The 121,896-nt window shown below is 55.5% G+C and overlaps 2 protein-coding genes across 11 annotated transcripts; one reads left to right on the top strand and one right to left on the bottom strand.

Annotated features, from left to right (window-relative positions):
- The first annotated feature begins 475 nt into the window (after positions 1 to 475).
- Positions 476 to 26,957, top strand: SLC29A4 (solute carrier family 29 member 4). 5 transcript variants are annotated; one of them, XM_072753222.1, is made up of 11 exons: positions 476 to 702; positions 14,389 to 14,574; positions 17,486 to 17,617; positions 17,885 to 17,998; positions 18,477 to 18,605; positions 20,513 to 20,587; positions 22,051 to 22,298; positions 22,934 to 23,075; positions 23,160 to 23,347; positions 24,391 to 24,631; positions 25,818 to 26,957. In XM_072753222.1, exons 2-11 carry the CDS (start codon positions 14,400 to 14,402, stop codon positions 25,952 to 25,954), a joined length of 1,581 nt encoding a protein of 526 aa, XP_072609323.1. In that variant the 5' UTR covers positions 476 to 702; positions 14,389 to 14,399; the 3' UTR covers positions 25,955 to 26,957. The 5 variants fall into 5 exon arrangements, with proteins under 5 accessions (XP_072609323.1, XP_072609326.1, XP_072609325.1 ...); XM_072753225.1 differs by having other exon boundaries at positions 588 to 702; positions 25,771 to 26,957; XM_072753224.1 differs by lacking the exon at positions 476 to 702 and adding an exon at positions 10,347 to 10,614.
- Positions 26,958 to 28,184: 1,227 nt separating this feature from the next.
- TNRC18 (trinucleotide repeat containing 18) lies at positions 28,185 to 116,651 on the bottom strand. 6 transcript variants are annotated; one of them, XM_072753215.1, is made up of 30 exons: positions 116,274 to 116,651; positions 113,818 to 114,250; positions 93,953 to 94,108; positions 91,696 to 91,821; positions 89,351 to 91,105; positions 82,469 to 82,571; positions 81,991 to 82,196; positions 81,410 to 81,556; positions 80,754 to 80,944; positions 79,076 to 79,505; positions 76,728 to 77,726; positions 71,906 to 72,081; positions 71,205 to 71,341; positions 70,850 to 70,978; positions 69,005 to 69,176; positions 67,287 to 67,647; positions 63,077 to 63,352; positions 57,893 to 58,138; positions 46,448 to 46,878; positions 42,249 to 42,401; positions 41,768 to 41,909; positions 39,645 to 39,762; positions 39,126 to 39,201; positions 38,928 to 39,036; positions 36,402 to 36,518; positions 35,572 to 35,736; positions 33,855 to 35,185; positions 30,342 to 30,578; positions 30,160 to 30,234; positions 28,185 to 29,850 (listed from the first exon to the last, which is right to left on the bottom strand). In XM_072753215.1, exons 2-30 carry the CDS (start codon positions 114,002 to 114,004, stop codon positions 29,644 to 29,646), a joined length of 8,958 nt encoding a protein of 2,985 aa, XP_072609316.1. In that variant the 5' UTR covers positions 114,005 to 114,250; positions 116,274 to 116,651; the 3' UTR covers positions 28,185 to 29,643. The 6 variants fall into 6 exon arrangements, with proteins under 6 accessions (XP_072609316.1, XP_072609317.1, XP_072609318.1 ...); XM_072753216.1 differs by having other exon boundaries at positions 79,076 to 79,502; XM_072753217.1 differs by lacking the exon at positions 70,850 to 70,978.
- Between the last annotated feature and the right edge of the window lie 5,245 nt (positions 116,652 to 121,896).

Genomic DNA, 121,896 nt, shown 5'->3' with positions numbered 1-121,896 from the left:
ATCTCACCGCACATGTGGACCCCAGATGTGACAAGTGGCTGGACAGATATTCCCCTCCACCGATGTTCTCCATCCAAGGAATGGTGCATCGCGCTTGGTTCACCTTTCCGTGTCACGCGTTTCTGGATTTGGTGGATTATCATCTTTACATTCAGAGGAAACAATAAAGCTATTTTCAGCTTGGGAACAAACGAATCCAGTGGTAAATAAAACCCCAAAGCCTGGTGCTGGGAAGGCCCACACTGTCCTCCCAGTTGGCAGGCTTCCTCTGCCTGGGGGGGCTCCGTCCACACCCCAGGGGGGTGGGAGTGTGCAGGCCCAGAAGGGAAGCAGGCAGGGAGCGTTCTGGAATCATAGCAGCTGTATGATCCCCATGTCGGCTTTACGGATGCAGGCACTGAGGTCCAGAGAGGGTGAGCTGCCCGCCGGGGACACAGAGCCCTGGGCGCCAGGGAGCGCTGTCCCCGGCTCCGCTGGTGCTCCGGCTCCCGCGCGGCTGCTCCAGTGTTTTCTCAGCACTTGAGAACAGATGGCTCCAACTCCCACCCACGGAAGCCAAACATTTTCCCTGGTTACCCTGCTAATTTGCTCACAAGCCTCCTCTTGTAAATAGAGAGTACAAAGGCTCCTGTGAACAGCGTGCCTGACGAGCAAATTCTGACTTCACTGGAAAGGCTTCAGACGGAGCACAGCAAGCCCCAGGTAAGGCCCAGGTGTGGCTCAGGTGTGGCTCAGGTGTGGCCAGCAGCCTCGGTGGCCAGCCCGTCATAAGCAGGTACCAGCTCGGGCTCCAGCCCCGGTTCTGCCCCTCCCACCAAGGCTGGCTGGGAAAGCTTGGGCCGGCCCCTGGGTCTCCCTGGCATCCTTCTCTCACCTGTGAAATGGGTGTGCTGATTCCAGAGCCGTAGGACGTGAGATATCATGCATGTGCTCTGGGAACAGAGAAGAGGTGTCTGTGAGAATCCAGTCACTTTCATCTGGTGACAGTGGGCTGGCGTCACTCTGCACCCCACCCCTCACCCGACAATAGCCCACTTGCTCAGCCCCTTTCACTTCTGGAGCCCTCCTCCCGAGACCCAGAGAGGAGCTAACGCCTCAAGATTCTCAGCTGTGTGATGCTGCACGAGCACCTTCACCTCTCTGGGCCTCATCCCCACCTGTGAGGATCCAGTGATCCCTGATACCCAGTGAGTGCTAAGGGTCATCCCTACCTCACCAAAGCCAGGGGAGGCTCCTTGGAGGATGGGGCGGTGGCCTGGAGCCCTTGCAGAAGAGTAGATGTTGGTGGGGTAGAGGGGAGTGTGTGTCAACGGGCAGGTCCTCCAGGTAGAGGGAACTCCGTGGGTAAAGCTCAGGAAGGAGTCACCTCCCTGTGGGGGAGCGGAAGCCACAGGAGCCTGGGTGTGGCTGGTGCTGGGCGGGGAGGGGGCACAGCGGCTAGCCAGGTGGGCAGGGGATCCAGAGGTTTGGAACTGGCAGGGAGAGAGGAGTCAAGGCTCCCAGCAGGTCCCCAGGGTCCCCCAACCTCACCCACAGCAGCCATAATGAAGAGCTCTTCCTGCTAAAAGCTCCTGGAGCCGGGCCAGGCAGCGTCTGCCGTCCTGGCCACCCTCCAGCGGCAGCCCTGGGAGCTGCTGTCCCATCCTGCTGGCGGCCTGTGGTGTCCTGGGGGGTGCAGACCCAGGAGGCCACTTATGGCTTGGGGGCCCAGTACGGGAAGCTTGGCCAGGGTGCCACCCCTTTGATCTGTAGGCCTGGGGTGTGGGGGTCCAGGGGGTGGCATAACCTGCAGGATCGACAACAGTGGCTGAAGAGGGAAGAGCGCCATCCTGGCCCTGCTGTGGGACTGGAGCAAGCCCTCCCACCTCTCTGAGCCTCCTGCCTCTGTCAGCCTCCCCTGGCAGAGTCGAGGTGAGGATTAGAGCAGAGCCTGGCTCCTAGCCGCTGCCCGTAGCGTCCACCCCCGCCCCCCATCACGCACAGCACCACGCAGGGGGGTCTTCACCCTCTTAGGACAGAATTACTGGCTTTGCTTGTTTATTGGATTTAAACAAAGCCCAGATGGCTGACTCTCCTCTTCTCCCGAGGTTGACAGCACAGGTGCTTGCACGGAGGCAGGGGCACTGCGCTGGGCAGCGATGGGGTGGACGGTGCGTCCTGGAGGGTGACGCCCGGCAAAGGCTTCTCCTCTCTGGACCCGGGTCCTGGGCAGTTCCAGGGGCCTTTCCGTCCATGGCCAGAAATAGGCTTTGACACCGTGGTGGTCCCCGGGCCCACCCTAAGGTGCCTCAATAATCCTGTGTCCTGGGGTCACTGTGAGCACAAAATGCGGTGCATATATGGCTGTGACCCACCATCCCAGGTGGGAGTCCCACCTCACCACTCACCGGCTGGCTTCTTCATCTCTAAGAGGGGGCTCAGGGCACACCCATCTGTGCAAGAATTAGAGAAGGTGACGTCAATGAAGGCCACTCCCTGCTCAGGGGGACACGGGAGGGGAGACCCCCGTCCCTCCGAGATCCGCTGAGCCTCGCCCTGCCGGGCGCATCCAGCAGCAGCCCACGCAGCATCCCTCCCTCTGCCCTGGGGAGGCTCCCGCTCCCTCTCCCTCCCCGGCCGTGTCCTGGGCAGGCCCCACACTTCGTTCTCTGTCTGGCTCTTGGCTGCAAGTACCGGTTTGACGGGAAGATTCTAATGGGCTTTAAGTTAATAAGTTGGGAATAAATTAGGTTTGAGCTCCATAGGAAGCAGATGGCGCAGCCGCCGTGGCCTGGAACAGCCCCACTGGAGCAGCGACGGGCAGGCAGGGGCACGGCTGGGCTCTCTTTATTCTTCTTTCTCCTCCAACATCTTATTATGAAAATTTAACATAAAGAAGATCCAAAAGAATCGTGCAGTGAACACCCATATGCTCACTGTCTGCATTTGCTCTGTGAGCTCGCTGGGACAGCTGCCCGTCCCCCGTCCCCCTTGCCAGCCACCAGCCCAACTCGCTGTTTTTAATGCATTTCTAAGTCCGTGGCAGACATCAGTCACTTCACCCCTAAACATGCATATCATTAGCTAGAGATCAATATTTGTTTTGGGTTTGGGTTGTTTGTTTTTAAGTAAAATTTACCAACAGTGAAATGCACAAATCTAGAGTGGACACTTGCTGAGTTTTGACAGATGCACACATTGCAGAAGCCAGAGCTCCACCGAGACACAGCATCGCCGTCACCCCAGATAGCTCCCCATGCCCCGCACGCTTCCCGAGGGTGATCACCCTCTTAATCACCTCAGAACCATGTTGTCTGGTCTAGAACTTCATATGAATGGATATGTGTCCTTCTGTGTCCTTTTTCACTCGGCACAATGCTCTTGAGATTCCTTCCGGTTGTTGGGGTATCAGTGCTGTGTTCCCTTTTATTGCTGAGTACCGCGCTGTGGTCTGGAAGGACCACAGTCTGTGTACTCATCTCCTGCTGATGGACGCCTGGGCTGTTGCCAGGTTTTTACTATTGTGAATAAAATCCTTATGGGTCTTTTTGTGGACATTAAGTTTATTTTAGTTTAGTTTTTTAAAGATTTATTTATGTATTTATTTGGGGGGGAGAGAGAGGGAGAGCAAGTGGGGGAGGGGCAGAGGGAGAGAATCTCAAGCAGACTCCTCACTGAGCGTGGAGTCCGATGGGGGACTCCACTTCATGACCCGTGAGATCACGACCTGAGCTGAAACCAAGAGCCAGATGTTCAATCCATCGAACCCAGGTGCCCTGACATGAAGTCTATTTTTAAGCTAATCTTGAGTCCCTCTTTCCCCTAAAACAAGACCAGCTCACTCCATAGCTGCAGGGGTTAGGATAATGCTTCAACTACCCCCCTGGTTTTTGACTGGCCACATCTCCCCAGACTGAGTCCCTGTGGTGGGCGGTGGTGGGCCTTGGTGGTCTACAGTGGCTCGTGCTCCTTCATGGGTGGCCAGGCTGGCGGCTGTTGTCTGCAGTGGTGAGAGCTACTCTGGAAAGTCTAGCTTGGGCCCAAAGTGTCTCCTTCAAGGTTTGTGTACAAGTACACGCACCTGGGAGGCTTGGTTGGATTGACCACCAGAAATAACAGACCCGAGGGCCCCAGGGAGGGGATTCACCCCAAAGCAGAGATCAACTGTAGAGTACCACTGACGAAACACAGCAAAATCTCAAAGTTGCCACAGAGAGTGGCCACGGAGTAACAGACACGGCTAAGAAACACTCTAGGCCGTACTCAAAACTCTCAGCCAGGTGGAAAGGGCTTCTAAGAATCTTAAAACTTAGACTTTCTCTGCTCGACTAGGGGGCTCCTAAAACTCCCATGGCCCCAAACAGAGAGACAATGTCTCAAACAGATGTGCATGTGTGGCTCTTACCCAATAGAGGGTGTTGTAATCTCATACACAGGAAGCCCACAAGGTTTTCAAAGGAATCATATCGGCCTGGCCTGAGCAGAGCTGATGGGGCTTCAAGGCTGGCGAGCTGGCCTATAGCCCTCTCACCCTTATCAGCCATTCCTCGAGGGTGAGTGTGTGCAAGGTGGGTGAGATCAGCTGGCTCAGAACCCCTTGGGCTTTGGGTTCTACCCTAGTGCCCACTGAGGAATTATGGGAGAGAGTTAGCAATAGAAGGACACCTTTTAGAAAGCTCACTCTGCCCAAGAAGAGGGGTTGGGGGGCAGAGTGGCAAAAGCCAGGAGACCAAGGAGGAGGCCCTGATAGCCATCCTACTGAAAAATTATTTTTTTTTGGTGGGGGAAGCATCTGAGGCCATTTAGAACAGCACCTGGAGCTTGCCAAGTGAGGACAAAGCAGGTCCCCTGACCCCTGGCAGTGGCAGTTCCCTGCTCCCTCTGTCCACAAGGCAGACCGTGGCACAGCATCTCCATGCACCGATCTGGCTGTGCCACCGGGGCCCAGATGACACAACAGTCATGCTGCAGGTCCCTCCCACAGTTGCTGCTGCAGCCTGTCACCTGCTCCTCTGATGGGCCCTTAATTGTCTGCATTTTTCATCCTGGCAGATGGCTTTCCTCTAAGGGAGGGTTGCTAACAGGGTCGGGAGGACAGGCATCGATTAGCAGAGTCCTCGCTGCTGTTAGTGAGGCCCGGGTGTCATTGGCACTGACAGCAGGCCTGGCCCCGAGCCTCACCCACCCTGGCACCCCCACAGGGAACCGTTTCCCAGCACTGCAGTCACCCCTAACAGAGGCACCCATGCTTAGCAGCCAGCACACAGGCTGAAGAGCACAAGACTCTGCTTCCACCTACCAGCTAGGGGCCTTCTTGGGCCTCAGTCTGCTCACACAGAAACTCGGCAGGGATGCTAACAGTCCCAGGTCACAGGGAACTGGGAGATTAATTTTTTTTTTAAGATTTATGTATTTATTTGAGAGGGAGAGAGAAAGAGAGCAGTGGGGAGGGGCAGAGGAAGGGAGAGAGAGAGAGAGAGAGAGAGAGAGAATCTTGAACAAGCTCCATGATTGTAGTGGAGCCCATCACCAGGGCTAGATCTCACAACCCTGAGATCAGGACTGGAGTCGAAATTAAGAATCAGATGCTTAACCCACTGAACCCCAAAGGCACGCTGGCCCCACTTCCTCCTTGACACCAAGGGCTCCTCCCCACTCTGCAGAGCCCCAAGGAAAACTCCTGACTCGGCCAGCTGTGGGGATGGCCCACCCCTCTCAGCTCGGGACCTCCTCAGACACACCCACCCCTCATGCCATTGCCGCCAGCCCCTTTTGCACCCACAACACAGCCCTGAAACCCCCCCCCAACACACACACACACACACACACACACACACACACACAGACAACCACAAGCCACTGCTCAGATGCTCTGGACATTGGGCAACATCAATCCTATGCCCAGACCTTGGCCCTAATCTAAACCCCAAAGTTTCTCCTGTTATTCCAGACTAGGAGTCTTTCACCCCCCAAGTCCTCCCATCACTTGCTGCCATCAGGAGCCAGGGTGCAGAGAGCACGGGAACCAGGCAGGTGAGGAAGATAAAATGTCTATCTCTGCACATAAACACGTTTCGTTTTTCATAAGAAACACGTACTTGGAAAAAAACATTACAACTTGACCTGGGCTTATAGAAACAGTGGAGAAACAGACAGGAACATTCAGGAACACAGTTCAGTATTTTGCTGCATTTCCTTCTAGTCACTTCTCTATGTGGAGTGAATATTCTGTATTGTGTAACCTGTGTGTCCCACTTTAAAAAAATGCAGGGGCGCCTGGCTGGCTCAGTCAGTTAAGTGTCCAACTCTCGATCTCAGCTCAGGTCGTGATCTCAGGGTTGTGAGTTCGAGTCTCACGTTGGGCTCCACACTGGGCATAAAGCCTACTTAAAAAAAAAAAAATCCAGGGGATCACTGGGTGGCTCAGTGCTTTAGCGCCTCTCTGGAGATTCTGGTTAATATAGTGCCTCTCTCTCTCTCTCTCTCTCTCTCTCTCTCTCGAATAAATAAATAAATAATCTTTTTTAAAAATCCAAAGTGTATACAAGTCTACAGTAAATTCAGTTTATTTTTTAAAAGATTTTATTTATTTATCCATAGAGACACAGAGAAAGAGAGAGAGGGGCAGAGGCACAGGCAGAAGGAGAAGCAGGCCCCATGCAGGGAGCCCAACGTGGGATTCGATCCTGGGTCTTCAGGATCACACCCTGAGCTGAAGGCAGGCACTAAACCACTGAGCCACCCGGGCTGCCCTAAGTTCAGTTTAAATTTGAAAAAAGGCTACAATAAAATTAATTATCCCTTCTCTGACCCCAGCCCCACCATCTCCTTTCTCCAAAGCAATCACCGTTACCTACCCATGTACACCTTCCAGAACAATCTGTGTTCAGGCAAGCACACCCGTGGATGCTCCCCCTTTGTAACACAATGATTTCATACTCTACACACTGTATTAACCAGAATCTCCAGAGAAACAAAATCAATAGGATGTGTGTGTAATGTAAATTTAGCATGAGGAATTGGCTCACATAATTATGGAGGCTGGCAAGTCCAAAATCTGCAGGGCGGGTCAGCAGGCTGGAGACCCAGGAAGAGCTGATGCTGCGGCTGAAGTCCAGGGGCAGAATTCCCCTCTTGCTCAGGGCTGACTGATCAACTTTCTGTTCTTTGCCGGCCTTCAACTGATTAGGTGAGGCCCACCCACATGGTGGTGGGCGCTCTTTCACTCAAAGTCCTTGGATATGCTTTTTCTTAAGATTTTATTTATTTATTTGAGAGAGAGTGAGAGAGAACACAAGCAGGGGGAGGGGCAAAGGGAGAGGGAGAGGCAGGCTCCCCACTGAGCAGGGAGCCTAATGTGTCACTCAATCCCAGCACCCTGGGATCATGACCTGAGCTGAAGGCAGATACGTAACTGATTAAGCCACCCAGACACTTCAGTATTTTGCCCACTTTAGTGTCTGTATCAATTACCATGTTTTTTTTCTTTGACCTGTTCCTGTGACGCATCACGTCAATGGCGTTCTTTACGAGACCCTGCGTGTCCCATGTTATAGAGCATGCTAATTGCAATGTGCTCCTGGATTTTGTTGGCTACTATTTCAGTGAGGATTTTATACTGCCATTCATAGGTGAGATTGGTCTGTTGATTTCTTAGAGAAATCTGTCAAGTTTAGGAAGCTCTTCCTTCTTTTTTAACCCGTGCTCTGGAAGGGTAAGATTGCACTGTGGTTCCTTCTTTAAAAGTTTGGTAAAATTCTGCAATTCTGTGAACCTGCCCAACCAAGCCTGGGGTTTCAACGGAGGGGTAATAGATCTTCAACAGAATCCTCTAGTTCCTGCTTAGTAATTGTTTTATTTAGATTCCTTTCTCTTCTGATAGCAGGTTGTCTGTTTATATTTTCCTAGAATATCATCTTACCCATTTTAAAAAATATTTTATTTATTTGTTTGTTTGTTGAGAGAGAGAGAGAGAGAGAGAGAGGCAGGGACACAGGCAGAGGGAGAAGCAGGCTCCATGCATGGACTCAATCCCAGGACTCTGGGATCATGCCCTGGCCTGAAGGCGGTGCTAAACCACTGAGCCACCCGGGCTGCCCCATCTTACCCATTTTTTAAAAATTTTGTGGCCCAGGGGCACCTGGATGGCTCAGTTGGTTAAGTGTCTGCCTCTAGCTCAGGTCATGATCTCAGGGTCCTGAGATCGAGCCCCGCATTGGGCTCCCTGCTCAGTGGGGAGCCTGCTTCTCTCTCCCTCTCTGCCTCTCCACCCGCTTGTGTTCTCTTTCTCACTCTCTCTCTGTCAAATAAATAAAATCTTAAAAAAAACTTCTGTGGTCTAGATGCAACGTGTCTTTCGCAGTGCTTCCCATTTCCTGTTTGTGTGTCACCACTTTCACCCTACCAGTTCCACCTGAGTAGGTAGGTACCTGGTGGTACCTCAGAGCTGTACATCCTAGTGGTGACTTCAGATTTCTCAGTGTGGTTACAGTCTTCCACTGGCTTTCTTGGGTTTCTCATATATTTTTTTTAAGATTCTATTTATTTGCGGGAGAGAGAGCACATGGCTGGGGGAGGGGAAAAGGGGGGACGGGGAGAGGGAGATGGAGGGGCAGAGGGAGAAGCAGGATCTCCACTGAGCAGGGAGCGCCACGTGGGGCTCGATCCCAGGACCCTGAGATCATGACCTGAGCGGAAGGCAGATGCTTCACCGACTGAGCCACCCAGGCGCCCCCTGAATTTTTCAGATAGAACAATCATAGTCTGTCTCCCACCATGATGAATATTCCTTACCCACTCTCCCGGAGTAATTGGGCTATTTTTGCAATGTCTGGCTGTTACAATGCACATCTTCATATACAAAGCCTTTTCTGTATTTAGAATTATTTCCTTCGGCTAGATACTCTGGATCAAAGGGTAAGCATGTTTTTTTAGGCCAATTTACTTTCCAGAAGGGTTGTTCCAATTTGCACTCCCACCAGCAACCAAGGATTAAAAACCTGGGTCAGGTCATGCTTCTTCCTCCAACAGAAACACTCCAGGGGCTCCCACCCATTCCCACTGCCAACAAGACCCCCCTCAGGCTGCTTTATGCCCCCAACCTTACCTCCCATCTCCCACTGGAAAGTTCTTCCTCCTCTGACCTTCTTTTTGTTCTTGAATATGAGCTTTTCCTGGCTCCAGGACTTTGCACTGGCGGTTCCCTGTGCCCCAAACATGCCTACCACAAACCACCCCACAATGGGCTCCTCTCCATCACACAGTTCTGGCGTCACCTCCCCAGAATAGCCCTCCCTGACCACTAGACAATGATGCCCACCCTATCCCCATGGTCACACACAACCCCACCATTCTGTCCTATTGTCTTGCAGGCATCTGATGCTTCCTAAAGTGGCTGCTTGTTTGTCGCCAGCTTCCCCCATTAGACTGAAATTCCACGGGAGCAGGGACCCCCATTGTCCCCTGTATGTAGAGCAATGTCTCACACACACCAAATAATTTTTATTTACACCCAGGAGAGCTCGGCATGGCTTCCTGCATAGACCCTTTCAAAACTCCAGACCTGTGGAAACCACAAGGCTCATTACTTTAAGATCAGTTACTTTGATCACCTGGCTGTCCCCCCCACCCGTCCAGACAGCACCAGAAGATGGGCAGAGGGGTGCTTCCAGCCCTGAGTGCACGACAGCACCCTCCCCAGCACCTTTCACTTATCTTCACTCAATGCAGCCTAATTCAGCACCCAGTTAAGTCCACTCTTCAAACAAATATTTGGCTCTTTCTGTATGCCAGGCACTCCACTGAGCACTGAGGACCTAGTGGCTTTACTCCCAGGGGGCTTCCAGTCTTTCCGAAGGGATGGGGCAAGGCCTTGAGTAAAGGTGCCAACTCCGGCTATGGGCTGACCAGCACCTCTGGGGCTTCCTGTTTGATGGCAGAGGTGGGTCTCAGGACAACAGGAGGAGCTAGTCTGGTGGGAAGTGAGAGGAGGCATCCAGGCAGGGGCCCTGCGGGTGCTTTGGTAGTTCCGTTCTGATCCCATCCTGGTGGCTCGGTCCTGGGTGGGGAGGGGGTTCGTCTGATTCCCATGGACACAGCTCCCAGCCCTGGAGGGACCCAGCACATGTCTACCTTCTCACCTTGTTACAGGACCCTCTCCCCAGCATGGACACCCACCCTCCATCCCTAGCTCATTTCCTGTGCCAGGGCGGGGGCTCCCCTCTGCAATGTTCTCCAGGCTTCCAGACAGTCTCTCTTAAAATCACATTACAGAAGAGTAAACAGAGGCTCAGACAAAAGTGGGCGAGCGAGCTCGGGCCCTCAGCCCCGAGAGAGACTCCTCTTTACCGGAGAGAAAACCGAGGCTCAGTGATAGGAAGCCAGCGGCCAGGGTCTCATCCCAAGCTGCGGGGAGGAGAGACTGGGGAGGGGGCTGGCGTCAACCCCCAGGCCCGGCTGGGACGCGCCCCTCACGGCCTCCAGCCCACGGACTCCTACTCATCCTTCAAACCTTGGGGTCTGGCCGCTCGGGGACCTGCCCCAGCCACTGAGCTGGGCGCTGCAGGCCTGCCCCCACCGCGGACCCGAGGCGGGAGGAGGGAGTGCGGGGTAGTGGGCCTGGGCGTCCGCGGGGAGGTGCGCATGGGGGTGGCGGGCTGGGGCAGGCGAGGTCACCCCGCGGGGTGTCCGGGCGGGTGAGGACCCCAGCCGCGCCCCGCCCCCGCCTCTGCGGGCTCGGCTGGGGGGGAGGGGGAGGGGGAGGGGGAGGGGGAGGGGGAGGGCGGGGGAGGGGAGGGGGAGGGGGAGGGCGGGGCGGGGCTCCGCGGGGGGCGGGCCGGGGCGGAGCGTGGTGGCCCCCGCCGCTCGCCGCCGCCGCCGCCGCTGCGCCCCCCGGACACGCTCGCGGATCGGGGCCCGGCCGACCGCGGACCCGCGGAGGACGGCGGGGGCGCCGGGCCCGAAGCGCGGGGCGCGGGGCGCGGGGCGCGGGCGCCCAGGGGTCCCGGCGCGGGGCCGGCGGGGGCGGCGGGGGCGGCGGGGCCGGGCGCGCCGAGGACCCCCGGGCCGGGCCGGGCGAGGTAAGCGGTCGCCGCGGGGCGGGGGCGGGCGCGGGCGCGGGCGCGGGGACCCGGCTGGGCTGGGGCGCGGGGACCTGTCGGAGCCTTTGTCTGCGGCGCGCGGCCCCACTCCGCGCCCCTCCCCCTCCGTGGCGGTCGGGCCGCGGAGTCCGCGGCGAGGGCACGTGCTTGGGGACCCCGAATCTCCCCCCCCCCCCCCCCGCGTCCCAGGTACTCCCAGCCTGTACCTCACCCGCCATCTGGACCGGGCCAGCCCCCACCCCCGTCGGCCCACCTCGGAGCGGCCAGTGGCCCCAGCCATGCCCGGCGCTGGGAGCCACCGCCCGCCCGGGCGTGCCCAGAGGGTCCTTCCACCTGAAGTTCCTCCCTGGACCCCCTCTGCCCGGTCTCATGTCATCCCCCAGCCAGCTCCCTCCTGGCTCTTGGAAAAGCCACTGTAAGAGGCAGGGCCTGTGCCCAGGGGTCACCTCCCGTGGCCTGGGGAGTCTGTCTTTTGCCCAGGGGCACAGGCTGGGAACCAACTTTGTTGCTGATAGGACCCTGCAGGCAGAAGGAGCCTGGGGATGCAGGGTGCTGCTGGCCTGGGACCCGCAGAAACCAAGGCCAGGGAGGAGGGGGTGCGACTGGGCTGGGAGCTGCCAGCCAGCGCCTGTGGCCAGTGCCTTTGCCTCTCCAGCAGCAACTGCAGGAAGGAAGCAGCCCAGGGCCTTGAAACCCACTTTTCTGTGGGCAGAACCAGCAGGGACGAGTTGGGGCAATCTGTGAGCTGGAAGGGCGGGGGGGTGCCAAAGGTGCTCAACCCTGCCAGGGCTTCAGTGCGAGCTGCATGACCTCTGACCTTGGCTCTCCGGGCAAAGTGGGGGCCCGTGAGCCAGGCTTTCAGGACTGCTGGAATCCAGAGCCCTCTGAGGCCCACAGCAGTGCCCCAAAGCAGGGGCTGGTGTGACTTCTGAGCGCCTCCTGTGTGTAGCCTAGCTTTGACCATCTAGCCACCTGCTCCCATTTATGAAGTACGTGACAGCCTCACCTTTCTCATCCACAACAGGGAGATGGGGAAACTGAGGCCTGGAGTGGCCCATTGAGGCATTAAGTGGTGACCTGTTGACCAAAGAAATGAACTTTGTTCTCTCAACTACTGCCCAGGGGTGGACATTGAGGGGTTCTGGCAGGGTGGGGGGATCAGAGAAGAACCTGTGCTCTCTTGCATTTTTAAGCCTATGTGCATATCCTTAAATCTTAACTGAAGAGGGACATGAGAAGAGGAAGAATGGGTTGGGGGACGATCTGAGGCTCCAGGCTGTTGGTGTGGAATGTGAGGGGTCCAGGGAGGGGCGAGTTGGCCAGGAGAGGTATAGATGAGCCACCTCAGCGCCCCCCCACCACTCTGCCACCCTGCGAGGCCTGGCCTCTGCCCAGGCCAGTGACGTCGTGCCTAGGGGCCTGGGGCTGCCACAGGGGAAGCCAGAGCCCCCCGCCCACAGGAGGGACCAGGAGAAGCACATGGGGACAGTGGCTGAGGCAGGCATTGTGGGTGGAAGCTGCCTGCCTCACTGATGAGCCAGAGGGAGCCAGGGGACGCCTCCTGGCTCAATGCTGAGCATGTCCGCCTTCCCAGGTGGTGTGGCCAGGCGTGTCCAGGGCGCTGCATCTTGGGAAGCTTTGCAGAACACAGGTCAGGGGTTCGGGGTTCGGGCGTCCTCTGGGGCTGGGCTCAGGTCCTGAGCGGATGGCAGGGGGGAGTGTGCCATTGTTGTAAACCACTGCTCTGCTGCTGGCTCCTTCCTTGGCCTTCCTATCGGCTCAGGGAGGCTGGGAGGGCGGGGCCCAGGATCTTGGAGCCTCCTGTGCGGGATCCTGACCAAGGCCACAGAGCAAGGCCACGGTCATTCAAACCAGGCGCAGCTCTGTCCTGAGTCCACTTGGTATCCCCAGCTCCAGATGTGGCAGGAGGCCCAGGGCTGGGGGACACTTGGGAGATGCACTGAGCCTGCAGTGGGGTTACGCCTGCCTCTCAGCCCCCAGACGGAGAATCCTCAACCCTCTTGCCCATGCTTGTGGGTGCCCATCAGCTGGGGCAGCCCCCAATTGGCAGGGGCAGTTTCCCCAGGCCCTGTACCTTGCCCCAGGAAGCAGGATGGCTCTGAGCTCCAAGATCCCTGTTAAAACTCTGTAGAGCGCAGGAAGGGTGGAAACACAGGGCCAGCAGGAGGCACTCAGTAACTAGTCAGGGCAGGATCTGCACATCAGATCCGGAGGCTGGGAGTGGGTAAACTGAGGCAGGAGGGCAAGAAGAAATGAGACAAAAGAAGTGCAGGTGGAGGTTGGAGGGGTGGTGGCGGGCCGACTGCAGAGATGATTGGAGCAGTCTCGGACACCCAGGATCCTTCGGGAAGTGGGCCTTCTCCTGGCTTCTTCTGTGGGCTTTCACACACACTCTTGGGTGGGTCGAGGTGCCACACTCAGTGCCCGATGCTCAGGTGTCCCACCTCTGTCTCAGATTCTCTGCCATGAGTGTGTAAGGAGATAAATGAATAAAAGTCATTAGAAAAACAACTGGCTCAGTCGCCAGAGCGTGCCATCTTGCAGTTGTGAGCTCAAGCCCCACGCTGGGTTTGCTGATTACTTTAAAAAAATAGAATCTTAAAAAAAGAAAAAACAGAAAAGAAAAACTGGTTACTCTTTTAGGGATAAAAACAAGACTCCCTCCAGCCCCACCTGCCCCCCACAGGGTTACCTCTACAATGGAGGTGTCTCTCGATCAGGGATAAATTAGCTTCTTCCTTTCTTTTAAACGTAAGGGTAGTAGACTTGAATTGAAGCAAGAGAAACGGGGGTGAGACCAAAGGAAGGACTTCCCACCACGGAAAGTGGTTGGCCCCAGAATGGAGGGCTGCGGTGCTTCTGAGTGTCCCCGGGCTGCTCCCCTTTCGGTCTGTGAGACTGGGGTGGGGGTGGCGGGGGCGGCTGCCTCTAGGCTCCCGTTCCCTTCCCGGCTGTAAAATGAGTGAGTATGGGCACGTCTTCCCAGAGGGAGATGGTGCGGGGGACACTGAGCACGTCGCTGGCACACGTAGCACTCAGTGATGTCGGCTGTCACTCTGACTGCTCACCGAGTCCTGGCACTCCAGCTCCAGATTCTCCCTCCACCTACCCCATGTCTCTCCCTCCGTGCCACCATGCCACTGTCACCGGGGTCCCCATCATGGGGCCACTGCGACCAAGCCTGGAGTGGCATGGCACCGCTCAGCTACAGGCTCGTGTGCCCCGGGGGCGCAGCGGGGTGCGGGGTTCCCCTGGCTCGCTTAGCCCGCCTCCTCTCCCCTCTCCGCAGCACGGGCTGCCATGGGCTCCGTGGGCAGCCAGCGCCTCAAGGAGCCCAGCGTGGCGGGCACGCCAGACAGGAGCGTGGTGATGAGCTTCAGCTTCGACAGCTGCCAGCTGGAGGAGGAGGTGGCGGCGGGGACGGCTCAGGGCCAGGGCGGTGTGGCTGGGGGTGTCCCAGCTCTCGCGGACTCTGGTGAGTGACAGGGCCGGCGGGGGCAGGGGCAGGTGTGTGTCCGGCTCAGGGCCAGGATGGGCTGCAGGAGCCCCCGGGAGTCACCGAGTGCAGGACGCAGCATCTGCCAGGAGGGATCTGTCTCGAGGACTTCGCCCTGATGTCACGTGTCCCACGTGGGTCACGGAGCCAGGCGAAGAGCTTTCATCTGGCCAGGGGCTCCTGTGACCTCTGGGCAGGTGGAAGGGTGCACGATGAATCATGCACTGCCCTGTAGAGCTTCCGTCTGGAAGTGACACATGTCGCTTGGGTCACCTTCACTGGCCTCCCTTCAGTGGAGATGGGCAAGTGAGTGCCAGATGGGAGGACCAATGTGAGGTGCAAAGACTTGATTTTCATCCTGACCATGTGACCTTGACACGGGCCTAAACCTCTCTGAGCCTTGGTTCCCCCACATCAAGGAAATGGGCCAGTTGCCTATGCGATTGGACTTGCTCGGTAGAGGGCTGCATGCGGGGCTGACACTGGACAGGTTTGGGTTCAGCCACGTCCTTCCACCGACTTGGGGGCCTTGGGCGAGTGACCATTCTCTGTGCTTTGGTTCTGTCATCTAGAAAGGGGAGAAGTCCAGGTGCCACCCTCACTGTGGCTGCACAGAAGCCCCAAAACATTGCTTAGGGCTGTCCCTGCCCTCGGGAGGCCCCCAGTGACAGCTCATTTTGGGGTGCCTGCAGTTGTTTTTTTAAGATTTTATTTATTTATTCATGAGAGACAGAAAGGAGAGAGAGAGAGAGAGGCAGAGACACGGGCAGAGGGAGAAGCAGGCTCCATGCCGGGGCCCCAATGTGGGACTTGATCCGGGGACTCCAGGATCACATCCTGGGCCAAAGGCAGGCGCTAAACCGCTGAGCCACCTGGGCTGCCCATGCCTGCAGTTTTTGCTAGCACCCCTCCAGGCTCAGAAATAGGGGCTGATTTTCTGGTTCCATCCCCTGTCTTTGTACATGGGAAGCAGAGGTCGTGCTGGCCAAGCCCTGTTCCCCTGTACTTAGGCAGAGCCAGCTCTAGGCCCATCCCCAGGGTGCCAGACTTCCCCTGGCCAGGCGTGGCACTAGATAACATGTGACTGTGGCCATAGAAGCAGATGGTGGTCATGGCAATGGTGATTTTAACTATAGTGGCCTTGGTGATGGTGGCTGGGTCACTCAGCCAAGAAACAGAGCCAGTGGGAGATACATACACAGATAGTAGAGAGTTGTAGATAGGATACAGGTGTGGTTTACTGCAGAACATAAGCAACTACAATGGAGCCTGGCTAAGGTGGTCTGAAGTCCATAAGGCTGGTGCTCAGGAAACCCCAGGGCCCTGACCTGTTTAGGGTCTTGGCTCTGGGAAGACCTAAATGTCTTGCCTGATTAGGTCTGGCCCACCCAGGGTAATTTCCTTTTGATTAACTTAGAGTCCGCTAAGGAGAGACTTTTATCCACAAAATCCCTCCATGACAGCACCTCAACCAGTGTCCGATTGAATGAGGGACTAAGCCAGCCAAGTTGACCCATAAAACGGACCCATCACAGCCCACCCCTTGCCCCCATGGCTCTCAAACACAGCTCCGTAACCATACTTAATCTCCAAATAAAGACACTAAGTCATACTGCCACCTGGTGCGACTCAGCTAACCCCTCTGCAACCGAAAACACACTGACCCTTTCCCCAGAAGATGCAAAGTCTGACACAGCACGTTCCCACCTCTCCTTTGACAGCCCACGACTTAAATACTGAGATTTGGCACAAACGTGTCCTCTGTTAGACGGTAAGGTGATAAGGTGGGCAAACGCAAGCTTTGGGTTCATAGACACATACAGACATACTCGCGTCAAGGTGAGGGACAAATACGTGTAACAGCGGCATTCCTGGGGTCTGGGGGGTCCCGTGGTCATGGCTGGTATTTATAACTAGCTTTCTCTGCTGCCCATCCCGCGCCTGTTCCCTCCACAACCGAGCTGGTCATGGTTCTTTGCCCAGTGGGGGGACCCAGACCTTCATTTCTAAAGGCACAAATCAGATTGTTTTCCGTTGACTTCAGCCCCCGGGAGTGGAAATCCTAAGAAACGCCGTGACATACTTGTTCCGGACGTACTCATATTCTGTTCTATTCTCTTTTTTATGATTTATTTATTTATTAGAGAGAGAGAGCGTGTGTGCATGCATGGCGCACACCGAGGCAGAGGGAGAAGCAGACCCCCTGCTGATCAGGGAGCCCAACGGGGACTCCATCCCAGGACCCCGAGATCATGACCTTAGCTGAAGGCAGACACATACCTGACTGAGCCCCCCAGGCACCCCTCTGCTCTATTCTGTTCCATCCCTGATGTGCCCTTGGTAGTCAGGATGAGCCACCCCAGCCCCCTGGCAACCCTCTTCTCTGCCTGCTGATTTGGGGCCAGGAGGAGCCCAGCGTGGCTAGGGGCTGTCTTGCTTCCCAGTCAATGGGACTGTTGTGTCTCCGGGTAGAAGTGTTTCTGCCTTTGGACCCTGGACCGTCCCTTTGGGCCTGCAGCCTGGAGTCATAGGAGCGGGAGGCAGCCGCATTGCTAGTGGGTCCCTGAAGGTCAGAGTGGACCCACGTCCACCTGCGTGCTCCCTGGACACACGAGTGCTGGTGTGGGGAGCTCAGCCCGGGTACTGGACCCCCAGTTAGAGCCTAGGCAGCCTCCTGGGGAGTTTCGCCTCAGCTGAGTCTTCCGGGGGCCGTTCTACGGTCTGTCAAGCCAGCTGCTTTATGGCCACGACGGTGGTGGCCATGGGTGGTTGCCATGACAGCTCTGGCCACGAAGGGGGATGGTGACCGTGATGCTGGTGGACACGGTGGCAGTGACCGTGGTGTGGAGGGGCTCGTCCCCCTCTTACCTGCTGCTGCCCTTGGGTTTAGCGGTAGAGGAGCCGGTGCCCGACGACCGCTACCACGCCATCTACTTTGCGATGCTGCTGGCCGGCGTGGGCTTCCTGCTCCCGTACAACAGCTTCATCACCGACGTGGACTACCTACACCACAAGTACCCAGGTGGGCCCCCGCCGTCGCGCCCTGCCTCCCCAGGCCGGCGGCACACCCGGCTCTGGCTCGCCACCCTCCCGAAACCCTACTGGGGAGCCCGTTCATTCAAATCCTCGCTCAGCTGCAAATTGCTAAGTGACTCAGGGCAGCCGCTCACCCTCCCTGGGCTGCCAGCCACTTTTCAGGCAGAGCGGGGAAGCAGTACCTGCTGAGGGTGGGTGCAGAGAGAGGGGCTCCCCTGAGCACCTACTGCCGGCGAACCCTCCCCCCTCGCAGGGACCTCAATTGTGTTCGACATGAGCCTCACGTACATCTTGGTGGCACTGGTGGCCGTGCTCCTGAATAACGCGCTGGTGGAGAGACTGAACCTGCACACCCGGATCACCGCGGGTACACTGCCCACTGGGGCTCCCAGCTCTCGAACATCTGGCCTGTCACTGCCATTCACCTCCTCAGTTACCCTGCGACCCATCTGTCCAATGGGCACACCTCCTCAGAACGTTAACAGGGTTCAACGTATGAAAATAGGGTCCAGCTTGTGGTGGGTGCACCATATGCTAGCACGATACCTGCCCCTGGGGAGGCTTCTGTGCACCCTACATCGCATCCCGGGACCAGTCAGCTCTTCCTGTCCCTTTCCTCTTCATGGCAACATCCAGTTTCAAGGCCCAGCTCAAGTGGTACCTCCTCCAGGAAGCCTTACAGGCATCCTCCTCTAAAACCTCTAAAGTGTCCCCAGCCATACAAGCGTTAAGGGGAAAGGCAGACAGAGAGGGAGGGCACCTCTGACCCTGCTCCACAGGAAGGGTGGCACGAGGGGAGCCCCCCGCCTGCTGCTCCCTGCCCACCACTCTGGCCTCTCCCACAGGCTACCTCTTGGCCTTGGGCCCCCTCCTCTTCATCAGCATCTGTGACGTATGGCTACAGCTCTTCTCTCGTGACCAGGCTTATGCCATCAACCTGGCCGCTGTGGGCACCGTGGCCTTGGGCTGCACAGGTAGGAACGGGGGCTGGCACCGACCTCTGAGTACCCGCCACGGGCCGTCACACCCCGGTCCCCCACCTGCTGGGGACGTACCGCATGGGCTGGTGGGCTCAGCGCCAGGACATATCCACGTGCGCGCCCCACATGTGTGCTCACACACGGAGTGCACACCCGCGGTGCCTACTGCATCCACCTGCACATCCTACACACACGCATCCTACACACCTGTGTACTGCATCCACGTGTACACTCCACACAAACCCACACACACACACTGCACATCTACACCTACGTGCCACATCCTTGTGGCACTCCACACACACACACACATACACACGCTGTATGTGTATACCTACGTGCTGCATCCATGTATACGCTACACATACACACACATGCCGCATCCACGTGTACACTCCACACACGTGCACACACTTGCATGCTGCATCCATGTGTAAACTCCACACATGCGCACACGCTGCACATCCACAGTGCCCATGTGTCCCGAGCACATACAGCATTAGAGTGCATACACTGTGCACACGTCCACACACCCACTGCATGCCACGTGGACGTGGAGGCAATCCCCTGGCTTCCTCAGGTATGAATTGTGCTTCAAAAACTATCCTGCCCACGTCACCATGTCACCTTGTTGCTCTTGGGGGGTGTCTCTCAAACTTATTTTTTTAACTTTATTTTGAAACTATTTCATACCTCTGGAAAGGTTGCAAGAACACACACCCTTCACATTCATTAGGCTCGCCAGTTACTGATGTTTTGTCACATAGACGCTCTCTGTCCCCATTATACACATAGATATGAATAAATTTTGCCTCTGAAAACATATAAATATAAAATAATCTGTGTTTTCATCTTAAACCGTTTGGGAGTCATCTTGCCTAAATCCTGAGGCCCCCCCCCCCTTTTTTTAAATCCTGAGTCTTGAGAGTGTATTTTCTAGAAGTCAAGATGTTTCTTCTATCCCTGTGTTACAGTTACCTGAGTCAGGAAGCATAACCCACATGGTGCGCTCTCAGGATCCGTGTCACATGTCACCCATCACCTGGATAGCATCCTTTATAGCAGTCTGTTTTCCTGACCCAGGATGCAGTCCAGGATCACACCCGGCACTCACTGTCATGTCTTTAATCCCCTTTAGTCCTGTGTGGTCCTCCGCTTCCCTCTTTCACGGCAGCAATGTCTGGAAAGGTCCAGGTGGTGGCTTTGTACTCTTTCAAACTCTTTTTGTGTGGCAAGAAATACGTTTCACACTATGAGCCAGTGAACATGTTTGCATGCGTGTGTGTGCTTATTAGTGAGATTGAAGCTCTGGGAAACCGTGTCCTCACTCCAGGCTGTGTCCTCAGGTCTGTTTTGTTCTGTTCTATTTCTTTAAAAAAGCAAATGCCGGGAAGGACCAGGAGATCCTAGTTTTCATGGTTTGTCTGCTCTGGGGTGGGTGTCCGTGTAGGGCAGGGATTTGCTAAGCTGTAGGCTCTGAGCCTGTGCATCTCTGTGTTGGTTAGGATGAGAGCAGGGAGGCTGTAGGAACCAGCTGGCCCAGAAATCTCAGTGGCTTCACAAAATAAGACTTCCTTCTGGCTCTCGCTGCATGTCCAACACGTGGACAGAGGCGATGCTTCACACAGTCCCTGGGAGCTGGGCCTCAGTGGTCCCCATCTGTAACACAAGGCCCTTTTAGTCACTGCCACTGGGGGAGAGAAACATCAGAAGTCCACTTGGCTTTTTTCGCCTCGGCCTGAAGGGGTGCATGTTTTCTGCTCGTGTTTCATTGGCCAGGACCTGGCTGGCCCGTGGTCCCCAGCACACACTATTTGCTGGGCAGGGTGGGTGGGCCAGATGCCTCTGCCACCAGGTGAGGGGTGGCATCTCACAATCACTCCTCTGTCTCTCCCCCCAAGTGCAGCAATCCAGCTTCTATGGGTACACGGGGATGCTGCCCAAGAGGTACACCCAGGGCGTGATGACTGGGGAGAGTGAGTATCTGCAGACCCCCAGGAGGAGCCCTTGGCTATGTGCCATGCACCTGGTTGGGGACGGTGACCACCATCAACCCCTGCCTGGCTGGTGGGGGGCAGGGACTCCCGATGGGAAGGGAACGGCTATGATGTGTGCACATCTCTATGAGGGTGCAGACCTTTGTGATGTGAGAGCACGTATGCGTCTGAGCGGGGCTCTAGAGTGACTTGGGGTGCTCGTGTGTTCTGTGTGTCTGCATGTGCATGTGTGTGCAAGGTATGCCTGTCCAAACCACGATGTCTGGCACCACACCTCAGCGTCCCGCTGTCCTCAGATCCCTGGACCCACGAGCTAACCCCTGCCTGGCACCCCCACATGGCTTCTCAGACTCACTTTTCCAAGCCCACCAGTCCTGTCCATCTGCCCCTGCTCAGTGAATGGCACCCCCAAACCTGAACCTTACCCAGCACTCTGATCCCTGCCCTCCAGCCCTGGTCTGGGTGGCCAGCTCCCCACTGGCCCTGCTGCCCCCTCCTGCATATCAGGGCCCTCTTTTGAAGCCCCTTCCTCCAGATGTTCTTAGCCTTCCTTGATGCCTGGATAGGCCAGGGTCAGCAGTGTAGTCCAGGCAGGAAGTTGGCCCACTTCTTTGGGGTACTCTGCATCCCCTACCACGTGGGGAGATTGCCCAGACACCCTCAGGGCTCTAACCCTTTGGTGTGTGGGGTTCGGCTGCAGGAAAGCACGGGGCAAGCAGATCACTTCGGTATGTTTTGTCACAGAGGTGAGCGAGGCAGCTGCAGACTGTTGCTGATTTGGGGTGGCTTGTGCAGCCAGGAGCCCCACACTCTGAGATCAGCCAACAGTGGCCATGGCCTGCCTCTGCCAGACACTACCCAGTGGCTCATGGTCACACCCCACACCCACATCCTGCCTGAGGTCTCCCACCTGCCATAACCCCACTGCCCTCCCTTGTGATCTTGTGACCACACCCACACTTCCTGTCAGCTCCTTGAACATGGACAAGCATAGCTCAGGCCAGCCCCTGCCAGGGATGCTCCTCCCCAGCCTTTGCCTGCCCCCACTGTCATGCACAGATGTTGACATTCTTCTGCAAATTGTTTGCAGCATCCCCCACCAGGTCCCCCCTGTCCCCACTGTGTCCTCCTCAGGGCAGGGTGGTGCCAGGCACACAACAAGTGCTGTATAAATGCTCCTGGGGTGTGTGTATGAGAAGACAGCAGGGCCAGGCAGGGGTGGTCTGAGTGGGCACATGCTGGGAACAGCTCCCTCCTGTCTGGGGCCTGGGCCAGGGCCGGAGGGAGCTTGAGCAGGGCAGGGCCGGGCAGGTGCAGGGCTGGAGGCAGACCGGTGCAGAGTTGGGCAGGGCCTGGGACAGATCCAGGCAGGGGTAGGGCAGGGCTGGGGATGCTGAGTGGGGGCCGAGGCCCAGGCCGAGCATGGCTCCTTCCCGCTCCAGGCACGGCGGGCGTGATGGTGTCCCTGAGCCGTATCCTCACCAAGCTGCTGCTGCCGGACGAGCGGGCCAGTACGCTCATCTTCTTCCTGGTGTCCGCGGGCCTGGAGCTGCTCTGCTTCCTGCTGCACCTGCTGGTGCGACGCAGCCGCTTCGTGCTCTACTACACCACGAGACCCCGCGACAGCCGTGGGGGCTGCAGGGCCGGCTACCGCGTGCACCACGACGTTGCTGCGGGGGACATCCAGTTTGTGAGTCTGTCAGGCGCTGCCACCGCCAGGTCCCAGCCGACCTCCTGGCCTTCCCTCAGGCCCTCCTTCTATCTGCAGAATCAGGTTTCGAGCACCCGTGTATGTGGCCTGAGGCCCGGCTGGTGGGCCGGCCAGAGCTGTCCTGGGGGGCAGGGCGCCCTCTGGTGGCAGCAGGGCCTCACGGCCCCAGAGGGAGCAGGGTGGCAGGTAGGGCGCCTGTGGGATGACATGGGAGGGCAGGGTGGGAGGAGTCAGCATCCCTGCTCCTGGGGGACCCCATGCCCCTCACCGTCCTCCAAAGCGAAGTCCTCGCAGACGGGGTCCAGAGGGTCACCCAGGCTCTGTGTGACACAGAGAGGGGCCACCGGGCAACACACTGTCACAGTGCTGGGACCAAGCCCACGGTGGTCAGGGAGGTTCCCTGAGAAGTGTCCTCTGGGCTGACCTTGACCCCCGAGGAGGGGAGATGTGGAGATCCACAGGAAGGGCATCGGGAGCAGAGGGAAGAGCAAGTGCGAAGGGCTCAGGGGCTGGATGGAGCTCTATGTGTTTGAGGGTCCGTGGGGTGCAGGGTGGGCGACCTGGAGGACCCCTCCCCACCCATACCCGACCGGCTCCGTGCGTCCTCCCTCCAGGAGCACCATTGCCCAGGCCTAGCCAACAGTGGGTCCCCGAAGGACAGCCCAGCCCACGAGGTGACCAGCGGCAGTGGGGGCACCTACACGCGCTTCGACATGCCACAGCCGAGAGTCACGCGGAGCTGGCCCTCCTTCAGAGGTCGGGGGGCAAGGCAGGCGGGGCGGTCCTCTGGGCATTGCTGGCAGCGCCCCCACCGCCTGACCCCTAGCCTGCCGCCCACAGCCCTGCTGCTGCACCGCTACGCCGTGGCCCGCGCCATCTGGGCTGACATGCTCTCCATCGCCGTCACCTACTTCATCACGCTGTGCCTCTTCCCGGGTCTTGAGTCCGAGGTCCGCCACTGCGTCCTGGGCGAGTGGCTGCCCATCCTCATCATGGCTGTGTTCAACCTCTCCGACTTCGTGGGCAAGGCAAGCCTGCAGCCCCTCCAGGGTCCCTGCAGGTTGGGGGCAGCCCCTGAGCTGAGGACACCGGAGCTCCCAAGTTGGGAGGGGGCAGCCAAGCCACAGCGCCATCCCAGGCCACGTCCCACAGCGGGCGGCCCTAGCAGTCATCCTTGTGTCTGCGCCCCGCAGCTACTGGGTCTGTGGGACAGGCCTCCCAAGACAGCGCAGGACGTACTCCCAGGGAGCAGGCACCTCGAAGGGGCCACAAGAATCTGGGCAGAGTGCCCTCCCCGTGCTACAAGCACAGGGCAGGCAGGGGTCAGGGTTGGAGTAGGATCAAGGCTGCCATTTCTGGGGCAGGCCTGATGTGGGCCTTCTTCAGACGAATGAATGAAGAACGTGAAGCTCAGAGAAGGAAAGCCCTTTGCCCAAGGTCACACAGCAGAGCCATCTGAGAAATGAGTCTGTCTGCGAGGGAGCAAGGCTTAGTGAGCTCAACTCTGAATTGTGCTCTTTTCTGCTGCGTAAAATGTTGCAGGCAGGACTGACCCTTGGGGTCTCGAGGGCCCCATTTCTCCAGTAGGGTCAGGAGCCCATCCTGTGAGGGTACAGTGAGGATAGAATGAGGTGGGGGGACCCATGCAATGTTCTTGTTTTTTGGTTTTTGGTTTTTTTAAAGATTTTTATTTATTCATGAAAGACACAGAGAAGCAGAGACAGGCAGAGGGAGAAGCAGGCTGTCTGTGGGGAACCTGATGTGGCACCCAATCCCAGGACCCTGGGATCACACCCTGAGCCAAAGGCAGATAGATGCTCAACCACTGGGCCACCCAGGGACTCCTTGTGCAGTGTTTAGATGGATGCTAGGCACACCAGCAAGCACCGTGTGTTGCTGTAACAAGGGATTTGGTGGATTTGGTGGATTTAGTGGCCAAGGCCGGCAAAGGATGGGGACCCACCGGAGCTGGTGCATCTGTGCACAGGGACCCTGTGTGGGGCTGCCGAAGAGACAGGAGGGGTGGCGGGCTCGGGAGAGACGGGGAGCCAACGTGCCTGGCTCCCCACAGATCCTGGCAGCTCTGCCCATGGACTGGCGGGGTACCCACCTGCTGGCCTGCTCCTGCCTGCGCGTGGTCTTCATCCCCCTCTTCATCCTGTGCGTCTACCCAAGCGGCACGCCCGCCCTGCGCCACCCCGCCTGGCCCTGCGTCTTCTCTCTGCTCATGGGCATCAGCAACGGCTACTTTGGCAGCGTGCCCATGATCCTGGCAGCGGGCAAAGTGAGCCCCAAGCAGCGTGAGCTGGCAGGTAAGGCCCATGGGAACAACGGCCATGTGGCAAAAAGGTGCTCCTGGGCTCCAGGGTCATGTCAGCCTCCGGGAGCTCATAGATGTGGGGATGTTCATCAATCACTTGCCACTTCATTCATCCCGCAATTGCTCAATGAGCCCCTACTGTGTGCCAGGCACTGTTCTAGGCACCAGGGATACAGTGGCAACAAAACAATGACCCCTGCGTGTGTGGGACTGACAGTCCAGAGGTGACAAATGACCATACATGTAATGTGTTGAGTGATGGTAAATATGACAGGGAAAAAGCAGAGAAAGAGGATGAGGTTGTTGGGATGGGGAGTTTACAATGTAAGTGGAATGATCTGGGAAGGCCTCCCTGAGGAGGTGACTTTTGAGCAGAGATCTGAAGAAAGTGGCGAGGAAGCCAGCCTTGTGACAATGCAGAAGAAGAGCCTGCGTGAAAGCCTAGGGGCAGAGCCAGCGATGGGACGGGGGTGTCCCCACGGTAGGGGTGGAGGCCCCCAGGAGCGAGGAGCGGCAGGACCTGAATGTGTGTAAAGACGGCTTCCGGTGCTGCTTGGACAGTGAGGCAGGAACAGGCAGGGGCCGGGAGGGAGGGAGGCGCTCCTGCACTCGTCCAGGCCAGACCAGACCTTAGAGGAGGGGCTCGCTCGGGCAGGGGTCCACGTCCCTGGAAGAAAGTGCCAGATCCCGGATCTGTTTGACAGCCAGAGCCCACGGGGCGGGCTGATGGATCTGGAGACCAGATGTGAGAAAAGGATCTGTGGCCAAGAGGGAGTCCCCAGTTTGGGGGTGTCCCGAGAAGCCTGGCTTGCCATCGACTGAAGGGGGAGAGGGGTTGGGGGAGCCAGGGGCCCTGGATCATGTTCCGGGCACAGTAGTTTCAGAAGCCCTTAGACATCCCAGATTGTCCGCAACAAGGAGGCGCATGTAGATGGGGAGCAGGAGGCAGAGAAGCAGGCAACGCCTGGGGCACCCCATGTGTTCACCTGGGGCGTAACCATCCTCAGATGGCCTCCCCTCCGGGAGCGGGCGGTGGTCACTGCTTCGCACCCAAGAAGCTGCGGCTTGGACTCGCGGCCGCCGTCATGGTCACTGCTGTGGTCCTCTGAGCGCCCCCCCCGCCCTCTGCAGCGCCGCCCTGCCCCTGGCCGCCACCTGAGGTCCCGTGTCATCCGCAGGCAACACCATGACCGTGTCCTACATGACAGGGCTGACGCTGGGCTCCGCTGTGGCCTACTGCACCTACAGCCTCACCCGGGACGCCCCCAGCAGCTGCTTCCACACCTCCACAAACACCTCCTTCCCCGGCCTCTGAGCCAGGCCTGGCCACCCCCAAGGCCCGAGGCCTCCTCCCCGCCCCTGCCTGCAGTGCCTATGGGGCCCCGGCCTCCTCCCCGTGCCAGTCACGCCCCCTCTGGGCCCAGCTGCCCTGTCACTCCGGCCCCAGGGCTATGCTAAGCCATCCCAGGGCCACCCAGGGCCGCCCAGCACTGTGCTCCCCGTCCTGTCTCGCGCCTGCCCTTCATCCCCTGTGTGCGGTGGCCCCGACTCTAGCCAGGCCAGCGCTCTCTGGGGTCACAGCCGTCCCCAGCCAGGAGAGCAGGCCACCAGCGGGGGCCCCTCTTGGCGACCCCCACCCATGGCCACCTGTCCCCACCATCCATGGCACCTGACCCCACCCTCTTTCACCAGGGAGCCCTCCCCAAGGAGAGAGCCTCTCCCCTCTACCTGTCCCTAAACACTAGTTCTCCCAAACAAAATGCATTTGCCACGACGGTATAGTAGCCCTGGATCTGAATGCCCTAAGACCGTGGTCTACACAGGCCTCTCTACCACCATAGCTTGTGTGCTGGCCTGGTGCAACCACCCCGCATCGAGAGCCCCCCTCCATGCACCTAGGCACCCACCTAGGCCACAGGCCTGGGAGTCTGCACCTGACCGGGGACCCCTGTCCACTTCTCTGGCTCCACCTCCATCCGTCTGTGATGCCGCAAGGGGACACACCCAGGCTGAAGTCATCTCTTGACTTAGACTTTGATCCTCACCCAGCGAGGCCCAAGGAAGGACAGGAGTCACTGCAAGTAGGTGGGGGGGGGTCCCCTCCCCAGTCAGGACCCTCAAGTTCCAAGTCCGGGGTGCCCTGACCTGAGGGGATTCTGGAGCATCTTGCCAAAGACAGACTTTTCCAGGGGGAGGATGGCCTGCCCTGCCACGCCCATGGCACACTTGTGACCACCCTGGCCCTCTATGTCCTGTCCACCTGTCTGTCCACTAACTACCGCACCGGCCATTAAAATATGAAGGCAGAGAACTGCCCAGCTGCTGCCTCTGAGTGGCGTCTGTGTGGGTGGGGGCCGCCCCCCACCCCCTTGCTCTCTGGTAGTGGGGGAGGGGTCCTGGTGGGACAGAGCCACCCATGGGGCTAGGACCTCAGTCTTTTCACCTGGGAAGCTGCCCTGCCCACATCCAGGCCTGGAGTTGCGTGGGGGTGGCCAATCTGGTAGCAGGAGGGCTCCGTGCACCTGGTGGGGGGTAGACGGGTGGCATGGGAGCTGGAAGCATTTGGGGTGTGGAGGCACCTTTGGTGCTCCTTGGCCCTCAGGTCAGGGGGAAGGGCTGCAGCCATCCATTTGACAAGGAGCTTGCACCCTGCCCGCAGGAAACGAACCAGGGCCCGAGGTTGAGGGTTCTGGGTTCAAGTTTCAGCTATGCTGCTGATTCCTGTCCAGTTTGGTGCCTTAGTTTCCACAAGCAGTGGAGCCGGTCCACTCTTTTATGTGGGTCCCTTGGAGAAGGTTTGGGGAGGGGGGCCGGCCATCAGAGGGGCTGTGCTCCAGGCCTGCAGCCTCGAGGACTCACCACCAGGACCCACTGTCAGGCATCAGCCCTGGACCCAAACGGGCGCCCTGGCAGCGAGGGGAGCCAAGACCTCGAGGCAATACCACAGGGGCCACCAGGTGGCGCCAGCGCAGCGCTCCTCTGGGTGGGAGTGGCCGGCGGCTGTCCTGACTCGGTTTCTCAGCCCCTCGCCTGGTGGGTCGCTGGGCAGGTGCCCGCGGGGTCAGGCCGGAGGGAGTGGCAGCACCAGGAGCAGGACCTGGCCTCCCGTGACCCCCGCAGGGGTGCCGTCCTGTGTCTCCCCACGGCCCTGGCCCACGCGGCCCACCTGCACTGCCCTGGCTCTTGTGGTCTTCAGCTGTGGGCAGGGCTGGGAGCGCCAACCTCTGCGTCTTCAAGGACACAGGAGGTGCCCACCCCCCAGCCTCGCTTCTGCACTGACGGACACGTCCCGCAGCTCAGCAGCCCGACACAGTAGTGGTCATCTCTGGCCACCCACGGGGACAGCAGCCAGGACAGCCGACAAAGCCTTCGCCTCCCTCCACTGGCGCTGGCTTGGACGGAGACAGCCCTGCGGCGACCGCGGCCGCTGTGGGGCCAGGGCCCAGCTCCTGGCCTGGATGGTGGGCAGCACCGCCGCCAGCCGCTGCCCAGGACCGTGCACCACCCTCCCCTGCCCTTGAAATGAACCACTCCAGACAACGGCATTTCTCCGATTATAGCTTTTTCTCTTTTCTTTTCTTTTTTTATGAAAAAGATCACACAGAATTCGCCAACAAACAAAATTCCAAAAGAAACTTAAAAAAAAAAAAAAAAGGAAAACAGTAATTCCCCCAAAAAACAAAACCAAAGTCTGGCTTTTCCTTCCCTTAAGATTGTCTGGACGAGGCCTCCCGTCCCCCTGGAAGGCGCGGGGGCTGGTAAGTGCTCTCGGGGCCGAGCCGGGGGAGCAGGGGCCCCCCTCTCTCCCTTCCTCAGCCTCTTCTCTCCCTAACTGCTTCTCCATTCTGGGGGCAAGTACAGTACACCTGGGCCAGGGTGGTGGGCGGGCGGGGGTGCTCAGGACGAGGGGGGCCCGTGAAGCTGGGTGCTAGACACTCACAATCTAATAGGAAATAAAAAATAATATTCTGCACGTCAGAATGTGTTCGCTTTTTTTTTTATAATTTCATAGCTATTTTTTCACAGTTTTAAAAAGTTTATATTTATATATATTTATATATATTTATCTTTATATATATAATTAAAAAGTTGACTCCATTTAAAGGCGTATGATACAGGGGCGGGGAGAGTCTCTCGGTACAATAAAACTGTACAGGTTATAAGAACTGCCGCCTCCGGGCTGGCTGAGGCCGGGGCGGGAGGGCCGGGCGGGGCCGGGTCGAGGACTTCAGCACCATTGGGGTTGTATGTAGTGTAAGGGGCTGGACCGGGAGGGGTGGGCTCTCCCCAGGGCCTCAGGGCAAGCAGCCCCCCCGCCCTGCTGCCTGGCACCTGCCCGATGCTCTGGGGCTCCACCCTCACCTGGCTCTCTCGCTCGAGTCCAGGCCATCCTCAGGGGCAGAGGCCAGGCCCCAGGCTGGCGCCCAGACCAAGCCTGGCCTGATCAGTGAGGCTGGCGGGCATCTAGCCACTTCCCACTCCCCTCGCTGCCCGTGTCACAGCGGGAGGCTTGGGGCGGGCTCCGTGCTGAGGGGGGTCAGGCCCGAGGTGCCCCAGGGAGGACCTCCAGCAGCGGGAACCCCAGAGCGAGTGTCAGTCTGGTTCCTTGGAAACCACCCCCTCCCCCAACTGAGTCCCTGGTGGGCCTGGGCATCGGCCCAGAGGCACCGGCGTCCAGGGGGACCCAGCCTAGCCAAGTGCTTACAAGGTGCTGGAGGGAAGGCCCCTGGAGGGGGCCCAGCAGAGCCATACCCTGATAGCTGAGAGGAGCCCCATCCTGAGGGGCACCGAGGGGTTTGGGAGGGGGGCTGGAGACGTGTGCACATGTGTGCACACACGTGCATGCATACAGGCACACACATGTACACGCTCACACACGCCGAGGCGTCCAAGGGCACACCTGCATGCACACAGCCAACGCACATGGCCCCCGAGACGTGGCAGTGATGGTGAGGGCCCCCATCGGCCCTCGGGGCACAAGGCAGCTGGCAGGGTGCTGGGTGCTCAGCAGAGCACAGGCACGCCGTCGGTGGAGAAGATCATGCCTGTGGTGGGCTCGTAGGTGCCCGCGAGGTAGTACAGACCCTCGCTGTCCTGGTATTTCTTGGTCTTGAGCATCTGCTCATACTGCTCCAGGCCCACCACCAGGCACTTGTGCGACACGGTCTGCACGTCGTTCTCGTCCACGTGGGAGGACTGGTAGAGGGCGCGCTGCGGGCACGGTGGGCAGGTGTCAGGGCAGGTGGGGGGGCAGAGGGAAGACCCCCCCCTCCCAGGCCAGAGGGACCAGGGCAAACCTTGAGGGCAGAGACAGAGAAACGCCCCTCACCCTGACCCTAGAGCAGCCCAGAGACTGGGATTCTGACACAGACGGAGAGAGGCGCCAGGACAGAGCCCGGAAAGCCAACGGCCCCAAAGTATCGTGGGGACAGTGTGTGGCAGGCAGCAGTTCAGAGCCAGAACGAGGTTGGGGTTGGAGGCCTGGGCACCTCCTCCCTGCCCTCCACCATGTGCCCCTACCTCCATGAAGTCCTTTCTCTGGCTGGAGGCTCGCAGGGCCGCGGGGAGGCTGCGGCCGGACTTCTGGTCCCAGTGCTGCATGAGGGCCAGACAAGGGGCAGCGGTGAGCCTGGCCAGGCCCTGCCCCCGCCCAGCCGGGCACCCTGGCCTCCACCCCCGGGCTGGTCGGACCCTGGCCTCACCTGGCCCTCGTGGAGGCGCTTGCCCGGGCTGGTCTCCTCAGGGTGGTAGAACCACTTGACGCGGACCACCATGTTGCTGCCCCACGACTCCCACATGCTCTGGATGCGGCCGATGTAGGGCAGGTTGGGGCGGCCAGCCGACAGGAACACGGCGCAGTCCCCGATGCGGATCATCTCCTTGCCGCGCACGATGGCTTTGTAGAACAGCTTGCGGGCCTTGCCCTTCATGCCACGGCGCTGCGGGACACACCGTGTCAAGGGCCCCGGGCCCGCCCTGCCACCACCGGCCCTACCCACGAGCCCTGGGCTTCTGTAGAGGGCAGGCTGGGATGGAGGGGACCCCCTGCTTGCTCTAACTGGGGGAGCCTCCATCTCGCTGCACACTGGGTGTCCAAAAGGGGCTTCCCTGACATGCAGGACCCACAACTAAGAAGGGCTTCCATTTCCCATCCTGGAGGAGTGCACCTGCTGTCCATGAGGCTCGCGCAGCCGAACCCAGCAGTCCCCTAATGACCCCCAATTTCCAGACAGGGACAGTGAGGTCCAGTAGGGAGACAGGGCAGTGAAGCCCCGGGGCTCCCAGCTTCGCCTGTGGACAGAGCACAGGGCTCCTCCCACATGACTCTCAGCCATGTAACATCCCCTGGGGCCACAGGACACTGGCTGTTCAGCCTCATTCTACACCCCAACAGGTAGTGTGGGGCTGGGAGTCAGCCACCTGAGTGGCCTAACCAGGGGCGAGGGAGTGGGGGGCACGGGCCGAGGCTGTCCCTGAGACAATGTCAACCCCCAGGGGAAGCCCCTGACTTCGGTCAGCCCAGGGCCCACAAGGCCCAGCACTCGGTGCACATCTGCCAGGCCTGTGGTGTGCTGGGTTTTTCTTAGTCACTCAACAAACATTTCCTGGGCTGGCACTGGGACACACATGCAGGTCTGAGGAGGGAACACACCTGCCATCAAGACCCCAAAATGCACCTCAGCCCCAGGCAGCTCTAGGGTCCATCGCTGTCCCTGGGGGTAACCCCTGAGAGACCAGATCTAAGCAAAGTTCTGCTCTCCCATGGATGCAGAGTGTGATCTCCTAGAACCCAGATCTAAAACTCACTTTGCCTGTTTCACACGGGCTGCCAGCGGACTCAGACGAGCCTAAACAGGGGAGACTGCACGCTTGTTTCCCACCTTCTCCAGCAGCCTTTCTCTACTTTTAATTCATTGGCTCCCTGGTGGTGAAAGACTTTCTGATGTCCTTGTCACTGATTTTCTACAAACTGCTCAAATTCTTTTCAGCTCAAGGCTAAAAATAAATTCAAGGTGAGGTGGACAGCTACGATTTCTACATCAACTCATCTCTGACGGCCGCTATGTTTCTTAGCATCCAGTGGCTACTCCCCTTCTCACAGATCCTCCTCAATCCATATGGCTCCCCAGTGGGGCTGCTCCCACCCCTGCAGTGAGCACAGGACTTGGCCCGACCAATCTGAACATCCTGTTGTCCTTCTGGCATTGTGACTGGCTCAGAGGTGGGCTTAGCATCCAAGCCAAAGGCATTCCACCAACTACTTGTAAAAAGATACTTCCATGGGGATCCTCGGGTGGCTCAACGGTTTAGAGCCTGCCTTCAGCCCAGGGCGTGATCCTGGAGTCCCGGGATTAAGTCCCGCATTGGGGTCCCTGCATGGAGCCTGCTCCTCCCTCTGCCTCTGTCTCTCTCTGCCCACCCCCCGTTTCTCTGTGTGTCTCTCATGAATAAATAAATCAAATCAAAAAAAAAAAAAAAAAAAGATACTTCCTCCCTACTGTCACTTCTGAGATGGTGGAAAACAAACTGGAAGCTACAGGGGCTACATGCTGTCAAGAGGGAAGCGACTGTCAAAGCAGGAGACCGACACAAAGGTGGGAACAACTGAAACCTGGAGCGTGGACCCAGGAGTGAGTCTGAAGACAGCCTTTCAAACCCCTGGATCCAGTTGTACCTGAAGCTGGACACCCCTGGACGTTTCTGTCCACTGCAGCCCTGCACCCTGATGCTAACACGGGGAAGGGGCCAATCACAGTGGAGGCGAGTCAGCAAGAATGTGCCAGTCTTAGCTCCAAAGCTGCCACTCCTTGATGCAGCCCCTCAATAAAGCACCTGCTGGGACCAGAGCTCCAGGACACCCAGCAGGGAATGTCTGAGTGCAGCTTGTCAGGGAAGATCCCCACACGCTCAAATGTGCTGTCCTCAGCGGTGGCCTTGCCAAGAGGCTCTCATCCTGGAGCCAGCGACCTGCGTAGGCTGAAAGCCAGACAACCTATGCCCCGCAGGGTCCGAGCAGATTATCTGCACCAGGTCCAAAGTGGTGCCTCCACAGCAGGAAAGCCATAGGGAGAGCAGGAGCTGAGAGGGGCCCGGGGACTGAGTACTCCTGGACTCCCTGCTCTGCACCCCTTTTGAAGAGCCCTCTCGGGGGTTCTAACTGCTCCTGGTGGCACAGGGGACCCCAAAGAGCCACCTGAGACAGACACCCCCAAGCTGGAGTCATGATTCAGAACCCCCCTCCACTTTTCTGGCTTTGCTGTCGTACACCAGGGAACAACACAACGTAAGCCCCCTGGCAGCCTCCCCCACAAGTCATCGCTATCAATCCCAAATCCCTACACCTGCCCTGGCAGGAACTGGCAATGATGAGGGGGGAGGTATGGACCCAGTGGGGCACCTCCTCCAAGCCCACCTCGGGGGTAGCCTTGGGGGGCCTGGGTTAGTGGGCAAACCTGCCCAGGGGCATGGGGGGGACTGGTGACCACAGGGGCTGTTCCCTTCTGCACATGGAAGCTTCTTGGATGCCTGTGTGTGTGCATGGGCAAGCATATTTGTGCACACGTATAGATGTGTGCTGGCACGTGCCTGTGTGTGCACGTGTACATGCATGTTCATGTCCACATGTGCACACGCCAGATGGGCATAGGGTGGGCTGGGGGGGCTCCTTCTGGAGAATCCCTCTCTACAACAAGGGTGACCGAGTGGCCCTAGACCTGGGCAACCAGAATGCTGTCCCTCTGAAAGATGGCGGGCGGGTGGGCACGTGATCCGGCCACGCCCAGCAGATTCAACCCCAGATCTCTGTGGGCAAACACGGGAAAAAGTGCCTCCTGCCGGGGTTGCTTGCCTGGTCAGCGGAGGTCCAGGGCCATTCTGCTGCGAGGGGAGAGGACGGCTAACCATGAAGCCCACGCCGAGAGAGTCAGCCTGTGGGGTTCCGAGAGCCCTCTGCATGATAACTAAATGTCTGCCCAAAGGGTCAGGGCTTGTCCCTGCCTGTTTTTTTGCCTGTGTCCCTCAGAGTGGGGGAGGGTCTGGGCTGAGATCAGAGGGCAGCACTGCTCTGGGGAGGACACAGTTTTTGGACTCATCAAAGTGGGCATCCTTGGGTGCTCTGAGACTCAGGGGACCCACGTATAAAAGGGGATCTCCCCACACCGTGGCTGGGTAGACAGGAGGTGACGGAAGGACGGCAGGCCCCCGCCCGTGGCTACCTGGGTGGGCTTGCCGAACCACTTCCAGAGCTGCCTGGCAGGCAGGAAGGCGGCGATCTTGGGTCGGTTCTCCACGGACGGCAGGCGCTGCCGCTTGGCCAGCTCCTTGGTGGTGGGAAGGTGGACACCCTCTCTCTTCTTGGGTCGGCTCTTGGCCCCGGCCCCGGCCTGAGCCTTGGGCGGCATAGGCTGTGGCGGCTGCGGCGGGGGCGCCTGGGGCGGGGGCGCCGGTGCCTTCTTGCCCGGAGAGTGGGCCGAGGAGCGAGCCTTGCCTGGCGGCTTGGGCGCCTTGCTGGGGAGGGCTGGTGGGGCGGAGGGGCCGGCCGCGGGGGTGGGCGCCGCCTCGTCATCCGAGCTGCAGGAGGAATCGTCTGTGGTGGAGGAGGAGGACGAGGAGGATGAGGAGGAGGAGGAAGAGGAGGAGGAGGAGGAGGAGGACGAGGAGGAGGAGGAGGAGGAAGAGGACGAGGAGGAGGAGGAGGAAGAAGAGGACGAGGAGGACGATGAGGAGGAGGACGAGGAAGAGGAAGACGATGACGAGGAGGACGAGGAGGATGACGCCCTGGAGCTGGAAGCGCTGCAGTTCCGGCCACCGCTGCCCTGGCCCTCTTCCTCCCCCTCAGTCTCCGAGCTGCTGCTGCTGCTGCTGCCACTGTCACTGCTGCTGCCACTCTCAGACTCCTCGGCCCCGTCCTGCTCTGCCTGACCCTTGTCAGGGCTCTTGGGGTTGCCGGAGTCCTCAAACTCGTGCCCAGTGCCAGGCTCCTGGGCCAGGTCGCCATCCATGGGCTGGGGCCGGGTGGCCTTGGGCTCACTGCTGCCCGTGGCCGGAGGGTAGCTGCCCAGGCCCAGGAGGCCCTTGGGCTCCTGCCAGCCCCCAGCCCCCGGGTCCTCCCGCAGAAGGAGGGCCTCTTTGGCCTTCTTGCTTTTGGGTGACGTCACACCCTCGTGGTCCAGCTTGACGAGCAGCTCGGCCTCCTCCCCAGGCCTCCGGGTGCCCTTGGTGGCCGCCTCCTCGGCAGCCCGGGCCTTCTTGGGCTTGGGCCGGGTGGCGGGCATGGTGATGGGCATGGTGACAAGGGGGGCGGGGGCAAGGACCGCAGCAGGGGCTGGCAGCTCCCCAAAGGGCTCGGGAGCCGGGCAGCTGGTGAAAGTGGATGGCGCTGGGCTGGGTTGTGGGGGCGCTGAGCGAGCCTTAGGGGCTTTGGCCCGCTTATCCACGGGTTCTGGGGGGCTCTTCTTGGAATTCGGGGTACTGATGGGCTCCAGGGCCAACGGGGTACTGGGGACCTCTTCTGTTGAGGGCCCCTCTTCCAGGACGGCAGCTCTATCTAGAAGACAGAGGAAAGAGCTTAGGTGAGACTAGGGCCCAGGGCTCCTGAGCCAGAAAGTCCTGTTTCAATCCCGGCCCTGCCTGTTCCTGAACAGCGCCCGTTCTGGGCCCTCACATCACCATCATCCTACAGGTGGTGACCCCAATGGTCCCCAGCAGTGTTGGCTCTTGGCACTTGTCCCTGAACTCTGGAGTGAGCCACCTGGCTGAAGACCAACTCTGCCCCTGACGGATCAATGCACCTCCCAAAGCCTCAGTTTCCCAATCTGTCAAGTGGTCCAAGCGGCCCCACAGCCAAGTCCCCACAGAGGTATGCAGCCTGTCCCCATCTACTCCCACACCTGCTCTTGTGCCTTGGCTAGGACTGAGCTGGGGCCCACATACCACTCTTGGCCTTGGTGCTGGGTTTCCGCCCACGCCCTCGGGCCTTGGCACCAGACTCCTCAGACCCTGGCGTGCTCCCATCTTTGCTGTCCCCAGTATCTTTGCTGGTCTTCCGGCTGCGGCGCTTGGCACTTGGCACCAGGAGGGCTGGGGATGGCTCCGCACCTGCATGGGCAGGACAAACGGGGGCTCAGGGCTAGCTTTCCACTTTCCTAGCTGCCTAAGCATCGTCTGTCACAAGGGACAGGGGCTGGATCACCACCTGGCTGAGCTTGCTTGGCCTGCCTGAAGGGGCTGCGCAGTTGGGGAGTGTGGCCCCGTCTGCAGGGATGCCACTCAGGTGTCTACACACACAAAATATTCCACAGGGGCCCCTCGGGTGAATGGACTGGGTGGAGCTGAGCCAAGATCCCACCTTTATGGTTTTTATAATCCACCTGGAGGATGCTCAAATCCTACAAGTCAGGCAGTCCTCAGTCCAAGTCCTGGCTCTGCCCCTAGTCATGGGTCCCTGGAAGAGCCATTTCCCCCCCATGAACCTGAGCTGCTATTGGTCAGTCAAAGGGACTGGGATCTCCAGACACACAGAGCTGAGGCAGGAATTCCATGCTCTCGTGGACACAGGCATGGGACATTCAGTCACGGTGACCAGCCAGCCTCGATAGCCTGGGCAGCCTGGGGATGCAGGCCTGGGGAACCCCAGGAGCCCCACCCATGGTTTCTGCCATTTCCATCCCATGGGTGTAAATGGTTCAAACAATGGCCAGAGCCCGAGAGTTGGGCTCACAGGGCAGGGTCACCCTCAGCAGGGCAGGAGGACCACCACTCACACTGGATCTTATAGTCAGGAGGCAGGAGGCGGATGTGGGAGAGGGGGATCCTCCCTGTGTCCCCGTCATCAAATTCCACGGTGATCAGGTCCCCGTCATCCTCGAGGCCAAGCAAGCCTGTCGGCAGAGGGGCAGGGTCAGGGAGGCCAGCGGACCCCACTCTCAGAGGGGCACAAGGGCAAAAAGGGGAGTCAAAACGAGCAGGTAAGCAGCCCTGGACTTGAGACGTACAAGGGCAGGTAGAGACTGGTGTAGAACATGAGCTTCGGAGCCATGTGGTCCCAGCAGGAGCACCAGCACGCCCATTCCAGCATCTCGACTCACTCCCAAGACCCTCCCCGAGCCAACAGGGAGCTAGGGAGCACAAGGGCAGGCACCAGAAGGGACAGTGGGAAGCAACAAGGGGCTGGCGGCAGGTGGGAGCATGGCATTTCACAACCACCTACACTCGGAGGGCCCAGAAGAAGGGCACCAAGAGGCACCCAGCACCTCTGAAGGTAGGGGTCAGGGAATCCCAACACTGGACAGGCTGAGGGGATAGCCCTGGGGTGCAGAGGAGCTGGGTGGGTGACCCCCACCCCATTCTATATGCAGATGCCTGGTCTGGCCCCTAAGCACAGGCCGTGGGTGGTCTGGCAGCAGGCACACTGTGGGTGCTGGGACCTGAGGCCCCCACAGAACACTCCTGCCCACACACAAGGTTTCTGATCCACTTACTATGGATCACCAGGGCTGAAAGGACAGCCTCTTAGGAGAGGCAGACACAGACCAGAGAGGTCAGAGGAGGATGAAGAGAGAGCCCAGGACCCCAAAAGGGAATGCAGAACCCATGACAAAAGGGAGCTGGAGAAACCTGACATGGAAACAGTAGATTTTCAGAGATATTTAAGAAAATGTAACATGGATATAACCAAACATGATATGAAACAAAACAATATAAAAACAAGAAAATAGGACATAAAAAGTTCCCGGGGAAAGAAAGAGAGAAAGAGAAAGAGAAAAAAAGAAAAGAAAAAAGAAAGATAGATTGATTCAGAGAATAAGAAAAAGCTCTTAGGAATTTCTTACATGACAGGGATTTCAACAATTCAAGACAACGGAAGGATCAGAATAGCAGGGTTGGCCAAGGAAACCACTCAGAGGTGGAACAAAAGGGTGATGAAACAGACAGCCAGTAGGAATAAAGATACAGATGCTGTGGGCAGCACAGCTCAGGAGCGTGAGTCCCAGGGAGCAGCTCTCTGAGGGCAGCGCGGGCGTTCAGAACAGAGGACACTTGCTTCATCCAAATCACCAGCAATGCATACAGACACAGACACACAGACACAAACCCACATGAAATCCCAGATCTAGGAAGAATGAGAACATCCTAACAGTTTCCAGAGAGAAAAAAGCAAGTCTCCTACAAAGATGTGTTTGTAATCATGGCATTGAACTTCTCAGACAATTGGAAGCCAGATAAAAATGGACCAGTGACAGAAAATTATTTCCAACCTAGAATTTATTCCAGTTCTACTATCTCTAAAGAACAGTTTAGAATAAAGAGATCTTAGGCATGCAGATACTGGAGGGATTTACACACACACCCTCCCACTGCACCCCCCTATACCCTTTCTCAGAAAGCTACACAAAGATTCTCTAGGACGACAAGGGGAGAGAAAGACACAATGCAGTCCAGGAGCTGGAGAAAATAGTACTCTCAGAGGGATGACCAGGGGAAGTCCCTAGAGTGACCTCATCGTGGTTTGGGGAGACAAAGAGCTCTGGGGGACCTGAATCAAGATGAACTCTTACCACAGTAAGAGGACTTCCTGCTCAGTGCCCCCCACACTCCCACCTTCTGCCTTACGTGGATACTAGGTAGCCATGGGGTGCACTGTATTTGCCAGCTGGTCGGGTGGTGGCTGTTGCCTGTAATGTAGTGAACATCCATACCCCTATCTCCTGGGAATGCTGGGTCTGCAACAGCTAGGGGGAGCCCAGAGGGCATCTGTGGTGTCTGACACCTGTACCTACATCTTCTGGGGCTCCTGTTATTTTCATCTGCCTAGCTCCCAATCTCTTACTCTGCTAACAGCACCCCAATTTTCGCGGGGAAGCCACCGTCCCCTCTCTTAGTCCATGTGTGGAATTAGTAAGCTGACCTTGCTCGCTAGTGTTGGGGGTGAGACTCACAGCAGTCAAGGAAATGCACATGACCCACACCAGTTCTGCAGGCTCCATCCCGGGACTTATATGGAAAACGAGAGAATTCTCCCAATGACAGGATTTGTTAGGATTGTGGGATCTAGTCTCCAAGGCACTGAGCGTGAAGCCAGGCCCAGACGAGAGCAGATGGAGGGCCTGAGTCCTGAGGATGCTTGTGTGAACCATTCCTGAGCCTGGCAAGGCCCAGAGGCCCCAGAAATTTTCAGCTACCAGGAGCCAGCACAAGCATTCATGTTTCAAACAGTCAGGGCTGGGGTTCAAGTGACTCAAGAGGAAACGGGGGAATGCCAGGGAGGGTCTACAGGAGGGATGCCTCACCTCGGACCACAGTGCCTGGGTAGAGGCAACGATACTGCTGGCTCCAGTAGGCTGCGATTCTGGTCCCTTGTGGCAAGAAGCGAGTGGAGGCTGGCCTCACATCATTGATCTGGGAAAAGCAAAGGATTGAGCACCAGGGGTGGCGGGGAACAGCCCTGGCCCCCATCCTCCCGGCAGCCCCGCTGTCTGGCCCCTCACCGCCTCCTGCAGCAGCTGCTCCAGACAGTAGATGTGGGGCCGGTTCCCGCGCTCACCCTCCACCACCACGCGGTATCTGCAAGGCCATGGCATGTGTGGAGTGGGGTGATACAGACCGTGGACCTTCCCAGAGAGACCCCTGCACCTCAACTCCTGGCCCAGAGAGTACCAGCTCAGCCTCCCAGACCACCCACGTATGATGTCAGAGCTTGGGAGTTTGCTGATGCCCTATATAAACTTGGGGAGTCTTTCCCCTTCTGGGTCTGCTTCCTCCTCTGTACAACTAGGGGTTGCAGGTCTAAGCACATACTGGGGGCTGCCGTGCCCGCTCAGCCCCCTCAGAGAGCACCACCCTCTCAGGGTCATTCCACGGGTTCTACGGAGGAGCTGCAGCTCAGAGAAGCAAAGCTACCTGCTCACAGAGGCCCGGCAAAGCATCCCGGACATGGGACTGGGTGAGGGTCTTTGGGCTCTGAGCCCGGCGCTGGCCCCTGCCCAGGCCCCCAGGTCTCCACTCACATGTCTGGGGAGTGCACTGTCTGTACATGCCCAGCATACAGCAGCTTGTCATCCATGGGGATGAGCACACGCAAGCCGTCCTTCAGCTCATCCTTGTCAATGATGCAGGAACGTGGAGCTGTGGGGGTTGGCGAGGAGGCAGGGCTGGAGCCAGGGGGCAGCAGGGAGACCCGCCCTCGCTGCCGGAACCTCCCTTCCCCCAGGGGACAAGGCATAAGGCTGCCTGCAGGCAGTTTGTGCCCTGTGTGTGTGTGTGTGATTGTGTGTGCATGTGTGTGCCCACTGGTGGGCCCAGAGGCTGCCTGCAGGCAGTGTGTGCCGTGTGTGTGCGTCTGTGTGTGTACAAGCCCATGTGTGTGCCCACCGGTGGGCCCAGACAGACCTCATGCAGGGGCACACGGTGGGGCCATGAGCAGCCCCTACTCTCCTGACCCAGGCCTCTGGAAAGATCCCAAGTGGGTAAAGACCAAGGGTGACAGCCTACATGTGCTGCCCCTCCTCTACCTCAAAGACCACCACCCTGAGGCTTGAGCATGAGGCTCCAGGTCATCAGCCCCACCACCACCACTTCAGCCATGCATCCAGGACTTTCCATTGGCTTGTTCTCCACCTGGGTTGCCATTCAATCTGGTGGAAGCCAAACCCCTCTAGCCAAACTTCCCAGCGAGGCTGTCAGTACTCATTGCTCCCGCCCCTCCTCATCTGTCCTCATCCCAAAGCTACCTCTGCCTCTGGCTTAAAAGCCACCTGCTTCTAGCTCCCTCAAACAACATGCTCCTCTGTTTTCCTCCTCCAGGCTCAGCCACACTGTTTCAGGGCCCTAGGCCCGCTCTTCCTGTCCTGTGGGACCTTGAACCCGGCCCTGCGCTGTTGTGACCAGGCTAGAGAAATCCAGACAGCTCACTGGGGTGGACAGAACAGCCAGCCTACCTGTTCATCCCTGGCTGCACCTACACCCCTGCTACAGCCTCACCGTGGGTGCAGTGCACTTCCCACTCCTTCACGCTGAGCATGGCCACATGACTTACTCTGGCCAATGGCACAAGAGTAGGAGTGATCAAGTGCTGATTCCGAATCTGGGCCTGAGGAGGCCTTGTCAGCTCCCACTTGCCCCTGTGGGCCTCTGGCAGGATGGCCACAGGAAGAGCATGCAATGGCTCACCCACTAGTCCAGGAGCTGAATGGCCACAGAGCAGAGCCATCCCTGCATCAGAGGACCTCTAGCCATCCCACTGTTGTGGGAACAAACCCAGCTGAGGTCAGCCCATCTGCCCTGCAGATAACTGAGACACAACTACCTCTTGCCATTTCCCACTGAGCAGCTGTTTGTTACACAGCAACAGCTGAGTGATACTCCCCCGATCATGAAGTCCCTCAGCCTGGTTCATCTTCTTGCTCCATATCTGCCCCACCCAATTCCCATCCTCAGTCTCTCCTCTAAGCTCCTGGAGGAGATCCCTGGGTCCAAATGCCAAGCATACATGGCTTCCCTGGGATGTCCTCCAGGCACCCCAGACTCTAGCAGGCAAAGCATGGCACAGGATCTCAGCCTGCTCCCTCTGTGCCCACCCTACCACCTGCCGTCCTCACCCCTTATCTGCTCACATCACACAGCCCACCCCAGAACCCCTCTCCCCCTCCCAACATGGCCAAACCCACCCCATCTTCCTCCATGCTGTCTATGGCACTACAGCCCACCATCGTTTGCTGGGATCCTCACAAGGGCCTCCTACCTGGACTGCCTGGGCCCCTCAGCCCCCCCCCCCCCAATCTGTCCTCTACAAAGCAGTCAGAGAGCACTTATCAAAACCAATCTGACTGTGCTGATCTTCCACTTACAACCTCTAACAGCTTCTTATTTTCATTAGGGCAAAGACTGAAAGCCTGGATCATCTGCCTCTGCCTCCTCCCCTACTCAGGGCTGTGCTCCTGCCCCCCACCAGCTTACTAAACCAGAATTAAACCAGACTCCCTCAGTTTACCACAGATACCATGCGCCGACCTCAAGGCCCTTGCACGTGCCCACTCCTCGTGCTAGTCAGCCCCTGCCTGCTGCTTTCCTCGGGGAAACTTCTGCAGCCCCACACTGCAGGCCGGACCAACACGGCGTTGCTAGGACTTACCTGGAGTTAGCGGCCGCTCCACGGCCCCACCACGAGGCAGGTGCTCATCCTCAGAGAAGCTCGAGTCCTGGTTGGGCTCGAAGTCCTCCTCAGCAGCCATGCTCTCCATCAACTTGCTCACAGCTCCCCCCTTTCCCCGATTCTGGGGACAGAGCACAACAGACCCTCAGCTTAGGCCATGCCATGCAAGTCCTGCCACTTAGGACCCTCCCTGGAAACTGGGGTCATCGTCAGGCTGCAGGGGCATCTCCCACATGTGCTAGCTGGCCTCACTCCAAAGGCCAGAGGGAGAGCAGAATAAGCCTACACCCCAGATGGCCAGGACTGCGTGTGCTGAGGCAGCACCTCCAGACAAACAGTGGGTTCTGAGGAAGAACAGCTTGGCCGGGGGCTGGACAGCGTTGGGGGGTGGGCACACCCAGCACATCCCCATCAGGGAGGGGGCTACGGGGACCTCACTCTTGAGCACAGAAAGCCTTACCTCCTTTTTCACCTCCTTCCCTTTGGCCTTGGCTTTGCTCCTCTTGGTGGTGGCCGGGGAGCTGGTATGGGGAGCCCGGGTCTCGGGGGGCAGGGCGGGAACACGGGGCGGCGGTGGTGCGGCCCCTGAGCCGGCCTCCTTTCCCTTCTTCTTCTGGGTGAGGAAGCCACACAGGTGCCATCAGAGGCTATCCTCCCCCACAACTTGCCTCTCCTGGGAGAGGAACAAAACACCTCCCCCTCCCTTCCCGCTAGTATGTTTGTTCTTAATCTTAATTGTTTTATTACTACATGTCACTTGCGTAAAAAGAAGAAAAAAAAAAGTACCAAAGTGCATATAGGTGCAACTTCCTCTCCAATGTACCCTATCATGTACACAGTACTAACAAGAATCACCAGTGGCTGCCTGGTGCATCCTTCCAGAACTTGCCACGTAAACACACAGGCTATGCAGAAATAGTATTTTTTTTTTTAAGCACAGATGGGAATTTGCCCAAAGTCCTGCTTTGCAACTTCTCCCCCAAGAATGTCTTATATACACAGAGGCTGCCTCACTTCAGCGGCTGCTCACGGTACAGTTCCATGTGCGTGTGTTGGGCAGGTGCACAATTCGTTTAACCACCCTCCAGGAATGACTGCATAGGTGGCTCCACTTTGCTCTTTCAAGTGATGTCACAAAAACAGGGCAGGACCAGCTAGTTCCAAAGGCACGTTCTTGGAAGGAGGAAGCAGAACCATTCACCTGACTCCAGGGCACCCCAGCAGCGAGGGGAGAGCCAGGCCCATCCTAGCTCCAAGCACCCCCAACCCAGGGACGGTAGGGTGAAGGGGTTGCTCCCAGACCCTGCCAGCGGCCTGGAGACTTCTGAGTGCACCAGCTTTGTTCGGCAAAGCACTGCAAACAACCTGGCTGTCCTGTGACCTTAGGGAAACACTTAGGGATCGCCAGATCCAGTGACAAGCTTTTGGGCCAGCGGCCGAGAGTCCCATTAGAGGAAGAGGCGGCGGCGGGAAGAACAAAGTGGGGACACTTGGTGCAAGAAGCAAGCTCAGGCTTGCTTGACCCAGGGGTGATGAGCAGGCAGTGGAGACGAGGGCGGGGGTGTGTGTGTCACTTTATGCTTTTTAAAAGACACATTCCTGAAACAAAACAACCAAGTCAAGGGACCCGAGGATGTGGGAAATGAAGAAACATAAAAAGACAATACTGGGCAACATTAAAAAAGACCACAGCGGAAGTCACGGCTTCCTACCAGACACGTAACATCCACAGCACACAGCGTCATGAGGGGCAAGGCAGACACTCAATAATTATATTTCTTGCATCGGATGCATGCCTTAATCTTGTTCGCATTTCTTTTTTTTTTTTTTTTAATTTTTTTTTTAATTTTTTATTTATTTATGATAGTCACAGAGAGAGAGAGAGAGAGGCAGAGACACAGGCAGAGGGAGAAGCAGGCTCCATGCACCGGGAGCCCGACGTGGGATTCGATCCCGGGTCCCCAGGATCGCGCCCTGGGCCAAAGGCAAGCGCCAAACCGCTGCGCCACCCAGGGATCCCTTGTTCGCATTTCTGAAATCAGAAGGCATCCTGGGGGTTGAAGGAACGGCTATGATGTGGTTCTGTTGCCTTCTCCTCCAAATACCTACTGTAAATACATAGCCCGTCCTACAGCGCCTATCTCTGCAGCTGTGTCCACGGGGGCAGGCCAGGGACGGCAAAGAAAGTTCTGAGTGGACTTGAATTTTCGCCCTTTTCTTTCTTTTTTTTTTCCCCCATCCTTTTCTGTATCCTCCAAATCACTGTTATGATCAGACAACACTGATAACTTTCCCATGGACCAGAAGGCCCCTTTCTGGGAACCTAATTTTTCTTTCTTTTTTTTTTTTTAGTAAGAAAGGAATGCCAGGGGCGCCTGGGTGACTCAGTCGGTTGAGCATCCGACTCTTGGTTTTGGCTCAGGTCGTGATCTCAGGGTCGTGAGTTCAAGCCCCATGTTAGGCTCTGTGCTCAATGTGGAGTCTGCTTGGAATTCTCTCTCTCTGTCCCTCTGTCCCTCCCCACTGCTCTCTCACTCTAAAATAAGTAAGTAAAAATCTCAAAAAAAAAAAAAAAATTAAGGCTGATGGCAAATGGAAATGTACAAGTCTAAAAAGAATACAAACATTATCTCACAAAACTATGAAGAGTGGTTGCCTCTGGGGTGATTTTATGGATATCTGGTTTCTCCTCTTGTTGATAATTAGCCTGTTCTGTTCTAGTCTTTTACTGTATCATCAGAAGGCTGGGATTGGGTGAGCCCTGATCTTCTCGCCCATACACGGCACCGTATCTTGGCAAAGGGCCCACAGGCAGTAAGGCCCAGGGGGTGTTCAAAGCTCAGCTTGGATGATCGTGTTAGCTGCCATGACCATGGAGGGGTTATAAGGCCACCTGTAAAGTGCATTTAATATGAGTAAGCTACCTCACAGAGTCTTGTGATACAGGGACATGGTAAGAAATATATACTTGGGGGACACATGGGTGGCTCAGTGGTTGAGCAACTGCCTTCAGCTCAGGATGTGATCCCGGGGTCCAGGATGGAGTCCCACATTGGGCTCCTTGCAGGAAGCTTGCTTCTCTGCCTCTTTCTCTGTGTCTCTCATGAATAAATAAATAAAATCTTTAAAAAAAAAAAGAAATATATTCTTGGTCTCTGCCCCTGGTTTCTGACCCAGGGCTCCTAAGCCCCTTGGAAACTTCCTGGATCATAGGAGCATCTCTCTCTTGCCTTAATGAGGCAACTTCGGGTAAGTCCCTAGCTAGCCCCAGGATGGGGGCTGCTCACTAGAAACACCAAGCCAGGAGAAGAAGCCAGGAACTCTGTGAGCTCTACCCCCCCATCCTCCAGAGAGGAGAGAGGGCCCAGAGACTGAGTTAATAATCAATCCTGCCAATGAGATGAAGGCCCCATAAAACCCTAGAAGAGGGATTCAAGGAGCCCCCAGGTAGGGAGCACCTGAAAAAGGCAGGGAAGTGCCACATCATTCCCCCATCCCTTGTCCTGAGCATCTCTTCCATCTGGCTGTTGCAGAACTGTATGCTTTCTGATAAACGGTTATAGCAAGTAAAGTACCTTCTGGGTTCTTCACGTCCCTCTGGTGAATTATCAACCCTGAGCAGCAGGTCCTGGGAACCCCCGGTACACAGCCTGTGTGTCCATCAGAAGCATAGGTAACAACTGAACTCCAAGACTGGTGTGTGAAGTAGGGGTGGGCTGGGGACAGTCCTGTGGGACAGGCCCCCCCCACCAACTCCAGGGAGTCAGTGCCAGAAGGGTCGTGAGAAGAGAGAATAGGGGTGAGAGCCTACCTGGGCCCTACCGCAGACCACTTGGTATGATCAGCATGAGTATTCTATAGTATTCCAGCACCTTCCCCCAAAGGTCTGGGAAAAGCTGAGAGGGCTCTAGCCGCAGACAAACAGGTGAGCACAAATCACTGTGGAGGACCATAGCCCCCTTACCAGGAAAGCAATGCCGAGTCTCATCCCTCATCACAATGTCCTCTAGAATATCACTGTTAGTCAAAAGATCATCCTCCACCAAGGCCGGAGTGAAGGCCAGGGAGGCCTGAGTCAGAGGCCACAGCTGAGAGCTGTTAGGTCTGAATGCAATCACCCAAAGGGGGAACAAGAGGCCACTAGCTCCCCAGCAGGCAGCACAAGGAAGGGAATAGGTTAGACCGTCCAAGGGTGCTCAGAGAGCAAGCGTTCTCCACCTGGGGAGCCCAGGCATAGAATTCACTACTCAAGAAATGAGATTTTCCTATAGGTTGTGCGTAGGAGACCACACACACCGTAGTAGGATCCAGACAGACTTTAGCAACACAATCACTGTCACATAGCACATAATGATTACCACAGAGACCCTGAGCTATGGTTTGGGCTCATCACCTGAAGTGACAGCACTTGATAGACCCGGTGACGGGTCCCCATATCAGAAACACTCCTTCAGGAGCACACAGAGTGCCCTATCACAAGTGGGGGTGTTCAGTGTTCTGGTAACTGCATGTCAGGATTGCCGTTTCCTTTGGGGTCCCAGCACCTCACTCCCGTGGGACAGTGTTACCCTGAGATGGGAGGTGAGAGTGCCTCTGGGAGGATCGATCGATGGGGGGGGGGGCCCTTCCCACGACCCCCACCCTCCACGCAGCCCCTACCTTCCTGGGGTCCTTCCTGTCCTTGGCGCGGCCAGTGTCCTTGCGGGGGCTCAGTGGGCCACCCTTGCCACAGCGGCTGGGCTTGGTGGCCGCAGGGGCTGCGCTGCTGGGGGCCGGGGCGGCGGCTGAGGCGTCGTGCAGGAAGATGCGCTCACTGCGCCTCCGTGTCCACAGGTCATCGTCGCTAGCCTCAGGCCCTGCTTCGAAGCCGGGCTCCTTGGCACCCCGCAGCTTGCGGGCCTTGCGCCCCTTCTCTGCCGCCAGCTTGGCCTTGTCGGGGCTGGCAGGACCAGGGCCCCGGGTGCTGGGTGTGGGTGAGGCCAGGGAGGGGCCTGGCTCCCCCAGTCCCTTCTTGGGCCGCAGCAGCCCGGCGGGCGACCGCTTCCGCACCTTGACCTCACTCTCCGAGTCGGTGTACTCAAACTCCGTGCCTAGATGTAGACGAGGGTGGGGGCTGTGGACAGGGGCTCCCGAGGCCCCCCACTTCCCACCCACCCAGACACCCTGGCCACCAGCAGAAGGCCACAGTCCCACTCCTCCTCCTAGGGCCCTGATGCCCACAAGAGGCTTCTCATTTCCAGGAGAGAATACCAAGGCCCAGAGGAGAAAGAGGACTCACTGGGCCACACACCTGTGAGTGGCAGGTCCTGCTAGTCCCACTGCTACCCTGAACACCCTTCGGCTGCCCAGACCCTGTTCCCTAGCCCTCACCCCAAGAACGCCATCTGGGAACGTGAAGATTCCTGCCTGGCCCCATGCGAGCTCCCCAACTGCCTCCTGTGAGCCCTGTGGGAATCCCAGAAGCCAGGGCAGACTGGGAGGGCCTAACGCCTACAGGGGCAGCGGGTCCATCGGAGGCAGGTGGAAAGCCCACATGAAATCCCCAAGCCTGGTGGGTGGGAGTGGGGGCTCTCCTCCACTTCCTGGTATCGCTTCTCAGAGCTGGGAGGTCCCTGGCACCCACCCCTCCTTCGGAGGCCTCCCCAGAACTCACACAGCCCTGGGGCCGGCCCCCTCCTCTCACCCCTGAGGCTTGTCCCTTCCCACAGACAAATGGCTAGGCTTGACCCAAACCCTGGATCTCCTGGCCTCCTTTACACAAAAACCACTCCCCAGTACCAGCTGTGCTCCATCCCTTCAAACCTGCAGGCCTTTGCTTCTGCTGGTCCCTCTGCCTGGAGCACCATCTCTGGCTTCTACCTGGAAACCTGAGTCTCCTACCTGAGAAGACCTGCTCAGAACCCTGGGGAGGGTTCTGTCTACACCTCCATCACCATAGGCACATATCCCACTGTCAGATTCCTATCCAATGTCTGCCTATCCTGTCCTGCTCTGCCCTCCAGAAGCAGATCCCCAGATTTACTACCCCAGGCCTACTGACCCCTGGGTAGCTGGCAGCTTGCCCACGAGGGCTCCTCTGGGAGGCCCAGCCCCATTGCCCAAGAGATGTAGCCTCAGTAGCTGGGCCAGGCAAGCAGGAGGCACACTCCGTGGGAAGAAGCCACTTGCAATGCTTAATGATCCCATTAATTAATCTTTTGTTAGCAGACTTCCCACTGCACAGGGAGGCAGCTGGGGGCTTTCATGGCTGATTAGGGTGCAGGCCGTAAAACACAGGCTGGAGTTCTGCAGCAGGGTGTGACGGAATGAGGCCCCACCTGATGGCAGTCTCCTGCAGAAAACCATCAGAAAACCCAGACCCAATCAAACACTGCAGGGATGTCACATAGGGCGTGGTACTACAAAGCAGACCGGGTGGTGACGGACAGTAGACACTTGCTTGAAAGAGGGAAGTTGGAGCCGTGACTAAAGTCCTGTTGGAGCACAGCACAAACAGTGCCTGGGACAGGGGCAGGGGTCTCTCTCTGTGAGGGTCTTGTGGTAGGGGCATGCATGAAGCCCAGAGAGCGGGGAGTGTGTGCCAAGGCAGTGCCTCATTGCCACATGGTGACTCAGCAGGGAGTTGAGTCCGTATCCCTGACTCCCACCCATCGTCCTGTACTCCTGCCTCCTCCCCAAGTAATAAGGCAGTAAAGGAGGAACAGACAACAAAAAGCACAAAAAATATATAAAACAGAAGAGTAAGACACAAAGTGGCTGCAAGCCAAAGGATAAAAAAGATATACCACGCAAATAGCCAAAAAAGAGCTGAGGTGGCTATACTAAATATCAGACAAAAGTGATCTTAAGATAAAAATTGTTACCAGAGACAAAGAAAGACATAGCTAAATAATAAAATGGTCAATTGATTATGGAAATATAACAATTTATAAACATAGATGAACATAATAGAGAAACATATTAAAAAAGATTATACACTATGACCAACCAAAATTTATTCCAGGAATACAAGGCTGGTTCTACGTATAAGAAAATCAACGTAACGTACTGTATTAATAAAGGACAAAGACTTCATGAACATCTTAATAGAGAAAAAGTAACGGACAAAACCTAACACCCTTTTATGATAAAACCACTCAAACCAGGAACAGAAGGAAATTTCCTCGACCAAAAATGTCCATAAAATTCATCTCTAACATGATACTTAATGGCAAAAGAATGAATGTTCTTCCCCTATGATCAGAAGACAATGAATGTTCTCCCCCTATGATCAGAAGACAAAGATATCTATTTTTCCCATTTCTATTCAACACTATACCAAAGATTCTAGCCAAGGCAATTAGGCTAGAAAAAGAAATAAAAGGTATACATATCTGAAAGGAAAAAATAAAACTATCTTCTCTATTTGCAGATGACATGATCTTGTATTATAGAAAATACTAGAGACTCTACTAAAAACCTACTAGAACAAGTGAGTTCAGCAAGGTTGCAGGATACAAGATCAATATACAAAAATCAACCGTATTTCTATACACTAGCAATGAACACTCCAAAAATGAAAAGAACGTAATTTACAACAGCAGCAAAAAAAAATACTTACAAATAAACTTAGCAAAAGAAGTGCAAAACTTGTACAGTGAAAACTATATAGCACTGTTGAAAAAAATTAAAGAAATAAATGGAAAGACATCCCATATTCATGGATCAAAAAACTTATAATATTAAGATGCCAGTACTCCCCAGTATGATCTACCGATTTAACACAATTCCTAATCAGAATCCCAATTGGCTTTTTGTAGGAATTCACAAGCTAATCCTAAAATCCATATGGAATGCAAAGGTCTCTGAGGTACCAACAATCTTGAAAAAGAACAAATAGGGTGGACTCATACTTCCCAATTTCAGAGCCTCCTACAATTCCTATGGTAATCAATTCCTATGGTAATTAGACAATACGCTACTGGTGTAAGAATAGATGTATAGATTGATGGATTAGGACAGAGGGTCTGGAAATAATCCTTCATCTTTATGTTCAGTTGATTTTCATTTTATTTATTTATTTGTTTGTTTGTTTGTTTATTTATTTATTTATTTTCAGTTGATTTTCCCCAAGGGCACCAGCAGCATTCTATGGGGAAGAGAAATGACTTCTCTCAACACATGATATGGAACAATTGGATCTCCATATACAAAAGACCCCCACATCACTCCATACACAAAAATTAACTCAAAATGGATCACAGACCTAAGTATAAGTCACAAACTATAAAACTCTTAGGAAAAAAAAGGACTAAATCTTTGTGACCTTTGGTTAGGCAGTATTTTTTTTTTTTAATGTAAACACCAGACGTACAAGTAACATCTTTGGAATTCATCAAAATTTACTTTTATTTCAAACAACCCTATCAAGAAAATGAATAGACAACTTACAGAATGGGAGAAAATACTTGCAAACCATGTTTCTAATAACAGAGTTATAGCCAGAATATACAAAGAACTCTTACTCAACAACAAAATGACAAACAACCCAATTACGGAAGAAGTAAAAGATTTAAATAGGCTTTCTCCACATACAAATGGCTACTAAGCATATGAAAGGATGCTCAGCATCATCAGGAGAAATGCAAATCAAAACCACAATGACATACTACTGCACACCCACTAGAATGGCTTCCTCTCCAAGAAATAAGGCATCAGCAAGAAGACACATAACAGGTATCAGGAAGGATTGGGGAAGAAAATGGAACCCTTGCAGAATGCTGGTGGAAATATAAAATGGTGCAGCCACTTTGGAAAACAGTTTGGCAGTTTCTCAAAAGGTTAAACATAAAGTTACCAAGTAGCCCAGCAATTTTACCCTTAGATTTGTAGCCAGAACTGAAAACATGTCCACCTAATAACATATACGTGAATGTTCATAGCTGCATTATTCATGATAGCCCCAAAATGGAAACCAAAAAAGTAGATAAACAGGGGCAGGCACCTGAGGGGCTCAGTCAGTTAAGCATCTGCCTTTGGCTAAGGTCATCATCCCAGGTTCCTGGGATGGAGCCCCACCTCAGGCTCCTTTTCCCTCTCCCTCTGCCTGCCGCTCCCCCTGCTTGTGCTCTCTCTGTCCAATAAATAAATGGATAAAATATTTTTTTAAGACATTAAAAAAAAGATTTTATTTATTTATTCATGAGAGACAGAGAGGGAGAGAGAAGCAGGCTCCCTCTCGGGAGCCGAATATGGAACTCAATTCCAGGACCCCGGGACCATGACCAGAGCCAACGGCAGACACTCAACCACTGAGCCACCCAGGCACCCAAATGGATGAAATCTTAAAAAAAAAAAAAAATTGATAAACAAAATGTGGTATATTCATAAAATGGAGTATTATTCTGCCATAAGGTCTGAAGTCACACAAGAAGAAATAGATAATCTGAATAGACCTTTATCTATTAAAGAAATTGAATTAGTAATTAATAACCTTATAAAACAGAAAATGCCAAGCCCAGATGAGTTCACTGTTGAATTTGAACAAAAATTTAAGGAAGAAATTATACCAATTCTCTACAATCTCTTCCGGAGGACAGAAGCAGAGGGAATATACTTCCCAACTCATTCTGAGGTCAGAATTACTCTAATACCAAAACTAGACAAAACTACAGACCAATATCTCTCATAAACATAAATGCAAGAAATTCTCAACAAAATATCAGCAAATCAAGCCCAACAATGTACAAAAAAAAAATTACAAACCACAACTAAGTGAGATTTATCCCAGGTATGCAGGGCTTGTTCAACATTCAAAAATCAAAAATCAAAAATCAATTAATGTAATCCATCACATCAACCAGCTAAAAAAGAAGAATCTCATGATATTAGTAGATACAGACAGAAAAAGCATTTGACAAAATCCAGTATGCATTCATAATAAAAACTCTCAGTAAACTAGGAATAGAACTTCAACTTGATAAAGAACATCTATGAAAACCCTAAATCATCATACTTACTGGAAAAAAAAAAAAGAACATCTATGAAAACCCTAAATCATCATACTTACTGATGAGAAACTAGAGGCTTTTCCACTAAGATAAGGAATAAGACAAGGATGTCCCCTCTCACCATTCCTTTTCAATATCGTACTGGAAGTCCTAGCTAATGCAGTAAGACAAGGCAAAAAAAGTATATTGATAGAGAAGGAAGAAATAAAACTGCCTTTGTCCATAAATGACCCAAGAATCTATATTTAGAGAATCCGAAAGAATCAACCAAAAAATCTCCTCGAACTAATAAGCAATTGTAGCAAGGTTGCATTTTATAACCTTCATATACAAAAGTCAATCATTCCTACATACTAGCAATGAAAACTGGAATTTGGGGCACCTGGGTGCCTCAGTTGCTTGGGTGCCTGCCTTCAGCTCGGGTCATGATCCCGGTGTCCTGGGATCGAGTTCTACATGGGGCTCCCTACTCAGTGGAGGGGCTGCTTTTTCCTCTGTCCCTCCCCGCTGCTCCCACTCTCTCTGGCTCTCTCTCTCTCAAATAAATAAATAAAATCTTAAAAAAAAAAAAAAGTGGAATTTGAAATTTAAAACACAATACTGTTGTGTTGGCACTCCCCAAAATGAAATACTTAAGTTAAATCTAACAAAATATGCACAAGATCTATGGGATGAAAACTACAAAATTCTGATGAAAGAAATCAAGAAAACTTTCCATGTTCATGGATAGGAACACTCAATATTGTCAAGATGTCAATTCTTCCCAATTTGATCTTTGGATTCAATGCAGTTCCACTCAAAATCCCTGAAGTGGGTATCAACACACTCCTGCCAAAGTTTGTATGCAGAGTCAAGAAACCCAGAATGGCTAACTCAAGATGGAAGAAGAACAAGGTCCGAAGACTGACAGTACCTGACTGCAAGGCTTACTATAAAGCTACAGTAATTAAGACTGTGAGGTATTGGCAAAATAAAAATCAAACAGATTAATGGAACAGAGAAAAGACCAAAAATAGACTCCTAAAAACAGTCAAATAATCTTTAACACAGGAGTAAAGGCAATACAATGGCGAAGGGATATATATGTCTTTCCTTTTTTTTTTTTTTTTTAAGATTTTATTTATTCATGAGAGAGACAGAGGGAGAGGCAGAGATACAGACAGAGAGAGACACAGGCTCCCTGCGAGGAGCCTGATGTGGGACTTGATCCCGAGAATCCAGAATCACGCATGGAAGCAAAGGCAGACACACAACTGCTGAGCCACCCAGGATATGTCTTTCCAACAAATGGTACTAGAACCAGGAGAGATCCACATGCTAAACAGTGAAAGTAGACACAGATCTTACACCCTTCACAAAAATTAATTCAAAATGGATCACAGGCCTAAAGGTGACATGTAAAATTCAAAAACCCCCTAGAAGACCATGTAGGAGAAACCTAGATGACTTTGGTTCTGGCAGTGAATTTTTATAACACCAAATGCACAATCTGCAAAAGTTGGACTTCCCTAAAATTATACATTTCTACTTGGTGAAAGAAGCCAAAAAAGAGAATGAAAGGACAAGCCATAGCCTGGGAGAAAATATTTGCAAAAGACAAACCTGATAAAGGACTGCTTTCCAAAATAGACTAAGAACTCTTAAAATTCAACATTAACAACCTAATTTTAAAAATGGGTCAAAAATCATAACAAGACATGTCACCAATAGTACACAGATGGCAAATAAGCATGCAGAAAAGATGTGCCACATTGTGTTATTAGGTATCTTGTTTTAATTAGCATTTCCCTATTAGAATGTCCAAAATCCAAGACACTAATCCTAAATGTTCACAGGAATGTGAAGCAACATGATTTGTCATCCACTGCTGCTCAGAATGCAAAATGGTGCAGCCACTTTGTAAGACATTATGGCGATTTCTTACAAAACTAAACGGACTCCTACCATATGATCCTGCAATCACACCCCTTGGGATTTACCCAAAGGAGTTGAAAACTTACATCCACATGCAAAAAACTGCACACAGATGTTTATAGCAGCTTTAGTCAAAACTGCCAAAACCTGGATGCCACCAAGAAGTCCTGACGCCCTGGAATAGGTGAATGAATAGATAAACCGTGGGCCATGGGATGCCTGGGTGGCTCAGTGGTTGAGCGTCTCCTTTGAGTCAGGGCGTGAATTCGGATTCCTGGGTTCGGGTCCCGCATCGGGTTCCTTGCATGGAGCCTGCTTCTCCCTCTGCCTGTGTCTCTGCCTCTCTCTGTGTGTCTCTCATGAATAAATAAATATTTTTTTAAAATAATAATAAAATAAAATAAACTGTGGGCCATCCAGACAATGGAATATTATTATTCAGAGCTAAAAAGAAACAAGCTATCAACTCATGAAAAGACATGGGCAACCTTTAATGCATACTATTAACTCAAATAAGCCAATCTGAAAAGATACCGTGCTGTATGATTCCAACTACATAACATTCTGTAGAAGACAAAACTATGGAGACAGTCAGAATATCTGTGATTGCCAGGCAACCAAGGACAGGAGAGAGATGAATAGGAGGGGTACAGAGGATTTTTAGGCAGTGAAACTACTCTATATGACACTATAATGGTGGCTATACACCATTACACATTTGCCCAAACCCACAAAATGTACAACACCAGGAGTGAATCCTAAGGTCAACTATGGATTCTGGGTAACAGCGATGTGTCAATGTAGGTTCGTCAGTGGTAACAAATGCACCACTCTGGTGGGGAATGTCAATAATAAGGGAGGCTGTGCATGTGTGCAGGGCAGGGAGAATAGAGGAATCCCTGTATCTTCCTCTCAATTTTGCTGTGAACCTAAAACTGCTCTTAAAAGATAAAGTCTATTATTTTTTTTAAAGAAAGGAATCGGGGATCCCTGAGCGGCTCAGCGGTTTAGCGCCTGTCTTTGGCCCAGGGCGGGATCCTGGAGCCCCGGGATCAAGTCCCGCGTCGGGCTCCCGGCATGGAGCCTGTCTCTCCTTCTGCCTGTGTCTCTGCCTCTCTCTATCATAAATAAATAAAAAAAAAAAAAGGAATGAAGTACTGATACATAACATGGATGAGCCTTCAAACAATTAACAAATTAAAGAAGCCAGACACAAAAGACCACATGTTGTAGGATTTCATTTATATGAAATGTCCAGGAAAATGCATAGAAGACAGAAAATAATGGTTGCCTAGGGTTGGGGGTTTGGTAGAATATGGGAAATGATATGAATAGGTATGGGGTTTCTTTGGGGAGAAGGGGATAAAAATGTCCTGAAATTAGATAGTGGTAATGGTTGCATACCTCTGTGAATACAATAAAAGCCATGAAATTGCATACTTTAAAGAATCAATTTTATATTATGTGAATTATATTCCAATAAAGCTCTTACTTCTAAAGAGTAGATTCAAGTCTGACCATGTCAATAATTACATTAAATATTAATAAACACCACAGTGTTTAATGACAGAGATTACAAAGTAGACTAAAAAGAACAACCCAACTATAAGCTGTCTACAAGAGACTTGCTTTAAATATGAAAGCAAAGGAAAAACACAGTAAATGACCAGGAAAAGATATGCCACACAAATAGGAAGCATAAGAAAGATGGAGTAACTATTTACTACCAGATAAGAGGGATTTCAAAACAAAACGTATTAAGAGATAGAAAAGAACATTTTGTAATGATAAAAGGACCAATTTAACAGGAAAACAGAAAATCATAAGTGTATATACACACCCAACAACAGAGCTTCAAATACATGAAGCAACAGAATTAGATTATAAGGAGAAAGAAAATCCTGCAATCATAGCTAGAGGTTTTACACCCATCTGTAAGCAATTGATAAAACTAGACAAAAACTAGCAAAGATCTTTTTTTTTTAAATTAAATATTCTATTTATTCATGAGAGACAGAAAGAGGCAGAGACACAAGCAGAGGGAGAAACAGGCTCCATACAAGGATCCTGATGTGGGACTCGATCCCAGGACTCTAGGATCACGCCCTGAGCCAAAGGCAGATGCTCAACCACTGAGCCACCCAGGCACCCCGATTCACAAGATCTTAACACTTTCAATCACACTGCCTTGCTTGATAGAACTGAACGATTTACCGAACAGTATATAGAATGACATCAGAATGACATCAGAATATGTATTCTTTAAGTGCATGTGGTACATTTACTATGAATACCATATACTCTCAAATTTTAAGTTTTAAAAGATTGAAATTATACAGAGTATTTTCTCTGACCAAGATGGAACAACATGAGAAATCCATAATAATAAAATAACCCGGTAACCCCCACTAATATTTGGAAAATAAATAATACTTCTAATAATCACTGGATGAAAAATAGAAATCACAACATAAATTAAGAAATGTCAGTTGAACTGAGAGTAATAATGAAAATAGAACAACAGAAAATATGTGAGATGCAGCTAAAGCAACGTTTCAAGAGAACTTGTAAGGTTTCCACAAGAAAAGAATGTCCTAAGTTGATAACCTTAAGCTTGCACATTAAAAAATAGGAAATGGTTGGCAATTATACCCAAAGTAAACAGAAGGGAGGAAATAATAAAGAGTAGAAACCAATGAAATTGTTAACTTCTAGCCACACTGTTCAAGAAATAGAACAATAAGAAATTATTTGTTTGTATTGGCAATGAAAAAGAAACATCACTACAGATCCCTCAGAATTAAAAGTATAAAAGGGGGGAACTCTCTGCCAATACAGTTGACAACCTGGATAAAATGCAGAAGCCTGTAGGTTCTAAGATGGCTGGTGCATTTAGGGATGAGGATGGGGGCTGAGGACAGGATGATGCTGTCTGAGTAGCCACAGCTTGATGGTGGGGGGTCAGACAGGTGGAATGTGACCACAGGGCAAGAGGGAACCAGTCAGAGGTTCCCAGCAGAGAAGTAGTCTGATCAAGTCCGAGCTTTGAGGAAGAGGCCTCCAGCTGCTTAGGTACAAAGAATATCTGAGACAGGTGAGCCAGGAGGGAGGCCAGTGCCACTGACTCATGGAGCCAGGCCCAAAGCTCCCAGGGAACAATAGTAGGAGATGGGAGTGAGAGGGAGGGAGAAGGAAGAGGAAAGAGGCAGGGCCAAGGCCTGCAGACTATGAGGCCGCCCCAGAGATGGGGTCCCACGAGGCAGTACAGGCCACAAGAATGAGCTTTCGTCCTGCAGCCTGCAGGGCATGAAGCCAGGGACAGCTGGGAGAGACCCGAGTGTAGAGCTGGGTGGCACCACTGTGCTCATTCTCCCCATGCCAGCCCCTGCCAGAGGGACTCATGTCATGGACCCTGGACGTTCACAAAAGGTAGCGTGAGTGCACATGTGGAGCCATTTCAGTCCCCAGCCCTCAGGTGCAGTGGGGCCGGGTCCAGGAGGGGACATTGGCCCCATGAGAATAGGGGTGGGACCAGGATAAGGTCCCCTGTGTGTTTCAAGAGGCAAGCATATGACTAGAGACACAGAGAGGAAGGAAGCAAGACCAGAACGAGGTCTAGCCTTCTGTGGGAACCTTAGGAGCCAGCCATCTCCATTTGCCCATCAGGGAAGTGGGACGGTAACCCTAACAGAGTGACACAGCATGCGACAACCCCTAGTGACAACTCTCTCCAGACCCCAACCCCAGGCTGCAGGCTCATCTTACTAAATGAACCACCTCAAATGCCCAGATTTAAAGAGCCTGTACCTCTATTTTGTCTATGTATGCTTAGCCAGTTCCTGTTTCTCTCTCATAGTTAAGCCTGGGTGTCACCTACCTGGAGTGGCCTCCCTCAGGCTTCTATAGCCCTCCAGAGTACAGATCTGAGGCCTCTCTGCTTCCCAGAACTGCCTATCACCGGGCATCAGAAGTGGGGGAGTCAGGAGTATTAACAGTGAAGGTCACCCTGCATTGCTCTGGAGACCCCTCCTGGGGCAGGCCAGGTCCACGTTACCAGTACCAACTGTTCTGCTCGGGACATGGTTGGCCCACAAGGCAGGGCCCCACTGGCCTCCAGCTAGACTCCTTCCATTCTCTGCATCCATTTCCTGTCTGCAGAAGGGGGCAATGGAGGCCCCGCATTCCACCTGCTGGTACTCACCCATCAGGTTCTGTCGTTCTTCCTTCTTCCGGGCCTTCTGCTTGGCCTCCAGCTGCACCACGGAGAGGGAAGGCCCCACTGTGGGGCTGGGGAGGGCACTGGCTGCAAAGCGGGCCAGCAAGCCCAGCCCACTCTCCTCCAGGCCCGGCGACAGGGCCCGCTCCCGGGCCCCCAGCCTATAGCCGCCGGCAGCCTCGTCCTCCTCCTCCAGCTCATCCTCCTCGTCCTCCTCCTCGGAGCTCTCATCTGGTGCAGAAAACAGGGGGCGAGTCAGAGCCTTGGCCTAAGGAGGTACCACCCCCCACCTCCCCTACTCAGCCAGAGCACCAGCAAGGGGTGCCACAGTTCCAGCCTAGCTCATTCCTCATCAGCTGGGGGTAGATCCAATACCAGCCCATAAGTCTCCCTGCCCCATGGCCCAGTAGCCCCCATCAAAGCAAGCCCAAGACGTGGGCATCCTGGATGGCCCAGAGGTGGGCAGCGGCTTTGGGAACCAGAGGTTTTCTGTAAGGGGAGCATCGACATGCACCTGTGCTGTGGGGAGGGGTACAAACACACGGACAAGGACTGGAGACAGCTCTTTCCACCATCTCACACACACACGCACATTCACGCCCCGACATACAACATGAAGGCTGAGAAAGGAGGCAGGAGAGAAGGAAAGAGGAGGCCAGGGAGGGGCAGAGAGGGTGGGAGAGGGCCCCAGGGACTCAGGTGCCTGGGGGTCTGGGGCTGGCGTTAGGAGAAGGTAGAGTTTGAGCTCTTCTTGGGGGAGCAGGAAGGCCCTGGGTTGAAGGCCCCAACAGGCTCTGAGGTTCAAAGTTGACTCCCAGCAATACCCCCAAGCCAAGAAGCCGGGGCAAATCCTGGCTCTCTGTGAGCACTTCCTGTAAGCATGTGCTCATCTGTGGTGGCGGGGGAAGGGAGTTATGTGGTGGGGGGGCCTCCCAGCCCACCCACCCACATAACGGGAGGCTCCCCACAGGATGGCATGTATGGAAGAGAAAGCACTTTGCAGGCTCCATGAGGACCAAACAGAAACAGAGCCAGCCTGTTCTACAAAAATAAACCACTGTCCCCAGGGCCAAGGGAGCCACAAGCTCACTAAGCCTCCTGACCCATGCAGGTCAGCCCACTTTGCACCAGGAGATGGAGGCTCAGCGTGGCCAAGCACTCAGGCAGATGCAAACTCGGGGCTGCCTGGCTGCCTTGTCACCCAGAGCCTCCTGGAAAGAATCTAAAGATGCTCCAGCCTGTCTCTCTGGTTGGCGAAGAGACTTAGTGCTTCTCCCCAGGCACATGCCTGCGACCCGGGACCTACAGCCCTGCACCCCGCTCAGACTGTGGGAACAAAGGTGGGGCAGGCAGGAGGCTGGCAGAGGGGACAGGAAAGGCATGTTCCCTGCAGGTGAGGCTGCCCACCAAGAAGAGAGACTTGGAGGGATGGAACAAGCTTGCTTTGGACCTTCCCAGGGAGACAGCCCAACACCACAAGAGTGGGCAGGTGAGACATCATCAGGAGCTAACTGCCCAGGGGATGCCCAAGGGACACCTGCCAAAAGGTGCCTGTCTGCCTGAAGTGCTAGGAGTGTGAAGGTGGCTCTGGGGGCCGCTGACCAAGGGCAGGGCCAGGCAAGGCTAGAGGCAACTCTCTGCAGCAGAAAGAGGGAAGAGACATAAAGAGGTGGCCCACAGCCCCCCCATATTCTACCTGGGGCAGGGAGTGCCTGGGCTCAGGGAATGGAGATGGACAGACACAGATGGCCAACTCCACATTCTCCTGCCACACCCCAAGCCACCTGCTGGCTTGGATGCAACTAGCAGCCCAAAGTGGTGGCCCCCAGGTGCACCAATGGGGGCAGGGGTTCCTTCTGTCTACCCATGTTTCCGAGGGAGCCTGAGTCTCTGTTGAGTGACCCCTGCGTGAGGGAGGTGGAAATGAGCATAAAGGAATCCCGGAAGGGAGCTGAGAAAGGAAGGAGGCAGAGACAGAGGTTTGTTAAGAGGAGGAAAGGGAGAGGGAAAAGGGGGAGGAGGAGGAAGAGGGGGAAGAGGGGGAAGAGGAGGAGGAGGAGGAGGAGGAGGAGGAGGAGGCGGAGGAGAGGAGGAGAAGGAGGAGGAGGGAGGAGGAGGAGGCCGGGCTCCCAGAGCAATGGATGAAGCAGGATGGAGGCCAGCGGGGCAGGCAGGCGGCAAGCAGGCAGTGCACACTTGCGATCCATTCACATTGCGGACATCACATGGTTGTCTCCGCCCCAGTGAGCCACAGCGGCAAAGCAGGCTAAGTGTAGGCAGACTTTCGACAGCGCCTGGGTCCCCCATATCAGGCCTCCCTGGGGTGGGCCAATTTGAGCAGGGTGGCGGGCGGGGGGCTGGCTGGGGTGGGGGCACAGAGTCAGATGTATGGCCAGTTTTCCCTTCTAGAGAACGCCTTCCCTGGCTGCTCAGGTGTGGAGACTCCAGAACTCTCTCCCGTCCAGGACTCCCCACCAGCAATGTCCAGCAGGGAAGGGCTGGCTCTGGGTTTCTGGATACCCGGAATGTCTACAACGGATACCAGTCAGCCAGCAGCAGCCCAACCCAGCACCTTGAGACTGATAAGTATTTGGGAAGGAAAAGCCAAAACCAGGGTTTGCTTCCCATAAAACAAGATTATTTTGGTCTCTGGAGACCCTCCCCGCCTCCAGCAGCTACGAGCCTGACAAGCTCCCATTGGCTGCTTCCCAAGGTGGCTGGTCTGCTCAGGATGGGGTCTGTGGGGTGGGGGTGGGGGGGCAGAGGAGCAGAGGGGGTCTCAGGACCAAGGAAACCTTTCTGGAGCTGTCCACACCTGAGGCCACAGAGCTTGCCAAGGGCACAGGGAGAAAAAGTCCCGACAAAGCAGCCCAAGGAAATAGAGAAAAACTTTTTTTAAAATAAAAACAAAATCAAAAAACTCTTTCTTGGCTCAGTACATGGGGTTGTCTGTTGTCACTTGGTTTGGTTTTCCAAAACCTGATCGATAAATGCCAAAGCAATCCGCTGCTGCCATAGCCGATGGGGGCAAACCCCGAGGAGGGGAGGTGCAGAGGGGACACAAAGAAAAAGGGTTTTGCCTACCTACGGAGCAACGAGCCAGGCTCGGACCCAAGCTCAGTGACCCGCTGCGCCGTCTGCCCTACTCCCAGCCTTCGCTTTGCGTCCAGAGTGCAGCGTGAGAGCAAATGCAAAAGACCAAAACAGACATTCAAAGCATCATGGGTAGGGATCAAGGGTGAAGGTATGGTCAAGCTGCTGGGGGAGAGAGCAGACACTAGAAAGCCAAGCAGTCAGGGGTTTAGTACCAGATGTCAGGAAGACCCTATTACCCAAATATCCCTGTCAAGACCTGCTCAGTGCATGTGGTGCAGCGGGGCCCCTCCCCTCCCTTCGTCTGGGCTCCCTCCACTGCTGCATCTGGCCTGGTCTGAGGGCCCCCTAGCCTCTTCTGCCCACTCTGGGCAAATGACCTCATGCTAGGACATTGATGGGGCTGTCTGCTTCTCCCCAGGGTCAGAGTCAGGTGGAGCTGGGGCAGGAAAGCTTAAACACATGGAAGCTGGAACCCTGACTTTAAGGGGGAGGAGCTCAGGGGGTGGGAGGAGAGGAAGGGATCATGGAGGGAGGATGGTGGTGAGCCAGCAAGACTGGTCCAGAGAGGCCAGGGCTAGGGACAAATGAGGCCAACCGGCCAGTTAGTGACCTCCCCCTCCTTGGCCCAGACTACATTCACTCAGGCATGGCAGCACAAGAGAATGTGAGTCCCAAGGGCACCTGGCTCCCTACTGTGCCACCTCTTGGTCACCCAAAGTGGACCTGGGTAAGCCAGGATGGGTGGGGGGTGTGGGCAGGAAGACAGACCAGGAACAGGAGCTCAGCTGGAAGCAGGGTAGCATCCAGTCCTATGGCAAGAGCTAGCTCCTATCCAGGTTGGCCTTAACATATGGGCCTCACTCTGGGAATCCCTGAAGGGGGTCTGCCCAGAAGCAAGTCCTAAACCAGGGTGAGGAAACACTTAAAGATCCTCTGGCTCCCCCACCTGGCCCCGGGACACTTCTAACCTGGGGAGGTTGGAGCCAGGACATACACAGGGACCACTGAACCCCACCTTCTCTCCACAGGTAAGGTGGATGGGGGCCCGGGGCGGGGTGGGGTGGGACTGGGCTGCCAGCAGACCAGGCCTGTGGGCTCAGAGGCCAGTGCTCTCTCCGAAGCCTGGGCCCCGCCGCTCAACGTGGCAATGAAGCCCACAATTTCAAATCTCACAACAAAACGGGCGGCAAATGGTCTTGACCCTGCACTGCCTACACGCCCTTTAAAACAGAAATACGTGTTAGAAAACAAGTGTATATTTTTAAACCACCGTTACATAGAAATACAGCTTTAAGAAAATAAATAACAAACAAGCAGCTAAAAAACAAAAACAAAAACAAAAAAAGATGAAGCTGGAGGTGAACGCAGTTGACTTTAAACCTGAAGAATGAAGGCATGCCAACAGCTATGAGGGATATTTGAATAATAGAGAAGAGCAGCAGACTGCATATTCCAGCTCTACCCCTGGTGGGGTGGGGAGGAGGCAAGGGAAGGGGGAGGAGGAACAAATGAGGGGAGCGGCAACCTAATGGTCTAGTCAGGACACAGCAAGAGAGACAAGGCACACGGGTTTAGTTAAAAATGAACTCGGTATGTTTAATAAAGCTTGGTATTACCAAAATCGCGGTACAAACATCAAGTCACACGCCCACACGACAGAATTCCATTTACAAAGTGTCCCTCGGGAGGCCTCCTCCGGCCACGCCCGAGAGAGACCCCGACCCAGGCCTGCGGTCTAGGGGGGGCAGAGGAGGTGAGGACGGGGGGCAGAGGGGAGCGTGGAGGGTGAAGACTACAAACAGTCCGTATAAAAGCTCAAAAAGAGCCAGGCCGTGGCGTTATCACAATGATACAGGTACAAGGAGAACAAAAATAGGACTCAGGCAGATACAGCAGGCTACGCTGCCAAGAACCCAGACGGCCGCCCTCTCCAAGGCGTCCCAGGGGGGCCACCTCTGCCCGCCATCTCCTGCCATCTCCTGCGTGCTCGCTCGCGCTCGCTCTCTCGCGCTCTCTCTCACTCACTCGCTCGCTAGAAAACACGGAAGGTATTTTGTGTTTGGAGCTAGTAACCTTGGTCAAACGAGTCCTCCGAAGAATCGCTGAAGGAGGAACGGGCTTCGACCTCTTGAAGCAGCAAACAAAAGGGCTGCTTCCTGCTGGCGGCCGGCTTGGGTTTCAGAGTCCGCGCGGCCGCCAGGCCCCTCTTGGTCAGCTTGGGGCCTCCAGCCAGCTTGCCGTTCTTTGCCACCATGCCACACAGGATGGAAGACGTCAGTTTGGAGCTGGACGGGCCTTGGGCAGACCACTCGTCCTTCAGGAATTCTTCGTCTTCCTCTGAGTCCGTATCTGCAGTCAAAGTAGTTTTTAATACGGTAAGTCATCGAGCGCTGGGAGGGAAGGGAGGGGCTGGTGTGTCTCGTTATTCTCAGTGGCTTTGAGGACGCCCTGGCACGTGCCAGGACAGAGAGGTCCAAACGCCTATTGGCCGTGGGACAAGCCCTGTCCCACCGCTGGACGAGCCCTGTCCCACCACTGGACCTCTTCTCCCTGCCTGGAACGCTCGCCTCTCGCCTGGGAGGCCCCCCAGGCCTCACAGAGCTCGTCCTCTCCAGGCTGGTGGCTGCCAGCGCCACCCACCACACAGCCACCTCTGCAAACAGCTTTTCCGGGCCCCAGATGGAGGGAGGAGCCCCACTCTCAGAAAGGTCTCAGCCCAGGCTATGGAGATCTGTGCACTAAGCCCACGGGCTCCTTTTGGGGAGGGACAAGGCCCAAGAAAGGAAGGGCTCAGATAAAGCTCTCCTGCTCCAGGATACCAGTTTCCAGCAGTGTGCTGGGCAGCCCAGACAGACTCACAACGGCAATCACACAGGCGTGTCCCAACTCTCCGCCCAGCAGCGTCACAACGGCCATCGTGAAAGCAGTTACTCCAAGGAAACTGGCAAACCATGTTCCAATTCAAGGCTTTCCCCCCCAACTTTCTCCTATCAAAGGCCTGCGTTTACCAGCACACTGCTGCTGGCTTCTCCCAAGACTCCTGCCTTACTGTGCAGGCAAGGCTAGGGTTCTTAAGCTTTCCTGGGAGAAGATCACCCAGATTTGGGAAGGGGAGCCGTCAAGCAGGCACAACTTTGGCCCCTTCCAACCCCACCCCAAATATCCTCAACACCATTTTTATCTGTTTTATATATGGGGCTGTCAAGCAAGATTTCACTGGAAGAAACGGCTCCACAGCAAAGACTATAATCCCTCAATCTGATAAAATCCACTCTGAACATAAGGAATAGTAATAGAGCTACAACTCTGGCAGCACCTGCCATCTCCAAGTCCACGAGAAAACTACACGTGAGGCAGTGTCTTCTGACACCTAAGCTTTCCACTCCAACCAAGACCCCTAACTGTAGGATAGCCTCAAAACTCTAGGTATGGGTAGGACATGGACAAGCCCCATCAGGTCTCTGTCCTTCTCAAGGCCACATCCCAGGCTGGAGACACCCTTGGGTGATGACAACCAAGTTGGCTTCCCACCAGGCATGCCCCTCAACCCCTATTACCCAAAGTGAAAAAGAGTAGCTTTCCCTCTTTCCACATCCTGCCAGCCATCTCCGTGCTAGAAAACACTCTTGACCTCACTGTGACTGCATTCTCTCATTTACCCAGAACTACAGAAAACCCAACATAAAAAATATAAACAAGAGGCGCCTGGGTGGCTCAGTTGGTTAAGTGACCAACTCTTGATCTCAGCTCAGGTCTTGATCTCAGGGTCATGAGATCGAGCCCCACATTGAGCTCTGCCCTGGGAGTGGAGCCTACTTAAAAAAAAAAAAAAAAATACAAACAAGATCTCTCTCCACAGTCAGCTGCATATCATAGCCAGCATCTAGTTGGACACAGATCTTCTGACCTCTTTGTTGCAACTTTAACTCCTTTCTCTCACCTGGACAGTGGAATTTTAGACACAGGTTTAACAGACTAGCAATCTGAACATGGCTTTGTGTAAGCACACATCTACACACAGTGGACTGTGGCTCAGAGCACTCCAAAGACCTCAGGGACAGAGCTTATTTCTGGCCTCTAGATGCGCCCCAATCACCTGTCAGTGGGAGGAATACGGGATCCTTCTGGCAGTCAGAGCAGCAGCAATCCTCCCCAATCCCTCCATCATTCTAAAACCAGCCAAGGGGATCCCTGGGTGGCGCAGCGGTTTAGCGCCTGCCTTTGGCCCAGGGCGCGATCCTGGAGACCCGGGATCGAATCCCACGTCACGCTCCCGGTGCATGGAGCCTGCTTCTCCCTCTGTCTGTGTCTCTGCCTCTCTCTCTCTCTCTCTCTCTCTATCATAAATAAATAAATAAAATAAAAAATAAAAAAATAAAACCAGCCAAGATGGAAGAATAAAGGGAAGTCCTTCTTCCCTCCTCCTCCAGGGCTATGAGTTTCTGAGATGAGCTCATGGTGGCCATGGATGGGCCTGGGCACTGCAATTTAGTCATACCTATCCAAAACTGAGGACCACAAAAGCTATGACAATCAAGCATGTCCTCAACACATAAGGCACAAAAGAGCTGTTTATCTCACATATATCTCTGTGTCAGCCCTAGAGACCCATTAGTTCTAAGCAACCAAACACACGAATGCTTTAAAAAAAAAAAAAATACTGCAATAGCAGCAGCTGAATCTTATGCCACAGCCAGCTTTTACCAACATGAGCTCACTTAAAGCTCATGACAGTCTCGTGATAATATAATTGCAAGCCCATAAAAACTTTTTCTTTTCCTCGAGAAAACAAACTTTAATAGCATTACAGGTGTCTACTTTTGTGCACTTGACAGTCAACCACTATGTTCTCCCCCAATGAACCCTGCAGAGCCAATCAACAGCCTAGACACACACATCCAGGCAGGCCCAAAGAAAAAGCCCTCCACCCCAGTCAGGGCCTGGGGGCTCCCACAGCAGACTGTGCCAACAACTGCCAGGAGCCACGACGCCCCTCATGGCCTTCCTGCAGCAGCCACGTGCTTAGTGAATGTGTCCTGGACATTAGGGGGCTCCACCCACACACACCTAGGAGTATCAATTATGTGTCAAGCAGCATCCTAGAGCCATCAGATGCCACCAAGAGCTGGCCATAGGCACACAGACACCTAGGAGCCCCTATTTTACATGCCACCAGAGGCCGTGGAGGGCCAGCCATCTGCATACACACACACCTAGGAGCATCTACCACGTGCCAAGCAGCATCCTAGGGCCACCAGATGCCACCAAGAGCTGGCCATGGCCACACACTTAGGAGCACCTGCTATGTGCCACCAGGGCCTGTGGAGAGCTAGCCATCTGCACACACACACACTTAGAAGCATCTACTATGTGCCAAGAAGCATCCTAGGGCCATCAGATGCCACCAAGAGCTGGCCATGGGCACACAGACACCTAGGAGCACCCACTATGTGCCACCAGGGCCAGTGGAGGGCTCACCATCTGTACACACACACACTTAAAAGCATCTACCACGCGCCAAGCAGCATCCTAGGGCCACCAGACACCACTGACAGCCGGCCATGGGCACAAAGACACCTAGGAGCACCTGTTACATGCCATCAGAGGCCGCGGAGGACCAGCCACCTGCACACACACCCAGGAGCACCTACTACACGCCACCAGAGGCCCCCTGGCCCCAGGCCAGCCGCGTTCCCGAGTGCCCAGGGAAGGTGTTCCCGTGTGGCGACCCCGGCCAGTAAGAGGCCGTGCAGCAACCCCCAGTCCAGCACTGGGTGCGCTTCCCCACTCCGCAGCTCAAGCCCTAGGAGCCCCCGCCCCCAGCGGTCCACTCTCGGGGACAAGGCGCGGCAGCCACCTGGAGGCCTGTGGCCCGTGCAGCCCTCAGTACGCTGCCCAGCACAGGGTGCACCCTGCTGACACTCAGCATCCCTCAGAACCCCGGGAGAAGAATGGAGAGCCGCTTGTGGGCAGGAGAGGCCAGCTGCTCTCTATGGTCCTCGCGAGTAGCCGCTCTAGGCCAGGCGGCGGCGGACTCCATGGCGCAAACGCTTCCGCGCCCACCGCTTGCAAACCAAGCACAAGAGGGCAGGCCAACTTCCGTTCCCACCCGCCAATCACAGGCACTTCCGCTTTCCACACCCCCCACACCCCACGCGCTTCCGGCCTGGAGCCCACGCGCAGAGGCGGAAGAGAGACCTTCAAGCGCCCGTGAGAGAGACCTAGGCGCGAGGAGCGGGAGAGAGAGGAAGTGCCCCGCGGCGGCGCGGCGGCCGCTACTTACTGTAGGAGTAGCTGCTCACTTCCGAGGCGAACGGGGAGTGGGCCGACTTGGGCTGGCCTCTGGCCTTGAAGCCCACCTCCATCTTCCTCGCTTTGGCGGCCCGTTTGTGTTTACCTTCTCTGGAAGCCTTGAGGGACAGGCTGAGGCCTTTGGCCAGCGCCTTCCTGTCCTTGCCCAGCAGGCTGTCGTAGGGCGTCAAGTACCTGCCGCAGCCCCCGCCGCCTTTGGACTTCCCCCCAGAACTGTCCGAGAACTTGAAGGGCGACTTGAGCTTGTCCTGCTTCGTGAGGGACAGGGCCTTGTCCAGCTTGCTGGCCAGCTGCTCCTGGTCACTGGCCATCTTCTTCTTTTTAATCTTCAGCTGCAGACGGAAGTCGGGAAGTCATGGGTTAAGACAGTGGGTTTCAGCACACCAGCTCTGAGGAAGCTGGGCTCCAGTCCCTTCCACCTGCCTCTGTGGCAAGCTGCTCAACCTCTCTGAGCCTCTGTTCTTCCCGCTGGGTAAAACAGGGACAACTAGGTGCAGCTCATCTGTTTAACTCGAGTACCTAAAGCAGCCCACGAAGACTGCAGCCCAGCCTAAGTGGGCCCATCCAACTAAATGGGCTGAAGCTGCTAAGAGAATGCCCCAGGTGTGCCTCAGATGCCCAAAGCGGAACAGAGTGACTCAAGATCTCACAGATTAAATTCCTACTTGCATGTCTGCTGCAGTCATTTGTTGTCAATGTGAAATGTGCAGTTTCAAAGCCATTAATGCCCCTCAGTTAAATGTTTTAGCTCTATTTTCTTTAATCAGGTAACATAAGGGGGGGAGAGTTGCTATAGGGTCATTTAAACAACGTGAAGTATCCTTCACAATTTGCAAGTAAAAGATCTTGGATGTACAGGCTGGCTCTGTTCCCTCCTCCTGGATCGAGTCTCCCTTTTGTGAATATTTCCCTCAGATGGCCAAATCAACAGACACAGTCCCCTTGCATGGGGCTTTATGAGGAGAGATGACAAGGTACATTAGTATTCAGAGACAAAGGCCTTAAATGGACGATTTCAGGGCTCTGCAGAAATAAAAATCAAGGAGTTGGCTCTCACCCCACTACCCCTGGGGAGTTCACAAGGAAATTACAATGGCATCAACCCCTTGTTTCTTAGAACGACAGAATGCTGAAGCTGCTCATTAGACAATTACGCCGTTAAACAACAGTAATTGCATTATTTGGTTAAGAACCTGCAGTCTCTCTTCATGGCTTCAGTAAAGCATCATGGTACGTGCACAGGGGATGTGGCTTTCATCTTAACCCTACCTGAGGCTGTGCTACTCTGGTAAGGCTCTGACCTCCTCTGGGCCTTAATTTCCCCCTTTGTGCAATAAGAAAGCCTGGAGGAGGGGATCCCTGGGTGGCTCAGTGGGTTAGTGCCTGCCTTCGGCTCAGGTCGTGATCCTGGAGTTCTGGGATCAAGTCCCACATCAGGCTCCCTGCATGGAGCTTGTTTCTCCCTCTGCCTGTGTCTCTCATGAATAAATAAATAAAATCTTTTTAAAAAATGTACTAGAATATTTGAGAAAAAAAAAAAGCCTGGAAGACAGTCCCTCTGGCACTAAGGCAATTGTTTTAACACTTTCTGTGCAAGACTAGGGCCAAAAGACCTAGAGAGAGAGAGTGAACTCTGTCTGGCATACCCTTCCAACCTCAGCAGCACACCTAGAAGACAGGGTGACTGACCTGACTCATGAAGTCCGATGAAGCTTCATGCTCATCCCAAGGCTGGTTCCTGCCCCTCGCTTTCCCCGTTCCAACGAGGGCATCATGTTCCTCTTCAGGTCCCTTGTGTCTCTTCCTCATCCCTGCTCCAAGCTCATACTCCTCTGACGTCAGCAGGGGCTTGCTGCTCAGCCTGAAACCCAGATGCACTGCTGGTCAACACCCTGACCAGAAAAGACTCAAGGGTTGGGGGTCGGCCCTCAAGGCCCTGAAGGGTAGGCTTTGGATGTCGAAGCACAGACAGTGATGGCAGAATGACGAATCTGGGGAGACGGATCCTGTGAAACTATGGTGCTGGGATTCTATTTGTGAATGGGGCAGAATGAGAGTTTAACAGGAAAGAAGCAACACTTCTCCAAGGCAGTATCCTCTGCTGGCCTCTTTCTCTCGTGCTTCTTCACACACACACACACACACACACACACACACACACACACCCCTTATCAAAACGTGCCGAGAACAAGGATCAGAAATGTCAAGGAACTCCCCCAGGATGGGAGGGAGATCAAGAGTCCCTGGCTGGTCTCCTGTACCCCTGGGATTAAGACAGTCAGGATACAGTCCCAGGTTGAAGGCATCTCTTGCCTACTTTAAAATAAACCCTCACAAGTAATAGAAGCAGCTAATTTTTACTCGGTGCTTTATTATGTGCTTTGTTCCATGTTAATGCTTTCTATTTCAGCCACAAAATAATGTTCTACATAATGTTTTTTACACAGGGAAACTAAGGCTCCAAAAAGCCAGCACCCAGTCTGAGGTCACAACACTACATGGAGCTGGGACTCAAAGGTGGAAAAACACGCCCACCTCCAGGGGCTATTCGCCCTGATCCAGTGCTGTCTGCCGGCGGCCCAGCCTCTACTATCTTCAGCAACTGCTTTCCTACTCTCCTTTGACTGGCTATAGGAGATTTCTTCCTCTCTCACTTCTCCTCCAACAGGAACATCCAAGGAAGATAAATGTAAGTTGTGGGGGCCCCTTGGGGTGGTCTTCTAACAAAACCTGTGGCCAACCCAGTCTCTCCTCTGCCTTCTGAAGCCACCGTGTGGCCCCCTCTGCTTCCTCAAGCCAAGCATCAGGCCGCCTAGTGTCCACCCTGCCCCGATGTCCCAGGCTGAGGCACACTCCAACTTCATTCCTCTGATGGGCCTCATTCGGTTGATGCTACTCCCGGACACCCAGGAAGACTGCAGCATCATTCCTATCCGTGCTTAGCCTGGAGGAAGAGCTCTCATTCTAGCCACCATTCAAGAAAACCTCCACAGGTGCCACATGTAGCTTCTGCCACTCAAGATGTACACAAAGAAGTGGCCCAGGGCCACAGGCTCAGGTGCAACAAGCCAATAGGTCAGGCCAAGAGGACAGGAATGACACTGTCAGTCACATAGGGAACCAAGTGACAGCATAAGTCAAAGCCTGTCCCAGCAGGGCTGAAGCTCAGCAGATCCCTTTGCAGGGAGGAGGTGTATGGAGAAGAGCAGGAATTAGCCCCTAACCATGGAAGAAGCAGGTGTGGCAGGAAGATGGGTGAAGCGCTTAGCTGATGGCACAGGAACCTCTCTCACTGGGGTCAGCTGCCCACTCAGTGCTGGGTGGATGAGTCTGCCTGTCCATTCTGCCACTCGCCTGGCTCACCCTCCTGGCCTGGGCAGTGTGCACCATGCTCCCTGAGAGCTACCAAACCAGATGGGTCAGAGCCCGAGGGACTCGAGGTCCCCGGTGCCCAGATGCAGGCCCTGTGTGGGCCCGCACTCCTCCCCTCCGAGCTCTGTGCCAGTTCCCGACCCACCGAGGGGCCAGCCTTACTTTCCGCTACTGTTGCGGCTCTTCCCTCTCTTGCGGGGGGGCGACAGGGCGCTCAGGGCGTGGGTCCGTTTCCTCGGCCTGCCAGGGCCTCTGCGTGCCAAGCTTCTATGGGGTTCCTCGCGCCTGTCCCTTAAAAAGAATCACACGCTTGGCTGTGAACCTGGGGGGTGGAGGGGGCGCGGAGAAGGACATACGATACACACATGTCACTCGGGTCCACACACACCTCTAATGGCCTACCACAGCCAACCTACTGAGCGCCAGCGCCTACAAGAGCCCAATCAGGGCACCGCCTGCTACAGCCTTGTCACCCGGCTGGCCGGGGCCACGGGATATGGCTAGGGCGCACACTCACTCGGAATCACGGCGTCTCTGCAGCTTCACCAGCTCTCGCTGCTTCTCCTTGTACCGCCGCTGGACCTCAGCCAGCCGCATCCGGAAGTCCAGCTCCATGGCATCCATGCTTTCCAAGGAGGACTTCATGGCATACATCTGCAGGGAGAGCGGGGTGAGGATGCCAACGCCCACCAGCTCCCACTGGCTGATCAAGCGTCCACCCAGATGGGGATGGCGAGTCTTGATGGTAACAGGGGCCCAGCTCAAACCCCACCCCTGCCACTTACTAGCCAGGGCCCTGTGGGCAGAACACAGGATAGGAACCAAAACCCAATTTTGCAGAACTGCATCAAAGCCAAAGTGGCCCCAGACAGCTGCTCAAGCAATGTGGGCCACCGTGTTATCCATCACTTACAGATGGAGGCTCAGAGAGGTGAGGCGCTTGCCCAGGGCTCACAAGCAGCAAGGGGCACAGCCAGGCCTGCTCTTCCCAACCCATCAGGCTGTCACCCATTATCACATAAATAAACTGGGACCCTGAAAGGGGAAACAGCTTACACAGGCCTGTACAGCAAGTCAATGGCAGAAGCTGGACTCAGATCAGGCCCTTTCAACTCCAAAGCCAGCCATGTCCCCAGCAAGGTGGCATCTCTGGGGGACTCACCTACAACCCCACCCCTTAGGCCTCAGGTAGGCAAAAACAGGCCCAGGACACCTCACCCGCTCCTCCTTCTTCTGCATCCAGCTATACTTCTTGTTGGGGTTCAGCTCCCGCGGAAGCCGCAGATTCTTGAGCGGGTCCACAAAGGGGCTGTCCAACACCTCCTTCAGCATGTGGCTACTGGCTGCCAGCAGGCTCTCCAGCGAGGGCCGTACCGCCAGGCCCCGCTCCGCACCTACATACAGGAGGCAGGTGAGCCCATGTCTCTGCGCTGGCCCCGCCATGCTGCCTGGGGGCAGGATTCACGGATACTGCAGCCAACCCCACTCAGACTCCAAACAGGGAGGAAAATGAGGCCCAGGACCAGCTCAGGGCTTGCCCAAGGTCACATGGCCCCCAGGATGCTGACTGGACTGCGGCCTTTCTGAGAAGCAAGAAATGGTGCTAAGTGAGGAGAACAAGTGAGAGCTGGGGCACACAGCATGGCCCTATCCCAAATGTCCACTGCTGCACAAAGTCACCGAGAGTAGCCAAGCCACCGGCAGAGGTGCTTTCTAGGGTATGCCTCTTTCTGCTTATCTGTCCTTTAAATATCCCATGAGGAATATGCAAGGTGTTAATTTTCAGAAAAAAAGGAACCAAAATTAAGTTTTATGAAATGTAAAAGTAATACGAGAACACCAAAAATACAAAACAGGCATAAAAATGTGAAAAAATGAAAACCTTCCCCTACTCAGCACAAAGTTGCCCCCACCACTGGCGGCACTACCACTGATGTTCTTGTAGAGGGCCCTGAAAACTTTTGCCCATACTCAAACATATGTGAAGTCTGTGGGCATCCTTTATAAATATGGAAATGGCACCAATCCACTCAGAATCAGACTTCACTCCTTTTCACGTTACTACATAATGGACATTTACCACATATGATTATTTTGAATCTTATAAAAGCCGCCATTTCTGCAGGTCAAAAACAACAGAATTTCAGAAGTTTTCCATGACCAAACCCACTAACAGCTGCCTAGAATTCTCTTGTATTGCTGAGTTTTAATGAATCTAAATAATCCCCCATTGATGAAATTTTAGTCATTTCTAAATTTTTTTTGGTACTGGATAGGTAGGCGCATAGGACACATTTTGTTTTAGGAGAATTCCTACCTGTAAGATTAACATGATCAAGGTATGTGAATTTATTCCTTTGATAAATATTCCAGCTGCCCTTCAGGAAGGGCACACCAACTCAATCTCAGCAGTGGCTCATGGGAGCCCATCTCCCCTCCGACTTCTCCCAGAGTAAAAGGAGTTTTAATTTTTTTAACTGGTGTTTTCTTTGTGATCTAACATGTGGTCAGTTTCTGTGAATGTACCTGAGGTACCCATTTTTCACGTATACCTAAGGTAAAAAAGTATATTTTTTACTTCTGATGTGTACAGTTTCATAAAATCGACATTAACAATTATCTGGCATAGATCAGGGCTTCCCAACCTTGGCACCGTCCACACACCTTGTGGTGGTGTGTTCATCCTCTGTGCTCATCCTCTGCTACAGGGGCAGCTGTCCTGGGCATGCGCTGTAGGAGGTTTCGGGGCATCCCTGCCTTTATCCACTAGATGTCAGCAGTACTCCCCCAAGCTGGGACAACCACAAGGGTCACTGCCAATAGAGAGCAGCGGGTTTTGCTCTCCCATATCCTTACAGAAACTGAGGCTACAAACCGTGAACCCCATCAGCTCATGAGGGGCTGGTATGAGACTGGAGTATGTGGACCACCCCAAGGTGAGATGGGTGTGCCAACGTCCTCCAAGCCAGAAGAGTTTTAGCAGTTGGGTAAGGCAGGAGAGTGCAGCTCCATTACAGAGGAGGGGGACGGAGGTGTAGCTTTGTCCCCTCCTTCATCCTCCAAACCAGTCTTGCTGGGGGTTCCCGGGCAACCTGGATGACTCTGGGCCAGCTGCTATGGGATGAACTATGTGCCCCCAAATCCACACGTTAAAGTCCTGACCCCAAATAGACACAAAGAGGCGACCAGGAGAGAGACCTCGGCAGGACCCACCCTGCCCTCACCTTGGTCTAGAACTTCAGACCCCTGGGCGGTGGGAAAACACATTTCTGTTATGTGAGTCCCCAGTTGGTGGTTTGTGATGGCAGCCCTAACTACTATACCAGCCTTGTGGCTGTACCAACATGGAGGTGACCCATGGGCCGTGGGGAAGCTCAAAGTGTGAGGACTGATGCTCAGTATCCCATCAGCAGCTGCTGGCAAGAGAAGAGACTACCAAGACCTCCCTCACCCCGGCAGTGTACACAGCGCTACACACCAGTACCACTGACTGCACTTTCCAACCCAGGGTCATGGATCAAGCTCTGGGCCACAACTCTGTGGCAGAAACCAGCTGTAGGTCACAAAACCTCCTCCTGCTGTTTCCTGGAAAGTCTGCTCTTCCAGCAGCTCAGGCCAGAAACCTTAGAGTCACTCTAATACCCACTCTGACAAAACCCACTGGCTCCACCTTAATTTACCTCCACTCAGAATCCTCTTGTTCCTCACCTCCACCTGCTACCCCAGGGCCTGGAGCCTCCTCCTGGGTCTCCCTGCATCCACCCTTGCCCAATCATCAGTTATCTACACAGCTCCACCCCCCAAAAATGACTCTATTTAAGTCTGATCCTAACACTGCAATTCTGAACCCTCTTTCAGGAGTATCCAGGGACCTACTCCCTCCCCATCCCACAACCTCCCTGTGGTCACCACTCTCCTCCTTCCACTCCACTCCCAGCCTCCTTGCTCTTATTCAACACATCACACACACTGCCACATACACCATTCACCTCAGGGCCTTTGCACCTGCTATTCCATCAGGTTGGAATGCCATCCCAAGAAGAGTTCCTCCCTGGCCTTTCTCAGGTCACTTTATCAAGAAAGGCTTCCCTGGCCTTCTCGCTCTGCCTTGTCCCCCCTTCCCACTGTTTCCACCTACTACTGTTACTGCCTGATGGTGCCAAGGGCTACACGTGGACGACCGTGTTCAAAAACAGTGCTCGGCACACAGCTAATTGAGAACAGGTAGGATCCCAAAACAGAAAATGAAGCAAGAGTGGGCAGCAATCCCCAAACCAGGCAAGCCAGCCTCAGGCCCTCCTTCCCAGATGCTGCTGGCCCTCTGCAGCCCCCACTGAAAACCCACTACCCACTGGCAGGATTCAAGAGGGTTCCCATCTTCTTCTGAAAAATGATTTTTTGTATGAAAATACGTAAATGAGGGAAAAGTCGTCATGAACTTTAGAATAACAAGAACCAAACTATGGGGGAGTGGGCAGCACGTAGCCAAGCTTCCAGGGGACCAGAGGACCATGACCGTGAACAAGCCCTGAAAAGGTGACCTCGGTTCTGACCTAGCAATTCCACCCCTGGATATACCCCCAGGAAAATCGGAGGTGTGGCAAGGATTTTCCTTCAGGTACAAGCATCACACTATTTACCACAGCAAAATAAAACAAAAGGTAATGCCTGACAATCTAGGATGAGGTCATTGAAGACTGGGGCCTCCACTAGCTGTCCCTAAAAAAATTTTTATTTTATTTATTTATTTTTTAAGATTTTATTTATCCATTCATGAGACACAGAGAGAGAGGCAGAGATGCAGGCAGACAGAGAAACAACTCCACGCAGGGAGCCCAACGTGGGACTCGACCCCGGGTCTCCAGGATCATGCCCTAGGCTGACAGCAGTACCAAACCGCTGAGCCACCCAGGCTGCCCCTAAAAAAAGTTTTAAAGACACATAGTTTTGAAAAATATTTCATAAAGAATATACTAAGTGAAAAGACCAGTTCACAGAACGTTGTTTACAAAATGACCTTAATTTTAGAACTGTATGTGTGTAGCAAAAGTTCTAGAAAAAAATGCACCAAAACACTGGCAACGCTATTATTACTGCCTGACAGCTGAGGCCCCTCCCTCCTCCGTGCAGGTTCTGGGCCTAGTGTGGGGTGGTGAAGCCCGCCTGGCCCACAGCCCCTTCTGTACACATTTCTTGGAGTGCCCTGAGTTTCTGTGTTGAACACAAGTAGGTTTGTGCACAGCCCGGAATTTGCTGCCCTTCTGCTGAGAGCACCCGTTTCCTTGTAAGAGCTACCCCTCCCTGTACCCCAGAGGGGACAGTCCCATCAGGGGCAGTACATGATCAGTCCTTCCTTCCCATCTCCCAGACTACAGAGTGCCTCTGCAGAAAGCATGAACCCCAGGGAGCCAATGAGAATGAATCAAGTATGTTTGCCAGAACTACCAGGAAAAGAGGTGGCCTCTTTTGAGAGTCTGCTGAATTGGGCAGGCCTGTGGGCCTGCAAGGAAGTGTTGGTGACCCCCGTGAGGACAGTGGGCCTGCCGTGAATGAGGCCAACAGAGAGAAAAGTGGAGCAGGTGGAGAGAGAGATGGGGAAGGGGTAAGTATGGAAAGAAACTCCTGAGGACTTGAAACGCGGAGATCCAGCCATACCTGAAACTTACTACCTAATTAGCACCATAATACTTGGGTTCCAAGAGCCAATCAATTTCCCCCACCTTCTTCTAAGCCAGTTCAAACAAGTGTTTCTGTCCCCTGCAACCCAAACAATGGTGCCAAAACAAAACACAGCACTGACAGAACAAGGAGAAACGTCACCACTAAGAAACCCACAGACCAGCTGCACAGCAACATGTGCGTGCTCGTAACACTACCAACCTGTAAACAACCGAAATGGTAATCTTCGTTGTGTATGTTTTGCCTCAACTTTTAAAGAATGCACACAAACCATATCCTGGGGATTTTTCAAGATTTTTAAATTCTGAGAATTAGGCAACATAAAAAATGCCACAGAAACCAACCACCCATCGTGGCTCACCTCCCACCTCCTGGCTCCTCTTCTCTAGCTCCAGCTCGGCGATCTCACTCAGCAGTGTGATGCCATGCAAGAAGCTCTGCTCCAGGACCAGGCTCTGCGCTGCCTCTAGCTTCTCCAGGACCTGGGCTCCAGCGCCCGGGGAGGGCAGAGGCCTGGCCTGGGGCAGTTCTGCAGCTGCCGCCAGGGCATTCATGCCAGCCAACGGGTCCTCCAGGCCAGGCAGAAACTGGTCAGAGCCTTCCTCCTCCAGGAAGCAGGGGCCGCCGGGCACAGGCGCGGCCTCCCGGGGTTCCAGACTCAGGCACTCTCCCTCCCTGGCGGGCACGTCACAGTCTCCCAATTCCAAGCTGGGCAGGGGCTCGCTCGGGGCCACCTGGGCTAGGCCTTCCTCGGGCCCCGCCTCTGCCACGGGCACAGCCATGGGCAGGTCGACGGGCACCTCCACTGGCTCCTCCTTCGCCTCCACCAGCGTCTCCGGCGTCAGTCGCGCTCCCAGGTCCGGGGCGGCTGTGCATGATTCTGTCCGGCCCGGTGAATCAACCCGCGCTTCGACCCTCTCCGAGAAGTCCGGGCACCCGGGGGGCTCCACGCCCCCCTGCCCGCTGGCGCTCAGTGCCTGGGCCTCCAGCAGACCACCTCCACAGCCAGCCGAGGGGCTTTGGACTGCTAAGGCTTCCTCGGGGGGCAGTGTCAGAGGTGACTCCAAGGATGGCAGCTCTGCAGGGCCTTCGTCCATGTCCTCCACCTCCGCCTTCACCTCCCGTTCTGCCAGCGGCTCTTCGTCTGGGCCCTCTCGAAGCGGCTCTGGGATCTTGGAGGGGGACAAGCGGATGGGCTTGTCTTCAGGTGAGAGCGCCAAGCGCTCAGGCCCATCAGCTGGGAGTGGCACATCGGGAGCCAGGCCATCAGCGTCGGAGGCCGCTGTGGGCTGGAGCAGGAACGGGTAGGGCCTCCCATAGTGCGGTGGCAGCGCTTGAAACGGGTACCTGGGTGGGATATCTGCCAAGGACACTGAGAATCAGCAGGGGCCTCTTCACCTGTCATGTCTGTCCCCATTAACGCCCACCCACCAGCCAAGACGCAGACCCACGGCCATCCTCTTATCCTGGCCAGCCTACAGAGCTGGGACCTCTTCCAGGCAGCATCTGAGGATCCCTGGGGCCTTTCTGCCATGTCCGGACCACAGAGAGAAAAAGTCAGCCACCACCCTGTCCCCAAGGAGCTTCAGGTCTCAAAGGCAGAAACCATAATCGGCTCTTTCTTTCTCTAACCCCCGACCCCTTAGCACCCAGCACAAGGCTGGCCCAGAAGCAAAGGCTCAGTAGATCCGCCAACGGTTTTCACCCAGTCAGTGCATCTCTGGCTCTCCATTCCCACCCCATCCCATTCATGCAGAGTTGGGCCATCCAAGTTGTTCAAGAAGTAACAGTAATGCAGTGCTGCACCCCCTCTTTCTACTCTAAAACCCCCACCCTTGAATGTAACCACTCAGGAGAAGGATGGTGTGTGGGCCAATCTCTACAATGCTCCCAGGCAAGCTCCAGGTGTTCCACAGCAACCCGACCAGGGGAAGATGGGTGCAGGGAGCAGGCCCCAGGGCCAGGCATGTGCTTAGTACCAGACATTAGCATGGCATCAATCTCCCCAGAGAGGGGCAACCACTTGCCCCAAGATCACACAGCATCCTGATGGCAGAATCCGAATCTGAACTCAAATACTCCCAAGCCTGCCCTCACACTGTTAACAGCCACCAGGGAGAAGGGATGCCACTAAGGCCACCGGCTGGCAGTCCCCACTGACACAGGCCAGGGGAAAAGCACCTGTGCTCACAGCACACGGCAAGGGGCACCCAGAACGGGAGTCCCCGTGCTACTGTTGTTGGGACAACTCAGTACCTCCCGTGTTTCAGGCACAATGTGCTTTATGGTTCTTACTTTCCTTAACCCTCAGAGTGGAGTCCCTCTGCAACAGGTTTTTTTTTTTTCTTTAAGTAGCTTCCACGCCTAACATGGAGCCCAATGTGGGGCTTGAACTCCTGACCCTGAGATCGGGAGTCAGACATTCAATGGACTGAGCCACCAAGGCGCCCCCTACAGAAGTTCCAATGGAATGCCCATTTCCTTGACTTTGCTCCTGAGGTGGGGCTGGGAGGAGAGACATCTCTGACTCATGCATTCACTTCAGAGCTGAGTGGCAGGCCTGATGCAGGGCAGGTGCAGGGCAGGTACCCAGCAGAGACAGAGGAGGGAAGAAGGAAAAAGCTGGACAAATGGATGGTAAATGAGCCAGCAGGGGTTGGTCAGTGAGCCAGAGCATGCAGCCCGCAGGGGTCTGAATCACACTCCTACCCGAGAACAAGGCCTGGAAGGGGCTGGGGGCTTCCTTCTCCAGCTCCAAGTCCTTCTTCTCCACGACGTTCTCAGGAGCCTCCTCCTTGCGGGTGATGCCAGGAGTGGGCGGTGGGGAGGCAGGTGGCGGGCTGCTGGGGTGGGAGCTGGGCGTGGCAGGGTAGGCATAGGTGGGCGCCTTGGACACATCCTCCAGCTTCTGGATGACCTTGGCCTTCAGAGCAGCCACGGGAGAAGCACGGGGAGATGGTGGTGGGCTCACGGCTTTGCCATAGGTGCCCGTGGGGCCAGCGGCCAGGCCAGGGGGCTTCCGAGGCAGCAGCCCAGGGCCCGCAGCAGCCAGGCCAGCCTTGCTTGCGGCCTGCAGGCTCCGCTTGCTCACCTTCTCCTCCATCTCCACCCGATGCTCCTGGGCCTTCAGCCGCTCCTGCTGGGGAGGGGCCCGGCAGGCAGGGTCAGCACAGCAGGAGCCATCACCCAGCACCTGCTCTGTCCCTGGGGCCCCCTCGAGCAGGGTCCGGGGTGCAGGCTGCCCGCCCTCCCAGTTGGCTACAGACATTCCGTCATGGCTTGCGTGTAACAAGCACAGCGTTCCTTGTGGAACCCCAGATGGGGCCAGGGGCCTTGGTGGATCTAAAGGCTCCATCCTCCAGGGCTTGGGGTGGGGGGGGGGGGGGGGGCTCCAGTCCAGATTCTGGCCCTGCTGGGAGCCTCACAGTCAGAACAAGGGGGACAGGGCAGAGACATGAGATTCCTGCTGATGAAGGAGCCACCCCTCTCCCTGCACTTTTATGGCATTAGAATAGCTACCTTCACAGAGAACTCACTACCAACTGAGAGCTCTCCTGCCTTAGCACCTTTGGATCTCAAAATGCCTGGCGGGGGGGGGTCCTCTCCCTATATTTAACATCTTTTGAGGAAATGGAAGGGGCTGCTTGAGGATAGCCAATGCTTGTGGAGGTGGGGGGTGGCGGGTGGGGGCAGAGGGCCAAGCAGTCAGCACATAAAACACACTGGGAAGAAATGCTCGGGGCAACAGCCACTCTCCTGATTATTAAATCTCACTGAACAATCCTGACGACGCAGGATTACCAGCATCTCCACTTTCCAAAGGAGGAAACCTGAAGCCCAGAGACATGAAGTCATTTGCCCAAGGGCACAGAGCCAGATATGCCAGAGCTAACGTTCCAGCCCGGGGCCGTCTGCTACCCTGTCTGCTGCCTGTGCCACCTCGGCGGCCTCCTCTGGAGTGGCTACTGCACAAAGGACAGCAGGCAGCCCAGCTGGGCTGCTCAGGGAGGAGATCAGCCTGGGCTCAGGAAACCGCAGCAGCCCCTAACATCTCTTCAGTGCCCAGTGCAACTTCCCAGTCCAACCAGCTGCCTCTCCTGCCTCGGTTTCCCCATCACTCCCCACACCCTGCCCCTGCCAGCTTCCGACCACCTCAGGGCCTTGTTCACGTTGTTCCCTCTGCCTGAGGGCTTGTCCAAAGACAACTCCTTCGGGTCTATGGGCAGACACTCTCTCCTCTGGGTGGCCCTCCCTGACCACCAGCCCCTGCCACCTTCTTTCCATCCCAGTCCCTAACTGTTGAGTTTCGGCCTGTGGACCTATCTGCCTCTCCACCACAGATGGCGCTGCAGCAGGTCCTCCTGTGGCTGCCCCCTCCCCAACTCACCACGAGCTGGGCGCTCCTCTGCAGCTCCAGGGCCTGGGCTGCCTGCTGCTGCAGGTACAGGAGTTCCTGCTGCCGCAGAAAGCGCTGCTGGGAGAAGAGCTGCAGCTGCTGGGCGTGGTGCAGGGGGCCGCGGCCCGGCGGGTACAGGGCAGCCCAGAGCGGGGGTGCCGCGGCCCGCTCCATCAGCTCCGCTAGGGGCAGGATGCACAGTGAGGCTGCACCCGCCGCCCAGTGCCCCCATTGGCCCCCCTGCGGGGCAGGGCGGGGCCTCCCTCTGCACCCACCTCACCGGCCCAGGGGGACCAGGGCCCCATCCACACTCCGGGTGGGATGTCCCAGGCCCTCACAGCAAGCCCTTCCTCCCACTACACCCAGTGGTCTGCCAAGTGGACTCCTGTGCGATGGGAGGCACCAGGGCGGCAAGGGTGGGGGAGTCTAGGCCCCAGGAAGGAAAGCCTGCTTTGGTTCTGGGTAGAAGCTTATCAAAACAAGAATCCCTATAGCTTTATGACACAGGGAAACCTTGAAGCCCCACTCTGCCTCCTACCCCATTATTCTGGGTGGACACCTCCCCAAGAAGGCCCTTGGCATCTGGGTCAGTCTCTCCAGGTGAAGCTACCACGGCCACTGACCCCCACCAAAAGGCTGCCACTTACCAAAATGAGGAAGGTGATCGCTGGGAATGACCACCAGCTGGCCCGACTGGGGGTCCCTGACGAACTGGTAGGCCGAGGGCAGGGAGCCCCCCAGGCCAGGCGGGAAGGCAGGTGCCATGCCCTGGTGCAGAGGTGGTGGGCCCAAGCCTTGGACAGACCCAGGCCAGAGTCAATGCCAGGGGCCAGGGACCCAGGCCAACCCCCTTTCTGCCCACTCCCCAGACCCCCACCTCCTGGGGCCTCTGTGCAGGAAGCTGAGGGGTGACAGGCTACAAGCATGTCCACAGCCACCCACCCCTGGGCACCACTTCCAAATGGGCTCAGCAGAGGGAGCCCCACAAGGCCTGTGTCATAGTAACTACCCTCCTCAGACACATGAAGAGACCGAAGTGTGGGGAGAGGAAGTGAGGCCCAGGCCCTAGCCAAAGGAAGACAGGAGCCAGCTATGGGCATGGGTCCCGCAAGCGACTCACCTCCACCCACAGTCCAGCCACCAGTCCTATGCTCCAGGCAAGAAATGCATTGGGCCCACTCTGTCCTCAACCACCAGAGAAAAGGGACATCACCCACCCCACACTTACCATAGGGGTGTCCGGCGAGCCACATGGACGTGCTACCCGAGCGGGGCAGCCAGGGGTGAGTGGCCAGGTGGGCTGCGGGGTCAGCAGACCAACGCCCCGAGCCTGCCAGCGATGGGCCACCAGTCACCATGAGGTTGGGGTTTAGGCCATTAGCAGCACAGCTGGTGGGGTGCAAGCGGGCCAGGTCGGCCAACTCCTTACTTTCTCTGGAGGGGAAACAGAGACATTGCCAACAGCCTGTTTGGCTTAGGGGATATGGGAGAGAAGGGGTATCACCCCGAACACCCAGTGGACACCCAGCATAAAGAGTAACCAGCTCTGGTTCGAGAAGGGCCCCCAAGGCCTCCCCCAACACTCATTGGAGAGGGGCTGTGGGGCCATCTGGCCTAGGATCAGGGTCATGGTCCAGGCAGCTCCCACTCTCAGGACAAGAGGCCACACCCATGGAGGGTCATCCACCCTGGTCCCAAGCCCTCACCTGAGCAGCTTCTCTTGGTCTCGGTCCAGCCGTGCCCCCAGCAGCCGCTCCTCCCGATGCCTGGTCCTTTCGTCCCCACAGTCACCATCCGCTCGGCCATGCCCTGAGGGGGGGCGGGCAGGCCTTGAGTCCCCAGCCCAGGGCCCAGGTGAGCCCTCCCTCCCAGCCAGGCCTCTTTGGCTCCAGGCCCCTCTATGTTCCACAGATGCTGCTCTGTAACTCACATGGGGAGCTGCCATGGTAGGTAAGACAGATCCCAATCTCAACCCCAAAAAAGCAGCACAGCCAGACCCAGGTCCCAGGAGTCAGTCACCACACTTGAGCCCCACGGAGGTCCCATCATGGTTGTGACTACTGCAGACATGCAGCTGATCTTTGTAAAACCAAGACAGAAAAGTAAAACTAGAGAACATGATCCACGTGGGGGTGAGTGGAAAATGTGGGAACGGCCCCCAGGGCTCGCCTGTCCCTGCCCGAGTACCCAGCATAAAGCACCAGCCATGTACCTCCCATGAGCTGCCCAACCCCCAGGGGTCCCTCAGAACAGAGAAGGTGGGTCCCCAAGACCAGCCTGGCACACAACCAGTTAACTCACGGGGGGCAGAGCCCGTGGAGGGCACCTGCCATCTGGTCTGTCCCTTCCCACCCTGCCACCTTCCTCCAGCTCCTGCCCTGGCCCCTCTTCCTTGGTGTTTTCTATACCACGAGCCAGGAACTTGGTACACCCATGGTAGACCCAAGGCAGGCTGGGGCACAAGAGGCAACAGGCACTGGCATGCAGAAAGCACCTGAGACTTTTCTCGAGAGAACCCACCGGGACTGGTGTCCATCCACCTTCATCTTGAGGGACCCACCAACACTGGGAGACATGCTCAGGGAGCCGAGGGGAAACAAGGGGTCTGGCAGCGGCCCCCACACTCACATCCCTCATGGGCAAGGACTCCACTTGGAATACTACCACTGGCCATCTCCCCTTCATTTCTCCCCTCTGCACCCCCAAAACCAGGACCTAGCAAAGAACAGAGCTCTCAGGAGAGGCTCAGGGGTGCGGGGGCTTTTCCCGGGAAGGCGGGAGCCTGCGGGCCCCAAGACGAAGAGCAGGAAGCCAGAGAGCACTGCGGCAACACAAGCCCACATGCCCAGAGACCAAGTGCAGAGGAGGACAGTCAGCAGCCTAGCACTGGGGAGAGGGCACATCCTAGAGGCAGCTGGACAGACTGGGACAGTGCGACCACCCGGAAGGATGGCCCGGGAGTTCCAGAGGTGGGCCCAGACAACAGGGGAACCAACAACTGGGCATCCAGCAGCCAGGCAGCAGCAAAGGCAGGCAAGGGAGCACGTGTCTTCACAACTCAGCCCCTGTGGGACACCGAGGTACATCCCTGGCCGCCCGCTAAATCATTCATGCCGGCTGCGGTCGGCAAAGGCACCGAGCACACTTCACGCATGCCAATGCCAGCCCAAGTCGCTGCAACCTCTCCCGGCCCATGGCGGGCAGGGGAGAGACCCCCAGGGGGAGAGCAAGGCCACAGCCAGCCTGGGACAAGACCAGTGACACCAGCCAGTATCAATGTGGTTCCGGTACCCAAGGGGACCCTGAGCCCACCCGCCTATTTCAGAAAGGACCGGAAGGGGCCCTAGAATCCCCCAGGGTAGCAAGGTGCAGAAGGATAGCTCGGGCTTCTGGCAGGGCCAAGGTGTGGAGGGCCACCCGGAGTCCTGCGACTGGGCTGGGAAATCAGAGCCTGTGTGCCCCAGCTTCCTCCTCCAGGGAAATGGCCTCCCAAAGCCATCTCCTGCCCCCCAGGGCCCCCTGGATTCAGGGACAAGCTTTGGCACCGACTCCTGGAGTCCCCAAAAGGGACAAGTGCCTAGAAAGTAGCCTGGCTCCAAGTCCCCTGTCCTCTGGCCTGATGCCCCTCCACGGCTCTGGCCATCACCATTCAGGGTGTCAGTGGCTTCCCATCCCAGGTCCCACCTCCCACCACAAACTCGTTCACAGTCCCACCCATCTGGGAGCACCCACCAACCCCAAGGTCACTCAAGTCAGGGCCCCAGATGGCTCCCTCCAAATTTGATTGGTCTCTGAAGAAATACAACATGCCCCCCACGACCTCACCCCAGGCTTGGCTGGACTCCAGCCCTACCCTCACCCTTCTGTGCAACCTGTCACCTCTAACCCCTGTTCACACCTGTCCCTCCCACAGAACACTAGCCCCACAGAACCACGTCCCTGTGACCATGGTTCTCCACACTCCAGTCACACTCTGGGCCACACATGTTGTTCCCTCTGCCTTCCCCACATGTTGTTCCCTTCCCCTAGACTACTCAGCCTCTCCTGTCAGAGCTTAGCTTAAACGCCACCTCTTCCAGGAATCCCTCCCTGACCTCCATCAAGCTCCCTTATTTATCTCCCTCCCAGCATTGACCACACTGACCACAACATGCTACTATTCTGCTTGCTGGTTGTTCACCATCTGTCTCCTCCATGAGAATATGGATTGCTCTGATTCAAGGAGTCCCACACCTGGCTGTGGGACTTCCCTGTACAACACTTGGCATAGGAAAAGCTCCTCAATAAACATGGATGGATGGATGGGTGGATGGGTGGGAGGGAGGGAGTGAAGGAGGAAGGAAGGAAGGGAGGAAGGAAGGAAGGAAGGAAGGAAGGAAGGAAGGGAGGGAGGGAGGGAAGGAAGAAGGGAGGGAGGGAGGGAGGGAGGGAGGGAGGGAGGGAGGAAGGGAGGAAGGAAGGAAGGAAGGGAAGAAGGGAGGGAGGGAGGAAGGAAGGAAGGGGCTGTGTGGATATCTACAGGAAGAATGAGCTATGCAGTAGGAATAGCAAGTGCAAAGGCCCTGGGGCAGAAATGTGCCAAAGAACATCAAGGAGACCGTGGTGGCTAGAGAGAAAAATAAGCAGCAGATGTACAAGAGAGGAGACCACAAAATAGGTGGGTACAGACTATAGGGCCTTGTAGGCTGTGGAAAGGAATGTGGTTTAAATTTTGTTCAAGGTAGGAGGGGAAGCTGGAGAAAAAGTAAACCAGAAAGCCCTTCACCTTCCCATGCTGACTTGCAGGCTCATCCACAAGGCAGGGATGTGGGGCAGGTCCCAGTGACACAAGACCTCACCCCAGCCCCTCTGTACCCGGCAGGACTCTAGATCTTCACCATGCATTCACTCACTTAGGGGTCATCAATCCAGGAGGTGGGTCCCAGCCCTCTCCCACTCAAGACTAGGAAACTGAGGCACAGGAAGGCAAAGAAGCCTGCCCAGGTCACACCACTGACTGACAAGCATCCTCGCTGCTTACACCCCCGAGACTCCAGCTGTGCCCGGGGTGACGCAGGCACACCCCCCCAGCCATAGGTCATGCCTGTTCCCAGTCCATCTCAGAGCCTTGCATGGGCCCCCGGGGGGCCTTTCTTTCTCCAGAAAGATGGAGTATTCACAGGCATGGCCGGAGGCTCTCAGACCCCATCAGGCTGAATGAGAGCAAAGAAAAGGCAGGCCTGGGGATCCCTGGGTGGCGCAGCGGTTTGGCGCCTGCCTTTGGCCCAGGGCGCGATCCTGGAGACCCGGGATCGAATCCCACGTCGGGCTCCCGGTGCATGGAGCCTGCTTCTCCCTCTCCCTCTGCCTGTGTCTCTGCCTCTCTCTCTCTCTATCATGAATAAATAAATAAAATCTTTAAAAAAAAAAAAAAAGGCAGGCCTGTTTCTGAGGCACCTACTCTGTGCCCGGCGGCCACATCAGCAATGTGGACACCAGGCCCCAGGAGACTCGGCCCTTCTGTTCAAGGTCACGTAGCTGACGAGGAAGAGACTGGATCTGAACCCACTGATGAGCAGAAGGCTCCAAAACTTCAAGGAGACAGGGGAGATGTAAAGAGATCGGGAAACCCAGGCTGACGACCACCCACTAGGCCGGGGGTGCCCCCAGCTCCTGCCCTCCCCCAGGTGCCCGACATAGGGAAAAACCACCACTTCTTACGGGAGCTGTGTGGAGAAGAACCCGGCTGCCTCCTTTTCAACGGCTGGCAGTGAAGGAGGAGGCCTGCTTCAGGCTCATCCCACACCCGTCAGCTCCTCCCTCCATCCCCACATTCTGCCACACACATACATGGTCACACACACGCAGTCACTCAGTCACACACACTTCATGCACTCGTACTGTCATACACTGTCACACAGTCACTGTCACAGTGTTACATTCTCTCATTCACACACTCTAACACAGTCACACACACAGTCATTCACACACTCACAGTGTCACACACCATCACAGTCACTGTCACGGTGTCACACTCATTCTCACAGTCACACACATTCACACACTGTCACTGACAGTCACACACATTGTCACTCACACTCATAATGTCATACACTGTCAGTCACTGTCTCAGTCACATTCATTCTCTCACACACACAGTCACACACTCGTTTACACACTGTCAGTCACATACACTGTCACACACATTTTCATATTCATACAGTCACATGCTGTCATTGTCGGTCACACACTGTCAGTTACACGTTGTCATGCTCACACACGTTCTCACACACACCCTCTGTCTCACACTCACAATGCTCTCACACACTCATACTGTCAGACAGTCACACACATTCTCTCAGAGTCACACATCCTGTCGTGCACAGCATCACACACATTCTCACACTCAGTCACACACCTTATCTCGTACATCATCTCATGCAGTCACAAAGTCACACACTCTCTCACATATTTACACACTCATACAGTCACACACTCTATCGGTGTCACACACATGCTCTCAGTCTTACAATCACACACACAGTCACATCATCTCTCACACGGGTTCACATGCACTCTCTCATGTGTCTTCTCTCATACATACATTTTTCTCTCACACATACTCAAACACACATTCTCTCTCTCTCTCACAGGACCCCATAGACACATGTCCCTCAGACATAGGCAGGTACTCAGGGAACTGTGAGCCCCTAACAGTGGTGAAACACCATGTCACCAAAGCATTCCTCCAGGGAAAGGACCCAAAGAGATCTCTGGCCTCCCAGAGGGGACCCTGGATACAAACCTCTCTCCTAGCAGGAAGGCTTGGCTACCACAGAGCCAGGCACCTCTAAGCCAAGAGCTGTCACCGCCCCCACCCCCCCACCCCCCCACCCCACCCACCCCACCCCCCCACCCCCCCCCACCCTCCCCACCCCCCCGCCTTCAATTCCAGAATGAGACAGTGCCTTGGGCCAGTCCCCCTAGGTCAGAGGACAGGCTTCCCTGGCTCAGGGAGGAGGGGATGAGGAGAAGCTCCACACAGAAACATGGGCTCAGTCATTCAAAAATGTCCATGAGGTGTCACTCACTCTAGGCCAGAAGAAGATCCTTTGCAGCTACGTGCATGCAAATGGGTGGGGCAAAGACCACTAGGAACCGCAACACAGCCCTATGCCTTACTGCACTCATCCAGGAGAGCAGGGCTAAAACAGCAGGTCTAGGAGACACCTGGAACAGGACAGGGGCCACTGACCATGGACCAATGATGAAGCACAGAAGTCAGTGCAGGGGGGCACAGGGAGGCCAGACCAAGAAAGGGATGACATTCACCCAAGATGCCTCCACACCCTACAGGAGTAAAGTCTGGGAGGAACAGGGAAGGGGGCCATCTGAGTGCTACAGACAGGGGCCCAGAATGTTGGTGAAGCCTAAGCTTGCAACAGGCTGAGTATGGGATGCTGGCTAGACACTAGAGACAGAGGCATAGGGAAGAAACCCAGGCTGGCTGTTGCAAAGTCCCAAGAGCAAGGACCAGGGGACACAGCCTCCCTGGGCCCTTACCCCAATCTCCCAACCCCACAGCACAACACACTAAACAGCCTAGTGTCCAACCTATAAGAAGGGTCCTTGGCTTGACAATGGGCTGACAAAGTCCACAGTCCCAACAAAAATGCCACAAATATCCTCCCTCAAAAATACCATTCCAGTAGCACAAAATGCAAGGGACAAAAAGACATACAATGGGCTAAGTACTAGAAAAATACTCAACTTCACCAATAATTGAAAGAAACACACCATTCTTCTCCACCAAAATTATCAACAGTATTTTTTAGGCCCCAAAGTACAACATCAAGATCCATGAAAACACTGGGACCCAGTTTCCATCCATCACACTCCATCACTCACTACCTCATTTATCAAACACCTACTACCCGCCAGATCCCACACTAGGTATAGGGGACAATGAACTACGTAAGGCTGTTACTCCCTCAAAGACTTGGAACTGAAACGGTACAGCTAGCCTGTTCCTAAGAACCTATTCTTAGAAAATGACTCAAAATATCAGGAAGGTGCGATGCACGAAAATATTCAATGCAACTTCCTAAACACAAAAACACCAGAGAAGGGAAAACAAAAATGCCCATAAGAGGAATAGTTAGCTTTACTATGGTGTGTGCTCTAGACAGAATAGTAGAGGCCGTTAAAAAAATTGTACGAAGATTTCACGACAAGAGAAGAGAAAACCCACACCGTAATGGGGAAGAACACAGGCACCAGCATCAGGTGTGCTCTAGGAGCCCTGCAGGTACAAGCACACTGAACAGGAAAAAGAATCCAGGGAAAGATCTGAGAGCGGTCAGAGAGTTGAGAAAATAGAATGATCCCTTTCCTTCTTACTCCTTCTCTGCATTTTACATGTTTTTCTCTGTGCATAATGGAAAAAGCACCCTCCCCCCAAGTGGATAAAGGACCAGTGGTAGCAGGAAGGCAGGGAGAAGGGGGTGCAAAGAGGCTGAGGCGGGTGGAAATGGAAAGCAAAGGTGGACAGGATTTAGGGGGCCGAGGGCGGAGAGTGGGGAAGGCCAGAGCTGGGACCCAAGACCCACCTTTGACGTTGCTCAGGGACAGGGAACGCTCCTGGTCAGCCAGTCCAGGCCCCAGCCGTCCGCTGCCACCACTGTCCTTCTGCCGGGCCACCGCCACCGCAATGCCCACGGGCGGGTGCCGCACCTCTGCCTCTCCCTGGGCACCGGAGCTCTCGCGCCCGAATGCCTTGGCACTCTCGGGCCTCTCGGGGTCCCGCTTCAGCTGCCGGCCTCCGCCGGCCGCGGGGCCCCCGGGGTGCGGCAGGCGGGCCTGGGCACGCGGGGCGCCCGCCGCCGTGGGGGCCGGCTCGGGTTTCATGGTGCCCAGGCCTCCGAAAGGGCTCTTCTTGCCGCAGCCACCGGGGCGCACAGCCACGGCCTCGCGGGCGAAACTGCCGCTGTACTTGATGAGGCTCTGCATGGCCGAGGCCTCCCCGGGCCCGTGCGCCGCGGCGTGCACGTCGGAGCCGGGCCGGGCACAGGCGGCCGTGGCGCGGGGCAGCGCGCCCCCGGGGTCCAGGTAGGCCTTCTTGGAGGCGGCCGCCTCCTCGTCGGCGCGGCTGGCGTGGTGGTGCTGCGCGGCCAGCACGGCCATCTGCGTGGTGGCGAAGTTGCCCAGCTCGAAAGGCTTCCACTTGGGCTCAGGGCCGGCGGGCGGGGGCGGCCGCGCGGGCTCCAGGCCGAAGAGCTTGGCGGCCTGCTGGGGGGCGGCGGCGGCGGGCCCGCGGGGCGCTCGCTCGCAGGCCCGCGGCTCGGCCTCGGGCTTGAGCAGCTCCTTGGACGGGAGGTAGGCCCGGGCGTGGGCGTCCGGGGAGGAGGAGGCGCGCGCGGCCCGCGCCGGCGGGGCCTCGGCGGGCGGCGGCCGCTTGAGCGAGCGGATGACCGAGTTCTTCTCGCGCAGCGCCTCGGGCCGGTCGGGCGGCGGCCGCGGGGACCCGGGCGGGGCCTGCAGGACGCCGGGCCTGCCCACCTCGCGCTCCCGGGCCCGGGCGTCGCGCGCCTGCGACGCGATCTGGATGGGCCCCGGGCGCTCGTCGAAGGCCTCCACGGAAGGCACGAAGGTGGGCGCCACCACGCGGTGCTCGCGGCCGGGCTCGCGCGCCGCCGCCGCCGCCGCCGCTGCCGCCGCGGCGGGGAAGATGGTGTAGACGCCGGCGGGCGCGGGCTGCGGCGCGGCGAAGGCCCCGGCCGGGGCGGCGGGGGGCGCGGGCGGGCCCTTGGGCGGCGGCGGCGGCGGCGGCAGCGGCGAGGGGCAGGGGCACGGCCCGGGCAGCAGGGCCTCCGCGCGCCGCAGCCGCGCGCTCTCGTCCTGGCGCGCCGCCTCCTTGGCCACCAGCGCGGGGAGCCCCGCGTCGCCCGCGCCGTTGCAGAGGCTCAGCGGCGGGGGCGGGGGCGGCGGCGGCGGCGGCGGCGGGTTCTTGCCCTTGCACTCGGCGGCTGCGGAGCCCGGCGCGCGCGGCGGCCCCAGCTCGGCCAGGAAGGGGGACAGGCGCTCGGCGAGGCGCGGCGGCCCGCGGTCCTGGCGGCCCTCCGCGCGCGCCTCCTGGGTCAGGTCCACCACGCCGCGCGGCCCCGCAGCCTCCTCCCGGGCCCTCGGGTCCTTCTTGCCGAACAGCGGGGGCGGCTCCCCGCCGCGGCCCGCCCGCTCCTTGGCTGGACCTTCCCGCGAAGAGCCTTTGGCCGGGGCGCTGGACGGGTGGCCGCCCGGGGTCCTGGAGGAGGGCGCGTGAGAGTGCAGGGAGCCCGGGGCCCCCGGGGCGGGCAGGTAGAAGCCATCTGCGGAGGAGAGAGCGCGGGGGTGAGCGAGTGCCCCTCCACCCAGCCAGCCAGAGGCGGGGTCCCTGAGGCGCCCCTGCCCCCCCAACACCGGGATTAAGAAGGAGAGCAGGGGCAGCCTGGGTGGCTCAGCGGTTTAGCGCCGTCTTCGGCCCAAGGCCTGATCCTGCACACCCGGGATCGAGTCCCACGTCAGGCTCCCTGCATGGAGCCTGCTTCTCCCTCTGCCTGTGTCTCTGCCTCTCTCTCTTTCTCTGTGTCCCTCATGAATAAATAAATAAAATCTTGGGGGAAAAAAAAAAAAGGTAGGGCAGGCTCTGCAAACGGAGGGTAAGGAGTTCACACTCTCGCCTTGGCCGTCTAAGTTTCCTTATCTGTGAAGGGGGTGGAGTCCAGGGTTGTTTTAAGGGCCTAAGAAGGTCAGGCGACCACAGTACAACTAGAAGGCACAGAAGGGTGGAGGGGGTGTGGGGCACGGAAAACAGCTAGGTGCTGCCTGAAATACTGGGTAGCAGTGAGGGCCCCAGAGAAGTCCCTCTCCGAAGCACCCCCCCAAGCCTAGTCTCCGGGCTCCTGCCCCCTCATAATACCTTTCTGGGCATCGAAAATGCTGGGCTGGCCCAGCTGGCTGAGGAGGGGGCTCCCGCTGCTGGGGGGCTCCAGGTGGTTCAGGTGGAGGTAGGATGGGTACAGCCCGCTGGGCAGATGGGAGAAGCCTGTAAGAGAGAAGAGAAAAACCGGACTGTCCCACCGCATGGACTCCCAGGAGGAACTTCCTCCAATCCCTCTCTGTTTTTTGAAAATAAAATATTTAGCTGTCAGCCCCCACCCCCACCCCGCCTGGGAGCCCTGAGATTCAGGGCCAACTCCCCAGGGCAGGCTTGACCCCCCTCCTGACCCTCCTGTCTCCCTCCAGGCTAGCCCAGGAAGCCCCCAGGGGTTCAAGGGCTCAAATCCCCCAGGAAGAGGATCAGAATGGATCCAGCTAGGCAGGGGACAGTGATGATGACAATGATGATAGCTCTAACCGCAGGCCAAGTACTGCCAACTGCTTTTCCTTTGTTATTCTCATTTAAACTTCAACAAAACAAAACTCAGCAAGGCAGATGCTTTTAACGTCCATAGTTTATGAGGAAACAGAGACTCAGGCAGACTACTGGCCCAAAGTCACACAGCACCGGAGCCTGACTTTGAATGGAGGTCACTGGGACTGCTAACCTCGGCCCAACACAGACCCAGTTGAGTGGTTTACTGACTTATGTCCCCTCTCTGCTGTGTGACCCTGAGCAGGTCACTCACCTGCTCTGAATATCAGCCCACCTAGCATCTCCAGCTGTCAGGGCTCCCAGGCCAGGAAAGACTTCCTCCTGGTGAGGATCCTCCCGGTCTCTCCCCACCAGTGCTGCCCCAAATCAGGGCTTTGAGGGACAGAGAAGACAAGAAAGGGTAGCCACAGAGAAAAAGTGAGACTCCTAAGAGGATACACAGGGGATGGAGCCCCAAGAGCTGCTCAGCAAGGCCCAGAAAACCAGGCAGACTGGCAAGCAGGTGCTGGGCACTGGGGGAAGGTCCTGATGCTCGACCTGGGTTGGAGATCCTACAGGACTGCAGGCCCATGGGAAATCCCTGAAACTCAGGTCCCGTGTGCCCCCAGTTGCTCCCTCTGAGCCCAGAGGTCCAGGACCTATTCCTAGACACACTGGACCCGTGCTTCCCCCACAGCGCTGCCTGATAATGGCATTAACGACAATCACAGAAAAATCAAGACCACCTGAAGCACATGATCTCTTTCAGCCCTTGAAGCATCGCATGGGATCCCTGTGCTTTCCCATCTGTAAAAGAGACCTAGCAGTCCTATCTCACAGCTGGTCGTGCGGATAAAGTGAGTTCAACTGTGCAGCGCGTGGTACACAAGTCAGCACCCTCCGTGTGTAACCCTTACCATGTTACTAGCATTTGTAACTCGAGAGAAAAAGGAGTAGGAAAGGGTAGAGGAACAAGCCGGTGGCACACAGACACCAGGCAGCTTCTGCTCTTCGGGCTTCTCCATACTCCCCCAGCTGGCTAAAGTAGAAGGCTCAAATGGGACCCCAACTCCAAAGGACTGCCCACCATCCCAGGCCTAGAGAGGCAGGACCACCCCCACTATGGGGGGGTACACAGGATAGTGGGTGCTTGATGACACTGGCACAGAGGAAGAAGTGGGGAGACCATGCACTGTGAAAAGCGCAAGAAAGCCCTTAGCCTGCAGTGGGTGCTCCCAGGACCCAGCATCCAAAATCCGCCAGAGGCAGGGAAGGAGCTCAGGGTCCCCCAAACCCATCCCTTTACTGACAGAGTGAGGCTCAGGAGGTCCAGCATTTGCTCAGGGCCTGCAGGAAGCCAGGCTCCCAGAAGCCCACATTTAGAAGCACCACTGAAGAATTGCAGCAGAAGAGCCCAATGGCCCTGGCCCCATTGCTCCAACAGTGATTATCGAGGGCCTCCAGGGAAACAACAGTGAGCAGAACCAAGGCCCTGCCCCCAGAGCTCACTCTGGTAAGAAAATATCTGTCCTCACAAGTAACAGGGAGCTGGGGGGGGGGGGGGTGTCAGCTGAGCCCTAAAGGATGAACAGTGGGTGAGGGGCTGTAACAGAGGGACACTTGTGCAAAGGCCCTGTGGCAGTGACCAGAGGAAGTACTGAGTGTTTGAAAAACAGCAGGGAAGCTGGATGATCAGGGCTTGCCACCGACCCCCAGCCACCGCAGGAGAGATGACCAGAGGTGAAAGGGAGTGGGCAGGATGGAGAGGTGCCAGGACAGTGGCCCACAGCCCTCAGCCCCACCCACCTGGCACACTCCTTACCTTCATGGGCATGAGCAGCCCACAGCTGCACCATAGGCAGGTTGCTGGGGGTAGGGGAGCGGAAGGAGAGGTCAGAGGGTAGGGGCACGGGGCTCCCATGGGACGAGGCTGAGGGCCCCATCCCGCTGGCCACAAAGCTGCCCAAGAAGGCCTCGCCTGCAGAGAGAAGGGGGGGGGCTGTCAGGCACCCAGCAGGCCCCCAATGCCCGGCCCAATGCCCCAAGACCCCCATGTCTCCCCCACTTCTCGGAACTGACACTTGCAGGACAGCAAAGAAACCTTTCCACCCCACCTCAGACCCTAGGGTCAGGACAAGCCTGGTCACCTCAACCACATCCAATGCTTGAAAATCTTACCAGCACAGCCCCAGAGGAGCAGCCAGAAGGAAGCCCACCACCATTAAAGACCCTCACCTCCAGGGCCCCCAGCACCCTACAGGAGGGCATTACCATCCCCAGACCCAGTGGGGGACAGTCCCCCAACCTGCTGATGAAGGCTGAGGCACACCCAGGGACCTCCTGGGGCCACAGAGCAAGGAGGTGGGGGGTAAGGGGCTCAGGGCTTAACCCCCTGCTCATCCTCTGAGCTCCTGGATCAGAAAGGATCCCTCAAGTCAGAGAATGATCTCCCTGAGGACCCCACAGCAGCCCTGGTGAGCTCCGAGGAGTCCCCAGCCAGCGGGGGGAACCATGCACCCATTTAATGCATAAGGATCCCCCCTGATGCTGGGGGGGGGGAGTGCCTGTGGGGGTAGGAAGTGCCTGCCCCCAGCCAGCAATCCACAACCCGAAATACACACCCAGCAAACATCCAAGGACTACAGCGAATAGGTGAGAGAGAAACAGTGAAGAGATGAATGAGACCCATGGGCCTCCCACCCAAGGTCCCTCAGGTAGGGGGGTGTGGTGTGGAGCTGCTGCTTGGAAAAACAATGTGCTGGGGGCCTAGGTGGAAAGCACCTACCCCTGCCACGCCGCATTCGGCCAGGCCCATGCCAGGAGGGACGCCCCCTCCCTGCCACCACCCTGCGCACTGACCCTCAAGATCCATGCACCCCACCCTCAGGGGAAGATCCCAGCAGGCCGCCAGGTCACAGGCCAGAGGGAGGCCTGTGAGACTTGGGCAAGAGACTGCTTCTCCCTGGCCTCAGTTTGCCCATCCACAAAATGGGAATTCTAATGCCTCCCTTAAGAACCATGTGTTTAACAAGAATAACAAGACAGCGTGCGGCAGGGTCCAGTCGCAGATACCGAGCACCAGGCAGTCTGTGGGGATTCTGAATCCTCCCCTGACACCCCCAGGAGGAGGGGCAGAGGCCCGCACCCAGAGCTGAGCATGGTGGGGGGGGGGGGGCAGCACCCAGCACCCAGCAGAAGCCAGCTCTGGCCAGCCGAGCTCAGGGCTTCTCCGTGTACCCCCTCAGGTTAACATCTCCACAGCCCTGTGAAGCAGGTACCATCTGCAATGACCCAAAGAAGTGACTCCGGGGGGGCCCCAGCCCACAGGGAGCTCACAGAGCCCCGTCTAACCTCTCGGTCCCCAGCAGCCCTGTATGCAGGGTCTGTGTACAACAGGTGTTCACTCACTGGGGGGCACAGGATGCCAGAATGTCCACCTAGTCCCTTTGGGGTACACGAAGGGAAACCCAGACTGCAAGGGGCAGTGCCTCCGCCTTGGTCCTCCGGAGTGGAGACAGCAGCAGACAGAAGGACACCTTCTGGCCACACGTGCCATCACCAGCACCTCGCGTCCGGGGAGCCCCCCACGCTCCAGCCCGGCCTCACCCAGCCCTCTCACCAGACTCCAGTGCCAAGCCTTCGGGACCCAGGGCCATGGTGGCCGGTCAGTACACCCATGTGGCCCAAGCCCGGGCGGCAGGGCCTCTGGGCCCCGCTAGGCCCAAGGCTTCCTCCTTGGCAGGCGGGCGGGTAGACGGCTCCGGAAGCCGGCAGCCAGAGGTTTGCGCAAGGGCTTACATCAGCCACCAGCTCTTCCTGCCTCGGGCTGCACGGAAGCCGGGTGGCCCAGGCCTGCCCCGGCCCAGGCTTGTGAAACCCGCCCAGCAGCACCCGAGGCCTGGTGGGGGGGCGCCAGTACCCGGATGCCACCAACGGCTCCCGCCTGCCACGGGCTCAACGGTGCCCCAACTCCCTGCCCCGGGTCTGGCCGGTGCCGTTGCCCCTCCTAGACCGCAGGTTCGCAACTCTATAAACCGGGCACTGCCATCCCCACCTCAGACCAGCGCCCGGGGTCTCCCTGAAGACCCCCTCCTGGCCCATTTCCACCTTAGGGGGGCCTTCCCGCCCACTCCATCCAAGCCTCCACCAATGACGCTTGCTAATACGGATCCCTGTCAGCTTCACGTCCCGCCACATCCGGTGCCCAGGACCTGGTGTCAACTTTGTAGGATTGGAAGAGAGTGTAGGTGCAGCCCCTGACCCCTGAGGATACCACACAGCATCCCAGGCCATCCTGCCTGGTGTCCCTGGGGTGGAGGACAGGCAGCTGACCCCCAGACCGGGTCACCAGACTCTCCAGGCAGCTTTCTAAACCCCATCCATGACCCCCGCCAATCTGGTGCTCATGTCAAAGTCTAACTATGTACCCCTGCTCCTCACACCCACCCCTGGGGACCCAGTGATGGCCTCCTGGGTCCCCAGGGGGCAGTGACAGTCAAGCCAGAGCCCACGGGGCTCTCCCCAGACTTTGCTGGAAATCCTGCGGCACAGCGGGAGGCAGGAGGGGTCTCACTCCCTCCCACCCTGGGCTGAGAGCAAGGCCACACTGGTCCCAGGCTGCCCCCTGGTGGCTAGAGGTGCCACGTGCTCTCTGGACGCCTGGGAAACAAACCTCCCTGGTGACCTAGACACACAGTGTGAAACCAAGACGAACGATCATCCTCGGAATAATGGCCAACATGGACAGGCTCCTGGCATCACCTGTGCCTAAACCACATCACTGTCACACGTCATTTATGGAATCTTTTTGCCGGCCTCAGTACAACCAACAATATCAACTAAGGGGACATTGAACCAAGAGCAGAGCTGGGGCCTACCCCAGAGGCCAGCAATCGGCCCTCCACCCCTCCACCCCTATGCGGGGAGGAGGCTCACAGGAGGGCCAGCAGGGTACCCACGACAGAGTGTTCCCGCCTCCCCGCTTACCGTTCAGGCCAGACCAGGTAACTGGCCCCATGACCAACAGTGTCCGACACATGCTCTTTATCTGTGCTGACACTACAGTAGCCACTGGCCACTTGTGGCTACTGAGCACTTAAGTGTGGTGGGTAAGGAAGCACATCTTTAATTTTATTAAATTTTAATTAATTTAGACTTAATTTAGCCACAGTCTGTGAAGGCTCCTCCTGGCCGGAAGCCGGAATGGGGGCAGGGATGTGACCTCTGGCAAGCCAGTCCCTCCACCATCAGAAGGGACGTGACAGAGGGGTCCCCAGGGATGGCAGAGAGACAAACCCTGGCTGCAACGCCAACTTGTTCTGTGACTTTGGGCAAGTTTTTTAATTTCCCCAGGCTGTGTGAAGAGGATCAGAGAGTAAAACAGGGATTTGTAAAATGCCTCGGTGAAGTGCCAGGCAATGTTGGGCTAACATTTTTAATCACTGTTTACAGGGACAGCCCCTGGGGCTGAGAGAAGCAGAGCAGCTGCCCAAGGCCAGGGTCTGAGAAGGACGGCTTCCCCTGCCTGTCCTTCCTTGAAACCAAATTTCATTATTATTGTTTCTTTAAAGCTTTACTTTCTATTTATTTGAGAGAGAGGTTGAGAGCAAATGAGAGGGGGGCGCCTGGGTGGCTCAACAGTTGAGCGTCTCCCTTTGGCTCAGGTCGTGATCCCGAGGTCCTGGGAGCAAGTCCCACATCGGGCTCCCTGCAGGGAACCTGCTTCTCTCTCTGCCCATGTCTCTGCCTCTCTGTGTGTCTCATGAATAAATAAAATCTTAAAGAGAGGGATCCCTGAGTGGCTCAGCGGGTTTAGCGCCTGTGTTCCACCCAGGGCGTGATCCTGGAGTCCTGGGATCAAGTCCCACATCGGGCTCCCTGCATGGAGCCTGCTTGTGTCTCTGCCTCTCTTGCTCTCTCTCTGTGTCTCTCATGAATAAATAAATAAAATCTTTTTTTAAAAAAAAAAATCTTAAAGAGAGAGGAAGGAAGGAAGGAAGGAAGGAAGGAAGGAAGGAAGGAAGGAAGGAAGGAAGGGAGGGAGGAAGGAAGGAAGAGAGGAAGGGAGAAAGAGACAAGACAAGTCTTCTTCTCTGGTCCCCAGTGCCCAGGGAGAGGGGCGAGGGCACCCCTGCGAGGGGCAAGAAAGGAGGCACAGAAGCCCAGCTACAGGACATGCCCCCTGCGGTGCCTGGACCTGACCCCTGGACCTGTGGAATGAGGCTCTCCAGCCCAGGCATTGGTATTTTCTAAATGATGCTTAGGCAGATGAGAGCTTGTCTGTCACTGTCCCTCTGGGAGCATGAACAGCAGGGAGCTGGGCAAGGTCACCCTACCCCTCCAGGCCTTAGCTCCCCACGTGTGCCCCTTTCCACACACACACACACACACACACACACACACACAAGCTGAGACCCACCACCACTCCAGGCCCTCCTGCCCCACACACTGCCAGCCATTCACAAGCACCTCCAGGGCACGGCAGTGAGCCGTGGATTCAGGGGTGCTGGCCAGGCTACCTTCAGCCATCACTACGCCCCTCACTGATACCTGAATGCAGGAAGGCCTTCAGGGATTTGCCAACTCTGAGGCTGCCCAAGATCACAAGAGGGCAGAATTTGAAATCCAGACAACGTCCATCGTTCCGTCTGTCCATCCATTCATCAATGCTTATGTAGGGCTACTGTGTGTTCTGGGCTGGAGAATGAAGCCCATCCAGATGCATTTTGTAAGGGGCTATGCTATGCTCATCCACCTCAGCTGGCCTCAGTAATGGATGGTGTCACTGGGGACCCTTCTAGAAGCTGACTATATAATGGGCACCTAAAGTCCTCCTCACTGGTGGGAGCAGGGAGGGGTACTTGGTGAGGTGAGGGTGGGTACAAAGGTTTAGTAAACAGTGAAGGACTTTATCACTGCAAATGGGCTGGGCTGGAACATGGAACAGCACAGCCCCATAGGCTGCACCCCAGGGCCTTTGCACCTCAGCCTAGAATCCATTCCTCCCTCCAGATAAGGCAAATTGTCTATAAACTCCCATCTGTATGTACCTCACTCTCTTCCCCTACACCTCAAGTAACACTTGATGAATACAGCCTTCCCTAACCCTATTTTATTTATTTATTTTGCTAACCATGCTATTTCAGATTGCAACCCACCCCACCCCCACACCCTTTCCTGAATTATTTTCCACCATAGTGCTTATCACCATTTATCATACCAAATACACATTAGTTCCTTCTTTATTATAGCGCCTTGTTTACTGTCCCCCTCCACCCACTGGAACAGGAGTCGGCAAGCTTTCTCTTGAAAAGGCCAGATAAATCATTTACGCATTATGGGCCTACTCTGCCTGCTGCAGGGAAAGCAGCGGCGCACACCACTTAAACTACTGGGCTTTGTTCCAATAAAACTTTATTTACAAAAACAGGAGGGGGGCTGCCTGGGTGGCTCAGTCCGTGAAGCATCCAACTCTTGATTTTGGCTCAGGTTGTGATCTCAGGGTTCGAGCCCCTCTCCATGTTCTGCCTCAGTGCAGAGCCTGCTTGAGATTCTGTCCCTCTCCCTCTGCCCCATCCCCTGCTAGCACTCTAAATAAACAAATAAATAAAATCTTTAAGGAAAAAAAACAAAACAGGCAGTGGACCTAATTTGGCCAGTTTGCAGGCCCCTGCATGACAATGTGGGTTTACTCTACCCCAAGTGCCCCCTACGCTGCACATAGTAGGTGCTCAGTTAGTATTTATGGGAGGGCGGGATGAACAAGGTCATGCTAGGGCTGAGGGAAGGAGAAGGGTGGGGCACTTTCCTGGGACCCGACATCACAGCCAGCGTTCGACATCACAGCCAGCGTTCGGCTCATTAAAGGCTTCAAGGCTTTGCTTCATTCTGTCTCCTCATCCACTCTCAGCTGGGGGTGGGGGTGGGGGGTTCTTATGCCTTTTGCAGATGAGGAATTAAGGCTTTGACTCCCCAATCTACACTTTTCCGCTCAGCCATACCACCTGGACATGGGGACCCTGTTTCCATATTTTCATTTTCGAAAGCCCCTCCCCCCCAACCACAACAGAACAAATACTTGGTCTCTTTCCATTTAAAAGGTTTTGCCCTCGGAAAGGAGCTGTATCCTTTACCGGTGTCACCAAAGGCTATCAGAGCATCTCATCAGCATGATCAAATCAGGGTTATCACCCAGAAAAGAGCTCACTCCAGCCCAGAGCACGGACATGTGACTCAGGCGTTTCTATGACAGCAGCTGAAAATAGTGTGAGGACCCTCCGGATAAAATGACCTTCAGACTCCCACGGATCCCGAGACGCAGGGACTTCTGTGATATCTAAGCCAGAGAGTGGGTTAATGCCCTCGCTGTATAAAGAAAGAGAGCCTTATCATTCAGTAAGAATCCCAACCAAATCGCTAACCACAGTAAATGGCTGAATCCGGTGAAAAATTTGTCATTTAGGATTACAAAGAAATATTAAAACAGGATGATGTCATTTTCATCTATCAAATGAGCACATTTGGGGTTTGGCTGTGGGGAGGGGCGGGGGTGAGGTGGAAAGCAGCCCAGGGAGGATCCCCAGCTTTTGGAAAGCAAATCAGCAGAACTCTTCAAGGCTGGGAAGAGGCATAGGCCCACTTTTGAGGGTCCCTCCCAAGGAAATCACCAGATGTACTTACTAGGATGCTCACTGAGGCCAAATTGATTGAGATATTCAAAGCACTCCTAATTCAAATCCCAACAGTTTGTGTGTGTGTGTGTGTGTGTGTGTGTGTGTGTGTGTGTGTGTGTGTGTGCAGCCCCTAAACATTACATACAAATGGAAAGCAGAGTCTCGGAGAGAGGTATGTAGGCACACCCACATTCCCAGTGGCATTATTCGCAATAGCCAGAGAAGGGTCCACTGGATAAACAGAATGTGGTCCATCCATACAACGGAATACGACTCAGCCTTAAAAAGAAAGGAAGCTCTGACATGTGCTCCAACACGGATGAATCCTGAGGACGTTATGCTAAGTGAAATAAACCAGACACAGAAAGGTGGTAAATCTGTATGCACTGCACTGGTTTAAAAAAAAAAAAAAAGTTACATCAAAACGCAAAGAGTCAAGAAAAGCAGAGGCAACCTGAAAGATAAGTGGGATGTCTTTGCTGTCAAATACCCAAAGGTAGGGATCCCTGGGTGGCGCAGCGGTTTGGCGCCTGCCTTTGGCCCAGGGCGCGATCCTGGAGACCCGGGATCAAATCCCACGTCGGGCTCCCGGTGCATGGAGCCTGCTTCTCCCTCTGCCTGTCTCTCTCTCTCCTCTCTCTCTCTCTCTGACTATCATAAATAAATAAAAAAAAAATTAAAAAAAATAAAAAAAGAAAGTTATAAAAAAAAAAAAAAATACCCAAAGGTGTGCACTTGCCACAGTGAAGCTGCATCGCCATCAGCACACGTGGGTACAGGACCAGACCCAGGCTAGGCCAGTCCACAAACTGCCCCACCCATGTACACACAGTAGAGAAAACATGAGGCTGCCAGTAAACACCACTGGTCAGCCCAGATATCATGTGAGGAAAAGCCATGAGTCTTGACCCCCTAACTTCACACTGCACAGAAAAATCGATTCCAGGTAGACTGGCTCTCCACGTAAAAGGCAAAACAGGAAATCTTCTAGAACGACACACTAGAAAATACCTTCACATTCAGAGGGCAAACAAAGGTTTCTTAAAGACTATATAAAAAGCACAAATCAGGGCACCTGGGTGGCTCAGTGGTTGAGTGTCTGCCTTTGGCTCAGGGCATGATCCCAGGGTTCTGGGATCGAGTCCCGCATCGGGCTCCCTCTGAGGAGCCTGCTTCTCCCTCTGCCTGTGTCTCTGCCTCTTTTTCTGTGTCTCCCATGAATAAATAAAATAGTTAAATAAATAAACAAACAAACAAACAAATAAATGAATGAAGCACAAACCAAAAGCATACGGCTGATGTACTGGGTTACATTAAAATGAGAAATGTCTAGCGGGCGCCTGGGTGGCTTAGTCAGTTAAGCATCGGACTCCTGATTTTGGCTCAGGTCTTTATATCAGGGTCGTGGGATCAGGCCCTGCATTGGGCTCTGCACTCAGCATAGCAGAATCTGCTTGAGATTCTTTGTCTCCCTCTCCCTCTGCCCCCCCACCTGTGCTCGTGCTCGAAATAAATAAATAAATAGATAAATAAATAAATAAATAAATAAGTATCTTAAGAAAGAAGAGGAAGAGAAATATCTATTTATCACAGGACACCATTAGAAGAAAGAAAAGGGGGATCCCCGGGTGGCTCAGCGGCTTAGCGTCAGCCCTCAGCCCAGGACCTGATCCTGGAGACCCAGGATCCAGTCCCACATCGGGCTCCCTGCATGGAGCCTGCTTCTCCCTCTGCCTGTGTCTCTGTCTCTGTGTCTCTCATGAATAAATAAATAAGATCTTAAAAAAAAAAAGAAGAAGAAGAAGAAGAAAGAAAAGGTGAGCCACCACACTGAATGAGATCTGTGCAGCACGTCACCAAGGAAGAGTTTGTAACTAGAATACATAAAGAACTCCTGCAAATCAGTAAGAGAAAAACCAGCAACCAAATGTAGAAATGGGCACCAAGAGGGTGGCAAATACATCCAAATGGCCAGAAAAATGATTACTCAGCCTCTCTTGTTTTGGCTTTTTTAGTTTATTTTTTTTTTAGTAATCCCCACACCCAACATGGCGCTTGAACCCCATGATCCCAACACCAAGAGTCACATGCTCTTCTGACTGATCCAGCCCAGCGCTCCTCAGCCTCTCAAACCAGGGAGGAAATGTGAATTATAACTACTACATTGGGGGGGATCCCTGGGTGGCTCAGCAGTTTAGCGCCTGCCTTTGGCCCAGGGCGCGATCCTGGAGTCCCGGGATCGAGTCCCGCATCCCCGCATCGGCCTCCCTGCATGGAGCCTGCTTCTCTCTCCTCCTGTGCCTCTGCCTCTCTCTCTCTCTCTTTCTCTCTATGTCTATCATAAATAAATAAACCTTAAAAAAAATAACTACTACATTGTCCACCAGAGGGGCTAATGTCAACAAGGAAAGATGGACAATATTAAAAATTAATACACGGCTGGAGGAGGTGCAAATTAGTATGACCACTCGGGAGAACAGTTGGACAGAATGTGCAGACTTTCTGACCCAGCCGTGCCCTCGCAGGTGTACATACACCCAAGGGTGAGGCACGGAAATGCACAAGCAAGCGCAAATTCAAGAGTCTAACCACCAATAATAGCCAAAATCTGAAAGCAACCCAAACGTCCATTAACAGCTAAATAAACACATTGTGACATCGCCACACAATGAACACCTCCCGCAAGAGGCAAGACAACCACTCAGACCAGGACTATGGTGAGTCTCACAGCAAAAGACACACAAAACACAGCACACTGCCTGCGCTTTGTCGTACTGCACATGAAGTGTGTGGACAGACAATTCCAATCTCTGGGGTTCGATGGGGTCACCTGGGGACAGGGAGGGGGAAGTGACCCAGGGTTATGGGGGGGGATCCGTTTGTGAAAAAGATAATAGAGCTGTACATCTATGATCTGTGCTCATTTGTCAGTATATCTTAAACCCTAGTAACAAATATCCGCAGAAGAAAGGTCAGTGGGGGTGGAGAGGCCAATCTGAACCCTAACACAGTAAATATCACATTTTGAATAATTTTTATGAACTCTCACATTGGCAAAATTTGCGAAAACTGAAGCAAGTAAAGAAATTAAAATGAGCCAAGAAAGGAAAAAGTAAAGAAAAAGAATAAGTCCTACCAGTGACCTAGCTCTCCCCCACCCTTGGCTTTCCAGCACATGGCTTAGGCCTTGCTCTAGTTCTAGAGCCTGTCACTTCCAAGCTGTGTGGCCTTGGGGAGGATACACAACCTCTCTGTGCCTTACTTTCCAGTAAAGTGAAATGAAGGGAGTAGCAAAGGCAAGAAGCTGAGCCTGCAGCACTCCCTTACACTGGACTGGACGCAAATGCCACGCCACAGATAAGCAGGACTGAGGGACAGAGCTCCAAGCTGGGATGGTGGAGGGGGGCTTACCCTGCATGTGCTTGGTGCTGTGGCTGGGCTGCAGGACTTGTGACCACTGCCACTGTCCCCAGCCTCCCAGCAGAGGAATCTTGAGCTGCAGTCTTGAACTGCAGAGGTTTCCCCAAACCAAGCAGAGGCCTGGGAGCTGCAGGAGCCACCAGGCCAGATCAACCAGCTCTGGCCCTGCCCCCCAGGAGGGGAGGAGTCCAACTGGACCCCAGCTTCCCCTCCCCATCAGGCCTCTTTTTCCAGCTACAGCTACTGGGCTTTGTTCCTCCAGCTCCCTTTCTCGGTCAAGTGCTACCTTGCCTCCCTCCCCTCCTGCTGGGAGCCAACCCAGACTCCCTGGAGAGGGTCAGATCCCAACAGACATCTTTTAGCTCCCCACCACCAGAGGAAGACAATCTGGGTTTAACTAAACTCCCACTTCCAGCCCCAAAAAGGGACCCCCTGTGGGTTGGGACTTTCCCTGGCCCCCACCAGAAGCCCAACCCAAGGAGGTACTCCAGTCTAAATAAAGGGAATCCTGAAACAGCCCAGGGGGGTCAAGGCCTCAGCATAGCCAGTGATATGCAAATGCATCCACCACAGCCTGGCCCCAGGGCTCCAGACACTCTCAATTCTACAGCAATTACAGAGGACTTCCCCACTAATTTCCTCCTCCGTTGTTCCCCATTAACCGAGGTCTAAGGAGGGCCTTCCAGAACCACTGGGCTGAAAGCTAGGAAACCGGTAGGTGGGAATGGCAGACAGAGGAACTTGGCCTCCCCTCCCAGGCACAAGGGCCTGGGAAGGAGAGTGGGCTGGATCCCAGTAATGGTGGCACCCAGATTGGTCATGACCAATCCTTTCCCAAATGCCAGAACCTCATGAAAAAGACAGCAATGCACTTCAAAATAGAAGATGGGGCACCTGGGTGGCTCAGTGGTTGAGCATCTGCCTTCAGCTCAGGGCTGGATCCCGGGGTCCTGGGATGGAGTCCCATATTGGGCTCCCCGTTGGGAGCCTGCTTCTCCCTCTCCCTCTCTCTCTGTGTCTCTCATGAATAAATAAATAAAATCTTTAAAAAAAAATTTCAGCCTGAAGGAACTCAGTTTCCAGATTAATATGGCCTATGGAACATCCAACACAGCAAATGCAAAAGAACCCATAGCAAGGTGCATGATGTAAAATTTCAGAACACCAGTGGTGAAAAGAATAGTAACATATTAATATCTACAAGGCTTACTTTGTGCCACTGTTCTGTATATTTATGTATATAAGCCCATTTAGTCTTAGCAGACAGTAAAAGGTAGGTACTGTTACTCATTTCACCAAAAACAAAACTGAAGCATGTCCAAGACCACATGGCCAACAAGCAGTAAAGCATGAATCTTAGAGCCATTGCTTTTAACGTAGTTCTCAAAGATTTTAAGCATTTGGAAAAAATCTTTTAAAAAGAAAAAAGGTTCACAAACAAAAGTCAAGAATCAAAATAGCATCACATTCCAGTACCACTGGAATTTAAAAGGTGATGTTGCAATTCCTTCAAAATATTAGGGGGAAATTATTTCCAAAATGCCAGTCAAGTATAAAGGTAAACTATATGCATACTCAGGCAGACTAGGCCTCCAAAAAACTTGCCTTCCATGGATTCTTTCACAGAAAGCTACTGCAGGATTTCCTCTACCAAAACAAGGAAATAAGGCAGAAAAAAATGGGGCACCTGGGTGGCTCAGTGGTTGGCTGCCTGCCTTTGGCTCGGGCCTGATCCCAGGGTCCTGGGATTGAGTCCCACATTGGGCTCCCTGCATGCAGCCTGCTTCTTCCTCTGCCTATGTCTCTGCCTCTCTCTCTGTGTCTCTCATGAATAAATAAATAAAATCTTAAAAAAAAAAAAAAAAACAGAGGGGATCCCTGGGTGGCTCAGCGGTTTAGCGCCTGCCTTGGGCTCAGGGCGTGACCCTGGAGTCACAGGATCAAGTCCCACATCAGGTTCCGGGCATGGAGCCTGCTTCTCCCTCTGCCTGTGTCTCTGCCTCTCTCTCTGTGTGTGTGTCTTTCATGAATAAATAAATAAATAAAATCTTTTTTTTTAGTTTTTTAATAAGTAAAATATTTTTTAAAAAAGATAAAGAAAACAAAAGGAAAGGAAAGGAAAGGAAAGGAAAGGAAAGGAAAAGAAAAGAAAAGAAAAGAAAAGAAAAGAAAAGAAAAGAAAAGAAAAGAAAAGAAAAGAAGAGGAGTCAAGGAACAGGAGCTCCAACACAGCAAGGAGGTAAAGGGATTCTGAAGGATCATGATGGCTCTACAACAGGCCAAGCACCAAACAAACCAGACTAGACTAGTAAGATGGAAAACTAGGAAGGAAATTCCCAAGAAAGGAAGCAGCTCATGCAGTAGATTTGACCAAATGAAAAGTATTCCTAGAGACGGCAAGACAGAGATTCTAAGAAATCCAGCAATTTTTTTTTTAAAAAGGCAATGAATAACTCCAAGAAATAAATGAATTTTATTATACTACTTGGCTCAAATGTAGACAATATTTACAAAGCCAGAGCCATAATAATAAACCTGGTTTAAACAAAACTGTATTTCACATAGATTGGGAGGACAGGGAAAATAAAAATGGTTGGGGGGAGCAATAGAACAACAATAATAAATATTTACTAAGTGCTTATCATGTTTCAGACACAGTTCTGAAAGTTTTTTGCTTAATCCTCACAACAATCTCATGAAGTAGATACTACTATTTTCCCTCATCTTACAGATGAGAAAACCAAGGTAGGGAGAAGTAAAGAAACTTGTCCACAGTCTCATGCTAATAAATGGGAGTCAGACTCCAAAGTCCATGAGAAATCCTCATCCGCCACACAAATCAACAAGAGAAATATAAGTAGCAGTAGGAGCCAGTTATTACACAGAAATATGGATGAAAAGGCCACAAGAAATAGCCAAAAGATTTAAACAGGGAAATCAAAAATAGGAAGGTAGGTAGCAGGGGATGGCTGGTTTTCTTCATAATTCTTGTAACACCATCTGACTTTGAAAATGATGTGTTGGGGCACCTGGGTGGCTCAGTGGTTAGGCATCTGCCTTTTGGCTCAGGGCGTGATCCTAGGATCCTGGGATCAAGTTTCACATCAGGCTCCCCCCAGGGAGCCTGCTTCTCCCTCTGCCTATGTCTCTGCCTCTCTATCTCTCTCTCTCTCTCATGAATCAATTTAAAAAAAATTTTAACAAAACAAAATGATGTGTAACTCTAACGTTTATCTTAAACATAAAGCAGAACTGTACACTTTCAATGGATGAACTTTACAGTATGGAAGTTCCTCAATAAAACTAAAAAAATAAAATAAAGGAGGAAAAAAGTTTTAAGATGCACACACAATTAGATACTAACGCACTCACTAGAATGAATAGAAGCTAAAGAAACTGACAATATCATACTAATGGCATAGACATGGAGGCACCGGAATGCTACCACTAGGAACCTACAATGGTGCGACTGCTGGAAAATTCACGACTGTGAAAGCTGAACCTACATATACCCTGTGACCAAGCAATCTGCTACTAGATACTACATCTAAAGAAATGTGTACATATGCATGTGCACCAAAAGGCCATGTTCATAACAGCCCTCTCCATAGCAAATGCTGGAAACAACTTAAATGTCCATTGACAGGTGTGGACAAATTGTGCTATTTTTATGTATAATATTCTACAGCAACAAGAAATAAATTGCTGCACACACCAGAATATGGACTAACCTCACACACGTAATGTTGAGTGAAAGCAACCAGAGATAAAAGAGGGCATGCTGTATGATTCCATTTATAGATAGTTGAAAAATAGGTAAAAGGAATCTAAGGTACCAGAAATAAGAATGATATTGGAGGTGGGGCAGATAGTTACTAGGAGAAAACATGAAGGAGCCCTCTGGAAGCTGGAAACATCCTGATCTAGAGCTGGTTAGTAGTTACACGGGTGTGCTCATTTTGTAAATATGCAATGTTCTCAAATGCTCAAGGTTGAATAAATATGCAACGTTCTAAATGCTCAAGATTCAAGCATTTTATAGTATATGTTACACCAAGAAGAAGAAGAAGAAGAAAAAGAAGAAGGAAAGAAAGAAAGAAAAGAAAAGAAAAGAAGAAAAGAAAAGAAAAGGAAAAGGAAAAGGAAAAGGAAAAGGAAAGAAAAGAAAAAAGAAAAGAAAAGAAAAGAAAAGAAAAGAAAAGAAAAGAAAAGAAAAGAAAAGAAAAGAAAAGAAAAGAAATTGATGGGTTTGGGTTAGAACCCTGGAGTCTCAGGAGCCCACAGGCCATAAACACAATTCCAGAGGCCCCTGGAGAGGACTGGACTAGAACAAGGAATTAACTTGTTAGCTTGATGACTTGACTCATCAGTTAATGATAACAGTAATTACAACAATCACTTTTACTGCAACTTTTGCAGAGGGCTGGACCTATGCTAGGCATCTAGCTAGCATTTGCTTATTGAAACGTCACAATAGCCTAATGAATTCAGTACCACGAGTGGACCCATTTTTAGAAATGAGGAAAATCGAGGCTTAGAGAATTGCATAGCCGGTAACTGGAAGAGCCAGATGGAAGACCAGCCAATCTAACCTCAGCTGCTAGGCCAACCTGCCTCCAAATGAAGCAGTTCCTTATCCAGAGACTGCAGAGTAGAATCTTCAGCTGGCCCGTGAAGGCCCAGAATGTGCAAAATTGTGAGAGTGCATGGAGAGAGTGTTTTGTCCACTTTCATTAGCTCATGAAGAAATCTCGGATGCAGGTGATGGGTGCATCTGTGGCCTACAAAGATGGAGCTTTGGGGTTTGCCACCTTCGAGAGCCCAGACTTCCTCCAGAGTCAGATGCCAGGCCTCTGTGGGCAGCTGGTGTGGTAAGGACCCTGGCCCTGGGGGCTGGGACTGACCGCTGGCCACGGCTCCCAGCAGCCCCTGGGGAGGCCCAAGACCCATCCAGATATCAGTTCCCATGGGTCCCCTCAAATGCTAGGCTGGGAAATAAAGGGCAGGGATGGTCACAGGATGGGGCTGGAGACTTGGCAGAAGACAAGGCTACACATGACCAGAAGGGAGTTAAGTCTGCTCCACACTGGAGCCAAAGCACCCCAAGCTGGTCACAACCAAATCAAGAATGCTCAATCACTGCCCTCTCCCCACATCTGTTCCTGCCCATTCCTCACAAGTAGCAAATCCAGCTTTTGTCCTCTTCTCTGCCTCTCCACCTCTGTCTCAGCAGCCCAACCTCTCTAAAAGGCCCCAAACCCCGGCTGCCTCCAGCCTCCCTCTTGGTCACTACCATCTCCTTCACCGCCTCCTCACCACTATCGACCAGACAGTCTCCAGCTGGCAGCCCAGACTAATTTTGTTAAATGCATATTTTGAAATAATTTCAAACTCAGAGAAAAGTTTGAAATAGTACAATGACCTGCCATATGACCTCCCCCAGGCCCAGCCACCCTGAACTCTCCCTCCCTGGATGTTAACTCCATGTCAATGATTTAGCAGTCTCCCATCCATATGTAAATTACAGGTATTACTTTTTCTCTTCCCAAGCCATTCCTGAGAGTCTTCCGTGGCCACCTGGTCCCCTGTCCCAGGTCCCCTGTCCCTAAACGGTTCAGTGTTCTTACTTCCAGAGAGCAAGGACATTCTCTTCCATAAGCATGGTACAATTATCAACTTCCATGAAACCCACCATTGATTTGATACTATCAGCTAATCTACAGCCCATATACCCATTTTATCAATTGTCCCTAAGATGTCCTTCAGAGCAATTTCTTCCCTGATCCAAGATTCAAACGAAGGCCATACGTTGCCTGCTGCTGTCACATTTTTTTTTCAGTCTTTTAATCAGGAACAGTTCTTGGCCTTCCTTTGTCTTGTATGACATCGACAGTTTTAAGAGTCCAGATCAGTTCTGTAAAACGTCCCTCACTTCGAATGGCTCCCCCTGTTTCAAACCCTAAATTGCCTTCTCATTCCTCAGTGTGAAATTCCAAGACCTCATTACTGGCCTTCAGGGACCAGCAGGATCCCCCTCCTCCCCCACCAACTCAACTCCCCACCACTCCCCCCCAACGCCCCCTGCTCCTTAGCCGCTCCAGTTCTGGGAGCCCCAGGCCAGACGGACCCTGGGCATTCTCTTTCCTTCACAGCCTGTATCTCTATTTAAAATGATTTCCTTTGCTGATCTGTGTGCTCACTGTCTGGCCTCCACACCAGAATGAAAGCTCCAATAAGGGCAAAGATTTTTGTCTGGTCATCCCCGGATTCCCAGAGCCAGAGCAGTACCTGGCACCGAGAGGCACTTGGAAATGGTTTGCTGAGTAAATGAACAAGAAAGGAAGCACTTGGATTGACAGCCAAAGAACCGGCAGGCTCAGGAGCGGGGGGGGGGGGGGGGGGGGGGGGGGGGGGGGGGCCTCCAGAGTCCAGAACCTCCCCCAGGCCTCCTCCCAGCTAGAGGAGGAAGCACCCAGCAAATCTCCTTTATCTCTGGATCGAATCACTCCACCAGCCAGTCCCACTGATTAATCTCTTTAAATCAATCCCAGTAGGCTGACGGGCTGGATTCCAGAGATAGAGCTGATGGACCCTGGAGAAAGCCCATGGCCCCCTATTGTCCACTGGCCAGTCCAAAGTGCACGGCCTCTCCAACCTGATCCTTGGGTTCCACCCCCCATTCATGTATCTTTCAGGGCCCAGGCAGCCCTGGGAGTGGGGGCAGGGAGAATAAACATCCAAGTACAAAATCCTGCTAATAGGTCTTTAATTGCAGCCTGAGGAGGACCTGAGTCCAGGCCTCCCAACCCCAGAGCCCAGAGGCAAGCCTACCAGGGGCTTGTCACTTACTTGTCCATTTCACTGACCCCGGGGAACATTTAAGGGCTCACACTATAGCAATACTCAAGGTTATGGGAAAAGTAATGGCCAACCAAACCCTGTTTATTTTTTATTTACCTCCTCTTCTGCACAGGAAAGAGCCAAATCCCTCAGCCTAGACCAGTGATGCAGAAGGGCCTCTTCTCCTGGAGACCCTCACTCATGCCAACACCTGCCTGGACCAGCCCAGCCCAGAGCCTCCCAGAAGGGCAACTCTCTCTGCCTAAAATGCTGAATTCACAGGCACTCCCACCCACTCTGCCCTGCAGTCTAGAAAGGGGTCCAGAGGTAATCTGGGCCTCTGCCTTGCTGTGTGATCTAGGGCAAAAGACTCAGCCTCTCCGGGCTTCCCAGAACAAAAACAAACAAAGACAGGACCGATAAAGCTGGCCAGACCTAAGTTGCTGACAGCCAAGCAGAAGAAGCGTCTGAAAGAGAAAATTTAGCACCTGCACCCAGCAAAGAAAGAGGGGGAGGGGTGTGGGTTGAGGAATTTGTAATCCACCCTGCCCAAGCAGTGAATGGGAAGCAGCTCTCTACCTCCTGGCTAATGGGATTAGCACAGGGCTGGGCTCTGGGCGTTGGCCTAGGATCCAGGGTCTCCAAGTGGCCACTCATGTTGGGGGAAGCAAGGGGCAGCACCAGCTGGCCTGCAACCCTTCCTAACCAGGTGAGCACAGGCCGGCCAGCGTTTCCCAGTGCTTCCCGAGCCTGCCTGCTACTTCCTTCATGACCTCAGCAGCCAAGCACGCAGAAGTCAGGCAGCTCCTTGGGCAGGAGGCCCAGAAGACAGGCCTCTGCAGCCACCTCCAGCTGGACTTCCTCCTCCTGCCTGCTGCAGTAGAGGTGCTTCACCTCTCCGGCCTCAGCCTCCCCATCTACCTAATGGGTGTTAGGCAGTCTGCCCACTGCAGCTAAATTCAGCAGAGCCCTGGCTCACTGCAAGCAGGCAGAGGCACCCGTTGATTGGGGCTGTTTTCACTGCTTCTCATTAGGGCATTTGGCGCCTGTTAGGCAGGAACCAGACTAGAGATGGGGTGCTGTCTCCCCTGATCTGGGAAGGCAGAAGGCCAGGGAAGGCCCTGCCAGCCAGGAAGACCCAGGCTGTGACTCTCAGGCCCCAAAACTCCGCCACCACCCTGGGCCGGCCTGAGTGACCGGATGAGCTCAAAAGACACGCAAACCGGAAAATTCTCGCGGCCTCTGGGGGCAACCAAAATGGGATGGTACAAGCGGACCTTTGCATCCCCAGGGCCGCCCCCAACCCCTCCTTTAGTATCCCGACACCCCTTCAGCGCCCACAGCGCATCATTTGAGAAAAAAACCATAGTCCTGGTCATGGCCCCCTGGGCAGAATGTGGGCCAGGTACAGGAAGGACCCCGTGCACCCCAGGCCAGGACCAGGTTCCCGCGCCCCCAGGGCTGGGGATGTCTGTGCTGGCTGCCCCGAATGTGCCCCTCCCCTGCCCGGCGCTTCACAAAAGGCCCTTTGTCCCGCCGAGCCCCGGGACGCCGGTTCCTGAAAAGTTCCATGAGAAAAATCAAAGAGAGGCAAACACCTCTCTCGAGCCGGCCTCGCTGGAGAAGGCAAGGACCCGTGCGACCCGGCCAGGGCAGCGGGAGGTGTCCCTCCCCAGGCGCGGGGAGAGCCGGCGGCTCCCGGAGAAATCGCAGGAGTCCGGCCGACACTCTGGAACAGGAGAGGTGGATCTTTTTAAGTGAAGCGTAGGACGCCAGGCCAAGCAGCCAGGCCAAGCAGCCAGGCCAAGCAGCCAGGCCAAGCAGCCAGGCGCGGCCGGGAGGAGGGAGCGGGTATCCTGGAGGTCCCCGCGCTTCCCTTCCCACCCGCTCTATGGGAGCGGCCGCAGCCCGCCCGGGACAAGCCTCTCCCAACCCGGGTGCCGTCCCCACCGGCCTCGGCGGCCCCTCTTGGGAAAGGACGAAGGCCTGCGGGCCCTCTCAGCCACCTCCTGCGCACGGGTCCATGTGAGACCTCAGGTTTTCCGTGCGCCGCTCGGGGCCGGCCAGGTCGGCTCCTGACTCCGGGGATGGCTGCGGCCCGGGCTCTGCGCCCCGCCGCGCTGCGCGCCCGCCGGCCCGCCGGAGAACGCGGGGTTCCCGGGGCCGGGGTTTAAGTCCCGGGACAGGTGCTCTCCTCTCGCGCAGCCAGGGAGGGGGTCCCCGGGACGCCGGGATGTCCTTCCTCCCCACAGCCCCGGCTCTGGGGCCGGCCGGAGCCCCCCACCCCCACCCCGCACTGTGCGAGCTTAGGAGCTAGGAACGGACCCGGGCCCAACGGCGCCGCCGCGCAAGGGCGTTAGCCAAGAAAACGATTGAAGCTCGGGGATCGGATGTCTCAAAGGGTGTGGGGCTGGCTTCTTTTCTTGCCCAGATTTTGAACACCCCAGCCTGGGCTGGAGCCGCAGGGGCCCCGGGGTCGGAATTACTAGCGGCCGCTCGGATTTCGGCAGATGCGTGTGCTCCGAGAGGGCACTGGCGCGCCGGGGGAAGCAGCCGAGCCGCGCGCCCCTCTCCGCCGCGCCCGGGGGTCCCCCCGCCCTGGGAGCTGAGCCTACCCGCACTCCCGTGGCCCTGCCAAGGGGAAGGGAGGTGCCGCGTCCCTGCCGAGAACGCCCAGGAACAGGCCGAGTAGGTTTTCCCCGGGCCTCCCTCCCCAGGGTCCCAGGAGGGGGCGGCCAAGGCGCAGGGCACTTACCCGGGTGCGGGTGGAGATTGAGGCCGGCCATGTACTTCCCGGGCGGCAACGGGCCGGGCAAGCCAGAAGCGGGCAGGCGTCCGGCCGCAGCGGTGCCCACGCGGTGGCTGTCCATGGCCAGGCCAGACAGCAGCGGCGGCGGGGGGCCGTGCACGGACCGCGGGGGCCCGAAGTCTCGGCCATCCATCCTCCGCGGGAGTGCCGCAGCCAGCCCCCCACCCGGCCCGCGGGCCTCGCTCAGTGGGACCTAAAAGTTCGGCCTCGGCGTAGTCCCAGAGTCCTCGGGCGGCGGGGGCTCCGCGGCGTGCATGGCGGCGGCGGCCAGCGGGGCTTGCGCTCGGCGGCGGGCCCGCGGCCCGGGGCGCACAGGCGGCCGGCGGTGGGGCCCCTCCGGGCGGCCAGGCGGAGCTGCGCGAGGCGGCGCACACGGCGTCTTGGCGGGGAGAGGAGACGGGCCGCGGAAGAAACAGGATTGGGGGGGGGAGAAAAAAAAGAGGGAGGGGGAAAACAAAGTTTCAGAAAGTCGCCTTGCCGTTCGCGGTCGGGGACGGCGGATCGGGCGGCCAGAAATGAAATCGGGGGTCACCCCTTTTCCATAAAAAGTACGAAATCCATGCTCTTTCCTCCGGCGGCCTCGCGCTCCCGGGGACCCGGCTCGGGAAGTGGCCGGTGGCGCGCTGCGCCCCAGCCCAGACTGGCTCGGCGGCTCCCGGGTCCCCTCCCGAAACCCGGGAAGGCCCCTCAGCCGCGCCCGGACCGCGCAAACACAAAACCTCCCCAGTGGGATTGATTCCTGGGCGTCACATGCTCCGGGGCTTCAACCCGTGAAACCTTTCCATGGGCGCTTCGAAATGTCTCCCTCAACACTGTGTCACTATCTGATCCGGAAAGTTTAATATTTAACCTTTTTGGCCGCTGGCCTGCCTTTTTTTTTTTTTTTTTTTTTTTGAGTCTGTTTTCCCCTAAGCTCGCCCTGAGCCGCCAATTAGTGTTGGGGTTTTTGTTGTTGTTTTTGTTGTTGTTGTTTTGGGGTTTTTCTTTTCTTTTTTTCTTTTTTCTCTAGAGAGTGCCAAGCCGGTTTATTCTTTTTTAAAGAGGCTCGTGCCTCCTCCTGCCGCCCCCCTTGGGCACGGTGAGTCGCAGAGTCTGAGTCCGAGGACTCGAGACGTGGCACTCTCTCCCGAGGACTGGAAAGAATCCTTCAAAACAAGCTTTGGTTTCATTTTCCAACGCCTTGGCCTGAGAATCCTGCGGCCCGAAGACGTGGCCTGGCGCGGGGGTTTTGGGGGAAGGGGGGCGGCCAGAGAGGAAGCAAGGGGCTGGAGGGTCTTGCTCCTACCCTAGCTTCCCCCACCACCACCACCACCCAACCCCAAAAATAACCTACAAAGAAAACCTTCGCAGCGCGGGCGGACCAAGGGGCGCCTCCCCCAGCGTTGGATAAATCCCCCTGTAGTTCCAGTTTAAAGCTGTTTGTTTAAAAGATTTGTCGTTTGCCGATTCCCATGGGGGCGGGAAGGGGGTCTCGGAGCCAACCCTGCCCTCGCTCTCCGTCTGCCCGCGGCAGCTCGGGTTCCTGATTCCGGGAGGCCCGGGCGCTCCTAGAGCCACCGATCCACGCCAAAGCCACCGGCTCCCGGGTGCCCGCCCCGCGCCGTGAGCCCCGCGCCCGGCGCCCAGCCCCCCGAGCTGCAGACCCCCCGGCCTCTTTCTCCACCCGCCCTCCCCAACTTCGCTAAGGGTGCTTATTTTAACCCGGTTTTGGTTACAAACACCCCCTGCCCTCCCTCCCTCGCTCACTCCCATCAGGCTCTGGTTACCAGATCCGCGTTTACTTTGGAAAAAATCTAAGATCGCCACATCCGAGGATACATGTCTTAAAGGAGGCGATGAGCTTTCCGTGATTTTTTTTTAATGCTCTTTGTGTAGCTTTCTTTTAAAAGGTAGGGCTTCGGAGCATGCCCCGACGCCCCACTTTGGGGAAGTCGAGGTGGAGGCCCCCGGAACACCCTCGCTCTGGTGGAGAAGCTGGCTCGGCCATCTGCGGGCTCCACTGCGTTCTCTCTACTTTTCTCCCCCCTCTTATATGCAGTTAAAATGGCTGAATTCCGGCTTTTAATTAAAAACAGCCTATAATCGAAAACGTCTCGGCGTCCCCGGCTCCCCCGCCGCCTGCCAGGAACCGAGAAGGGAACCTACGCCCCTCAGCCCGGCTGGGCGGGCTGGGTCCGGGCTGAGGACTCAGGTGGGCGCCCGAGGCACCGCGGCCCGCCCCCGCCCTCCCCAGGGCGCCCCCACCGCACCGCCGCGGACCCCCGATCCCGTTCGTGGGGCCCGGACAGCTGCGGGGATCTCCCCCCGCGCACCCCGAGGGGGAGGCGGGCTAGGGGGTCAGCTGGAGAAGTTTGGAGACCGTCGTGCCCGGGCAGGGACTGACGCGCGGCCCGGCGGCGTACCTGGCGCGGCGGGGCTCCCAGCTCCGGGCTCCGGTGACGGCGACTCCGGCGGTGGCCCCGACTCTCGGCGCGGCTAGGCGCCCGTGCTGCCCGCCATCCCGCGGCTGCTGCTCCCCTTCGCCACCCGCAGCCGCCTCACACTTTTTGCCCGCCTTTCCTTTTTTTGGTAGAAAACCGCTCCCCGGGCCGAGCGCTCGGCGCGCCAACTCCTCCGCCCTCCCGCGGCCCGGCTCCCGCAGCCCCCGGAAAAGCCAGCTTTCCTCCCGCCGAGCTCCTCGCTTTTTAATAAAATCCAGGTAGCGCCGGTTTAAAGAATCCCAAATCTCCATATACAGCCCGGGATTGGAAAAGGTACATTACACAACCCCCCTTTCAAGTTCCTCTCGCTGGATCTAAAAAAAAAAAAAAAAAAAGCCAGCGGGAGGGGGGAGGGGGCGGCTGGGGGAGGGGAGTACTCTCCAGCGAAGAAACACGCATTGTTCCCGGGCGCCCGCCTCCCCCCCCAGGCCGGCCCCCGGCCTCCACCCATTGGCCGCGCGCACCGCCAATCACGCGCATGTAAACACCTTGGCCCTCAGCCATTCCTATAAAACCAATTACGGACCAAGGGGCTCCAGCAGTTTCCAGGCTCCCCACGGCGGGGCTGAATGATCAAAACTGGTGGTGAGAATTTTTCCCGGCCGTTTCTAGGCAGCCCTCCCCCTCCACCAGCTCGGACCCCCCCCTTCCCTCCCTCTCCTCCCTCTTCCTACCCCCTCCCCCGGCGTCTAGGCTGAGTGATCAAAATAGAGGAAGATGGTTGTCGCCGCAATCCAGGGCTTTGCAAGGCGCGGTTTAATGGGCCGCCTGTCAGCTTCCTGCTCGCAGGAGGAGGTGACGAGCCGAGCGAGCCGGGAAGGGCCTGGGGCCCGGCGGGCTGCACCCCGCGCCCGGGCCCCGGCCCCCTCCTACCTCCCCTGGGGCGCGCCTTCCAGAGCGCGCGGTGGAGACGCCAACACAGACAAGGGCTGCTTTTTCCCTTTTTAACTCCCCCTTTTAAAACAAAGCAGCGATTCATGCCTTTTCCCCCAGCAGCGCGGTTGGGTGGGATGGGTAGGCGTGAAGGCAGTCTTCCTAGCCCCGGCCTGCGGGTCCCTCCCTGAAACGCGGTGTCAGATGGTTACTGATTAATATTTTGGAGAGGCCGCGACGGCGGGTAGCGGGTGAGTCTCTAATCTTCTAAAAGGGGTTCCTATAGAAACGCGCGGGCCGGGGCGCGCCCCCCGCTCGGCCCCGGCCGGCGCTGTGGCGCTCTACACCGCGCGCCCTTCCCCAAAGCCTTTCTTTGCGTGGGCGCTCCCCTCCCCTTCTCTACCCCCCCCCCAAAAAAAATCAGAGCAGAAAAAAGGATTAGATCGGCTGAGCGCGAACTGACTCCCTCTCGATTCTGACATTTCAGCCTATTAGCATTTCTCCACGGGGCCTTCTGAAACCTATTAAAGTGTAATATTAAAAACCTCTTGGCTGGGGGCCTCTCTCGCCTTCCATCCGCCGCGCCCCCTCCAGGGAGGGCGAGACCGGGAAAAAAAAAAAAAAATCTGTTGAGCTCAGAGGAAGCAGAAGCCAAGCCCAAAAAGTGCTTGGCTGGCCGCGGCTGCCGGAGGGGGAGGGGAGCCCCAATCCCCCAGACTTTGTACTTTTATTTTGCGCTTTCAGCAAAATCCTTTCTGGGTTGAGTCGCAGGGAACTGCCCGCGGCAACGTACTTGGCTGCGGGCGCGAGGACTGCGGACGCGGTCGGAGGGACCGCCGTGGGGCCCCCGCACCCTCTCTCTACAGCCCCGCAGGGACCCATGCCCGGCTGGGCATTACGTACCCTCAAATGGAAGCTTGGAGGGGCAGAAATCCTTGCCGATCCTGCCTCGGAGAGCTGCCGCGGTGATTAGATTTTAATTAAAACAAGAGAAGCCCGCTCTTTCGCCCCGCACTGCGGACTCAGCGTTTTCGCATCGCTGGTTCTTTTTTTTTTTTTTTTTTTTTTTTTATCCATTTTTAAGCAACTTTTCTGGAAGGGGGGAAATGAGCTAGTTGGCGCCCGTTCGTTCTATTTTCTTTTCTCCACTTTTAGAAGAAAACGGGGAGGGGGGAATAGGCTCGGAGAAAGCGAACTGGGGGTGTCTAATTTAATTCCAGTATAAATTTGAGGAAAAAAGTTCAGCCTCTTGAGGGCAGTTTCAAGTTGCCCTTCCTGGAGCCTCTGCGCTGGTTTCGAGGCTGCCCTCTTTTGGAAGCTGGAGCTCCGCAGGGGGAGGAGGGAGGAGTGAGAAGTAAAGAAAGGAACGAAAATAGCCGGAGCCGAGGGGAACAGCGGCGGTGTCCGCGCTTGGAGCGGGGCGCGCAGGTCTCAGTGGCGGCTGGGGCGGCGGGAGGTTCCCGGTGCGGCCCCGGGACGGCCAGGAGCAAAGGCGGAGAGGAGAGGGGGGTTAGAGAAAGGAGGTATTGTGTCTTGTGTGCCTTGGGGGAGGGGGTTGACTGCAGAAATAAAATAAATGAATGCAGTTGAGCTGCGCGGGGCTGCTGGAAGCCAAGGCAGGGGAAGGGGCTGTGTGTGGGGGTGCAGCCCCTGTAGGCGCCGAGCATCCTAGAGCGTTATCCGAAGGCCTTTGTGGGTTTCTAATAAGCCCTCCCACGCCTGAGCCCCCAGTGTTTCGCCACCCCCCTGGTTGCCCTCCAATACTCGGAGCCGAGACCCTGATCTCCGACCCTATTATCCCCGCCCTGGATCTGGAATGGGTTTTTTGTGTGGATTTGTTTTTGGGGGGTTTTTTTTTCCATGCTTTTTTTTTTTTTAATTTTTCGTATAGCTCAAGCAAAAAATACGTATCTTGAGAAAGTTGAGGTGGGAAATACAAAAGACTTGAGAGTTGGCGGAGGGGGGGAAGCCTATTTTTATAAATGTTTAATGTTTTCACCCCTGGATGCTCCAAGACGCCGTAATTGTGATGGCGGGGTAGGTGTGCCATCAATCATTTAGTTGCTAATAAAAATTCTGCCTGTTTGCCCTGCATTTGCCAATGGCGTTTGCATTTTTCCAAGTGTGCGCCTTGTCTGCGTGGCGAACCGAGCCTGCATTTCATTAGGGTCGCGGGGCGAGACCCCCTCCCCCAGCCCCTCCTCCCGGGCCTTTGTGGGCCTCCGCCGGGTCGCGCCGCCCTCCCGGCGCACACTCACACCGCGGCCGCGCCAGTGTCCGCCGGAGCCCGGCCGGGCGCGGGGCCTGGGGACGCGGCGGCGGCGGCTCCCGGGTCCCGGCCGCGGGCTGCGCGCACAGCCTGCCCACGCCGGCTCCCCAGACGCGGCATGCGCGGGGGCGCCGCGGCCTCGCCGGCCCGTGCGCCCCCCACCCCTCGCCGCCGGCCCCCGCGCGGCCCGGTGCCCTCGCAGGCACTGGGTAAACAGCGTCCGGGAGCCATGTTGGGGGGAGGAGGATCCCAGGCCGAGGTGGGCGCAGCCCGGGCGCCTCCCGAGGCCCCCGCGGCCCGTGGGGCACCTCTGGGGCCCCCTTGCCAAGCTTCGGAGGCCTGGGGAAGCGCGCTCGCCGCGCCGCCGACCACACGCGCACGCACAGCCAGGCTGGGGCGCCGTGCACCGCGCGCAGAGGCGGCGCCGGGCCGCGGTGCTCCCGGGCCTGGCCGCCATATTCCGCCCCCACCCCCCTCTGTTTACCCGGCGGGATCCGTGGCCAAAAACTGTGTTGACGCAGTGTGTGTATGTGTGTGTTTTGTACTGACTGGGCGGAAAATCGGCGGCGGCGGCGGCGGCAGCGGCGGCGGCGGGCGGGGGGGGGGGGGGGGGCTCCTCGCAACCCAAACCCCTGTTCCCGCAGAGCCCGCCCTGGCCCGCGCTGCCGTCCACGGCCGCCCCGGGCCGCCGGAGCCCAGGCCCTTTGTGTGCTCGCTGCACGCGGCCCGACTGACGAAATTACTCCGCTTTGTCTCAAAACCCAAGGACAGGCCAGCGTTGAGCCGGGTGCGCCTTTGTGGCGGCGGCTGGGCCCGGCACCGCAGCCTGCTCTGCCCTAGTCCGGGCCGACCCCCGCGCTTTCTGGGCCCCTGGGGGTGCTGCCCGAGGATACATGCCCCCCGTCCCCCAAAGCCCGCATCCCTCAGTGGGCGAGGACGCCGAGCCGCCCCCACCCCTCGCGCCCCAAGCCGCCTTTCCCGGCGGGGACCCCCAGCTCCCCGCGCTGTGCCAGCTTCCCGGGGACTGGGCCCCAGCGGCCTCCGGCCTCCTCTGCTGCCCGCTCGGGAAGCCCCGCCGGATCTGGGGCTTAACAGAGCCAGTTGTCCAGGTCCCAGGTCTGGCAACCAGGGAGCTGCGGCCCGGGCACCGCGAAAACCCGGAGAGGCTGCGCCCGGGACATCCGTGCTCGCCATCCCGTCGCTGCCCCTGGCTCAGCCACCCTTCGCGCCGAGCGGAGGTTCGGCCGGCCCAGCCAAGAGGGATCCCAGCCCTGCGCAAAGACCAAAGACGCGGCGCCGAAGCCCAGACGCCGCCGGGAGAGCGCTCGAGCCGGTGGGCAGAGCCAGGGCTGAAGCGCCAGGCGCGGCCCCAGCGGATCCAGCGTGTCTCGGCTCCGCCTCCGGCCCTGGCCCCTTTCCCCGGCCCGGGTCGGGTCTTCCATTCCACTGTTTGGCTCGGAGAGGTCGGAGACGTGCTCGGTGCACAGGGGGCCAGATTCGACCATAAATCTCCATGCGGGACCTCCTTCCCGCTGCTCACGCGCGCGTGCTCCTGGCCGGCCTCCCTTCCCGGGCTACAGCGGGGCCCTGCTCTCAGGGTCTGGGCCTGGCGACCCCGAGGCCGGTGCAGGGCTTCCCCATTCACCAAAGGGAGGACCGGCCCGGCCCATTCAGTGCCACCACCTTCCAAACCCACCGGCGCTGGACCGCAGGTGGCCTGGGCCTCAGCAGATTGCAGCCAGGGGTGGGGGCACCCAGGCGGGAAACTTCCTCCCAGGAAGGGTCGGTGAGGCTGGAATGGGTACATGGCCACCTGCTTTAGCCCAGCTCCCGTGCCCTTAAGGGGTGACACCGGGGTTAAATCAGGGAGTCTTTTCATAGCTCAGCCGGCCACCCTTCTCTGCAGACCCCCGTTTAATCTGGCGCGGTGCTTCTGCCCTCTATGCTGGTGCACGTTATAGGGAGGTGGGTGTTTTGTTTTGTTTTGTTTTGTTTCTTTTTGTTCCTTCTCCTTTTTCCTTTCCTTTCCTTTTTCTTTTTTTTTTTTTTTTTTCCTTTGGCATGATGAGAACCAAGCAGGGTATCGATGTTAAAGGGCCAGGAGGGTGGGGGCTCAGATAGCTCCCCACCCCATGTCAGCCTATCTGTCTCTCTAAAGCCAGGGATACCTCAGACTTTTCGCCTCCCCCACTGCCTGTGGGCACCCCACCAGGCAGTGGCTTGGGCAAAAATAGCCCAACCATTGAGAAAACAGGAATCAGAGGGGTGCTGCTGGCAGCCTGGTAGGGGCAGTGGTCTTTCTACCTGAACAGTTCCTGAGCACCTGGGGGATAGACCCAGAAAGAATGCATTTACAATAATAACGTTTAATGTCACCAGCATCGTGTGTCTCTTTGCCAGAGG

Source organism: Vulpes vulpes, chromosome 3 (genome assembly GCF_048418805.1).
Source record: "Vulpes vulpes isolate BD-2025 chromosome 3, VulVul3, whole genome shotgun sequence".
NCBI classification, from domain to species: Eukaryota; Metazoa; Chordata; class Mammalia; order Carnivora; family Canidae; genus Vulpes; species Vulpes vulpes.
The sequence above is the reverse complement of the archived record's forward strand: the minus strand, read 5'-3'. Positions and strand labels throughout refer to the sequence as shown.

Bases quoted from the DNA above. Each gene is read 5' to 3' on its own strand.
- SLC29A4 (XM_072753221.1), top strand. From the start codon at position 12,648: ATGCTGAGCATGTCCGCCTTCCCAGGTGGTGTGGCCAGGCGTGTCCAG. The intron at 20,588-22,050 runs GTGAGTATCTGC...TTCCCGCTCCAG, and splicing joins GGGCGTGATGACTGGGGAGA to GCACGGCGGGCGTGATGGTG. The intron at 23,076-23,159 runs GTCGGGGGGCAA...TGCCGCCCACAG, and splicing joins GAGCTGGCCCTCCTTCAGAG to CCCTGCTGCTGCACCGCTAC.
- TNRC18 (XM_072753215.1), bottom strand. From the start codon at position 114,004: ATGGATGGCCGAGACTTCGGGCCCCCGCGGTCCGTGCACGGCCCCCCG. The intron at 94,109-113,817 runs GTAAGTGCCCTG...TTCTCTCTGCAG, and splicing joins CAATCTCCACCCGCACCCGG to GCGAGGCCTTCTTGGGCAGC. The intron at 91,106-91,695 runs GTATTATGAGGG...TCTCCTCCGCAG, and splicing joins CATTTTCGATGCCCAGAAAG to ATGGCTTCTACCTGCCCGCC.